Raw genomic sequence first — 144,179 nt, 5'->3', positions numbered from 1 at the left:
GACTTCTAGCATGAGGTTTCCATGACCATATGAGAACTCTTCTCTTCATAGTCGTATAAGTCCTTATTGCACTGCTGTCTAGTTTTTGGTACTTCAAGGAATTCTTGTGTCATGTGTTTGGCTTTATGGGCAGATTATCCCATTGGAGTTCAATTGGGATAACAGGAATGCACCAGGGATAATGCAAAGGCTCAGGAACTCCCCAGTACATATGCACACATCTCATCTTCCTCCTTGTAGCAGCATAATCCTCTTGATCTGGTTTTTGACCACATACCTCCTGCGGTATTGACATGCATTCCCTAACCAAGTAGATATTGGAGCTATGACTTTCTTTTAGCTGGTTGCTACCACCCCTCTGTCAGAGGGTACCACCCACTGCAGAATTGGCTGGAGGGACCATAATAGAAGGTTTTGGCTGCTTTTTTTTGGACAGCTTAAACTAGGCAAGTGGAGCATGTAGTGAAAGAGCATAGGCAGAGTGTTATTGTGCATTCACACATTTTGCATGAACTCGCATAAATGACTACAGCAGGAAAGGAACCAGCTCTTTTCTTTTAGGTTTGAAAGCCTAGAGTTCAAAAGTTTCAGACTACTCTGATGCACAGAGTACTCTCATGCCTCTGTTCAAATGAGCATGGAGACACAGAAACAACAACATATAGGGAAGACAAATCCCGCTCAATCGCTCCTTCAGCTACATACGCTTTGCGTGGTGTTTTAGCTCTCAAGATGACCTGGGCCTTGACGAAGTTACACACTGATCTGAAGACTGAGAAGTTTTCATTCACTACTTATAAAACTGCATGCAGTGAAGCAATGGTAATAAGCTATACATGTGTTCAGGTCCTCATCCCATCTGTGAATTAAATGAAACAATTTTTTCAGTCCCACTGGTGAGAGATAAATGATGCAAAAAGTAATTTTATGTAGTCTTCAAGAGTTGCCTGAGCTGTGAACTACTCTCTTGCTATTCTATCTTGCAACTCATAAAAAACCTAAAGCCTTCCTAAACAATTAATATTGCGGTATATTCTGTGTATTCTCCTTAACTTACACTGTACCCTCTGTGGACAAAATGCCTAAAACAGGATGTTCCACATGGTGGAATTTTAGAGTGAACCTGAACCTCTCTGTTCTGAAATAGTGTTTTTACCTTCCTATTTCTTGTGGTTGTAGTGGATCTTGTGGGATTTCATTTCACCTAAGCAATGTTTTATTTTAGTCCTATTAATATTAGCTTGACATCCTGAGTTTCTCCCATTGTCAAAGCACTCTGGTTCTTCACTTAACAATGTGATCAATATGATTTTGAAAATTTCATTTGATCTAGTTTAGTATTTATAAAGCAGTACTAGTAATGCAGCTGATCACAAGTTATTCAGCTGCTGAACACAGTTAGCTGTATGATAGTTGAAAGGAACTGCCACAGGAATTAATTTTGTATTCTCAGATTAGACATAGCTGACTTTTCCATCAGTCTTCTGATTATTCTAATAATTGACATACATGCTACTGTCCTAAAGCAAAAAAATAAGCCCCCACCTCCCCTAAGGTTAAGAAGTGAAGTTGGCTTTGTCCTTTGGCAAAAAATGTCTAGTAGGATCCAACGGATTTGTCAACAATGTATGGATTTAAAGAAATCTTAACTGCAGAGTAATTTTTACAAAGTAAAGACAGTGGAATTAAACCCAGGATGGTTTTGACAAAATATATTGTTTATGTATTCTTTAGTTCTTTCAGAGTTCCACTCAGAAGTAGCAAAGATCAGTGGACCAAATACTCAATAAAGCCCAGAACATACAGCCTCATGCCGCATTCAATGCTTGGCTCTTTTGTTGCTCTGTGAGGTGTCCATGGGCTACTCTCTTACCTTCCGGTGACTCAGCTTCTGCTTCCATCATCTCCACTTGAAAAGATCACCTCCTTTTTATTTTGAGTTTTATGGCTACTCTACACCTTGAATTTTGACCTTCATTTCTGCTTGATTGCTCTTAATTTATTGTGCCGCTGAAGTTCAACTACTTTACTGTTAAAATAGAGTGCCTTTTTATTCCCCTGTAAGGATTGGGATCATGAATAATACCTTGGTTCCTAGATGGAGTTTCAGTGGATTTTCTACAAAATAAGACCCAGGAGTAATGTAAGGCTACTTTTGTTATTAATTCAGAATGATTCCTCTTGTATATTAAAACAAGAGTTGTTACTACACAAAAATACTACCAACAGAAAAAAAAAAATATTACTTATTCACAGATTAGCAAAAACTAAGTCAATAGTGTTTAAAACTTACAAGAGAAACTCAAGATAAATTCAGATAGTTCGATTAGGATTGCTGGGACTTTAAGAAAAACTCAACTCCCATTAGGTAGCAAGCCACTCTGAGCTACTTACTGCAGGGATGGGAAGGGCATGTGGATGAGGAAGGTGTGCTTAAAAAAAGAAGAAAGGCAGGATCTTGCTTGGGGGAAGAGGTAAGAGATTTGCACATCGTTTAGATACTACAAAGTGGGTGAAAAAAAAATCTAGATGAGTAGACATACCTGCCAGGGAAAAATAAGAAAGTAAAATTATAGGAGTTCTAGCCCATCTTTACCTTACATAGATGCTGTGCAAAGCAACTAATTATCAGCCAAGTCCACAGAGAATTTTTATGAAAAAATGCAGATGAAACCTCTTTTTCTTGTGCTGCAAAATTACTTCTAAAGAAAATACAATTTTTGTTTCGCCACTCAGAGAGAAACTAAATGAGCAGGGTTCCTTCAATTTTCATTGCTAAAGTAAAATGGATGACCACCTTGCATTCTGCTTTCAAATAGAAACATAGCAATAAGCACAGCTGAAAAGTAAAGAAATTGCCTTAAAGTGCTTATAAAATATATTCTGATTAACTCATGGGTTAAATGTTAAAAATATCTACTTTAATTGTAAACAAAATCAATGTATCAAAATAGTTAAAGCCTGAAAATTAATATCAAGAAATAGCTTGGAATGAGTTGATCACAAGACTCCATAATATCTAAATGGATCTGCCATGTTTAATGCAGTGTTGACCAATGTGTAACTTGAATCGTTTGTAATAATCATGCTTTTGCTCTAAAATATTAGTGTTTAGCCAGGGCTTAATTAATTCACCCTATAGCTATACTATTTTTGCCTATGGCTTCCTTATATAAAAGGAAAAGATTCCATCATGCTATAGTGAGCCTAAAGATTTAATCCTTTGTTTCCAAATTTGAGTATCTATTATCAAGCATAAGGTTACGTGAGGTTTCTAAAGGTGGATTTAAATGTGTAAAATTCAACTTTTCTAAGCTGAATACCCGAAAAAGAGGACACTGGACTTTATGCTTCTAAAGATTTATAGGGACATCCGTACTGAGCAAAGAAGAAGAGTTCAGAGAACCCATCAATTGGTACCAAATGGGACAGGGATAGTTATCTAGTGCAGACTGATGCTGTCCAGAGACACATGCTTCCCTAAGCACACTGCCACATTGCTTTAGTCTTGGACTGATTTAGCAGCTATGGCTCAGTGCTCTACTGATTCAACTATACTACTTCTGGCTCTGATGCAAGATGGAAATGATCCCACCTCCTTTCAGTTTAATTCCTGTCAAATTGCCAGCCCCTTCTTCAGTCTATGAAATTGTTATCCTCATCTCCGTCGAAAGACAGTGAAACTAGGACTTGTGGGAATCAGCAGCAACATTTATGAAAAGCAGGATACAGAAATTCTTATAATTGAAACGTGTTAAGCTTCTCTGAAAAGATAAGTAAATGGCATAAAAGTAAACAATATACGGACCTACCAGTATTTACCATATATATGCTAAAGCTCATATAACTCATTCAGCCAGGGAGTAAAGAATTTGTCCTCTTTTTTAAAATATACTTGCTTTCTGCTTAAATCATTAGCATTGCATAGAACATGCTATTCTAATCAGCTTTGGTAGAATGCAAATAAAATACGCAGTTTCCTATTCTCTTTCTCATATTCCACCAATATCAATTTGCTAATTCACTCTGCTGGAATACCAGGTGTCCCATTGTGTAAAAATCTTTTTAGTCATAAGGTGAATGAAAAGTTCAATTTCCCATTACTATTTTTCCCATCGCTATTTTTCCCATCATTTTTTATAGTATCATATTTTCCTTTGTGCTGTTCTTTCCCATAGTGTGCTTACGCAATAGCCCACCTGCAATGCATAACTAATGACATGCAAGGTGTTTCATTAGAGTGTGCCTGTTATGATATCCCCGCTTTGTAAACAGAAATGCCTTGTTTTCTCAGTTGCTTTACTGATACTGATTACTTTCTTACTAGTTACAATTTATGGAAAATATTATCTCCTGTATCCCTCTTACAGGAGATACCAATGCTGTGACATCAGCACAGAAAGATCACTAGATACTGTGCAGTAAAAGGTACAATAACCAGTGATTATACTTCCAAACTATTAAATAGCCATTTCTTGTCACAAGCTTATGTGGTCTCTGATTGTGAGTCCTGAGGTTCCTCTGTATGAATCTTATGTTTCTCTCCCCTGTCCCTCTCCAATTCTTTGCAGCAAAACCGTGCAGAGGAAAAGCTCTTCCAAAGTCAACCACAGCCAAAATAAGCTGTTGCTTTGTGTGTCTTGTTTTTACTGTGTTCCAACTGTACCGTGTGAAGGAAGGAGACAGATTTTAAATGAGGAACTTCAAGACCTTTCTTTGAGCTAGAGATCCCTAAAATTTTGGTTAACATTTTCATTCACTTTGCAGTTTGTCAGCCTGAAAAGAATGGCTTGGGCCCTCAAATTGAGCTTGTTAGATTTGCAGAAAACACACAAGGGTTGTGAAGTGCAGAAAGTGCTGCTTAGGCTCCTGTACTCTCTTCCCCTTCTACAGGTATGCTAGGTATCACAAAAGACCAAAACCTTACTACAAACTTAAACTTCATGTACAAAGTGGGGATATCTAAGATAGCTGCCATCATCAAAGGTTTTATGAATATAGTAATATGAATTCTATTCAATGAAAGTATTTCATATTCCTAAAAAGTGAACCTTGATCTTTTAGGCCATTTCCTCAGACCACATTTTTTGACCCAAACACTTGCAAAACCTTCTTACAGTGAATTCATGGGTTGAAGAACAGCGGAGAAACAGAGACACTGTCTGTGACCCTGCAGATACTGCCAGTATCTATATGACTGGAAAAGCGTTTGCATAGCTAAAATGTAATTCTATGGTGGAAGGAGATGAGGCTACTCAGGTTTCCATTAGAAGGGAATGCTAGATGGATAGGCATGGAGAAAGCAAACACAGATTTCCTAGGGTACGTGCTCCGGGAGCCAGGGTGTCTGGCTCTGTCACATACCTGCCCTACAGAATACATGAGCCATCAATCTTCTGGATGTCTTCCAACACAGAGTTCAACCATTTCTTTCACTAACAGTGAAGAAAAAAACCCATCAAACTAAACTATGCTGTCACTACTCTGTCTCCAATACGTTTTGTTTCTTTTTAGGCACCTTGGTGGCTAAAGACTTCCTTTCCATTTCTCTACAATTTCTTAGACAGAAATGCCAATAGAAATCTGTGTTTATTTTTAGAGAAGCTTTATTGATCTCTGCTCAGGCAGTTCTGAGAAACTACTTAGGAGTCAGATGGGAATGGTGCAACATGCTGGAAAATGGCATCACAATGGCCCTTTTGGCCTGCCCTTTACTGTCCACTACCAAGCCAACATAAGGGAAACAAGGGAGACAGATGGTACAATCCCAAAGTTCCTCACCCATGTCATATCTGCAGTCCAAAGACAACAACTTGCTTCTTCTGTTGTTCACCATGAGGCATTTTGTTAAGTATATTTCAACAAGTATCTCAAGAGATGGAAAACACACACCATAATCTTGCTCTGTGAATCCATCTACCTTAGTCTTTCATCTGTAGGGGTGAATGGATGACATTTCCAGCATTTTTCCCTAAGGAAAGAAGACAAAAGACACATTAGAAGACAAAAAGGACATTACAAGCAAGCTGCAAGCTGAGGAGGGTGTACAAAAATGAGTCAGGATAGTAGTCACTTTGGGCAGCATTATTCGCATGGACTATCAGGCACTAAATGATATAAAAACATGATCAGGAAAGAGTTCTGCTCCTACATTATGGGTTATTACAATTCACTCATTAGAAAGGCTCTTTAATACTAGAGAAACCTGTTCAAATTTACACTTGTTATTATTATGATTATTATTCTAATTATTATTAATTCTTATTATTGCTGTCTTGCAATATTGTCTATCTGGCTCGGCTTGCTTGTCCCTAATAATTAGCAAAGTGGCCTGGCTTCTACTTCATACAAACAAAGCACCAAAGAGCCTTGACAATCAATTTCTGAAGTGACTGAGCAGCAAAATTGCACAGCAAGCGTATATACTGAAATAGTGATGATTTGTATGCTTTTTAAATCACCCAGATAAAAAAAAAATTAAAAAGAAAAAGAGACTAACAATTCATCAGTTTTTCCATCAACTTAAGATGAGGAACTCAGGTTTGACCTACAGCGTTTCTGAATTTACAGACTTCTTCCTATCACTAACTAAAATTTTGCAAGCACAAAGTGATAAATGCATTCAGTACAAGAGAATGCATTGTTTTCTGTTCTAATAACTTTGTGGTGTCAGAGATTGCCTTTCAGGTGAAGGGTCAAAGAAGTGGGCTGATTATCTCAAGAAAATTCAGTTAAAGAAAAGTGTTTGTCATTAACTGAGGGCATTCCTTATTTGAGAGCAGCAAACAATGTTTTTCATAGCTCAACAGTTGAAAGAAACTGGCTGAACAATTAGAAGCACTTAAAAGTCCTTTGGGGTCAGTTAGACTCCATTACATTTTTGGTTCAGATGTTGCTTACTTTGGCTTATTAAGCTGTCCAGAATACTCCAGTAGCTTGAGAGTATGCCTTAACAACCTTAACATCTTAGTTCTTGTCTGATCTACAGGGAGACTGACGGTACTGCATATGGTAGTGCTCCAGAAATGGTAATTTCAGAGAAGCACATTTCTACTCACTGTCTTCGAGTATTGTTCATCTTAAACTGTTCTGGATGAAGCAACCACTATTACATCAGAGAGAACAGAGATTACTATGCCAAATCCAGCTAACACTTTCATTTATAATATATTCTTGCAACATTGTCCTCTATGGCTTGCTGCAGTGATTCAGTATGTGAAAAGAACACAACTCTTGGGTGAAACGTTCTGCTGTTCTTGGGGAAATCCATTTCAGAGTCAAAATCACCCTTTCCCAAACAGAGCTCATACCGTACAAGACAGGATTCTACCCACACTCTGTCCCACTGAGCAGATACTGCCTTGCTGCGTTGCTTTGGCACTTCTTCCCAGGCTCAGACCTTGGCTCGAACAAAAAACTTGTAAATGATCCCATCTGAGGCAAATGTGCAGAAGGAGGCCTTACTTTCCACATTTAAGAAACTGTAGTTTCTGCAGTCTTCACAATTTATCAGTATCAATGTACTATTGTGGGTGTCATGTCACATTTTTTTTTCAGTCAACAAAATGACTTGCTTGTTAGGTGGGCTCAGTTCACAATTTTGGAAGCCCAATTATGAAAAGACCTACTATGGTATTAGGATTAATGTAATACCAATTGTGGAAAAAAAGTGGGTCTGTAAGACTTCTTATGTTAAGTCAAATTTTGCTCATCACTAAAGATTTTTCCTGCATAAAGGAGAAAATACTTGCCTGATTGAGCAAAGAGCAGACCAGCATCACAGAGAAGGGGAATAGATGCATGAGGCTAGAACGTGCCAGTGAATTTCAGATAGTGTGAAGCAAATGAACAAATCAGTGCAACAGAGCAGAATGGAGGACTGGAGCTAAAAAGCCACTCTGTTACCTCAGGAAACAGGTGGCTCTTTAGAAAGAATGAGAAAAGACATAAATGCTCTTCATGAAGGAAGGAATATAGGGAACAGGTGTACCTGCAACACGGAATACAGAAGTGGAATTGCAAGTAGTATAAAAGCTGGCAAGGACTATGAACTGGGAGATAAGAAACTTGATTTTTGCACAGGAGACTAACAGCTAATAACAAGTCTGTTAACAGAGAAGTTAGGAACAGAAAAGGTTAAGCAGAAGAGGAGTTTGTCAACGAGTTTAGTTGGAACACAGGGAATCGGAGTTCAGTGATTTTTATTACTTCTTGTGGAATCTTTTGTTTTGTACATATAAATATTCAGAAAAACCTACTGGTCAGATCTCAGACAGAAGAACATTTTAACACGGTACCCATACGGATATATATGGAACTGGAAATATTGTCTAACACCTATTAGCTTATCTAAGAAATTAAAATTCATTACTATTTATGAAGAATCTATAGAATTTATCCCGGGTCAACACAGAATTAAAAAGGCTTCTCCTCTTGTCAGTAAAACTGATGCTAACTAAGCATTGTGTATCAAATCACTAAACTAATGCTGAAGTGAAAAAACCTTCTTCATTTTAATTTCAATGAAAAAGGGATTGAGGAAAGAAAACTTGCAAGTGGAAAAAATAATAATTGCGGGGAAAGAATTACCATCACAATGCTTCTGAAATAATGTTCTAAACAAAGTATGTATAAAAATTAGAAGCCAAGATCTTCAGCTCTTGGAAACAATGTTGTTTTACACCACCTGAGAATCTGGCACCAACAGTAACAGAACAATCAGCCTCTTTCTTCCAAACACTGAATAGTTCTTACTACAGTACTATTATATTATAATATGACTAGGAAATGCTGCAAATGGATCTAATTATTATTATAATCCTAACATTATAATCTTGAAGTCCTTGTCAAATGTTATTTCCAAGACATAGAGAGATGTCCTACAGGCAGGAGAATTAAAATAAATAGATTAAATAATTTCCTACTGGCGAGATATCCTAAAAAGCTAATAGGTTTAGATTCCAGATTGGATTCTGTAGCAAAGATATTTGATTTGCTTGTCAAAATTTAAAGATCTTACAGTGCTCCATCAATCATTATGTATAAGATAGGTTAATAAGAAAAATCGAACTCAACAATTACAATCCAGACGAAATTTTGGCAATGTGTATTAACTAGGGGTCATGTAGGATTGTGCTTTTAGTCTTATGTTTTCAGTGGTCTTGGATGCATGTCTAGTTAGTACTAGTCCATATGCTCTACTGTTTCAGGTACACAATAATAGTTCTGTTTTAAAAAAATGGTGGCTTGCAGATCCACTGAACACTGAAATCCTCCCAAATTTGGATGACTGGATCTTATTTGGAATTAGTTGAGTGATAAGTATTGAAACCAATACAGACAAAATAAATGAATCACCGTCCGCACTGATAGGATTCTTCCAACCCCATCAGCTTGTTGTCACCTGATTTTAGAAAACCATCCTGATAATTTTCATGACCCATCTACTCCCTCTCCAAGCAATGCTTCAGAATTGCTTCAGCTGTAAAGGGATGTTATGGTTTGAAATATATCACACTGGAAATAAGACCAGTCATTTAATTTGACCTTTGTGACATTTGAATAGTTTCCAGATGACTTCCAGACGACAATAGTGCCTCTTTGGAAGTAACTCTTGCCTGATTAAGGGAATCAAGTTATTTAAAAAAAAAAATTATCTCCAAGTGCATAAATATTATCATTCATGTCAGTGGTGTTCCAGTATGAGCCAATGTCCCTTATCGTATATTATGTTGATAGTACTGCCATCTGTTAAACTTAAAAGCTTTCAAGAGAAGGAATATTCTATTAGCGAATAGTTTCTACTAGTGTACCACCTGCACTTCTGCTTGTGGAGCCTGACAAAAAATCACCTTTGATATCAGATGTCTCTCTAGAGTCTCGTTTGGTGGTGCTAAAGAGTCGGCGGTTCCTGTGGAATCTACTCCCTTCCCTGCCAGGGCACCTCTCACTCTGAGGGTGAAGACAGGGAAAGCACCCAATTCTCTCTGTGCTGTTGGGAAAGAAATATGGTGAAAGAATGGATGAAAAGTGGTAGTGGGAGCTATGAAGTTTGATCATTTCAACTGTGAAGTCATGCACAATCACCACAGATCTTGTCAGAGTGAGGATATTGTGTTCTCTTATCAACAGTGACTTAATGCTTCTGTGCATGTGAAAAAACACTCTTGCCCAGAGGCAGGCAATTCTTCGGACATGAACCATCTCACATCTGAAGTCCTGAAGATGGATCTTGCATTTGTAATTGACCAGATACAATTCCAGACCATGAGCTCCTCCTGAGCAACCAGCAATCGGAGACCAAGAGCCTTTCAAGATCGGTAGCTGGCTCTGTTTCTCCCCGTAACTCCTTGCTAGTGTTATGGTCACTAATATTGTTAGGAATGCTTAATGTTATTGATGAGCTTTGCTGTTAGTGACAGCAGGGGCCTGAACCTTGAACCTTACAGTGACAAGGTTGAATTCCCCACCCTGCCACAGGCCTCTGCGAACTACTGTTAAATCACTGTTTCTGTGCTTCAGGTGCTAAGTTATGCAGTAGTTTTCCTGTTTCTCAAGCATTTTGCAAGGATACATGCCCTGGCATCAGCGAGAAAGTCAGGTATTTGTAAAGTTGAAGAGAAATGTGACTTGCTGCTGGTCAAAGGAAAAAAGACAGACAGCAAATTATGTCTGAAGAGTCCTTAATGCATAAATTAACTGAGGAACAAGGTTGCTTTGACTATTTATTGTACAAGGGAAAAAATTAATCATTTGTGCACTTTCTGAAATACAGGTGTAATTTTTTAATAAATTAATGATTAGTTATACTAATCAGCATAACATAAATTAGATGTATTGTCTGTGGTAAATGCTCTTGTACTCAAAATACTGTTACGAGTAAAGGGAGCATGCCATTTATTGCTTGTCCAATTAACATTTTCCACAGTCAAATACTTCAAATTATCCAATGCAAAAAAGCCTCATTAATAATAGAGTCAAAGTCGTACAAAACAACTTTTCTTGCATTTATATATGCAAGTATATGTACAATTATATATTTATACATATACTTGTTCCAAATATTTACCCCTTGTCTGTGATGGTTTCCTCAATCTCGTGTCCCATTCCACTTCATCACACATTTTCTGACCCCAGCCTGCTCCCTTCCCCTTGCTCCCAGGGAAGTGGTGAAAGCTGCCCCTACAGACCGCAGTATCCCCTGGGCTGTTTGTCCCTCGCAGGTACTGACAGGGAATGTCAGCCCCTTCCCCGGTGGCACTCACAGAGCTGGAGCTCAGACAGGCTGGGCAATGGCCACTTGGCCACGGAACACCTGGTAAACCCAGCTCAGCCCCGCTCAGGCCAAGGGCAGCCCAGCCACCCCCAGGACCTGACACAGCTCAACACCTGCCCCCAGCAGTGGCAAATACAACCATGCTTACTGGGTAACAGTGTCATACTGTTAATTTAAAATAAATGAAGGAAAGCTATACACAATATGACTACTCTGTACTTAATTTCACACTGAGGAAAACTGACAAAACTGATGGGAAATAATTTTTTTAATAATATAGAGTCTGTTGAAATAATGGACTTCCTTCTAATTTCTTCTTTGAGAAAATGAACATTACGCATATTCTCATAATGTATTTCATAAATGATGAGTGATTCATGAAAGACCTGCCTGTGATGAAGAATTAAAAACATGCAACCACAGATTCAAATCTTAATTGAATGCTTTGTGTTTCCTAGTAATTTGATAATAAATCTTTCATCTTTTAGTGGTATAGGCTAATGTTAACAGAAAAATCATTCGGTTTTCAATAAAGAGGTCAGCTACACACTTCTGCTTCATTTCACCATATCCTGTGTTACACAAAATAGGTAACAAATATTTCTCACTTTTCTGCAGGTCTCCAGCAACACTATCTGATGACGATAGTCAGATCTGAAAAAGGACATTACTTATGCCTGAAAGGAGACACCAAATAAATAAGCCCTCTATTATTAAAGATTCACATAGTTATACAACTAATTGGTCTGAGAAATATGAATATCTTTTCTGCATTGTAAATTTAGGCCTTATTTTACCAGAGAAAGCCATTCCCATTCACTTGGCCATGAGGCACTTGTTAAAGCCAGCTCAGCCCAAGGCAAGCCCAAGGCCTGTGGCCTTCTGGTAGCAATGGCAAAATGATATTTACTGGGTTACAAACTGCACTCATCCTTCGGTGTTGACATCAGTGGAGGTGCAGCCTGAGAGGTACTGCCTTCCTCAAGGCAAGGGAATGTAGCACCACCGAAACCAATGGGTACCTGGAGAGGCTCTACTCCACAGTGCCTATTGCTGCACTGATGCATGGCAGAGGGATCATTACAGAAATGCTCTTACATGCAAAAAGTAAAATATTTCTGTTCCTATCAGATAATGTACATGGTTCATGGCTGTTGTGGTTTGGGCTGGGCTGGCCCGGCCCCTAAGATGAATGACAGGGGCTCACTTTTATCTCTCTCCCTTCAGAGAAGAGAGAGGGAGAATAGGAGAGACAGAGAAAGAGAGGGAGACTTATGAGTTGAAAAGAAACTAAGCTACTATAATGAAATAGCAATAAGAAAATAACAGTAAGAAAAAGATAATAATATTAATAAGAAAATAATGAAAAATATATATAAAACCATAATCCAGCTCCCAGGATGACGATCATGTCATTGGCAGGCACTGGGAAAGTCCCAGACCGGACTCAGCAACGGACATGAACTGGATTCTAGATCTGGATTCAGAAACACACGGATCAGGCTTAAAGGCAGAAGAAAAGACAGGGTCCTCCTTGTACCCCAGACACTGAAGAAAGAGGCTGACCCTTTGATCCCTCAGCTTTTGTTCTGAGCATGATGCAGATGGGATGGAATACTCTGTTGGTCAGTTTTGGGTCACCTGTCCTGTCCACTCCTCCCTGTAGGTGGGACCCCTCTATGCTCTTCCATTTCCGATCCTCCAACGGGGCAAATAGCAAAGTTAGCTGACCTTGGTTGTTATAGCGATAAGTGTAAGGAAGAGCCTCTGTACGTACCATTCCTTGGTATTAATTATAAATATCAGACATTATGATTCTGGAAGCAGACACTCTATGAAGAATATGCTGTTAATTTTAGAGAGTTAGAAGAAGCTTAACCAAAAAGTAAAATTACTGAACAGAAAATTGGTTCTGTTCCACCTTAAACCAGGATACTTGTGAAAAAGGTAAGTATACTTTGTCTTAAATGTGCTTGCCACTCAGCTTCCCAGCATTTTTTTCTAACAAAACATAAAGACCACTGATACAAACATTGCCTACATTTCAAGGGAAATAGTAGCACATTTTTGTTCTTTGAATTAAAACCCCTCCTTTTGTTTAAATCTTTGAGCTGCTTTGCTTAGTCTATGACAATTCAATAATTATTTGCATACCATTGATTTTCTTCTAAAGCTAAAGTCATTAGACCTTTGGCTCACAGCCAGTTTTGCCAAACCTAGATGGATAGAAATCTTTGCATAAATTTTAATGATAGCCAGATTCCGACTCTGAAATTTTCTTCAGTTGTTGGATTGTCAAAATAAAATGCTGAACAAACATTCGTGTCTTGTATCATTACATTTATTGTTGAAAATTACTGGTCGATATTTGCTTGCACATTAACTAATAGCACTGACTATTTCACTGCACATACAATATTATAGTTAATAGCAATTGTGATGCCTCACACCACAATAAAAATTGGCCTCAAAAAAAATCAATAGATTCCCTGTTTTGTATCAGGGAGGACAGATGAACAATAAATCATGTATTTCGAACTGATTGCTTAGTCTGACAACATGGTACTCAGAATTACTTTGAATGATAGGTATGATTCACAGTAGAGTCAAATTCTAATATGAAATGCAATTCTGAGTGCCTTTGTTGTTTCTGTTTAGGGACAAGTCACTGCAGTAGTGTCTCAATTGATTTTCTGAGCCAAAGTGTATAATAAAAGTTTGGAGTTCACGCCACCAGTTTTCCCTGGTTGATGTCATTAGTGGATTGCTCAAGTTAGAGCAACATAATTTGACTCATGGTCTATCATGAATATGACATCTGACTCTGTGGCTTGAGACAAATAGAATATACATATGGAATAATAGAAAACTGATTTACCTAAATTAACAACCTTAAGTTTCAAATATAAGCATTCTAAGGTTCTTTCACAAAGATGACACCAAGAAAAAAGACATCCACCAACACAATTCACCAAGCAGGTACGGCATGCAGGCTGTGACAGTAATCTTACATAAACACATCAAAATGGAATGGCTTTTGGCAACTGTTTAGACTGGAAAATATCACTGCATTTAAGGGAAGAGTTCTCTCAGTTTTACCATAATGACCCAAATACTGTTTTTATGATAGTTTAAACCCATTTTTTTTTCCGAGAAGATATATTAAGGATGCAATATCAATGATGTTTTAGCATGAAAAATTATCTTTATTCATACTCATTGCAGAAGAATCTCTTATCTTTTGTTATCTCAACAAATAACGGCTTGCTGTAAGACTAAAGCATTGGTTATCTTGTGCAAACGTTTCATACGTCACAAATTCAGCATGGATAATTGCTGAATATTCTTGACTGGTAATCCTCTCAGCACGTCCTTTCCAAGGACAATATCTTTCCTGCCTACGTATGTATTAGTCGGCACTGGAGCTTTGCTTCAAACTCACACTTTTTATTCCAGAAACATCTTTCTCTGTACCAGAGCCGTATGGTGGAGTTTTGTACCAGCAAGTAATACCTGAAGTATAAAACTAGACCCTAAAACATTTGAGCTTTGTGATTTTCCATAGCAAAAACAATGTACAGAAAAATTCAAAATACAGCCAAACAAAACCAAAGGCTAATACATATTTTATTGACTAGATATATTATACAGCCTTTTTAGTTTTTTATTTTTCCTGTCAGATAGAAGACCATGAGCACCTTGAGGTCTCAAAGTAGTTTGAGACATTACCTTACTCACACAATGTTATTAAAAAGGCATGTATAATAAACATTTCCAAAAATCAAAAACTATTAAAATTGACCCATGTAGGTTAAAGGACTATAATGCTTTTATTTTAGATGTTGAGATGCTAGTGGTGGAAACAAGCATCAAGGTAGAATGCAGATAAGAAGGAATTGTATGAAAGAGGTAATTTTGATAGATAAATGTTAAAATAAGAGAATCAGGAGAAAGGAGAAAACAGGTGGTAAAGTAGTCTTTGTGAGTGTCTTAGATGAGTTGGAGCTTTGTAGGCAGAGAAAGGGAGAAAAGAAAAACAAACACATGGATATAGAGACGACATAATGGAAGAAATAGGAAGTATCTAGGAGAATGAAGTGCTAGGATACTGAGAAAGCGTAAAGAATCTGAAAAAAGAAAATGAACAGGGTCATGACAAGTCCCTTTTCTGTGTGTAGGATTTCCTGACAACCACAACACTGTGTGCCTGAAGACCAGTCTCAGCTGTGCAGCAATTATTGATGCTGGTTCAGTATGTACAGCCAATAAAGGCAGTGGATTATGGTTAATTTAAGGACAGTAATCAAATAGATTCTTATCACTGTGGTGAAGCAGCTTTTAGTGAAGGCTTGAATTTATTTGCCACATCAATTTCTAATTGTTTCGCTGCTATCATTTAGCCAACATTTCAAACATTTTGTCTCATCTGTATTTCTTTGTATCATCTGTATATCATTGTCAGACTCACAAATTGGATGCTTTGAATATGCCTTTGCTTTACTCACAAGACAATTTATCATACATTTATATTTTTTCATCACAACCAATGAAAACGAGGAGAATTTTTAATCTTCATTTTTTTCACGATATTTCTTTTGCACTGGTGTCAACAACTTCATCAGCTGGAATTACAGACCAGTGAGGTTGATGATTTCTTATTAATTTTCTTAAAAAAAATTACTGGATTGTCAAATGCAATTGTTCAAATCATAATCAGATAAAGATCTGCTTTATTTTGCTATTTCAACCTATCACAAAAAAAAAAACTCACAAGTGGAAAATTATTCCCCAACACAGGAAAACAAGTGGGGACTCCTCCAATAATTTCTTACTAAACAGACCCTGAAATAAAAGCGACTTCCCTGATGATATCCTCCAGACTTCTCACTTTATTCCCTGGGTCCAGAATCTGGAACTACTAGGAAACAGCTGTGCTATCAAAGCATTCCTGTACAGAGGTCTCAAACACATCAAAAACATCAAACTGGAACTGAATGTTCAGGAAAAATATTCTGAACAAGTACACCGCAAGCAAAAGTTAAAATGGCATTTTTATAGAAATGGGGGGATATTCCTATTTTGAAGGACCAGAAAATTTGCTGAGAAGCCAGTTGCAAATTGTGAAGAGCTAGTGGGTAGCAGCAAGTCTCTAAGAAGACATACTGCATACTACTTCTATTAGCAACTCAACACAAATCGAATAAAAATAAATAAAAATAAAAAACAAAATAAATAACCTATTCAGATTAAGGACATTATTTTCATTTTCATTAAACTAATTTTTACTGTAGGCTTCTGATGATGATGAGTGGCAGAAAGTCCTTTTACCCTGATGCATAGGAAATGGAAAATAAGAAAATGTGTGTATTTCTGGAAAGCAAATTATACACGGTTAAGGTATCTGCTTCAAAGAGCCAAATAAATTTTTTTCCTAATCTGTGATGTCCAAAACACTAAATAATCAGAAAAAAGAACTGGAATTCAATCAATTTTTTGAAAATCCATCAGATAGATATTGTATTTGCCACATCTTTCTATCTTTATGTTATTTCTACCATATTCTAGGGAAATATGTAATTTGTTATTTTTTAATAAATTAATTATTATTTTTTATTTTAATTTTTTATTAATAAAATTATTAAAATTTTATTAATAAAACCATATCAAGATCACAGAATCATGGAATTCACCTATTAACAGACCATTCTGTCAGTGATTTCCTGTAACTGAGCATCTCAAAACCCATCCTTACGATCACAGGCTAACTCATTTTGGAAAGGGCCTCTGGAGGTCTGTCATCCAACCTCCAGCTCAAAGCAGGGTCAAATACAAGGTCATAGAGGCTGCTCAGGCCTTTGTCCAGGTTGGTCTTGAAACCCTCGAGGGATGGAGTTTGTGGAGTCTCTCTGGGTCTCCACTGCCTACCTGTCCACACAGGGAAAAAGTTTCTCAGTATGAAGAATGAAACTCTCTTGTTTCAACTCATGCCCATTGCCTCTCATTCTCCTGCCATGTGCTGCTGTAAAGATCCTGTATCTGCCTCCTCAGTGACCTCTCTGTCGGTATGGGCAGGCAGCTGTTAGGTCCCTCCACAGCTGTCTTTTCACCTTTTCAGGCTGAAGAAGCCCTGGCCCATCAGCCTCTCCTCACAGGGCAAGTGCTCCAGCCCCTGATCGTCTTGGAGGTCCTCTGCTAAACCTTGTCCAGTTTATTGGAATCTTTCTTGTATTGCTGTGCCCCAAACTGGATGTGGTCTAGATTTGATCCGTCGAGTGCAAGCAGAGCTGAATAATCCTTTCCTTCAATTTACCAGCTGTGCTCCTATTCATACAGCCCACGATGTTGCTGGCCATCTTGGCTGCCAGGGCAGGCTGCTGGCAAGAGCCCCAGGGCTTTTCCAGCAGAGCTGCTCCCCAGCCTGGCAGTCACCAGCCTATATTGTTACCATCAGTTCTTCCTTCAAAGGACCAGGACTTCTCATCTGACCTTGATTTTCATAAGGTTTCTTTTGGACCTTTCCTCAAGCCTGTCTAGATGTGTCTAGATGACAGCCCTGCCCTCAAGAACATCAAATGCTCATCCCAATTTTATGTCAGCTGAAAACTTGAGCATGCTACTCTATCACCTCCTCAGGTCATTGACAAATATATCAACCAGGACAGAATCCAGGATAACAACATTAGTATTCCACTTGTTACTGGCCTACAGTTAGAGTCGGACTTATTACATCACTCTCTGAGCCTAACCATCCAATCAGTTTTGTCCAACCATCCAGACCATAATGCCGTAATTTGAACACAAAAATATTGTGGAGGACAGCATCAAAAACTTTGATAAAGTCAAGATAAATAACATCTGCCACTCTTCCCTAGTCCTAGACATTTCATCTTAGAAGGTAATCACAGAATCGTAGGGTTGGAAGGGACCTCTGGAGATCATCCAGTCCAAGGTCCCTGCCAGAGTAGGGTCACCTAAAGCAGGTTACACAGGAACGCATCTAGGCAGGTTTTGAATGTCTCCAGAGATGGAGACTCCACCACCTCTCTGGGCAGCCTGTGCCAGTGCTCTGCCACCCTCAAAGGAAAGAAGTTCCTCCTCGTGTTTAGGTGGAACTTCCTATGCTCAAGTTTGTGCCCATTACCTCTTGTCCTGTCCCCGGGTACCACTGAAAAGAGCCTGGTCCCATCCTCCTGGCACCCATCCTTTAAGTATTTATAAGCGTTGATAAGATCCCCCCTCAGTCGTCTTTTTTCCAGACTGAAGAGATCCAAATCCTTCAGTCTTTCTTCATAAGAGAGGTGTTCCAATCCCCTAATCATCTTTGTAGCCCTTAATCAAACTGTTTAGGCATGATTTACCTTTGGTAAATCCATGATGACTATTCCCCATCACCACTATCTCCTTTATATTCCAAAGTAGATTGCTCCACGGGACTGAAGTGCAGCTGACCAGCCTGCAGTTCTCTGGGTTTATTACTTGGCCATTTTTTGAAATCTGTGTGACATTTACTTTTCTCCATTCATCAGAGGTGTCCCTGTCATTTCCATGCCCTTTCAAATATGACAGTGGCTTTGCAAGGACATTGTCCAGTTCCCTCATCATCCTTGGATGATCCCATGGACTTGCACTTGTCAAATTATCCCTGACTCAATCTTCACCCAATGCTGGTAGCCCTCCTCCTTGAACCCTGACACTAAGAGCAGGGGTTTGTGAGACACTGTAATGTAGTAGCAGAAACACTTCATGTTGTCCTTCATGTCCCTCGTAGATCTTGACTCTAACTGAACTTTGGTTTTCCTGACACCATCCCCTTGTGCCTGGACAGCTTTTCTAAATTCCTCCTTTGTAGTCTGTCCCTGCTTGCATCCCCAATATATAGCCTGTTTGCACCGTGGCTCAGTCATGAGTTCTCTGCCTTGCTCAGCAGTTTGCAGCTGAATTGCACAGCTGCAGACCAGAAGTCTTGCAGGACAATAATTTTATTGCACAAAAGTCTCCCTGGATTTCAATGGGACACATGCAACAATTCATCCTTCAACACCCCTACATTTTGTGTGTCTTCCTTTTATAATGTAGTCAGTCATCTAAAAAGATATCTTCAGAATCACTGAGCTGTGAGCAGCCAGGAGTATAATTTACCTACGTAAGCTATAAGAACCCTGTTAACCTTTTACACATAACAGAATTTTTGGGAAAAAAAGTGATAGAAAGTACTTTGCAATAATATGTGTTTTTAAGCAGGGTTCCAGAAAGTAAGCACCATGAATTCCAAGCATTCCTACTGAACAACACATGCACACAAACACCAAATAAATCAAAAAGAAGAGAAATAAAGCCTCCCTGTCAGTACTGTTCCCTGATAGGAGGAACAATATGAGCAATTTAACACCAAATTAGCTACTAGGAGAACCTAGTAGTTAATTCCTTAGACAGCAAATGGGAGGAGGGATGTAGCAATTATTCAACAGAGTCATATTTAAATAGATCTGAAAAGCATTAGTAATGTTTAAACTAATTTTTTCATTTTTGTGTAAAGAAATGTTGTGTAAGAAATTAGATTTCTCAGCTGACTGAGACACGTTGTAGAGACCAGAAAGCTAGGACAGAATAGGGACCTTTTTTGTATCACTAAGCACAAGAACAAGCACAGTATGGTCTGGCAGCCTTCAGAGCTCTCTGACAGACACTACTCCTTCAAGCACAGCAGCTAAAACAGGAAGATTCTCCTTTATTGTTTGAATGGCACAAAAATGCAAATATTTCCACTCTTTTCTCCACACTTTGGATGATGCATTTTTGTCTAGAATGAAGTGAAAAGTATTGCACATTATACAAACAAAGTGAAAAAGGTTTCTTTTTATGCCATGTTAAATTTGATAGTTTTAGACGCTTCCTGACACACTAATCTACATGATTTATTATGGTAGGGAAGACAAATTCGGAGAGATGGAAAGAAATCCTAACAGCACATTTGTGCTAAGTCCACTGTTACCATACAAAGATAACAGTTTTTCCTAAGGAGGCTGTCTACACTGAGATAGGTTTAATCTAAAATTTAATATCAGCTTTTATGACTGAAAGAGAAAACCGAAATAAAACATGAGCATAAATGAAAGAAATCATACAAAAATTACTATAATTATGAACATCAAAGTTACTTATCAAAACTCCATCTTCTTTATGCTAATTATTTTCCCAACAGATTATTCTGAATAGGATGAAGCCATCTCAGTTATGAAAGAAAACTAGTGTTTTCCCGTTCCCTGATAATTAGTCATTCATATTTAGATAGCCTTCATTCACTGCTGCACAGGTGCCTCAACCTTTGCCACACAACGTTGAGCTGTATTTAAAGAAATACTCTTTGAATATTTCTAAAGGAATAATAAAAAACTGTATTAACAGCTTAATCACCCTGCATCTCTCCAAACAAGAGATCTGTCATGTGAAATTCATCCTTTTTGTCAAAAACATGCACAAAACAGTTCTGACAGAGTAAAATATGACAACGTTGTATCAGCAAGCCTGCTTCAGCAGCCCTGATAATTTAACGCCCTATTCAGCAGATACTCAATTTCCGTGGCTGCTGGCCATGAAGTTTCAGTGAACTTCTATGGGTTGGCACCTGCAAAGCTTAAATCCAATTCAATAAACATAAATTCCTCCCTTCCTCATTGCAGATATGTTAACTGCTGACTACGGCTATGACTCTCCAGCAAAAGCATGTCCTATTCACATAGGACTCCTATATATAGGAGTCAGCATTATATGTCCATCAGACTTACAAATCTATGTTGGGATAGACCACAACTAATGACATATACGTGGGAGGAAAGTCCATGAGGAATGATGGAAACACAGATGTGCTCAGAAATGTCAACAGGAAAAAGGTTCTGTGATCAATGTATTCCCATCTGTCTGGGCTCTGAAAAGGTTATTTACTTACGGTTATAATAAACACTAGAAACAATTTTACAAAAAAAACCCTAACAAATAACAAAACACTCCTCCACTCCCCAAAAAGTCTTCTGAGCTACCTGCTACTTGACCTCATGGGTAAAGCAATTCACCTGCATAATCTATTCATTGTCCCATGAGCCAGGATCATCTAATGGAGAGCTACTGCTAGGATGCTACACCGCGCCAACCATAATGCACCTTACTCTCTCACTGACACTGATTGGTGCATCACAACTGACTCAGGCTAGGCAGGGAGTTTACATAAGATTCATTAAAGGAAGAATGCTTCTAAATGCCAGGATGCCTTGTTTTGCCATTGCAGTCACAAAACAACTCAAAATCTCAAATCTGAGATCAGAAATATCTAAAGAGCACAGTTCAACGTTCCCATGGAAAACTGTCATGAGATATCTGATTCATAAGAAGAATTTCATCATTTTTACTCTTTAAACCAATTCAGGAGTAAAATCCAATGAAATAACCAATGAGATAGCAGCCTGCTATTTCAATAAGCTCCTTAAATGAGCATTATGTGTGAACATAAAAAGAAATTGCCAACTGTCAATAAAATAAATATAATTGGTTTGTTGCTGGAATGAGTCGGAGGAGTTTTCTTCTACCATTTATTTAATGCAGATTTTTGAATTCTGTTAGTCCTGTTCAACAGTGTGTGCAGGGTACAGGTTTTATGGTAGCAGACATAATTTAAATTAGCTTCAAAACAAGCTGATTTGAAAGCTAGAAACTACCGTGAAAAAGCAGGAAATTTGGCATGAACTAACTAGCCATGTAGAAATAAAAATTGACTTGTAGCACTGATCAATTTATGTAGCCAAACTTTCACAAAGACCCTAATGAAACATTGCTACAAGCATCTGTATTTCAGATGACCCAAAACGGCACCCATTCAAGAGGTGAGAGGAGTTCCTGTTAACAGAACTCCCATAACCTTAAAGCCAGGAAACAAAGTATGGCATGAGTTACTTCCTTTGCTAGCAAATATTTAAAGGGATGAGAGATTTATGTGCTATTACTAAACTGGTCCAGTTTGATCTGCTTAAGGAAAGTATATAATTTTTGAATATAGTTATTTTTATTATACCTCTAAACAGAAGGACCACTTGTATTCAATTCCAGTACACAATTTGATCCTTACACACAGATTTACGCTTCCTTCTTGATCATTCCAGTGTCGCATGCCCAGCTACTAAAAGTTGAATGACCAGGAGAGGAGAAGTAGAAGTGCGGAGAGTTGTACACCAGGAATGCTGAGCCACGATTGTTCTCTAGAAGATGTTTATCTATCTGTTTTGGCCAAGATATATTGTCTTGCCAATAGCTGTTTGTCCATCTGAAACCTTTCATTGATCAGTTCATATCATGTCAAACTAGGAATCATAGAATCATAGAATGGTTCAAGTTGGAAGAGAATTTAAAGACCATTTAATTCCAACCTCCCTACCATGGGCAGGGACACCTTCCACTAGACCATGTTGCTCCAGGCCCCATCCAACCTGGCCTTGAACACTTCCAGGGATGGGGCATCCGCAGCTTCCCTGGGTGACCTGTTCCACTGCCTCACCACCCTCACAATATAGAATTTCTTCCTAATATCTAGTCTAAATTTCCTCTCTTTCAGTTTAAAACCTTTACCCCTTGTCCTATCACTACATTTCCTCAGGCCCCCTTTACGTACTGGAAGGCCGCTATAAGATCTCCTTGCAGCCTTCTCTTCTCCAGGCTGAACAACCCCAACTCTCTCGGCCTGTCTTCATAGGAGAGGTGCTACAGCCCCCTGATCACCTTTGTGTCCCTCCTCTGCACCCATTCCAACAGGTCCATGTCCTTCTTGTGCTGATGGCTCCAGAGCTGGACACAGTACTCCAGGTAGGGTCTCACCAGAGCAGAGCAGAGGGGCAGAATCAACTCCCTCAACCTACTGACCATACTTGACGCAGCCGAGAAGGCGGTTAGTTTTCTGAGCTGTGAGTGCACATTGCTGGCTCATGTTGAGCTTCTCGTCCACCAGCACCCCCAAGTCCTTCTCCTCAGGGCTGCTTTCAAGCCATTCTCCGCCCAGCCTGTTTTTGTGCTTGGCGTTGCCGTGACTCAGGTGCAGGACCTTGCACTTGGCCTGGTTGAACTTCATGAGGTTTGCACCAGCCCACCTCTCAAGCCTGTCCAGGTCCCTCTGGATGGCATCCCTTCCTTCCAGCGTGTCAACCGTGCCACACAGCTTGGTGTCGTCAGCAAACTTGCAGAGGGTGCACTCAATCCCACTGTCCATGTTTAATAGGAAATCACTGGAACAATAGGAATAAAGGGAAGGACTTGAGCGTGAGAAGGGAGCTAGGAGAGAAAAGAAGAAAATAGAATAACAGCACACTGCCAATACTCAAGTGCAAACTGGTGACAAAGCAGCAGGAGGAAGACACAAGAGGAAGAAAAAATCAGAAGGGAGGAAAATATAGGAAGTCAATATCTCAGATACCTTCTTACTGTCGTTTGACACGGATGTCTCTTCACTCCTTCCTATTGACTAATTTCCGCTGACTTCAGGGGGCTTGCACAGTATTCTTCTAACACAGTGAAGGAGGGTAGGAGTTAAATAAGGACAGTGTATAAGGTATGGAGACAGCAATCAAGTTTAAAACAGAAAATTCAAGACACTCTATGGATTTGCTCAATAACATAGATAACATTAATATAGATATCCGCAGGTACAACAGAATTTGAAGTTCATTATATTAAATCACTAATAACTAGAAATTAAAAACTGTAATGTTAGCTCATATTAACTTTAACTGGAAATTCTAGTTCCCCAAAACCTGTCTATCTTCCTGTCTGTACACAGTAACCTGCCTTTATTTTAGATCTCAACAAGAAATATCAAAGTGCTCTTGCAGGGGAAAAATATTGTACAAGGAGTCTGTGATCTACATAATGGTTAATCTAGGTGTATGCCTCTGTAACATGGATGTTGTGTGATTGCTATTTAGTCAATATATATAGAGTCAATGTATAGTTAGGAGATGTACATGTAGTCAAAGCATATTAATCTTGAGTATATCTATAGTGCATTGTCTTGTTCAATTGAAATATTAAATACACCTGTTCAGGAACTGTAGATCTATTAATAAGATAAGAATACTAGAGTGCATTGTCCAAGGGACTCTTCAAAGCTAAGTCCGTATTCCAGTCCTGACTGCTGTCATTGATTGAGAAATCTGTATTTTGACCAAGACCCTAGAAGAATACCAGTGATCTTAGAGATGGTGAACCTCACCATAGATGGGATTTGCACATCATGCTGTGCCTTGACCATAGGTCCATTTCATACCATATCTTAGGGTTCACAGAATCAGAAATAGGATTTTATAACTGGCTATCACCTTTTTTGGGTTACTAATTAATAGTTATCTGCTTTGCAAGAGCTTGTGCATTTTTATGGGATGTGAAAAGAACTGGTGCCTTCTCAGTGCAAAACAGCCCTTGAGCTTCTCGCTATACATAGAAGGAAGATTTGACCTCTGTCTCTGTGTTAGTAATCTGAACAAATCTAACTGCAAACCATTTAGGATATATGCTATGTGGAAGTTATCACTAAAAACTACTGCTATTGCATTTTTTCCAACCCTCCTACCCAGCAAGATGAACTCATACTGTGAATTGCACATCCACAGTACACTTTGTGCAGCACACACAGTCATATTGAACTGTAGCAAATAGTGCAGTGGGATATTTTTGGAACTGGGAAAACCCCTCCATTTTCCATAATGCAATAAAATATACCACTGCTTGAACTTCAGTGAAAAATTCACAACCAGCCCTTCAGTCTGTCTTTTTTTTTTAAACTGTTGGAAAATGAACAGCATGCTGAAGCTCCGTTCTTACTGTTTTTCCTTGCTAATTTGGCCTCATTTCACAAGTGTAGACTGCTTGTGCCAAGATTTTATAAGCTGCTTTTTCTTTCTCTCTCCACTGTGCCAATAAAAGTGTTTTTCATTTGAAGTCTTATATTTATTACTTTCAGTGTCACTTAAAGGAATAAATCTATCATGGAGTAAAGTGCAAGTCAATAAAGTAATGTACATACATCAAGCAAACTTTTTACCAGCTAAGGTACTATGGTACAGATAATAGAATTCTTTGAAATATACTGTAAGGTAACATTCTTAACTGTAACTGTAAATTCTGCAGTGAGCCAACAGAAGTGTGCTTTTACACTCTTATAAAGGTCAGTTTTTAAATACCTTAAGATGCCTTAGCCTGTTTTAACCACATCCCTATAGAATTGCTCCTTTGAATTAAATGGGAAATACATTTTATCTATTTTTCCTTCAAAAATACAGAAAAAAAATCTGTATAGTTAGTAGAGCTTCCACAGAATATCAGTAATGAAGACCTCTAGCTCCTAGTAGCCTCAGACTTACTGAAACTGTATGGTTACATAAAATAATTATCTGGAAGGTAGTCGTAGAAGTAAAATAGATACCCACAGCCATTTATGCAGTGTATCCTCTCCTATTTATCTGGACTGCCCACTGTAAGCCAGAATGAGCTGTGTTCGCGATAGAACCTTACCTTATCAGAGCAATCCTTTGACTACCTAGCGCAGTTGGCAGGAAGGTTTAACTTCATTTTTTTTCAAATGGTTTGCCGAGAAATTAAAAAGCCCAGACAGCAAAGGGATCCATTTGGTGGACTTAGGTCTCAGTGTGTGGGCTGAGTGGTTGGCTAGACAACCTTCTGGCTGGCTTCTGTCAAAAATTTTGATGGAACCATTAAGTTGTCCATGGGAACACAATACCATCTGTAGTGGGCTTTACAAGTGTATTAAAAAATAGGCAGATGAATACGCATACATACACATATTTTTCTCAAGTATTATTATGATTGGGCAGATTCACCTCAATTTATTACCATTGGCAGGCAGGAACTTTCTGTTCATTTTTGCTTAGAACCTCTTAGAGTTTTCTTTAAAATAGTACATAAGGAATGGTATGCAAGACTTGGATATTGCAAACAGCTTCCCTGACATGGCCATATGTCCACGCCACACCACACTGATTTCAGGCTTCTGGTTACGCTGTGAATCAGTAACTTTCAAATCAAATTTGCTCAGTTCCCATGCAAAATGGTGTTTTGTTTGGATTTTATTACTACCAGTTCTGTCAGAACATCCTTAAATCTGAAAGCCAAGCTACTTTTTTTTTTCCCAGCTCATGCGTTTTCCAGTAGAAATGAAGTCTCTGATGGCCTGATTTCACCCCTGCTTCACTTGGTACTAGCGTTATCCCCGATGAGGGCTTCAACCTGTGCAATTCCACAGAAGGTGAGAGAAATGAGATTACAGATATAAAGCCAAATATATTATGGCAATGGATTTCCACAGCTGCAACAGTGTATCAAAATCAAAACAAACTTCAAAATTCTGGAAATAGCACATGAGAAATTAAGAACTGATGACTAGATGTAAACCACCCTCCTTTTGGATTGGTATGAAGATTAGAAAAAAAGAAACCACACACCTTGCAACATTTGCTTCCATTAGATGTGCAACAGGATCACATAAAGCAAAACCAGAAGTCCTTTTCCTCAGTCACTTTTCTGATAAATTTTTAGTAACATTTTTTGTAGTTTGACAATGATCTTTGCATGTTCATCAGTTGTTTTTCTCTAGAGCGTTTAACACAGGGCCACTCTCAGTACAGAATATACTTTATGCTGTTACTATTTCTAGTCTTTCTGTAGTCTTCAGGTTTTATAGATGGAGTTTATTTGTGCAAATGACATGCTGCAGAAGGTCTGTAAGTACAGTATACAATTCTTTAAAAAAAAATAATATTCTTTTCACTGGTTAGCATTATGGTAAGAGCTGAGGTAGGGAAGTGACTACAGATACATGAATACTGAGCAGCTAAATTACAAATATTGTAAATATTGAGATTTTTTTCAACATTGAAGACAATAGAAAAACAGAACTGTTTTTACTGCCTTATCTACCAGCTGAAGAAGTTGCCAGGACTTCTGATAGTCCTGATGATGTCCCAGCAACAAACAGGTTAGAAGACTAATTACCAGCCAACCCAAATGGCAGAAGAAAACAGATATTTTCCTCTTTCAGGAGAAGGGAGGATGATTAATTTGCAGGTGAAAATTATCAAAACAGATAATGCTGCTCTAATATTGTGCTTCAACTATGACAGTGAAGCACAATGCACTAGCAAAGACAATCGACATAAATTGCTAGTAATAAAAAAGAAGAAAAAAGATCCTCAGAGTCTGATTGGGATCTGAAGAACTACTAGATACGTTCCAGGATTGTGGAAAAATTGGAAATGAAGCCCTTCTCAAAGCTTGACCTTGGTGACAAAACTACCCTTTCTCATTAACTTTTCACTTAACTATTGATAGAATGAGACTGACAACTAAACCAGGACAACAGCTGTATCTGTTCTTCTTCTGAATGCTAACATACTGCTATTACACCCTGGGGAGCTAGGTATCCAGTTGGCTGGTTACACATTTTTTTAATTATTTGTTCCCATATGAACTCACTTTCTAAGCCTTCACTTCAGAATAGGGGAGTTTCAGATATTACTAAATATACATTTTGGACATTATGTCTAGGCAAATTGAAAACAAGAAAGACAAGAGAAAGTCAAATCTCTCTGCCCAGCACAACACAGATGTGCAGCAGACCTTCAGGACCTCAGCAGCATGCTCCAGTTCCGGGATGTACTTGGAGGGGAAACGTGAAGGATAGTCTAACCCGGCATCTGCAACATTCGCCCTGCAGGCTGTGATGCTTTTAAAGCGCTGGAGCACAGATTGCTGAGGAGAGACACAGGCTGAAGAGAGCACATCCCTAATCCGCATTTCAACCCTCAGATTCCAGACTGTGTTCCCTTAGACTAAAAGTTCTCCAGAAAAGAGCTACATACACTGTCAATCCCAACGCAATTTTATTTTCTTATAGGATCTGCCCGTTACCACACTCCTGCAACTGTTGTCTGAGTTTAATCTTTTTCATCATGTTGTTCCCTGAAGTTGGCCACTGGCAAGGGTAGAGGCTCAAAAACTGTCATTCACTCCTGGGAGGAAGAAGTCCACTTGTTTTGATTTTTCTTAGTAGGTCACTCCAGTACAGTGTTCAACTTCAGATTAAATACTTCACTTTCAGTATGAACTAGAAGTAAGGTATTATTGATCAGATCTGAAATGAAAACAAACCTCTGCATTTGGACACGTACAATGTTGTTATTGTAATTATTGGTTTTGAATCTTCTCATTTACATTTCATTTTAGGATTTCTAGGTGGAAAAATTAGGCTGCTCATCTGGAGGGAACATTCTGCTTTCTGATCAAGTCTATTTCAAATTGTCAAAATTAAATCCACAGCATGCAGAGAAGCCTGTGTTCCAGAAAAGCACCTTCCCTAACTCAAGTACTTTTAATGACCATTTAGTTCACCTTTGTTCTCTTCCTCTATTTCACAAAGATGACGTGAGTAATGATTATTATATTAGCTCTGGTACCATGAATGCTACAGCAGACTTGCAGCATAATTCTCTTCCTCCTCAGGGAATTGATATTTTTATTCACAGCACAAGAAAACCTAGTTTGTGGACAGAATATTTTCCCCCACTTCTTTTTCTTTATTTGGTTTTTTGATGCAATAAATTGATTAGATAGACTAGACAGTAGTTTCATAATCCTGTTCTGAGCCTACCAGAATTAATTACTGTTCACATAATGCTACTCAGGAAGTATGTTTTACAAAGCAGAATACTCATTATGGCATAATCTTCAAGGATGCCATCCCCATGGTATAATTCCCAATGGTTATAGGGACAGATGCTTGCATATTGCAAAAGGGCAAGATAGTTAGCAGGTGTGGAGTTATTCAGTAATGCCAGTTGGTGCAACATGTGGTCCTGTGTGAGGTTGTCATACCATTGTTCTTCTCCTCCATTAGATCAGATTTCACCTGCCCTGGCTGCAAGTATCAGTGTTATGCCAATGAGCGCAGATGAGGCTAAACAGCCACAGAATGGATCTGAGCCCACTGAAATGAGTTACAGCATTTCCACTGGCTTCATGATACCTTGTGTCTGGCCTTCAGTGCGGTCCTTTGCACAAGATTTAAGACAGTTTTGATCCAATTCCCTTGCCTCAAATAATCCAAAATACATAAAAACCGAAAATGTATCTCTCTGGAGACTACAGACCTACTAGCTCATTTGCTGTTTAGTAAGCAGTTCTCAGCATCCACAACTGAATTAACTTGAGGGTTGCACTTACAGACTGCAAAATTGGGGTTTTCTCTTTGTCTTGTTCAGCTTACTTTGAATATTGCACTTTTATCTGGCCTGTCCCTCAACTAAAGAAGAGGAAACCCTCAGATTTTGTTAATGCACAAGCACAGAACAGCTTCCATAAAGAAATTAATAGAACACTCAAACTGTCTTTGTGATGGGTAAATTTATTGCCTAGACCAATGCCAAAGGGTTTTCTCTCACGAAACTCTCTAAGCCCTAAAAGTTAGCCAGTGATGACTCAAGTCCTTTCTATTACTACAGCCTCACTGAGTTTCTCAAGTTGATCAGTGAGTCAATAATGACACCTAAGTAGTAGTACAAAAGTACATTTTGTAAGTAGTACAAAAATTCTGAATGTGGCATCCAAGGCATTGCTGAGGATGATTCGTTAGGATGATCCTCCAACAGACTGACTTAACAAGTTCAGAAAACCATTTCAGTCCTCCAGTTACAGAAATAAACATATCTAGACCCTAAGCTAGACGCTTGAGAAACCTTTTTCTAGATCTTCTTACAAAGTCACAACAATTTCTTACTTTGCTATTTCTTACACAGACAAGTGATCATACTTATCCTTATACAGACCTTGTTATTGTCCTTGCAGGTTTTTTTTTGTTACACTAAACAAACATTTGAAGATGATACTAAGGCAACATTCGGAAAAGCATACACACAGTCTTCTTTTTGGTCACAAATACAGACAAAAAAACCATTGAAGTACATCAATGTTTATATTCCTTTACCGCTTTTGTTTCCTACCTTGCATCTGTAGAAATACACTTTAAAGCACACCCACTGCAGACCTGAAGAACTATATAGCTATTAAAGACTGAAACACATTAATAGCATTGGAAGGGGTAGGGCAGACAAATCACTATTAAAGGAGAAGTGGTTGCCACAGTAGTGGTGTATAGCTAAATGTGACAAGATATTCAGAAGCTATTAAACTGGTGTTGTATCATATTCAATAAAGTAAAGTTAGCCAGTGATGACTCATGTCCTTTCCATCACAACTTAATAGATGGATACAGAAATCATATTGATTTTCATGGATAAGCAAGTAGATCTGTGATCTGAAAATTCGATGAAATATAAATTATGGAACATGGACCACATGTGATGATCTCATAACAGGGTGAAAAGTCCATTACTTGGAGAAAGTATGCTAAACGGCAAAAGTTTATTTTGACACAATATCACAGCAGGGATTTTTTCTGTTAAATATGGGTTGGCAAACTTCTCCTTGTGGTTAGGACTCTTTGAAGCCTTGACTCTAACCATAGAAAGCTTTAATGTGGAATACGTAATTTGTCATAAAATGAAAAGTGTCAACGTGAAAGTAGTAATATGGAAAGTGCAACTTATAGTCAATGACACAGAATGAAGAAATATAAGAGAAAAAACTTTTGCTGTTTTTAAATGAGAACTTGTCAATCATCTTCCAGGTTCATTGCAATTAGAATCATTAGGTGAAAACTGATTTTACCAAAAGAGATTTTCCACATAATAGTTTCCCCTGAGTTTACTTTGTGGGTTTTTTTTCAACCAATATGCCTGCACAGATTGATGTTTCTAATAAAGATTTGTTGCTACAAAATAAATTTTCTTGTTTATAAAGCAAAAGGAAAACCTTTCAAACTTGTAACTCAAATAGTTTTTTTAACCAGAAATTAAGAACTTTTCCAAAGTTACTTTAGCCAGCTTCTATCATAACTACCATGATGTTTTATTAATAAGGGCCTGAAGGTGCAAGCAGATCCTTGTGGTTATTAGTTCGTATGCCACACAGTCAGATCAAAAATCTTAAAGAAGGAAGAGTACGCAACCATCAGAAATGTAAGTGTACAGGTTATTCAGAGGTCAAAAAGATGCAAAAATGGAGTTCAACATTCTTTCCTGAACTCTGCAAACTGGTTTGAGAAGTCAATGAGGAGCTTTTTCAACCTTTGAAAACAGAGCATGCTCTCCTTAAGCTCTGCGTTTCTCATTTCTCACAGTTTCAGCTCTCTTCCATTCATGCCCCCAGAAGATGGCAGTGTGGGACTCCTCAGGAAATGCTGAGTAGAAGGGTAACTTTTTTGTCGAATTACCATCAGCAATGCTTTTTTTTTAAATAAAATTTGTGCCATGAATTTATTCACATTCATTACAAAGGAATACATCCCTTTCCAGAAGGCTTCCTTCCATTCCCCAGGACCTTGGACATTTCAGCTACCCAAACACTCAACGTGCATTCACATTGCGGGAGCATCAGTGAAGATCTTTGTGGAATATGACTTTTAGTACTTCACATCTCCCAGATACTCATCCCAAATTAAAGCAGACCACACAATTAAGTCCTGCCTTCCCTGCAAGATTACCAACAATTTTGGACAGATCATGATAGGACATGATTGTCCCATGGAGGACAATTACAGATATAGCTCCATGAGGTCATGGCAGCCTGGGAAATTCTCTTAGATGTTTGGGAACAGTTCAGTGCCACCATGTCAGTCGAGATCAATAAAGCCCCTGAAAAGATACTGAGTTTGTATTATTTGTAGAAAGAAGATTTCCAAGTCTTGGGTCACTCAATTCAGCAGCAAGTCTCTCATGGCCCTCAAGGCAAGTAGGGCAAGATCTGCAACACACATGAGATCAGGATAGGATGCTTTGAGATTTTTTCAGTTTTTGGTTACAACATCTAGATCAACAAAATTATCTTTAAGATGTCCAGATACTCAAAAATTTTGAAATACAGTTTCTCCTGTAATAGACAGAAGAACCACTCATTTCTAGCCTCTGCACTTTTAAGATGGAGACAGTCTTGATGTGAGTGGATGATTGGGGATGAACAATTAAGGAGAGACAAGAAAAAAAAAATTAAATTAAAGATCCATTTCTACTCAGGTATTGCTACAGCATTATTTGTAAACATTTGCAAGTTCTCAGTGATTATAAAGATAACTTGCTGTTATTTTATTTTCCTCAACTTGCTTAGGAAAATGTTTGAAATACAGTGCCTTACTGTATATGTATTTTAACTCATAGTTTTTTCTGACGCTTTTAACAACTAGACAAAACCAGTCATTTCCTGAGATACTTCAACACCACAACATATCTATAGCCAATTCTGCCAACTGAGACCACTGCTTCTAGGACATTTCCTGTGCAGTCACTTAGTTGCAGTTCCTTAGTCCATCTTAGTAAGACACACTATCAGGTTGTCCATATTAGGCAGCTGGAACAGCCACAAACACTAAGATTTTTTGCATTTAATTTTTGATCAATTTTGCTCCCTGCTCAGAGAACAGAAACAAACACCTTGTATATGTGAAATGGTCGTCTTCTTCCATTGTGTGAGCCAGTGCAGGCGGGACACAGGAAAAACCACAAAACTATGGATGAAAGTCAAAGAACAACTTCAATCTTGATACTGCATGGATTGGGTAATCTCCGAAGCAGCACCCAGGTAGAGGCAGGCAAGCAGGGGACGCAGGCACTGTAGAGCGAGAGAGAGTCCTTATTAGCGAGAGAGTCCTTGTTAGCAAGAGCCCGCACGGACTCCCTGTTCTTGCCGGTATTTCAAGGGTCCAAGCAGGCATAGTTTTCCCACTGTGCTTTGATCTTCTTCAACAACAGGCCAGGATTCTCAAGCTGCTAAATAAGGTGTCCCTGAGTCCATCGCAGACTTATGTTATCTAAGTGCAAGTGTTCTGCTTGCAAGCACATAAGACTGAATAACAATTAGAGCGATATATGTGTTTCCCAGCACCCCAGGTGCAAGTCACTTGAGCATGTTTACAACCCTCCTCGCTGTTGCCTATCTTCCATTATTTTCCCACATTCATCTATGGCAAAATAACCTTATATTTTCAGTGCTTTTCTAAAGGATTATTCTGTTATTAACATCCTCTCTCTACAGAGAAGAAAGGGAACCATGTGTAGAGAATTGCATGCAACAAATGTTGGTGGAATAGAAGCTGTAAGAACAAAGAAGGGTAAAATGAAGATAAAGCAGTATCCAGAGGAAAAGATTAAACTAGTGAGAGGTCATGGTATGTTGAAGTGGACTTATCATCAAGAGTGGAAAATTTAGTACTACCCTGAAGAATACTAAATATTTAAATAAGGTACATGAAAGAAAGAAAAATCAAGAAATCCCTGGATAAAACTGGATGGTTCTATTTGGAGTGGGATTGCTCAATTTCAGTGCGAGCCAGGAGAACAGACTAATCTCATGTAAAAATCTAGGAAGGAGGAAAAGGAGAATCTACAAAGAAAGGAGAGGAAAATAGCCTGATATTCATATTTTGGGGGAAATAATAAGAGATAGAAATAAGAAAGTAGTAATTATGCATTTACAAGCAGAAAGGTGCTATCCTGCCACCATCCCCTGCTCCAAACAGGTACACTCTTGATCCTTTAATAGTTTGGTTAGTTATTTGTGTGGTAAGGTTTTAGTTTTTCAAAAAAACCTAAGCCAAGACAGACGACAACAACAACAAAATTCCAAACACTGAAAAAAGGCACAACTACCTACCATTAACCACTTGTCTAAAGTTAAGCTAGGAAGTCATGGCAATCCAACATTGACAATTCTATCAGCTATATCACTAAAACTCTTCAAATTTCAGCAAAAAGTTGGATACATGCACCATGTGAAATGATCAATTTTATTTTTTTTCATTTTTATGACTGAAGCAGCTTGTATAGAACACAGGAATTGGTAGGTTTTTGCATTTTTTTGAGACAGATAACTAATGCTTACAGCGCTCAATGATTTTCTAGCTATCATCACTGTACTTGGATAGTGGGGAATATTATACTCTAATATGTAATATATATATATATACATATAGAATACATAATAATATTCTCTAACTCTTGATGCAGTTTGGAGATCCCTGAAAACTAAGTATTAAAAAAGGTTGGTTTTCCTATTGAAACAATCATAAATTAAACAACTCCAACAGAACAGAGATTTTGTCCATAATGTGGTCTTTCAAAGATGAATGATAAGGGTTTCTCTTGCTGCTCTTAGGTATAATTTCAATTTGCATGAGCAGTTCTACTAGTCTGATGCTTTGCAAATTGTACAAACAAGTTGTACAAACCTGTACAAAGCTAATAGGCAACAAAAACTTATTCTATTGCAACTTTTAGCCATTTTTGTTATATTTTAATATAATTATTTATTCCATTTTCTTTCATTGAACTCTGAAAAGTAACTAGCTTTTCTTGTTGGGTAAGTAGCATACTCAGATCACCAAAACACTTGTTAGCAGGATTTTGGGAAAGAAGAGAATCCATACACACTCAGAGACTAATTAAGTGGCTTTGGGAAGTTGATCCTAAAAGGATAAGAGTAATCCTTAATTTGCTTGCCTGTGGACTAGCCACATGATGGAAGCTTTGCCAGTATGACTGTCTCCACAGTTTCACTACATACATTCCCTAATATCTGAGTTGTTCTACAGCCTGTTTACAAAACTAAACATATGAGTTTACACCACATACAGTAGAAGGGCCATGTGACTTCAGAAAGAACAATAAATGTTCAAATCAGTTTTCTGCAGTGGGTTTCCTCCAAGAGGACATGAAGTATTTTCCAACCCATCCCCTCATAGACACAGCCTGTCATTTGACATTCAGCTCTAGTTAGCTGAAGGCATTCCAAGTTTGGAAACTCATGAAGCCATGGGTCAACTTATGCAATATAGCATTTGACAAGAATCATTTTAACGAGCAGATATCCTTAAGGTATTCCACATATTTTAAATCAGAGTATGTATTGCATAAGCTTATTACATACAGCTTTCATTGTGGCACGTGTAACCAGCATTCTTAGCATGCCAGTACTTGTTTTTGCCTAGGTTTGGCTAAGACAAAATCCCCCAGATGTTTGTTTTTGAAGTAGTATCCTGGTTAGTATATCCTCTTGCAATAAAAATAACCTTTGCCAAATGTTTTCTAGGAACAGAATAATCTCCTCTTTCCTTCTATAAAGCTATACACTTCTTTTCAGGCTTTTACTAATCAAACTTTTCATATAGGAATTCATAGTTCTAGAATTTCTAGATTTCTTTTTGTGCTGCAGATGTCAGCAGCTCTCTTTCCTTCCTCCTTGAGCAAAACCTTCTGCAGTTGAAACAACTGAAGCTTTATTTCAACGATGTAGTCTCGTGAGATTATTCAGTCTTCCCTATAAATACGAAGTAAAATCTATGGATTAGACTTTCTAGAGAGGATAATTTTGTATTTCATGCATGTTATCCATTAAACTAGCTGCTGCCGGGTGTTTTCTGTGGGGATTAACTCTTCCCTCCCTGTCCCCCAGGTGGCTCTCTTCAAGAGGTTGTAGGGAGAAGAGGATGAAATGAAAGAAGGTAAATGGAACGATTTAGGATCAGTAGCATGTTCAAACAGTATCAGTTGCCAAAGCTCAGTTTTGGACAGAAGCATGAGAGCCAAGTCTTCAGAGTTCCCGGCATCCCCAACATTGATTAGTTCTCATTGGGAATGCATGAACAGTACTTACAACTGGCATTCCTCCTTCTGCAAGGTAGGGAGGATCTTAAATAGCTTAGCTTGTGAAAAGAGATACCAGTATATGTGTCTAGAAGAAAATGAGTTCTGATTCCTGCTGAATCAGCCACCTAATCGCTGCAGAGCTGAATTAGCAACAATCGACATCTGCAACTGAATTAATCCCAGCTCTCCAGGAATTAGAACCATGAAACAGCGAGGAGTCGCTGACACCCTGTTACCACCATCTGATAGTTATGAGGCCACGGTAGTTCTCTCTGTTAAAGAGAGATCTATGACAAAGCTACCCCTTACTAGAGAAGCAACCCCTCAAGGCATAGGTAGCTTTAATAAACCTTGCATCTAGAAAATACCACTAGAGTTCTCTTTTGTTCAAGAGAACGAATCCATGGAGATAACTGTTTTAGTGTTAGGTTAGAATAGCAGTATGGCAATTGGTTTAACTTCTTCCAGAGCTTTAGCCTCACAGCTCATTTGATTTCAGTCAGAGAACTAGATCACGTTAATGAGCCATACTGTCTAGTCTTTCAAATGAAATGCCAAATGGCCAGTAAACAGGGCAGGGGACACCATAGGTATAACAATGTAGGATATGAATGACAGGCAATTATCTTACTGCACAAATACTGAGCATTTTCCTTAATTGGAGCACCAAAGGTTAGGTGTGTTTGAACTAACGAGTCTACGCTTTTCCAGGTTTTGCCTTATTTGCAGCTAGCTACCAGCTGAACTCCAACTTTTTCTCCACCCCACCGCATTACTCTTTCTCAAGCTGTGTTTATACATGCAACCCATCTTCATTACAGAAACATTTTAATTTTAAACTTTATCTAGACACAAAAAGCACAAATGTACACAAATGTGAAACACGGGCTGCCCAGGAAGAAAGGCTGAGATCCAGCTGCCCTGGGATCCAGTTGCCAGTAGCTGAACCAGAAAGACGGTAGGCCAGAAATCTGGAATCTTACAGGAACACAATTACTTACCACCCCTTCTGCTTCCAGTAAGGGGCAGCTTTCGGGAGCTTCTGATTTGCAGGACTTCTGGTTGGAACAGAGCTAGAGCTGTGAAGGACGATTTTGTGCAGGAAATGTGTGTGTGTGTGTGTGTGTGTGTGCGTGTGTGTGTTGGGGGGGGGTGGTGGGAGGAATGAAGGGGAGGACACAGGTAGCAAGGGCAACAGCCCCTAACAGTTAGTCCTCAGTATTGAAGCCTGAGAATTAGGATGATGGGGGACTTTTCATGGAGGGGAATTAAAGATCTGAGCCACTGGATGTGAAGTCCTTAGTCATTATCCTTCGGTTTCCTGAGGCTCTAACCTGTTGTTAGACTACAGACTTCAGGGCCCGAGACCTTGGCCTCTTTCTCCTCAAAGCTGGGCCAGAGAAGTCATACTCCAAAGTATCATCCAGGCTATCCTCTCCCAAGCCTAAGTAGAGCTCTTTCTTAGTGGAAACTTGGACTTAAGTGACAGAATTTGAACAGATCTGGTTCCTGCCCTGAGGATGTCACAGCTGGAAGGTAATGTAAAAGTTCCACGCTATGAACCTCTGCAAGGTCAACAAGGAAACGCAGGTCAGAGATTCAGGGATTTCTTATTTCACTTTCTGTCCCAAGGAAACAGGCTTTGCCAACCTGAAAGTTCAAGCAAGGTTGGGAAACACTGACTACGTAGTACTAGAGTAAGCTAATCTTCTTGTGTCAGGGCTCCTCTTCTAAGGAACTGGGGAGTGGCTCTTAAAGAAGGATAACACTCTTCTTCAGGAACCATATTTTTATTTTGAGGTATTCTAAGTAATATTGTTAGTTCTGGCAAGAAAGGATCAGAAGGGCAACAAGAAAAACTTGAAATGTCAGCTTCTAATGAACAAGTACAACAGCCTCTGAAGCCATACAAGACAATCTTGCTCCAGTATATTTCTGATGTCCCTTTCCCTTCGCTCTTGCATTTCTGCTTCAGTTGGTCATGGTTCAATAGCTTACAGTCCCCACAGTTCAGCCAGCAGAGGTGCAAGAAATCACCTCTGCACACACACTCTTGTATCGCACTGTGAGTGTGCCCAGCCTGACCTCAAGCATACTTTGGTCTGCTTGGTCTGCAAGATACCCTCTTTCACTCCCTCTGTATAGTAGGCAAACACATTGGGCAGGCTGGCTAAGAGATGTGACCTGACTATCCAGACCAGGAGGAACAGACTCAAACAGCTACTTATATGAGGTAGACTTTGGATAACAAATTGCCAGCATCAACGTTGCCTCTTTCTTCTGCTTGGAAGAGGCAGAAGCAGGCGCGCTACAAACTTCATAACACAAAGCTGTAAGCGTGGCGAAAGGTCTTGCTAACAAATTGCAGGATCTGATCAGAACACATTAGGAAACAGAACAAGGTAGTGAAATAAAAGTGGGTTGGTTGGTTGGTTGGTTGGTTGGTTGGTTTGTTTGTTTTCTACTCGAACGCTGATTTTCATTAGAGTTACTTAAGTCGTTAAAAAGTTGAAACGTTGTCAAAAGCAAACACTGTGTGAGAGGCAGGACTCCTTGTTCTACTTAAGCAACACTAAGTCTTTCCCAGAGGGAAAGAGAGAAGACATCCCTACTCCTTGCAGCTGCCAAAGTACTCTCACCTCTGCAGCTGACATGTAGATCCCATGTCTCAGCATTAGGAGGCAGCAGAACCTGAAAAGGAAAATAGGTTTATGGGTGAATTGGGATGAAAAACAAAGGTGTGGCAGGGAACAAAGTTCTGCACATGGCCATATCGTTTCTGTTAGGAGGGGATCAGGACTAAGCGGTACTACAGAGATGCTTTCACAGTATTACAGGGCTTACGGAACAAAATTCTGGTTTCTCAGGAGGAGCAAGAATGAGCTACAGGCCTCAGTATCAGCAGTTAGGGAAGCCTAATGTTCTAAGAACAGGGTTGAGGCAGGGTAATGTTGCAGGATACTTGCAGTAACACTCTGTGGGAAAGCAATGGAAGATCGACGAGGAGGATTGTAAATATGCTCAAGTGACTTGCACCTGGGGTACTGGAAAACACATATATCACACTAATTGTTATTCAGTCTCGGGTGCTTGCAAGAAAAACACTTGTACTTAGATAACATAAGTCTGTGATGAACTCAGGGACACCTTATCTAGCTGCTTGAGAATCCTGGCCTGTTGTTGAAGAAGATCAAAGCACGGTGGGAAAACTATGCCTGTTTGAACCCTTTTAAATACCAGCTAGAACAGGGAGTCCGCGCGTGCTCTTGCTAACAAGGACTCTCTCACTGCCAAGGACTCTTGCTAACAAGGACTCTCTCTCGCGCCGCGGTGCCTGAGGTCCCTGCTTGCCTGCCTCTGCCCGGGTGCTGCTTTGGAGATTCTCCAGTCTGTGAGGTATCGAGATTAAATTTGTTCTTTGCTTTCCATCCGTGGTTTGTGGTTGTTCCTGCGTCCTGCCTGCATCAGCTCACACACAGTCATAGAATTATCAAATTAGGATAACAGGATAAGGAGTAGAGGAACAGAATAAGCATTGGTAGAGCTGAGAAAAACAGAAATGCATTGCAAGAAAGTGCTTAAAAGGAAACATCACTACATCCTCAAAAATAACACATGATGCTCACTTAGTCTCCAACAGCCTAGAGGAACCACTTCTGTTGGTAGGCACAAATACCTCCAATGGTAAGAAGAAACTGCAAAATACAACCCACAACTCAGGTTCCACAGGGAAAGGAAGGATCCTGAGACAGTCAGGCAGCCTTTACTGCTGAGCAGACCTAACAGTCATCAACATTTACTGGCTACCACATCTTCTTTGAATCACATTTTCTTTTCAAATGTCTGAAAGCAGCTGGGAAGGGAAGAATGGGTATGTTGGCCTGGCAGTCATGCTTTGAGAAAAAGATACCATTTTTAGGATAAAATAGCACTACGACTAAAGAAGCACAAGATAAATTCTGTACTCCCTCTCACGTGGTTGCTGATTCACAAAAGCGCTTGATCAACTCTCCTAGCTGTCCTCCTTGACCTGTTCTTACAGTAGTGAAGCGTAAGCAGTGAAAACAAGGTCTGAAAAAATTGATGAGTGACTTTCAAGACATTTCTGAAGAAATTTGCTGCCTAGAAAGTCTATAGAAAATTCCAGACTGCAAAGATTTTGATAAAATACATGAGCACAAAATAAGACTAGACGATCACAAACGTCACAACAAAAATGAAATGTGCAGTGCATTTTTCATGCGGATACATTGGCAAGGTTTACATAAATACTGCTGGTACCTGTAACACATAGAGATCCTAGCATCCAAATGAGGTCCTGGCATGGTCTCTGGTATGCAGGGAAAACAGGGTAACACAGTGAAAGCATAATATTAATCGTGATACTTTTAGTCTCACAAATTTGCTACATGATATCTGATGAACACTAATAACCAGGATTTAAGTTCTCATTCAGGCACATCAAGGAAAGATATACAGGTGCTTGTGCTCATCCAAAGATACAACTTAGTTTCCTCCAGTAGAGGCCACCTGGGCATATGTCTTAAGAGAATATTGCTGTGCACTTGCTGCTTCCCCTGAGAGGACAGAGAAAGAAGCAGCCAGAAATTTGACTCAGCTGTGAATTCTGGTGAGCCACTATTTTTACCCAAAAAGATGAATTTTCTAGCAACAGTTGTTTTCAATTACCTCCTTGCCTTGAATGTGTTTTCATAATAAAGCTATAAAGTTGTCAAAATGCTCATCTTGGCAGCTTAAAACACGACTTACTATCTCGGTTTGGGACAGAACTGCTGCTCACTTAGTGTTTTGTATCTGGTTTGAGAATCAGGCTTAATTAACACGCAGAGTTTCATTCTACCGATTAATCTGATCCAAACCCAAGAAACATTAATAAATTGGGTCTGTAGCCATGAAGATTTTGCTTGAAGAACTAGCTTTAATGGGAATTTAAGGGGGTGGGGTGGGGGTGGGGCATGTTATTTTAATAGATACAAGATATCACAGTTTAAGAATGCTTAAAAAATGTGTGAACTTACAATTTTTGTGCTAGTATGTAAAAAATATCCTGTGGCCTTTAAGAAACCCTGTTCACCTAAAATGCTTTGTTCATTTTTTATTTTTTTTAAAGCTACTTCTGCTATATGTTACATCTAAATGGATTATAATTGAGGGAAATTAAATTACTTTGGTCCTCCTTGGCAGAACTCGGCGTAACTGTCAGTCACCGCGCATTGCACGTACAGCCACAGCGGCATTTTGCACTGTGCAATGCATCACTATGCAGAAACGTCTGAGTTAGCGCTGAATTAGCTGGCTTCAGAGCTGGCCAGATTGAGGTGGGAACAGTGCCATTCTAACCGGGGTTTTCCAATTCAAGCCAGGGCGCCTCGCTGGCCCCGGCTACACAGGCCGCTAACTCGCAGGTAGCTCGGGAATTTCGAAGCGGCACCGTGTTGTGCATGCTAGACGTACATTTTTAGACCGACTTGCATTAACTTTGTGTGTGTTTGGTACCTCAGATACTGCTAAAGGGGGGTGAAGAAAGCTTAACATTTCTCTAATCCCCTCCTGTAGTATACATCTTCTCAAATGCTTTTAGCATCTGTATTGAATTCTTTTCCATAACTGCAAAATTTGAAAAAATATAAAATACTATTATAGTCCCAAGAAAATTGGCAGAGGAAGCTAAGTACCTTAAACTGTTTTTGGAAGCCAATGAGATATCAAATTGACGGAGCTCTAGCAAAGTTATTTAATAAATTATCCGTGTGCAAGCCCTTCAGTGTGTATGGTAAATGTACAAAATTCTTTTCTCCTCCTACTTTCAGCTGTACACCGGGGCAGCTTTAGAGACTGCATCGTCTAGGCTCACGGGCAAATGGCAGAACAATTTTAGATATGAGGGGGAAAACTGAAAAGAAAATTAAAATAATCATTGCTGAGAAATGAACCAACCAAACAGCTGTAACTCAGATTTTAAACAGTACTTCATGAAAGTGAAGTATACAGCACTGCCGCTTTGATGAATGGTAAAATAGAGGAACTCTTAAGCCACCCCAAAGGGCAACTATTCCAACTTAATTTCCTTTTTTCCCTTTCTAGGCTTGTTTGAAAATTGATTAGTGATACTAAATAGTAACCTTGCTTTATGATTGGCCAAATCTGGTCTTTAAAGTGTTTAAAAAGCAGCAAAGAGAAACACATCAGCATTTAGAGATCATACTTAGTCGCAAATTCATAGGCTTAATACCATGAAGTTATCCAATGCTTTAAATACCTTATGGAACAAAAGCCCTCAAGCTTACCCTTTTTCTTCTGTGATGAGGCAAATAATTTGGCTTAGACTAAAACTTACCTTAGATAAGTACCTAGCCCCAATTTGAAGACAGCAATATTTTGAAAGCTTTTTGTTCAGCTAAACTATCCTCTTCCTAAGTTTTTTTTTTTTTCCAGATTAGGAAATAAAACCTTGCAAATGTGGCAAAACCATGATGCCAGAGAAAAGACAGTCCACCTTTCAAAGAGTTGCTTCGTGGACATACCAGATATCAGGATTTTGCAATAATCGTTTTACAAACTAGAAGCTATTTATATTCTGGGTACCAGAACTTCGAAATAGGCACTGCTATTTTTTTTAGTTGTAAAGCAATTATTGTAATTTGTTAAAATTCTACATTGCTCAGTCACTTCACAACGCAACCATGTCTTTTGCACAGCTCTGAGATGGGACATACATTGAGGATGAAACTACAGTATCAACAGAGTAAATGTATTATAAAGACCATAAACCCAGTCCCAGCAGTGAGTCCTGTTTCCATCATTTAGAAGGCCCAGATGAACAAGTGCAGATTCTGCAGTTGCCAGGTCGGGGAAGCAATTCTTTTTAACTTAAAGAGAAATCACCATTTCCTGAAAAAAAGAAATAGACTTCAACTATTAAAAGGGAGAGGGAGAAGTAGACAGATTAATATGTATCTTCTTAGCTGGTGTGAATTGGCACTGGTAAGATCCTCAGTATCACAGGGCTCTGTGTTTTCTTTCTGCAGGAAAGAAAGCAGCAAGTGGCTGAAAATAAGATGAAGACAAGCCTGGAAATTTTGCAGATAATTAGGAAAATGCAGTTTGGTCTCAACAAAACTGCACTTATTCTTTTTTCTTTTTTTTTCTTTTCCCTGAAAGAGTTGTGTGATGAGAAGTGCAGCAAAGATCAGCAGAATGCCAGGAACAGTCACTGGATATACAATTTTGGCTAATAAACCAGCATAAAGCATGTCCAAAAAGTGCTGAGTAATTTACTAGAGGCAGAATTTGTTTTGTTTCCCTCTGCATGCTGTTAATTCCACTAGAAACTAGAGAGTTTCTTTAGCTATGCGAATATATGGCGATTTCATTTTAACATGGCTTTAGGAGCTGGCAAGCTAACAAACGTTTGCAAAGGCGTAAGAAAAAGAAAGAAGAATTTTTTCAGTGTCTATGGCTGGTATTCAATGTAAGATCCCCACCACTTTGGAGGGTTTCATCCCTTACTGTCCATATGTAATTTCTAGGATGCTAGGAGACTTTACACTCTGGAAAACTTGTAACATCTTTCTAATTTTCCCCACCTCCCTTGGCTGGACATCACTTGAGATCCAAGAAAATTCAGACAAACTTGAACTCATCTTTGCAATACAGGAGTAGGTTAAAAACATATAGAGCTGAAAGGCTTTGATTACCAAATAAGTTTTTAAATTCTCATTGTATTCATTATAGTTTTTGGTCATGCTCTTCTCTTTCTGCATACCATCAGCTTTACATGAAGAAAAGGCTGAATCTCAGATGCCATGGAGATTTCAGGTAACTTCTCCATTTCAGACTGTATTGCTCCGAATGGCCAATTTTGTTATTTGCTCCGAATGGCCAAGTTATTGGCTTGGAAGCCTAAAACACACATGGAAAAATAGATGTATCGGTCAAACAAGTAAAGATCTCTGCTATTAAATTGAAAAAGTTGGTAGCAAAACACATCAGTGCTTGAAATAATTTCCCATTGCTACTTATAAACGTCAAGCTTTCTTTTAGTAAGAAACTGATCTCAAGTATCTTTAAGGCAGCTAGGAAATCTATCAAGTGTTTTAAAATCCATAGTAATCTGAGATGTATTGACTTCAAAACCTGGCTACAAACATGCAAAGGGAAAATGACTTACCAATATGCCATATAGATATGATCTCCATCTGAGTTCTGAGAAAGAAGTTGACTGGCAAACCACCAAATAATTTGCATACAAGATGTCCTTTAAACCTATCTATAATGATCTGTCCTATTTAAAAACAAAGCGTTCACAAGTACACAAGTAATAAAAGACATCTACAAACTGTATTTGCAGAAAAAAACTCAACAACATGACTCTGAAGAACAAAGTCTTCAAAGCGGCCCTTTGAAGAGGTCCAAAAGAATTACCACAACGGATTTTCAGAGCAACAGTAATGTGAATTTGACAACTGTATCTTCTAGGGCAGTGAGAAAAAGGGACTTTCCTGTATATATACATACATATTTATACATTTTTTTAGTTTGGCAACAGTACGTTTGCATTCTTGCCAGGGAAAACACACACCAGGGAAGTCTATAAAGCCTTTAAGATATGAAATCCACACGGGCCTGGGGTCTCCATCACGTTCACCAGCCGGGAAGAGAGCTACAAACCCCGAATGACCCGGCAGCGTGGGGGGCTTGCTAGCCGCCCCCTCCGAGCCCCCCGAGTCCGGGGCGCAAAGTGACAGCCCCGACGGGGGCGGGCCGGCTCCCTCCGCCGGGCACCGGCGCCCTTTTGCCGCTCTCTGCCCGCTCCGCCGCCGCCGGCCGGGAGGGACGGACGATGCCGGGCACCGCTCCTCAGCCCACCCGAAACCGGGCTGCCCCGGGTGTCTGTTCCCGCGTTCCCGGCGCCCCCCGCAACCCCGGCTGCCCCCTGGGGGCTCCCCCCGCACCCGTCCCGCCCCCACGGAGGGGCTGGGGCTGGGGCAGGGTCCTGCCGCCGTCGGGGCCTGCCGGGGGGTGGCGGGGGGCGGTGCGGGGGCGGTCCCGGCCGCCCGCCTGGGCCAGCCCTCGTCGGGGGGAGCAGATATAGGCAGGGCGGCGGGGCGGAGGGGAGGCGGTGGCGGGCAGCGGAGCGGAGTCGAGCCGGGCGAGAGCCCCCTTCCCCGCCGGCGGGCATCGGCCTGCCCTGAGTGCTCGCAGCGCTTCTCGGCGGGGAGCCGGCAAGCGGGGTCGCCGCCATGGGGTCCGGAGGAGGGCTGGGGCTGGCGCTGGTGGCCGCCGTCGTGCTGTGCGGGACCGGGGGGGTCGCCGGGCGCGTCCTCAGCGGTGAGTGCGCGGGGCCGGTGAGTGCGCGGGGCGGGAGAGGGGGCGGTTCGGCTACCGGTCCCGGTGCGGCGAGTCAGAGCTCAGGGGAGCAGGAGCCACGGAGGGGAAGGAGCGGGGACCAAACCCACTCGTTAGGTGACCCGCGTGTCGGAGGCGGGCTGTGGAACGGGGTGCCGAGCCCCCTCGGCGGCGGCCGCAGCGAGCGAGCGGGGGCCCGGCGGGGCTTGCCGGGGGCCAGCGCACCCCTCGGAGCTGGAAGGGACTCTCGTTTTGGGGCTTCGGGGGCAGAAAGCTTGGCTGTCAAACTTCTGCAGCAGCCTCAAGTCAGTTCCCGCTCGTGCGGTGTTGTCTCGGACTGGCGGATTTCTAGATTTCGTTGCCTGCGTAATGTAGCTCCGTTTTAATCGTTTAAAAAGATAAAGCAGGGACTTGCTAGAGTCTGTCTGAGGAGTAGTTATACACTGAGATTTCTTTGCATCTCTACAGGAATGTTTCTTCTTTGTACTGTAGTTGGGAGGAAAAAGCAAACTCTTAAGAGCATACGGCATAAGTAGTTTTGTTATGTGTGTCTATATCTACAAGCCTCAAACGCAAGAGGAAGACAATACTTCAGAAATCTATATCTAACATTGGAGCTTTGGTTTAATTTAAGAGATGTACCATCCCATTGTGTATTTCTAGCACACAGGTGCAGCTCAGAAGCTATTAAATTTAATGAAAAGGCTATTTCTAATTGCACTTTGTGGCAAACCCCTTATCTAGAGCTAACAGGCTCTTGGAGGCATGTTGGGTGTGCAAGCACATCCATACATTTATCTTGAAACCAAGATTTACACACTTGACTGCACTTGTTAACAAGTTACGTGTGTAAATCTCTGTATATGCAGGCAGGAACGTGTCTCTGTACAAACTGATTCCAGAAAAATGCAAATTATTTGGATACAATTGTTTCAGAGGCTGTAGAAGCAGCATGTCAAGAAAACTTCTTTGTAGTTTTTTTGATAGCAAACACTTGGTTGCTGAATTAAGGTAACTTTCTTACTTGTTGATGGAGTACAGTCACTGACCATTTTGGTGATGTCTTATTTGAAGCAAATTCATGTGCAGAACTGAAATGTGCTGTTGGGCTTTTGGTGAAACTCTAGCTTCCAGGAAGCAATAGCTAAGTAGCAGTACTTCCAACACTTTGCAAAAGGTTGCCTGGTGAAGTGTACACTGAAATATTTCATCTGCCTCTCTTATATTGTGAATTGTACAGTCATATATGATACAGCAAAGCTCTTAGTTTAACAATTTGTGTGAATACTATATAACACTTTGTTATTTTAAGGAATAGCGAAGATTATTCATCCATGAGATGCATTTTGCATTAGCAGTCTCAGTACAGGAGCCCATGTGTGGCTGAGGAAACCCAATCTTCTAGCTGAAGCTTCTGCATTTAAGAGACACATGTAGCGAACTGAGTTGAGTTTCAGCTTTTAAAAAAATGTGTAATAGGTGTATACTGCTTAGTCAGACTGTTTCTAGATGCATATAAGGCTTTGGGGTTTTGGAAGAATACAGGCACTACCCCATATTTCCCTGAAGCATTTCAGAGCATGTGATGAGTCTCATGTCACTGTATGCAGCTAATACTTGGCTGGTAGAACACAGGAGAGGATTTGAAGGCACTTACAGAGGGAACCATTTATGTATTATCAGGTGTATTAGCTAAGTTGTATTCATTAGATAAAGAGTGTCTAGACAGTAACAGCCAAAGACATTTAGTATGCCTGTGCCAGAATATTCTCATGTACTGTCAAGAGAACTCTTCCCCCCCACCCCCCGCAAGGACCATGCCTCTATCCTGCCACATGCACACAGATCTAGGTCTAGTACTGGTAGTATTTTGGTATTTTTTCAAACAAGCAATAGTACTAATTGGATTATTGGACAGTGTGTGCTGTCCGTCTGACTTCCATCTAGCTTGTCTGTCTATCTTGTATAAGAACTAACAGTTTGGACTTAAAGAGGTTTACATTTAAAATCATAAGTCTACATCTTAAACCTGTTTCTGAAAAATTGCTAATTTGTACTTCAGTCATGATAATCTGCAATAAATGGAATCTCACTGCTTTCATTCCAAATAAGTTAAATATATAATTCCTATCACCCACATAAAAACCATTCCTGAAACTGACTTCAGTGCTCGTTGGACCTTGTGGAAAGATTCCCATTTACTGCAGTAAGTTTGCAGAAGACCTAGCAATAATTGCAAAATTGCAACCATTTTGACCACAGTGTCAAGAGGGCAGAGAAGGAAGGATCTACCTTTTCAGAATGCCATTTCCTTAGGTAAAGGGTTTTTGTTTCTTTTTCCAAGTATGTTAATTTTCCTAGGATATAATTAAAATGAATATTTGCATCAAACAGTTCACATGTAGGTGTTATTTCTTTGTCATCTTTAATTTGGGAATTGTTAAAGAGAAGTAATCCAAATGCTTTCTAATTTTTAATGTAGTTAGATGGATGTTTTGTGAGCAGTGCTCCTAGCCTCCGTATCAGAATATCTAGTGTTGCCACAGAATTGATTCTTAAAGAAAAAAAAATAAATCAAAGCAGGCTCAGGAGAAACTGCTGAGTCTGCCTTGCTGCCCCATGACATCATGAAGAACACGAAGTGATGATAATGCAGTTTGCAAAGATGCAATTACTTTAAGTATCTATTGGGCAGGAAAGATGCAAGCTAATCTTATTACTAATCATTTAACTGCCTATGCATTAATCATAGACGTTATACTTTAATGATTACTGTATGCTGTATTTTTGTATTTCTATGGCTTTCTAAATTTTGCTCTGTGATTGCTATGCATCAATAGCAGATTAAATACTGATATGGTATTTTAAAGCAATATTATCTACTTTGGTGTGAAAGTATTTGGATATGTAAAACACTAATTGAAGAAAAACATTTGGTGGGTGATGAAACAAGAGTTGCCCCTAAACTATAGGCTTATTTGCTTTTAGGAGGCCTTTAAGGATGTGGATATGTTCATTCGTACAGCTTATGACCGGATTTGAGTTGGTCATAAAATATTGTAAAGTAAGATAATTAAAGAAGTATATTCATGGGTAATGAATTGAATAGAGATAACAAACCCTTTCTCAAAAGGCACAATTTAATTTAGTTCAATTGGCTTAGCCTGCTTATTACACCTGAGTTTTCTCTGTCAGACTTTAAGTATTTTCTGTAGATGAAACCTTCTACTGTTGTAGGTTTTTTTTTTTGGGGGGGGGGGGGGAGGTGGGGCGGGGGCATGGACTGTTAATTTTTAGCTACATTTGTATCTCAGAATTTGAGAAAGTTTAATTTGAAAAAACAGTCTCATCCACAGGGTACATATGCAGCAGTTGTGTATTGAACACAACATTTTGTTGTGAATGCCCGGCATTCAGTTCCATACTAGAAAAGCTTTTAATGGACATGGATGCCCACGTGGTCTTTTTGTTTGTTATAGGTCTTGGTAATCACTCAAGCTGAGACTTTGGGAAATGCAAGAGAGGTTGGGCGGTTAACTCTCCTGGACCCTTTTATTAATTCCTCTCCTTACGCACTTATTCTGAGCAATCTTTTTCTTGGGGACAAATCGGTGATCTAGGTTCTGAAAGTGAAATGCGGTGATGACTCTTGGATATAATAATGTTTCTACTAAACACACCTTGCTCCTAACCAAGGAATTCCATAATACTTTGTGGAAAGACACTTTATATTAGGTAAACTGCTATGAGTCAGACGAGAACACAGTTTTGATAACCTGAGATGTGTGATGGTGGATGTGCCCTTCAATAGCAGGGTAGAAATATCAAAGCACTTAAATTAGTTTCAGGAATCAGATTTCTCTAGTAGAAGTGATCCCCTTCTATTGACCCTATGAAGTTTACCTTGCCTATGGGGGAGAGCTATGCAGGTTGGCCAGACTGTGGCTGTATTTGGGGACCAAGGAAAGAATGATGAAAAATTCTAGCTTTTTTGTCTCAGGTGAGCATGCTGCTTTTCCAGGAGTACAACTTCTCCTTCTCAGTGTCTTCCTCAAAGATAGAGGAAGGCATTGCAATTCTAAAACTTGTGATTGCCAAGCCCTGGTACCCCACTTGGCTAATGGGCCCAAGAGAAAATACCTACCATGGAGGGAGCTATGACAAATAACATGTGAGACAGTATGGATAGTCCGTTTGTCTTTCACATGGCTTTTCTTGCTCCCAGTGAGACATGGCTGGTGTGCTGTCCCAGTATAGCAGCTAGGTGCAAAAAAGTCTCTTGCCCTCTTGAAGTCATGTTCTGTGCTTTGACTCTACTTCTCTGTAGTTCAGGTCTGATTCTGTGTGGATCAAACTTCTTTATTATAAGATGTTTGCGGGAAAACATGCTTTGGTTCATAAAGTGCTCTCTACAGCACTTTTTAAAAACTGATTTTCATACCTACTTTCTCTTTGCAAATCTTTCATGGATCAGAAAAAGAAATATATATTACTAATGTGAAATAAGTAAGATGAAGCAATGACTTGATATTCGTTCCTGCAGTGTAATCCCATACTCATACCTGTCACTCACTAGTCAGAAATTATTTGAGTCTCTTGCTGAAGCAGTCCCCAATCCCACCATTGACAGACAGTAGGACCTTCAGTTCCAAGCAATCTTAAGCAATACTGAGTCCTAACTAAATAGTTGGCATGACTCTAAATCTAAATGTAGCTGCAGTATACAGCTGATCACTCTACGCTCACTTTATAGGCAGTGAAGGAAAAAAAAAAATCAGTATTTTTAGTGTGGGATTAATTCCATTTTAACATAGATCTTGAAAATACTGCATGTACACCCTAAAAACACCAGTTTCTCTCAGTTGTCTACACAGCGAGGTCAGTGGGCCAGCTCGGGAACAGGGTGGGACAGGTACATTGTGAGTGAGTAGAGTTTAATGAGATGAATCCCACTCTGTATCTCAACAGTTTCTTCCCATACAGGATTGTATACATGTGATGTGAATTAATCAAGCATGCTTTACCTCCATATGGCTTTTTATAAAGGATGATTTACTCCAAGAGAAAAAAATTCTAACTTATTTCTCCTCCTCTCAAAGGTCCCTTCTAGTTTTGCCTGCAGTAAACTGTCAACAATTCTAAGGTCCCATGTAGATTGTCTTTTCCCACTTCTTTTTTAGTAGAAGGTGAATGAGCAAGGACTTGTCTGTTGCTTTCTCTTTTAATTGTGGAACTACTTGTTGTGGTTTAGCCCCAGCTGGCAACAAAGAACCACAGGTCTGCTTGCTGGTTCTCCCCCACCTGCCTTCCCACATGGTGGGATGGTGAGGAGAATTGGAAGAAAAAGGCAAAACTCGTGGTTGAGATAAAGGCAGCTTAACAGAACAGCAAAGGAAAGAGGAAAACAACAACAATAATACTGATAAAAGAATATACAAACATGATCAATATACAACTGGTCGCTGATTGCAAAAGTCCAGAAAGCCCAGCCCGCTCCTGAGTGCCAATTCTTGCCCCCAGCTGCCCTGGCTATATACTGAGCATGGCATCATGTGGTGTTGAATAGCCCTTTAGCTAGTTTGTATCAGCTGTCCTGGCTGTGTCCTGTCCCAGCTCCTTGTGAAAATTAACCCTGTCCCCACTGGATCCAGGACATTAGTCACCCCTTTTTCTATACCATCCATGTCATGCCCAGATCTTACACTTTCCAAATGATCACCACCATTTTTTCCTATCGTTGATATATATATGTGTGTGTGTACATATATATATATACTCACATACAGATATCATTCCCTTGGTCTATGGGCCATCCCTCTAAAATGTCTGTTGAGTTCATTTAATCCATGTCTCTGGACTCCATCTGTCATAACAGTGTCTCAGGGCAGGAGAGATGGTGTGTGGTGCTGGACCATTGCATGCTGTATATCTGGAGTTTATAGCTGGTATGTCTGGTGTGGCCCATGCCCACAGTCTCCGGGTTGAAGATGTTGATCTCAAGGAAGTTGTTGGGTGCTAGTTGCTGAAGCCAGTTCTGGTCCCATCACCACTGCACTTTACTCGGTTTCAACGAAGTTCATCCCTCATTACTTTGTGTGATTCTTACTGTAGTACTGCTGATATGGCATATAGCAATTGTAGTAGTGACAATATACAGTGGCAGTGTTATTTAGCAATTAACATCGTATAGTTTGATTTATTGGCTGTTCTCATCCAAAATCAAAGCCCCGTGAGGTATGCATTGGATCGCCCCATCCTTCTGTATCACCCACCAAGTGCACCCAGGTCCTTGAGTGAAAGCAGTCCCTCAGATGTGTTTGCCTTTGCCTGAGGCAGGACTAACCCAGACTATTTTCTCTAGCATATTCTTCAGGTGCACTACAGGAACTTTATCCCCTTCTACAGTACATGGAAGTTCTGATTGGGCAGGGCCAGCTCAATCGGATCCCCTGGTGTTAACTAGCCAGGTAGTGTATCCCAGTGTTTTAAGGTCCCACCACCCACTGCTCTCAATGCAGTTTTTAGCAGTCCATTTTATCATATGACCTTACCAGAGGCTGGTGCGTGACAGGGGATGTGATATATGCACTCAGTGCCACTCTTTTTGGCCCAGGTGTCTATGAGCCTGTTTTGGAAATGAGTCCCGTTGTCCAACTTGGTTCTCTTTGGGTGCCATGTTGCCACACGACTTGCTTTTCAAGGCCCAGGGTAGTGTTCTGGGCGGTGTCATGGGGCACAGGGTGTGTTTCCAGCCATCCAGTGGTTGCTTCCACCATTGTAAGCACATGGCACTTTCCTTGGCGGGTTTGTGGTGGTGTGATATAATCAATCTGCCAGGCATTCCTGTATTTGTATTTCAGACATTGTCTTCCATACCAGAGAGGCTTTAACCGCTTGGCTTGCTTGATTGCCGAGCATGTTTCACATCGTGGATAACCTGTGCAACAGTGTCCTTGGTCACAAGCCCATCTGTAAGTTACATGTTCTCCTTGATGGCCTGAGGTGTCATGGGCCCATTGGCAACATAAGGGTGAATTATTTATAGCTCAGTCCAGATCCACCTGAGCCACTTCAATCTTAGCAGCCTGATCTACCTGCTGGTTGTTTTGATGTTCCTTAATGGCCAGACTCTTGGGTACATGGGCATCTACGTGATGTACTTTTTCAACCAGCTTCTCTAGCCAGGCAGCAATATCTTGCCACAATGGGGCAGCCCACGTGGGTTTGCCTCTGCACTGCCTGTTGCCCTGCTTCCACTGCTGTAACCACCCCCACAGAGCATTTGCTGTCACCCATGAGTCAGTGTAGAGACAGAGTACTGGCCATTTTTTCACATTCAGCAATGTCTAAAGCCAGCTGGATGGCTTTCACCTCTGCAAACTGGCTCGATTCACCTCGTCCTTCAGTGGCTTCTGCAACTCATTGTGTAGGACTCCACACAGCAGCTGTGATGTTTTCCTACAATAAAACAGGACCCATCAGTGAACAGGGCATATTTCTTCTCATTTTCTGGTAGTTTATTATGTGGTAGAGCCTCTTCCACATGTGTCTCTTCCTCCTCTGGTGATATTCTGAGATTTTTGTCTTCTGGCCAGTCCATGGGCACTTCCAGAATTCCTGGGTGACTGGGGTTTCCCAGTTGAGCCTGCTGTGTGATCAGTGTGACCCACTTACTCCATGTAGCATTTATTGCATGATGTGTAGAGGGGACCCTCTCTTTGAACATCCATCCCAGCACCAGCAATCGAAGTGTTAAGAGGAGCTGTGCTTCTGTACCAATTACTTCCAAAGCAGCCTGAAACCCTTCATGTATGCTGCCAATATCTCTTTTTCAGTTGGAGTGTAGCTGGCCTCAGATCCTCTGTATCTCCAACTCCAAAACCCTCGGGGTTGACCTCAAGTGTCCCCTGGTGCTTTCTGCCAGAGACTCCAGGGAGGGCCATTCTCCCTGACTGTGGTGTAGAGCACATTTTTAGCATCTTGCCCTGCCCGAACTGACCCTAGGGCTACGGCGTGAACTATTTCCTGTTAAATTTGTTCAAAGACTTGTCATTTCTCACGGCCCAGCATAGGGAGATAAGTTGTGACTCTCTGGAATAACTGCAGCATTTTCCTTTCAAATATCCAACAGTTTATCAGGGTCCTGTAGCTGTTCGTGAGTGAAGTTCCAGACCACTGGAGAAGTTCTCTAGATATCTGCCCATATTCTCCTACATGCAATGCTACCCATGACTATCCAGCCTCAGGGCAGATTTCTGGGTGGTATTCTTAAGTAGTTTTTTAACCCTTAACAAGACCTGAAACACATTCAGGAGACACAGTCGTAGAACCATGCTGGTTTGAACATCCCAAGGATATTCAAAATCCTCAAAAGCCGTTGTACCTGGCTCCAAGGAGAAAAAGGAGGTGGAAGAGCTGAGGAAAGCTCTTGGTGTGAATGTTAGTGTGAATATTAATAAATTCTGAGAGAGGACACCTGAGGTACAGGTGGGACAGCAATAGCACATAAACACACCAATATAACTGCCTGAACAGTGATGTTATGATATTATAAGTTGATATTACACAGGAGAGCAAAATAATAATCCTGATCCCTCTCCTAGAAGTGATAAACTCGTGTGTTGAGATAAAGGCAGTTTAACAGAACAGCGAAGGAAAGAGGAAAACAACAACATTCCAGAAAGCCCAGCCTGCTCCTGAGCTGTGATTCCTGCCCCCTGGACAGCTTCCTCAGTTGTATACTGAGCATGGCATCACGTGGTATTGAATATTGCTTTGGCTAGTTTAGGTCAGCCTGGACTGTGGCCCATCCCAGCTCCTTGTGAAAATTAATCCTATCCCCACTGGAACCAGGGCCGTACTGCAAAAGACGGGCACTTTATTGCACTCCTGTACTGAGATGTGTGTAAGGTGTTCCACCCCAGGAAACTTCAAGTCCATAAACCAAGGAAATTAACGTAACTTCACATCCATATCTACATAAATTTTACTTGCATCTGTGGGAAATACAGGTATCTTGGTAACAAATTCATGAAAATACATACACTTGGAAAAAGACATTCAAATTTCACTGGAAAAGACTAAGAGAATGGATGATGCTTGCTCTGGATAATGATTGATGAGTATATTTTAATTACTATAGATTTATGAACTGTTTCCTTCTAGATACAAAAGTAAAAAATGAGCAATCAGCAGAAACTCCCAGAATTGCTTAATTTTATGCCTGTGAGAAATCCTATTGAGGGAGTCTACTGATGTATATAAAATTAAGTATGCGAGCAAATGTCTCCTGGTTTGGGAGAAGAGATTATGAATATTCCTTGCTTCTCTAGGCTGGCACATGTTATATTTAAGCCATTCCGACTCTACAGTTTTTGTCAAGTCTGTTCCACAGCATGCTAACAACAACTTACTAGCTGCCATATTATGTCTGTCTTAAAAGTACCTGGGAAATCTGTTCTGGTCTTCACAACTACACAAAAACTATTGATTTGCCATTCTTGTCTCTGTGTCAGCATTTATGCTCTTTTTTATTAAACAGCTGAAATGATAGAACACACTTGGTATGTCTTTAGGCTGTGATATATAAAGAAAATTATGTTAGTGTGTGTAAGACTCTTCAGAAAAATGAAAACAGTCAAGCAAAACCACTGCTAACAGCTTCAGCGGTGTTTTGTTTGTTGCGTGGGGTTTTTTGGTTTTTTTTGGTTTTTTTGTGTGGTTTTTTTTAAATCCTGGGTAAATAATCCACATCCTGGAGCAGACTTGTAGATGTGTAGATGTTTCTAACACATCATATTTCCTCTTATTTTGAATAGGCTTGATTAGATTCCATTGACATTTGGGTGTTATCATTGGCCTCCCTGCTTGTGTCTGCGGAAGTGAATAGGGTTATTTATATCCATGAAGAGTGTTATACTTGGGGTACTCTTGCATTTTTTTTCTAAGAAACATAATTCATTGTTAGAGAAACTGAGGTCCTGAGTACATAATGCAAAAGAAAATGTTTGTGCTCCATGTCCTGTGCTCATGGTGACATTTTTCCTCATTGCCAATCAGGAAGGTGCATATTGTGCCACTCTGAAACGCAGGACTAACCTCCCTGTGGGTGCCAGTGCTAAGTTTCCAAGTGCGTTGTCCTCCTCATGCTCAGTGATGCCAAGGAGCCCGTGTTAGTCACAGTCACAATGACGCTAGACCTCTCAAAGACGGATGAGGGAAAAATATAGGTCTGACGCTGGTCTCAGTTCCTTCTTAACATGGGAAAAAGGAAGGCAACTTGCAATTTCTAGGGAGTTGTCTTGGCAACTATGTTGGCACTTTGCACGAGCCCCTAGGACGGTGCAGTTTTGCACTGGCCCCTTATGGAAGCAAGTGGCTGGCTGCCATGGTCAGCCCTGTGATGTATACCCGTAAAGTTCACATGATCAGAAGAGAGGAAAGCAGTTATTACAGGAAAAGCTAAATGGATCGCAGGCTTTAAATTTATGATGTGCTAGATATCTGAAACAGAGCTGATGCCAAGAAGTAGGTATGTTTCACTTAGAAGAAAGGAAATCTGTCAGGGCTTTAATGATTTGACTAGGGGAGGAGAAGTAGTACTTGGGAAATACTTCATAGATATTTTTTTTTATACTGACACATCACTCAAGTCAGTGATTAAAACTGTCATAAAAATGGATATTCATTTTACAGTTGAAGACAATTACCCTGTATTGATTTACGTAATTGTAATCGTATGTTTTCCTGCAAGGGTAATTATAAATGGTGAAGTGTTGGTTAGCTTCTAATGAGATTTAGACATCAAGCTGCTACTTTACAGCTCCATTGTTAGTGGCCTGAGATCCCTGCCATGTGTGCCAAGGCTGAGAAGCTAATTATAAGAAATAAGTGTGTGTTATTTTCTTTGTGAAATGACTGAATAAACCTATTGCTGCTTGGTGAAGATGGCACCCTTGCATGAGGGCAGATTTTTCCAGTTCCCAGTACATCAAGAGCAAGCCGGTCGCTCCTGATTTTGAAAGTCCAGACAAACTTGTAGCCTGCTCTGGGGAAGACAAATCCTCCCAGCGCTGTATTCAACACAATGAAAAACTTACCCATCTTTTGCAAGACAAAGAATCCTTGCTTGTGTCTTCCCAAGACCTAGAACAGTGCAGGTTCTGAGCACATAGAGGCTTTAATAAACCTCACCAAAAATACTCTGTTTAGGTTAATACTTGTCATCAGCTTTTGATATGTATATTTTTTCATCACCTATTTTACTAACCAGCTATCTTGCTGCAATATGCAGTGAAGCTCTCAGATTTCATTTTAATTGCATTTGCATTCAGCCAGATGGCAAAATCCAGGTGTTAGTGATAAGTAATATTCTTTAATATTCAAATCAGCACTGCCCAATGCTCCTTTTCAAATAGAACTGTCTCATTTCTGATTGCTCGGTGTTGTAAAAGTGTAGCTATTATGGGTCTATTGAGAACAGTTGTTATTCAGAAATAACTGGGTCAACTCCTTGTCCCCGAAAGCACTTGGCAACAGAACAGCATAGCTAGTAAAGGCTGACATACAGGTGAAAACTCAATTTCAGCAATAAATGAACTGAATAAAGAAGACAATGACTGGACTAGGACAGATATTTCTTTTGTAGCTTCATGTTCTGCATAACTGTACTACATCTCTGTATGAATGGTGCAATCTCTGTATGAATGGTGCAATACAGTACTTTTTACTTACAGCTTCCATCATCCCCTGGTTTTTCTTCTCTCTCCAAGAGCTGCATTAATCCTAGAGACGACTGTTTGGCTGGTGTCTGAGGACCTCTACCATCATCTTTGCTAATTCACAAGACTATGGGATGGTTAATGGCTAAAGATAGATTCTGGCCTGTGTTTGAGAGAGAATAGAAAGAATTTGCCTTTTACTTATCATTTTATATGTGCTATCTATAATTTTTACATGCTAATGCCTAAGGATTTATCAAGAAAGGGACTCCGTTATGACAAATATTGCAAGAAGTCTGCTAATAGGTGCGTTTTGCTTAAGAGAGGTCGGGGCCAGCCTCTATTAAGCCACCTTGGACATTCTCTACATGCTGATGACCATATGATATCATGTATACAAACTGCCTGACCGTACACATATCTACCTGAAGTACAGCTACTTAATAGGCAACAGTGGCCCTCAGTTATTTTATATGAGCCCTTAAAAGGGACTTGTAATCTTTGAAAGTTTTTCACAAAAGAAACATTGCTTTAGAGAAACTGTATGATGACAATTAGGCATAACCCCTAATCCAGAAAAAATTATAAATCAATAATGAATATCTCTTTTCTCTCTGCAGACTTTATTAGAAGGGTGGGAGGAAAAATAGTACCTAATCAGGAATGGAAGAGTTGTTAGTTATGAAGAAATTAATACAGATACAGGCTGGCATATGGTCTGTAGAGGAGTTTGTATTTGAATGGCAAATTTGTTAGCACACAGAATTCCTTAAGCAGCTCAGGAGCATTAGCTGAGCAACATCTGCTATTTGAATACTGACTCAACTGGAGAACGATGTGTCTTCAGTATTGCAAACTTTGGGAGAGAAGATGGCAATTTGCTTTTATCATAAATGAAGACAGAACACAATTATGAAATCTTATCACAGCACTATTTTTTTAAAGTAATATGAATCATCAAAAAAACAAATTAAATTCAGTAGATGGACACAAATATGATACTGTAAAACACCACCAGCAGTAACATAATATATCAAAACATGGCCAGCAGCTGAACCCAATCAAAATGGATGATACAGAGGTCAGTTGACAAGATGAATCAGCTTGGAATCAAAATGTGATTAGGAAAATTTAATACCTTTTAGCCTTTTACTGGACACATTCTGAAGTGCATTACTGGGATTTGGTGTGAAGCAGCCTGTGACACAGGAACAGGTGAAAACAAATTGTGCCCAGTGTCCTGCATGCTGGTTGTACAGCTTCTGAGGTCAATGTGCTCACACAAGCTCAGGACCAAGACTACTCTCTGTAACACAAGCAGAGAAATATTATCTAGCCAGTGGAATATTTTTGTTAATTTATGTACATTTCTATCTTGCTATTATTTCATGATCACTTTCACTTAAGTCCCTGTGTCTTTTTGTTACTTTATTTTCTGAAGCCTCCATCAGCCTTACGCTGACCTTTGGAACTCTATCTAATGTTAAATATTCCACATTCCTTTGTAGCACATGCTCATCTGTGTTTTCTGCTGAATCCATTATCTTGGGAAGAAAAAATCCACAGTGTGAAAACATAATGGACTTTTCTACAGCAGGCTTTGTGCATTCTTCTGTTCTCTCATCCCATACGCTATGCACACGCAGCTACTGTTCCCCACTAGTCCAGGTGGATCCTAATGGTAGTGAAACCTGGACTGTAGGTTAGTTTATGACGTCCAAGAGGAAGAGGGATGCAATTTACCAGCAGGGAGCTTATCTTCTACCTGACATCTCCAAAACCTCCAGCTAACTCATGTTTGTGCCCCTTGTGGCCCATGGGGGTGTAGTTTGGACTGAGCCTGATGATGTCAGGGAGATGAGTATTTAAGCTGGGTACTTTAGTGGTAATTTTTTTTCTAAATGACATTTTGCGATAACTTCTGTCATGGCAGACCTAAAGGAACCTATTATTTCTGTTTAATGAAGCATCGTTATTAAAACATAATGGAGACATAATTGATTGAAATACCAGCTGAGAATTTGCTTGTTTCTCCTTTTCTTGAATGAGTTTGTTGTTTGTTTGGTTGGTTTGTTTCCTGCAGAATTATCTACAGAAATGTTTTAACTAAGTATTGGGTATTTCAACTAAAAGCTATCTTTGCTTTAATGGTGATATCAAAACATTCTGTTATGGAGATGCTGCGTGACACTCAAGGGCGAAAACTGATCCATGTGGGTGGAAATGGTAGCTAGCACTTCTTAGACCAAGTACTGTACACTTGCTTTCTTCAGCTAATGGGGTGGTGAGACAACGTGAGTGCAAGGGGATTTCAGACAGTTCAGTTTCTCTGCAGTAGGCAACTAGAGCTGCTATGGCTGAGGGAACAGGGCCAGAGCTTTGTTGTATGGCTGGTGTATGCAGGAGAGGTAGAACAAACTTGGAGACACTTTTATTCATGAAACTGGGGAGAACCAATGTTGCAGTTCTGCGATGGGGAAAAAAGGGAACAGTCTTTGTCAGTTAGTTGTTGCTTCAACACAGTACTTTCCCTCAGCAGGCAAGAAAGCAATTCTTGATGAAAAAGTTCATGTGGGTTCATGACACTGAGCCAAGTGTGTGTTTTTGGCTATTTCTCTGCCTGCTTCTGACTGGGGTCTGGGCTGTTCTGCTTGGGTGAGGGATGGTGGGTCAAGGATTAAGGAACTGATACACTACATGAATGAAGGGTATAAGCACTCCACCTTCACATCTGCGGATAGCCAGATAGGGTTGGTTGAAACCTCAACTTATCTGAGCATTTGTAAGGGAAAATGGTAAGAATGAGTTCTTACATCTTATTGAATTAATTAGTGAGATCTTTGGTCTCATGCTGAAGGGAGGACTAAATACAATAACATGATTTTCTTTTTTGCCTTCCTGGATACCCTGTGGTGAAACAATGTCTTCCCTCATGTTTTCTTTCATCTCTCAAGCAGCACAGGACAGATTTTTGTGGAAAGGTTATAAAAGCCTAACTTGCCTATATTTATTCACATTGCGTAGTATGTTAGCCTGATTCATTCCAATAGAGTTGCTTACAAATCTTGTTTCTAGTCAATTGTGACAGAAAAATTGGAATTCAATTTATACAGTTGAAACAGTAAATGTTGCTTTAGAATTAACAGTGGAGGCTTGTCTGCTGCAAAGATGTTAGAAGAAGGAAAAATAGCCCATAATTAATGTTTCCGTACTTCTCTTGTTGCCATACAACGTGGTCTATTCTGACATATTTTTTTTCCACTGGTGAATTATTTCTGCTTTGTAGTTAAGAAATTAGTAGTGAGTGAAAGCCGTAAAAAAAAAAAAAAAAAAAATGAAGCTTGAAAACTTGACTTCTCAGTGTGCTCGAAGAGCACTAAAATGTCAACTGATTTGCCAGCTATTAAGGCACAACTGCAGATTTCCATTAACACATTGAACTAGCTCCGCTACAGCAGATAAAAGTCCCCTTCAAAAGAAGAAAGAAAAGATTCAGAGTAGGTCATTACCTAAACACAGGGACTAAATTAACTAGAACAAAAAAAATTCACAGCTTCTTCAGGAAAGCTTACTACTCCGCATGGCATACTTCATTCACATTTGACGGGTCTTAATGATAAATATTTCTTGGTTTCTTGCTGTTTTTTCTATTGTTTTCTAGAGGTATGTTCTTGTACAAATGATCAGCCTGTAAGGAGGTAATTATTTCTTCTGACACAGGTGTAGAGGGTGCAAATTAAAGAGAAGTAATTTAGGAGTTGGATTGTACACAAACTTTCACTTGTTCAATTCTTTCACTTTATAGTACTTGATTTCAGAGTTATTTAACCCTGCATAAGCATCTGCAAGAAGAATGGTATCCTCAAATTCAGATCAGTTTAGGGGAAGGAAAAAAAAAAAAGTCTTAACACAAAGTTTCAAGGTATTAACTCTGTTACCCTTTCAGATGACCCCTTGGGTACAGATTAGGCCTTCACATCTGTATTCTAGGTGGCTCCAAGGAGGCTTCCTGCTTTGAGTGCACAACAGTGGCAAGCTGTTACTGGGGTCCACAAAACAGACACGTATTAGGGGCTGCAGTGGCACCTATCAAACAGCGCTGCCGCCGCTGTGCATCGCAAGCGCCTCACCTTCTCCTCCCTGCTCTATACTGTCCCACCTGGTTTCCTCAGCTTGGTGTGGGTGATGGAGTTGAGCCTCGACACTGATGCAACCTCTGTGTTGGACCAGCATACAGCACAACTTACGGCTTATGGACACAAGCCCTACAGCAGCTCAGAAACTGCATGTGCTGTTTGGCAATGTGTCTCTGTGCAAGAGCTGACTGGAAGATAAGTACCCTGAAGAAGCTTGGTCAGTTAACCAGCAAGGACCTGTTTGTCCGGTTGGAGAGGTCATCAGACTGATGTTTTGGGACAGTCACAGAAACGCAGAAACAGTGCGTGAGAACAGAGTGAGCGGGGCACTTCAGCCACCTGAGAAACACATGGGGAAGGGGAGCAGATGCGGGTGTTACGGATGGAAAGCGAGCTGTTTTCCCATGAAAGGGAGGCACAGCACAGGAAATGAGGTCAATAGCGGCCAGACACTCACCTCAGTGGATTGAATGTTCCTGCATGACGGAAATCATGACAGGGGTATTTTGATACCCTAATTTGATCATAACTGACTACTTGGTGTCAAGGAGGAGTGTGTGCAAAGACTTAAAGGAATCATAAAAGAGTTTATTTCTAAAAATTGTCTGGGAAATGAAAAGAACAAAACAATGAGCAAAGGACTCTCCATAAATCTTCTCCATAAAACTGCATATACATCTTGGAGTCATGCTTTCAATCCACTCTTTAGTTACAGGGGGAGGTGTGGTCCCTTTTCCTTGTAAATGATTAGAGTTCTACATAATTCAGTGCTAGCCTTTGGATGTTTGCACTGTTATGTACACATGTGTACTCTGGCAATAAGCCATAGTCACTCACCCAGTGGCGAGGACTAAAATGTCGAGCAGCTCCTCCTTCACTGTGCACTCTGTCCTGTCAATGAGACGGAGCTTCTGGGAAAAAACAACAAGGTGGTGATCATGTTAACAAAATTTGAATTGCAGCATTACAGATGAAGGAAATGAGCTGTGATTTCACGTGCAGCTTTCATCCTTGCACTTCCCACTTTAGAGCATTTAGAGTTATCACTTTTTTACTTTGATAATAGGGGGATGTTTTTTGCTTTTTGTTCAAAGAAGTCTTATGAAGAAACCCATTATTTCATATCCATCTGTAGCAAAGGGTCTGCCCCTTGATTCTTCAGCATCATTGCTGAAGGACTAGGAGAGCTGGGACTGTGGCTCTTACTGCATTCATTGATAGCAAGGCTCGTAACCTATATGAATAAAGGGAAATGGCAGGAAAGGAATTAGGACATATACAGAGTTTTCAGGACATTATCAGACAAAGTCCAAATGTGCTCTCCTCTTGATCTCAGAGCCTGGCTTTTTCCACAGATACCCGTGGCACAAGCTTGTCCTTACATTAGGTTATTCTCAATTCTGTATTATTTTGGCACATTAATTACAGATAAGCAAGCAGGTTTTCAGAAGTCTGTTTGCCAACCCTAATAAGAATGAGACCACAAAGACACTTCTCTTACTGACAGTCCTTCTCCCAGATGAACTTTAATAGGGTGTTATAAAGAAAAGGTTTCAGAGGTATTTTTTTTTTGAGGAAGATTACAAGAATCATAGGAAACAAAATTTAGATTTACTTTTTTTTTCTTGTGGAAAGCTCCCAAAAATTAGAGTTACTTTCAGATTTAGCTAAAAGGCATGAGATAATCCTGCTTTTTTCTTCCTATATTCATGCAACTTTGATACAATCTGCATATTCTCTGTGAATTCTTGAAACTATGTTCTGTGCAGACATAGAGAAGTCTTTGGTCAGTTTTTGTGCTGTATGCAATCTACTAAGCTCTTTAGAAGGGATAGGCAAGGAAGGAGAGGTGGGGGTGTGGCTCTGTACATTAGGGAGTGTTTTGATTGTATAGAGCTAGAGTCCAGTGATGATAAAGTCGAGTGTTTATGGGTAAGGTTGAAGGGGAAGGCAAATAAGGGAGATGTTGTGCTGGGAGTATGCTACAGACCACCTGGCCAGGATGAGGAGACAGATGAAGTATTCTATAAGCGGCTGGCTGAAGTCTCGGAATCGCCAGCCCTTGTTCTGGTTGGGGACTTCAACCAGCAGGGTATCTGCTGGAAATATAACACAGCAGAGAGCAGGCAGGCTAGGAGGTTCCTCGAGTGCATGGAAGATAACTTCCTGACACAAATGATAGGTGAGCCTACCAGGGGAGGTGCCTTGCTGGACCTCCTGTTCACAAACAGAGAAGGACTAGTGGGAGATGTGGTGGTCGGAGGTCGTCTTGGGTTTAGTGATCATGAAATGGTCAAGTTTTCAATTCATAGTGATGTAAGGAGGGGGGTTAGCAAAACCTCCACCTTGGACTTCCGTAGGGCAGACTTTGACGTGTTCAGGACACTGGTTGAGAGAGTCCCTTGGGAGACAGTCCTGAAGGGCAAAGGAGTCCAGGAAGGCTGGATGCTCTTCAAGAAGGAAATCTTAAAGGCCCAGGAGCAGGCTGTCCCCAAGTGTCGCAAGTCTAAAGGGCGTGGAAAATGGCCAGTCTGGATGAACAAGGAACTTCGCATGGGACTTAGGAATAAAAGGAGGGTACCATGTTTGGAAGGAGGGACAGGCAACTCAGGAGGAGTACAGAGATCTCATTAGGTCATACAGAGAGAAAATTAGGAAGGCAAAAGCCCAGCTGGAGCTCAACTTGGCCACTAACATTAAGGACAACAAAAAAAGCTTTTATAAACACATCAACAAAAAGAGAGCCAGGGAGAATCTCCATCCCTTACTGGATGCTGGGGGGAAAGTTGCAACCAAGGACGAGGAGAAGGCTGAGATACTGAATGCCTTCTTTGTCTCCGTCTTCAATAGTCAGACCAGCTATCCCCAGGGTGCTCAGCCTCCTGAGCTGGAAGATAAGGATGGAGAGCAGAACAACCCACCCATAATCCAGGAGGAAGTAGTCAATGATCTGCTTCTGCACCTAGACACACATAAGTCTATGGGGCCAGATGGGATTGACCCAAGAGTACTCAGGGAGCTGGTGGGAGAGCTCACCAAGCCTCTCTCCATCATTTATCAACAATCCTGGTCAACAGGGCGGGTGGAGGGTGGCTAATGTGATGCCCATCTACAAGAAGGGTCGGAAGGAGGATCCGGGGAACTACAGGCCTGTCAGCCTGACCTCAGTACCAGGAAAGATCATGGAGAGGATCATCTTGAGTGAGCTCCCATGGCAAGTGCAGGGCGGCCAAGGGATCAGGGCCAGCCAGCATGGGTTTAGGAAAGGGAGGTCCTGCTTAACCAACCTGATCTCTTTCTATGACCATGTGACCCGCCTTCTGGACACAGGGAAGGCTGTGGACATTGTCTATCTGGACTTTGGTAAGGCCTTTGACACCGTCCCCCACAGCATTCTCCTGGAGAAGCTGGCGAATCATGGCATAGACAAGTGTACTCTTCACTGGGTTAAAAACTGGCTGGATGGCCATGCCCAGAGAGTAGTGATTAATGGGGTGAAATCCTCTTGGCGGCCGGTCACCAGTGGTGTCCCTCAGGGCTCAGTTTTGGGGCCAGTTTTGTTTAATGTCTTTATCAATGATCTGGATGAGGGGATTGAGTGCACCATCAGTAAGTTTGCAGATGACACCAAGCTAGGTGGGAGTGTTGATCTGTTTGAGGGTAGGAAGGCTCTACAGAGGGGGACCTGGACAGGCTGGATCGATGGGCCAAGGCCAATTGTATGAGGTTTAATAAGGCCAAGTGCTGGGTCCTGCATTTCAGCCACAACAACCCCAAGCAATGCTACAGGCTTGGGGCAGAGCGGCTGGAAAGCTGCCCAGCAGAAAAGGACCTGGGGGTGCTGGTGGACGGCCAGCTTAACATGAGCCAACAGTGTGCCCAGGTGGCCAAGAAGGCCAACAACATTCTGGCTTGTATCAGGAATAGCATGGCCAGCAGGAGCAGGGAAGTGATCGTGCCTCTGTACTCAGCACTGGTGAGGCCTCACCGCGAGTACTGTGTTCAGTCCTGGGCCCCGCTGTACAAGAGGGACATTGAAGTGCTGGAGCGTGTCCAGAGGAGAGCTACTAGGCTGATGAGGGGTCTGGAGACTAGGGCATATGAGGAGAGGCTGAGGGAGCTGGGCATGTTTAGCTTGGAGAAGAGGAGGCTGAGGGGAGACCTCATTGCCCTCTACAACTACCTGAAAGGAGGTTGGAGAGTGGTGGGTGTTGGCCTCTTCTCCCAGGTGAATAATGACAGGACCAGAGGAAATGGTCTGAAGTTGCGGCAGGGGAGGTTTAGGTTAGATATTAGGGAGAATTACTTTACTGAGAGAGTGGTCAGGCACTGGAACAGCCTGCCCAGGGAGGTGGTTGAGTCACCATCCCTAGAGGTGTTTAAGAAATGTCTAGATGTGGCACTTCAGGGCATGCTCTAGTGGCAGAGATTGTAGGTTGTCTGGTTGGACTCAATGATCTTAAGGGTCCCTTCCAACCATGAAGATTCTGTGATACTACAGAAAGTGTGCTACTCTGACATTAAATATGAAAATGAAGTAACACTAGGGCAAGAAGAGTGAAATTTTTTGTATCTTTTAGGTTTCTTTGTTCACCTGTATATTTATTCTATGTATATAGAAAAAACAGTGGCTTAAAAAACTAAAGTACAGTTTAGTAATACAATAATGTTGCTGTTTCACAGCAACAAATTATTTTTTTTAATGTAAAAGAGGATAATACCTGTTCAAAGGTAAAGCCAAAGGGTTATTTATGTGAGAGTCATGTATCTGGGTTTTTTTAAGAGTGGGAGTAAATACAACATTCTCAAATGCAAAACTAACATGGTACAATAAAATTTCCTTGCAAAATTTTCCAGTAAAATGATAAAATTTGTTGATTTCTAAAAAATCTAGATAGTGCCTTGTAGTTCTTATTACCTTGGTATGCTTCAGTAATCCTTAGTTAGTAAAATAAACTCTCCTACTTTTCTTCTCCAATGATAAAGTTCCATACTGAATAAACTCAGTCTTTTAAGAGTCACTTAGCTTATTACCTTGTATAAATATATATTTAGAACATTTTTGCTGTCCGCAGATAAGCCTATTGGTGTTCAGTTGCAGCTGATAAGTGAGTTTGTTCATTCCACATCTTGTATATGTTGAATAAACTCTAGAGAATCTCACTAGTTGAAGATGATAATTACTTTTTCCTTTTTAGGAAAAAGGCATGCGTCTTTCTCAGACAAAGTACTGGAAAATAAAAAACCAACATTATTTTGTCATTTGGCTTTTGATTCTTTCTCCAGACATAACTCTGAAGGGCAAGAAAAAAAGGGTTTGAATCCAGTAAATATAGTGCTTTCTGAAAGCACCACATGACTTCTTTGTGATACCTGGATAGTATCGTGATATCTGATGATATCTGGAGTTTAAGGGTGGTTAAGAGTGTGGCTGCCTCCTCCAGCATCTCCAGTCCCAGGACTCCCTCCTGCCTGTCCCATGGTGCCCACCCTGGTACCTGGGCCCTACGAGCTGTGGGATGTGGCTGCTGCTTTCCCCATTGCTCGTTCAACCAGTAGCACAGCCGAGCAGGTATCCCAGTGACAGACGGGTCACTGACAGGGCCACCACGCGGATTGCCGCAGACAAGGCACTGTCTTCAACAGCACCCACGTAAAACATAAACATAGGCAGCCAAGTCCCTGTCTCCGTATTGGCAGATAGAGATAGAAGGTCACTAGGGACACAGAAGTCCGGACCCCCCCACACCCCCTGTTTTACATGTGACTAGTCCTCTTTACACAACTTTCTGTCCGTTCCTCCCCGTTCCCTAACCCTGCATGGTCCCTCATCAGATTGCTTAGTCCCTCCAACATCCCAAGCCCCCAGTTTGAAAAGTCCTGTTTGCCTGCAGTTTCTTGGTAGCCCACCATTTAGTGTGTCTGATGAGGTGATTATTTTTCTTGGGTGTTTTTTTTTCTTTTTTCTCCATTCTGTTTTTCTGTCATGTTTCTGTCTGTATATGTTGTTTATGGCTTCCTCCTTTTCTTATTATCCATTTTTACACTGGAAAAGTTGTTGACCAGATACCCTTAAAGGAGCAGACACTCATATTCCACACACCCTTTACAGGTTTCATTTAGGCATGTTGTAGTGCGGAGTAGCTGTGAGGTCCTTGTGAATACACCCTCTCAAGGTTAGATAGCAGGATTAAGGAAATGCTAGCTTCTTCCCACCATTAAAATTGAGAATTTTAAACTTTTTTTTTCTGACCAGGTAGCTTTGATTATTAAATAGAAGTGGAATTGGTCCATTAGTATGAAATAGTTAAGAAAACACCATCCAAACAGATCTTGGCTTTAACAGAGGGGCCTGATGGTACAGTCATTAAAGAGGAGAATATTTTTTTCTAGAAGTTAGTGAGAGTCTTCAGTGTCTTGGAGAGTTTCACAGGCCTTGGGAAGAAAGCCACAGATAACCATGAACTGTATGATATTTGCAATTTAAATAAAAGTTAATGTTTTCAGCAGTATCACTGTATCATCGTCTTTTCAGAGAGGGGCACAAGAAAAAAACCTACTCTTCTCCATCAGTGTATTCACGCTGTGTTATTTTTTGTTTTCATTTGTGCTATTCATTGTTATACTTTAAATGCTCTCATTTTGATGTTTTTCAGGTCAAAAGGTGTGCTATGGCGGTCTCAAGCATTCTTGCTACAAGTTAGCTTATTTCCAGGACTTGTCTAGACGCGTGGGCTTTGAGGAGGCCCGCCAAGCTTGTGAAATGGATGGTGGGGCTTTGCTGAGCCTGGAAAGCGAAGCTGAGCAGCAACTAATAGAAAACATGTTGCAAAACCTTACTAAATCAGGCTCTGGGATTTCTGATGGTGATTTCTGGATTGGGTTGTGGAGAAGTGGCAATGAACTAGCCACCTCAAGTCCTTGCCCCAACCTCTACAAGTGGGCAGATGGAAGTATTTCACCATTCAGGTAAGTCTGTAGAACTGGTTATTGAGGTTTCGTAGAAAGAAATGGAGAGCGAAATGCCTGGCAAGTCAAGTTTTCCATAAAGAAGCTTGGAGACTTGCTGCCCCATAAAAGTTAGTAACATGACTCCTTAACTTCTCCAGACAACAGCGGAGCTGGCAGCCAGGTTTTGAATTTGAAGCTGTAAAAAGATAGCATAGTGTAGCTTCAGCCCACAATTTTCTTTGCTTCCGTCTCAGGAGTTTGCCTTTGTATGCCTTTTCGGAGGTTTTTATGCCCCACATAGAGGATTTGGGATGTGGTCTGAAAGCACGCAGACAAATTCTGCAAGACTCTGGCCACCTCGAATCAGGGAGCCAGCCAGCAAGTAAATTAACGCATGTTACTTAGTGTAAATGGCTCTGTTTATACCCTGTCTTTTGAAAAGCTTTTAATTTCCTGATTAAGCAAAAGGCCAGAGTAGCAGCAGCTCACAGGACTCAGGCCAAAGGGACAGGTAAGAGACAGATAGGAAGGAAAACAGGTAACAGCAGTATAGTGTTATTTCTGCATAAGTGCTTTGACAGTTCAGATTTTTTTTTTTAAGATCCAGAGATGTGGAGCCCAGCCCCTAAACTCCTCTCATGAAGGAGTTATGGGAAGTGCCGCATATCTTTGAAGAGGATGGGGCCATTGGAGTTGACTTGTTTTCATTGATGTAAACTCCTTTGCTTGGCTTCCTGATGAATCTTACCTTCAAAATTTGAAAGTTTTTCTTTGTGTACCACTAGAAATTGGTATACAGATGAGCCTTCCTGTGGAAGTGAAGCCTGCGTTGTGATGTATCATCAGCCGACTGCAAACCCTGGTCTGGGAGGGCCATACCTTTATCAATGGAATGATGACAGATGCAACATGAAGCACAATTTTATCTGCAAGTATGGCCCAGGTAGGTGAAACTCAAGTTATATTTCACAGGTGGGACGCTTTCTTAGAAAAATAACTGCCTCTTTCTTGTGGCCTGTGGTACCGATTCCTTCAGTGTCTGAGTGGCTGAGCTAACATTAACAGGGATGTAATAAATCAAATCCACTGGTAGTTTAAGCAAAAATACCTGTATCCAGTAAGAATGTTTTCACGGCTAGCTTCACTATCATGCATTCCCAGACTTACTTTAATTCATTCACTAGTCATTTTGTTCTGCAAAAAGTGTTTTAAGTGGCATTTTCTACTTCCCTTGTTCACTATCAAGTAGGATGACCAAGATATCTCTTGGTCCTACTGTAAAAAAAAAAAATTACCCTGTCCTTGTAGTTGCAGACCTCTGACGTTTTATACCAATTTACGTGTGATGGCTGTTTCTAACAGTTTTGGATTACAGAAAGAAGTTCTAGAACAGCAAGAAGAAAATTCTGCACTCATACATGTAGATTTATCGATAGGAAAAGCAGACGCACACTAGCTCAGATGGTGACAGGAAAAGCCAGGTCTTAGGCAATTTGGCTGTACTTCCAGACATGACATAGGTTGTGTATATGTCAGTAGAGGAAATGTGAACTATAAACTAGAACTCTGTGCAAACAGAAAAAGGACATGAAAAGTAAACTTTCAAGTTGAGCCTGTAACAGTTTCTACTTTTGGGGGTACTTACAGTAAATGAAAACATGTCTTTCAGCAGGATCATGGAAATAATTTTAAATAATTTATGGTGTCTGCTTTTCAAAAACTAAGCTGAAAGTCAGAATGCATATGAAATCCTACTCTTAGCAGCTATTTGATCTACCCAGTTCTGCAGTTTCCTACCTGCTTTCTCCATGCTCATGACCCAGCAATAATCACATTATTTGTAGGGAACGGTCTGTAGAGATCCAGACTATTTTCTTCCTTCAGTTTTGGTGGATAGATAGCTTTCTCACTGTCTAGTATCTTAATGCAGATATTAATGGCAATTAATATTGCAAGCAAATATTAAATACTTGGAAGGCTTGATATACCCACGCATTTCATCCTACCCCCCAAATCTGTTCCTCCTAAAATTATTGGTGATTATTTCTGTTTCATGATGATCAGTTATCACCTTGGTCACACAGGCCTTGCAAGGAACTGTGATGTATAAAATTTTATCACTTTTACAACCGATCACAGCTATTTTGAAATAGGAGAAAACAATAAAAATGTTTTAAGTTGTTAAAATAGCAACATTTTTTATGTCAGAAAATGCAGGCTTGATGAAAAGGGCTCAGTTTCAAGTATATTTCATATCCTTAAAAACAAACAAATTTAAGTGAAATAATTATTCTGTAATAAAGAATTACTTACCATTCTAATTATGACGTGTTAAAGATTTTTTTTCCTGAAAAAATGCCAGGTATTTTGGATTGGCAGAAAACAAAGTGATAACAGTAACAATGAAAATGAATTTATGTTTCTTTCACTATGTTGAGATAGATTAGTAGTGTATAATGAGGCATATAATAAGGCAAACAATATATAGGTAGATTATTATTAGGACTGACATTGTTATGCAGCTAGATAGAGTACTGCTGAATTGTAGCTATTTGCTTTTCAAGCTGTAGGAATTGTGCTCTTTAGCTAAACAGACTGTTCTCCCAAAATGTATTTTTCTATCACAGGCAGAAGAGTAGATGCAGAAATGTATACAAATAGTTATATGACATTTCTTTCACTGCCTGAGGGAAGTGCCACAGTGTAAGAAAATTACATTTGCTATCTAAAAACTAGTGAGAATTACAAATGACCTTCCCCCCCCCGCCCCCAATCACTGTAATAGCTTCAACGTCAGCCATTTGCAATACAAAATACAACCATTTTACTGGGAGTATTAAGGTGCCACATGCTTATTGAATTTCGCTTTGTTATCTGAGTATATTGTTTTTCACAACTTTCCCCTCTGTTTTGAGTATATGGTGTGCGATACCAGTCATAGGCCAAAACGCAGAGGTTGTAGGTGACCACGATGAAGTTACATCCAATTGTGTCAGCAGCAAGTTCGGGGCAGCCCTTGTCAGGCAGTCTCACTCAAGCAGTAGCTATATTTCTGGTAGTCCCTTTCAGTTTTTTCTAAGCCCCTTTTATACTGCCTCCCTTGACAGCATTTACTGTTGCAATGTTCGGTCTGGCTTTAGATCATATTGATCATTCAGCGATCTTTAATTTAATTATAGTTGGTAATTGCAACCACATTTAGTTCCTGTCCAGCTCCTGTAGGTTTGATTATGCAATCAAATTAAAAACTCATCTCCTCTTCTGCTGTCTTGAGCCAGCAACTCAGTTCCTTGTGCTGTTTTGATATCTTTCTTTATATATGGCCAAGCGTAGCCAGTTTTTATCAGATGAAGGAATTGCCTTTGTTCTGGTAGGCTTTATTGCTTCTTCGATTTCTCCCAGCATTTTGTGCTTATCAGGACACTTGGAACTGCAGGCTCATAGCGCTATTCTGTTAATATGATATTATGATAAAGGAATGGTATTCAAACAATCGTGCAGATTCCACTCCTATGGCCAATATGAGGTAATTAGTTCTGTAATCTTTGTAAACTTTTTGTTGTAACAATATCCCTAGCAAGCCTCTGCAATACAGCTCAAAGCCATGAGGTGGTTCTCTAGTTTCTGGTGCATTATGAGAAATATGATACTATCACTCCTCTTCCGGTAACTTCACTTCTATACGTGATGCATTAGAACCCGCTTCCCATGATTAGTATTGTAGGGCTGCCTGTTACAAAACCAAACTACCTGAAGCTGACATCTAACCTCAAAAACTTGTGCTGCTTTGTTTTTCTTCATAGCCAATGTTCTGTAAGCGTATTTTTGAAAATGTGCGTAAGATTTAAATATTAATCAAGAGCACTTCCTCTCATATTGTTTTAGGGTCGTGTGCACAAATGAACTTTTGAATATGTTAGGAGTTTTATTCAGCACAAGAAATTAAGGGATTCGGTGATTTATCCAGTAATTTAGGAGAAGCCACCAAGAAATGGAACTAGAATGAGCTATAGCCCTTTTCTAAGTGTTGAAAATATATGAACTGGAAGTGATTTGACATTAGTTTGTGAATAGTCTTTGGTAAGAAGATTAAATGTTAAAGAATTAGTCAATTATTGTTTTTGGATAATGTATCTCTGCGATACTGCATGCAAAATAATGAAAACATCTATTTTATTGCACACACTTTTTGTTCTTTAACAATTGATTTCAAATATTGATTTAACAGATAATGTCTTAGAAAAAGAATTAGGGGACAGAGCGGAGCCAGATCACGGTAAGAAATTTTGTAACATCGAATTGAGTTGCAATGGTAAATACATAAATATAAGGATAGCTTACAAGAACCTCCAAAATTACTCAAGTTTAACTGACACAGTTTAGAACTGGAACATGTGAAAAATGAATCCTTTAGAGAGCAATAACTACAAATTTATGGCTATTGTTCAGAATAGCACTGCTCATCATTCTTGTTCCAGATGTAATCCCAATTTTGGAATAAAATCTTTTCTATATGTTTATATCCATCAGTTTAATCAAGCCTGAAAATGTTAATTTTTCCAATGTCAATTAAGATATAATTACTATTAATTTATTTAACAACATAACAGCCATATTTTGTACTCACTGTTTTCATAAAATCACAGAATCATGGAATCGCCTAGGTTGGAAGGTTCCTTTCAGATCATCTAGTCCGTCCATCAACCTAACTCTGACAAAAACCCATCACTAAACCATATCACTAAGCACTACGTCTACCCCTCTTTTAAATGTCTGATATCCTTTTCAGGTATCTTTCCAACAGTGCCAGCAGGAAATCCTTATGACACAAGCAAACCAGAAGATCAGTATCATGTTATTGCAACTGAAACAGGTAATATGTTCATATGAACTTACTGTTCTGGTAAAAATATTAACAGTGGAGTCAGTTAAATTAATCTTTAACAGTGTCCATTATTGTCAGTGGGAGGAAGCAGTCTATTTCCCCAGGAAGTGCCCTGAAAAAGTATACTTTTGAATAACATTTCAAGAGTTTTAGTCAGTTCTTTTTATAACTGTGGAAACAAATTATTTCCATATCTCCCCAAAACTTTGATCCAAATTTACAGGTTAACGGTCCGTGAAATTGCACCATTGTCTCTGACCCTGGTGACTCTCTGTCAAGACACAAGGTTTCACCGGTGTTCACCCAGCTGTGGAGTGTCACCTTCTAGGCTGTGGTAACCTTGTCTCTTTCCATCTCCTCCCCACCTCTTCCCCAACTTGTGTAACAAACATATGGTGCATACATTATCTTTTATATCTGATACCTGGGCTCACAAAAATGGCACAAATGAATATTTTCTAGCAGGCAGGGCATAAAGCTTTCCGTTGTCTGCAGAATGAGCACTGTGACATAGCTCCCCGAGCGTTCTGTGTTTTAAGGAATACCACATGCCAAAGGGAGTTAAGGGCTTTGCTGAGATTTCTAGCAGAGAAGGCTCTTGGTATTTTGACAATGGATACCCGCTGCCTAAGAGCTTGCTGTAATGCTCCTAGCTACTTCATTTTGCAATTTATGTCCTTGACAGAGTCCTGTGGTTCATGACGAGTTGTAGCATGGCCTTAATTCAGGGAATTTAACATCTCTGAGGAGCAGCTCAGGATTTTACAGGATTACAGTATGGGATTATGGAAAACTGGCACTCCCTTTCCACTCTTGTTGGCTGGATTTGAGCCATTTTCCTAACTGACATTCCTGTTGTTTGTAACTCCAGAGGAATGAATATACTAATTAACTGTTTTTTTGAAATCAATAATCCTGTTTATACAAACCATGCAAAGACTCTGTATCTAAAAACTCATAAACAAACCCAATCTGAATATTCACATTTATTCTTGCTAGTGAAAATATGTTCAAAAGGGGACAATGGGTAAGAAAGTCCCCACAATTTGTATGTTAAATGTATACTCTTATAAAACATGGGCGTATAGTTACTGAAAACCAGGCAGACCCATTCTGGAAGTTGTAGACCCCATCCTCTATTCTAGGTAGATAATAGTCTCAGTTTGTACGTTTTCCCACTCCTTTGGCCCAGACACCTGCAGGGGAGCGCCTTTAGCCCTTTCCTCATTAGTCAAGGAAAGTGTACCTTTGCCTTTTAAGGGGAATGGGGACACAAGAGCTGGGTTTGTTCCTTTTGTGGTCCTGCACGCATGGAAATCCAACATGCAAGGGCAACTGAGTAGACAGGTTATATGGCCTGTAAAAATAATAGGCTGTGAAATGTACTCGCTTTAAATATTTGAGTTTTCAATTACAAAATTGGAAATGTCAGAATTTAAGTCCTTAAGATATGTTTTGAACATTGCTGGAGAAGTGCTATTTTATTCTTGATATTGCTGAGTCATCTTTTGGAGCTCTTCCTATAGAAGAAATGTATAAGTGTTCTTTTGTGTAACTTAATGTGTTTCTGATATTTTAATCCAGGTTTTTACTCACATGGTTAAGAATATTTCAACATGGGAGACATTAATGAGAACTTTTTGGTTTGTAGGTATAATTCCAAACCTAATTTACGTCGTAATACCCACTATACCATTACTGCTGTTGATACTAGTGGCTTTTGGGACTTGCTGTTTCCAGATGCTTCATAAAAGGTAAAGTATACTAATCCAAAATGGTTTTATAATGCAGAATTCATGTTTCCATTGGCAAGCTATTCATACTGAAGGACTGCTTACGTCTGTCCCCATATATGCAATTAAGCATCTTTTCATCTGGTAAATCCAAGTCGTTTACAGCTGAACGTTCACCATCAGGCTTTTCTGCAATGCACTGAAATAGTTCCAGGTCTCTCAAAGTATATTGCCACTATGACTTCATCTCTTTCTGAAGAAGGTATCTTTGCTGACCATTTGATAGGCTGAGCTACTGGCAGCACTTTTCCTTCACATCTTCCATCATTATTAGCACCTACACAGCACCTGGGGTTTGGGGAATAACACTGGGGTGCTCACTGATAGAGGGCGAACTCAAGAACTCACCTCAGTTTCTGACCAAAAGTGCCATTTGTTTGAAGGATAAACCCAAGGGGTCAGCAGCTGTTTAATGCTGTTCCAGAGCACATCTTATACCTATGACAGATGAGCCACTGGAGCAGATAAATCGAAACCAGAAAGCAAACCCATGTTTTGAGCCACACGCCAGTGCCACTCCTTTGTACAGCATGGATCTGTCAAAAAAAGATGCATAAAGTAAATAGACATGTGTACATAGATGTAGTACCAAACAGTTGTATTATTATGCAAATAAGAAACATTTCAGTCTATGGAAAAGGATATGTTTTGATTCACGTTTTAAAATTCTTGGAACTTTTTATCTTTCTCAAAATGTGATATACCAAGATATGAAAACATATAATATTTTTTTCTGAACTAATCTTTCTGAAAATTTTAAGGATATCTTTCATTCTGCAGGTCTTGGGGTTGTTTTGTTTTTTTTTTTTTCAGGAAGCGTTCTCAAATTAATGCAATCCAGAAAAGTTTAAAGTGAAATATGTCTTATGTATAAACACTATTTTGGCAAAATGGCAAGAGTGATAAACAGATTCACAAGCTGTTATCCCTCTTGAAGAGCAGGAATACTAGTAAGGAATATGACACCACTGTTTTAGGAAATTAGAAAAAAAAAATCTTCCTTACTTTGAGTCTTTACTTTTTCTTTGTGGTTTTTATTTTGCATTTTCTGCAAATAGCTGAAATACCTCATTTCAAGTAAGAAAACACTCCAAACACTGCTAATATCTGTGTGAGTGAGCGCAGACTGATGTTTGCAGCACTCCCTAGTGATGTGTCTCATTGAAAGAAGTGAACACAAAGATATTATGAGGTCTTCATCGTAAAGTAGATTGTGTCTTTGTTATGCACTTTCCTATAAAGAAAAGGAAAATGTGCACTTTCCAACCTGTCTTATGGCAGGTAAATTCATTATTGTGAAAGGTTGTATCCAAGCCTCAACACTGGGGCTGTAGAAGGTTGGAAACTCAAAGCAAAAAGAGTAATAAAGGAATCATATGTATAACAATTACAATGATATACGTAATCTAAAGCTGGAACCCTTATTACAGTGGACCTGGATTTCTTGGTAAGTATGACATACGTGTTCATATCTTTTCTAGTAGCTCTTTCTCTCCTGAGAAAAGGTTCAGCTCTCGAATACTCCTGGGAAAACCATGAGAGATTCATGGCCCACTGAAATCAATAGAAATAGTAGTGTTGACTTCAGTGAGCTTTGATCAGGCCTTTGATGCTATAGCAGTTCATCCAGAAGTAATTCATCTGAACTTCCAAGACTTAAAAATTGCATGACACGATATTGGAAATTCAGCTTGGAAGATTGTACTCTTTGTCTTAGATGATTAGTTTGGTAGATTAAATGATACAAAAATCAGGGAGAAAATGGATTTGAATCAAAACAGATTTTTTTTTCAGAATGTTCATTTTGGCTTGTACCAAAGCTTTTAATTTAAAAAAATAAACCAAAGATTCATATAAATCAAAAGAGGATATTCTAGTATGACAAAAAATGAAGTATTTTCTTTTTTATCTGTTGAAACATAACTTTGTTTTTAAAAAATGTTTCCACATCTATTTTCAGTTATATTTCCAGATATGACCTACCTTGCAAATCATTTTGGTTCATCACAAATACACAGTTCTTGGGTAAAAAGCAAATCAAAAAAGAGGCAACCACTTGAACTGATTATCTGGACATTGTAGAGCTTTAGGAAAAGGATTCTGTCCTGCTGGGGAAGGAGGGATCCCCAACTTTCCAAATGAACCTGACTTCTCATTCTTTTTTAGGCTTCCACAACATGGTGACCTTTCCTCTGAAAGCCACAATCCATGGCCAACCAGGACATGCCTAGCTTGAAAGGTCATGACTAATTTTGCCTGGCGTTGGGCTCTTAAAGGGTAGTAATAAGGCAAAGCAAAACATCTTCCCTGTAGCTACTAGAAATGATCAGCTCATTCATGCTTAGATGCTCTCCCTTTCATTTCTTCCAGGGAAGCAAGGAGAAACTGCTTCAAAGACCCATCTCCATTATCATCTGAATGCCTTGCAGAAAGTTTAAATTCCAACCTGGTATATTTCTCAGTTTCTATGATTGCATTTGATGGTCAAAACAGCGATATGCTCAAGCTATTTGTTGCATCTTCCTTACCTTTCTTACCAAAACCTGTTTCCCGAACCAGACGTATAGCTGTTGAAAATCAGCATAGGTTCACTGAAGAAAAATTCAGTTTATACAGCTAAAGTTCTGATCCAAGGTATTTAGAAATTGTTCCTGCTGTGTGGCAAGGAATTTTCATTCAAAGAACTGCATCATTAATTTACAAAATATGCCTGATTTTACTGCATTAATCTGGAAGGAAGTAGTGAATCAGTTTCTTAAAGAAAGAAGTGCTGAGACTACTTGATTCATTGCAATTGCTTTGTTTATAGCATTGTGGCCTGATCTAAAGTCCACTGAAACCAATGGGAGTCTTTTCAATTACTCCAATGGGCTCAGGTACATAATGCATTACTTTGTAGGACTTCAGAGGTAAGTCTGGAGGGACTAAAAACTACTGTACCGTCCAGCTCCCTCAAAGTACATTTTAAATCAACTCAGACTCGCTTACATTTATGCACCAGGAAAGGAGTAAAACTGAACGTATAGGACTGTTGGGATCTTGACTCTCAGGTTTCCAACTTACAGAATTATGTAGGGCTACTTCTCCTCCTCTGGTTTTTACTTAATTGGGGAAAAAACATCAGTGTGAAATATTCTGGCCAGAGACTAAAACATTGTGGTTGAAATGCAGCTACAGTGGCTCATGAAGTGCCTTTTCTTTGCAGCAAACTGCAGTGTACTGTCATCTGCCATCTAAGTGAGGGAAGGTGGTGTGTTGTAGCAGAGATGCTAACCATGTGGAAAGACTAACATCAACTTACAGAGTACCTCAGGGCTCCCTGTAAAGATCAGACAGATCATTTTTGCAGTAGTTTTGGAACCAGTTTTATTTTTTATTAAAAAAGACCCAAACACAAAACCTATTATTGACAGTTCTGAATGAAAACTAGGTCTAAGGAAGCTTTCCACCAGTCATTCATTGCTAGGAGTCTGATTCATGTGCCATTACTCCATTAGAATTTAGGTCAAGACCTGAAGGGAAGAGGCTTTCTGGTGTACCAGTAGATGCTGTCACCCATTAATGTACGGCGGTGACGGGGATGCAGCTCAGGATGTGTGTGGGCAGGGTTGCGGTAGCCCCCCGGGGTGGGTGGGCTGCACCCCGAGCACGTCGGACATGGGCTCAGGAGCGTGTGTGCCCCCATCCCCCATAAGTCCCCCCAGACAAGGCAAGCACCCAGCCTCCCACCACCCTGGTCAAACAGTGTCCACGCCCCTCTCTGAAAGGACCACTCTGTGAGCAGGTGTGGATGAATGTGAACTGAAAAAAAAGGGGGGGGAAAAAAAAAACCACAAAAAAACCTGAACAAAATGGTCCGGGTCACTTCAGTTCATTGGAGGAGCGCTGCTAAGCAGGGTGGTCTGGTAACTTTGGTAGCAGTTGCTTACCTCGACCCACCGCTGCGGTGCTGTGCTTGGTGCAGCATGGGCCACGGCCCTTTTGTGGATGGGGAACCCATGCTATGACAGCAACAAAGATGGCCTTCCAATAGGGGAGGACATACCCAGGTCTGATCACGAACCTGAATCAGGACTGCTAAGGCACACGTGCACTGAAAATAGTTTATATTTTTATCTTGCAGTAAAGGAAGAACAAAAACCAGTCCAAACCAGTCCACACTATGGATTTCAAAGACGCCTAGGAAGGACAGTAGCATGGAGGTATAATGATTTACTGACTGAAAACAAGGCAAAAATAACATTTTGCAGTCAGGCTGTATTATGATGTCGTCTAAGAACATTGGCTTGGAATGGCTTGAAAATGCAAAGGATCTACAAGAATGAACTGTAAGCTCCCCCTTGAGGCAAATGTTCAGATCACTTTTATATAATGTTTGGTTATTAATTCAGTAACAAACTATGCCATGCTAAATAAAGGGTATGTGTTTATTTTGCTAAGAGATGTAAGTTAGCTAGTATGTGAGCAATGAAATGAACAGAGCATTTGAAGTTTTTATGGGGAAATATCTACAATGTATCAGTTTTAAGACTGTTTGTAGTTAAACAAACCCTCTTTGTTTCCTTTAGTCTCTCATGCATTGTAACCTAGTTGATGTACTGTAAATGGAACTGACAATTTTACAGTGTAACAATTATTTATCTTTGCATAAACGTTTGATACAAAATATTTGTTTAGTATTTATTTGCACACTTAACACAGCTTTTGATCCTCAGGCACACTGATTATTAAATATTAACACGGACGCTGGCAGAGATAGCCACCTTGTTGTGACATCGATCTGATGTGGCAAAATTCAAGGATACAAAAAAATCATTTGATGTCATATAATGAATCCACTTTGCCAGGGAATAACCATAACTTTTTGACACATTCAAGGTCAACACAAGTCACTTGGCAAGTGATACCTCATTAATGAGATGTCCTTTGAAGGCAGCCATTACTTAAGTAAAACATTTTTTTTTTTTTACCTTTTCTGAGGAAAAAAAAAAATAATATCACAACGGGAAAGAGTTTAAGATTAAAATTACTTGTTTCAGTAAATCTATGTTAAAAAGAAATCAAAGATCATTTAAATACAGCTAAAGGTTTGTTAGGAGTAATGTAATGTTGGATCAAAGAGACGACAAATGGCTTTTCTTGGAAGTGGCACTAATAGATTCATCCCAGCATTACTCAGACTATTAGCTAGAAAAGCTAATAGTTATTGTGTTAGAAAAGCTAAAAGTTAATTGTGTTAATTGATAGAAAGATTTAGAGGTAACCCTGATGCATTTAAAGTCGTCTTTTAGGGTTATTATTAACGTCATTAACGTCCATTCTCCTTGGTTGCTTAGGGGCTTTCTGCGCTGTGAGAATGGTTTTAGCAGTCGTTGGGAGCAGATCTTGGGGTGGTAGCGATGGCACTCTGGCTGATTTGTTGGTGACAGCCCGGTGCTGGAGCTGGAAGTGAAAAGGGGTTCTGCTGCAGTTGCAGCAAGCGTTCAAGAGCATGAGTTCAACCTAGCTGGCGCTACATCATTACCACAGATTCAAAACTACCGCTGGGTGGAAGCTGGGGAGCGATGGACAGAAGCAGAACTGTGTTACTCCTGGGGTTGCCTATGCTGTGCTAGCTGATGTTGACCACCGCTTGGAGTTCAGAGACTAATGTGTATCAATGTTTCTGAGTAAAGGAAAAGCATTTAAAAGTTCAATACCACTAATACAAATTGTGCAATGCTATTGCCGAAGCACTCTTGGAAGCATCTTAACGTTGCTGTTAGGCCATGTTTTCACTCCCTCTTTGAAGAAGCCGTCCTCTGTACTTCAGGTTAAGTATTGCTATTCCTACTTAAAATACTCTGTAGTTTTTCCAGTCACAACTTCTTTCTTTGCTTGATTCCGTACTTTATTTTCCTTCGTAGTGATTGTAAATAGAGAGAAAATACTATGATCCTGCATGGTCACCAAGACCAGAATTGTTTTTCTCCTGACTTAAGCACTGCTTAACTCAAGGGAGGGCAAGAGAGTCCTCTTTCTTGGGAACGGTTGTGGTAAAAAAAAAAAAGAATTAGTTCTTTTTAATCGTTTTGGAGGATAAACTTCCTTTAACTTAATTGAAGGATTAACTATTTCTTCGTACTTTGGGATTCCAAAAGACACATAAAGATGTAGCAATCAATATTACGATTAATGCAGCAAAAGTGATTTCTGTGCAGCAATTAAGAGATGCAAATACCTTTAGATGCCTGTCTTATGGGGTGAAGGTGATTGCTGGGCAGTTACCAGCACGGACCAGTCAAACTCTGTGTGACGGAAGAATGGGAAGCGGCACGCAAATCTTTTATTATAATGTACTCAGATTCTATATGTTAATAAAAAATATTTGTTATTGGGGCAAAATATTTCCATATCATATCACCTGCTTAGGGGAAGGAAGTAGTTTCCTTCCATGTATTTCCTTTGCTTAGGATGTTGTTCCTAGATACCAGGTGAAATCTAAAGACACTTAAGAATCCTGTTTAGAAGACTGCAAATGGTGCACAGATCAAACTTATAGTCTAATGACTCCCACCTTTAAGTTGGTGATTCTTTTCCATGCAAAACATACAAATCCTACACATACACAAATTCTTTCATCTTTATTTCCCTTATTTCCCCCCACAAAAGGGAGATAGGAGTAAGGGTAAAAGAGGAAAGGGGGAAAGATAGGTGTGTTGCACACTTGCAGAGAGAATACCTAGAAATTAGACTTTATGCTGGTATTTCCTTTGGATTTTGTTGGGGCTTAGAGAATCCAGAAAAACAACAACAGGTACTTACGCATCATGGTCCATTAGTGGAAACAGAATTGCTATTTAAAAAGAAAAAGTGCTCCAAAAAACCCCAACCAACCAACAAAAAGCCTCAACCCTCTCTGTCCTTCATATTCATATTAAAATCTACAGAATGGAGAAAGGAAAATTATTTCCAATTTCAGGTGGCAGATTTCATCAACTAGAGCCACTTCAAATGAGCTTGTTGACTTTTACATACAGCTATGGGGTCCCCTCATGCTGACCACATTCCCTTCTGCTCACTGCCTCTCTAAATCTCTTCCAAATGGCAGCTGTAGGTGAGGGGAGGAACTGAAGGATGAACTGTAAACCTCAGCTAGTCCTCAGATGGATGGCATTATACTCCCACCACCCCTATTTTCCCCAGGGAACAGATTTTTATTTTTTTTTCCTTAGTGATCTTGGCCTCTTACAAGCATCTGAGAGAGAAAGCTCTCGTTTCCTTCTTTAATCTTTTAAAGTTTTTTGGTTGCAGGCACGTGTAAGTCAACATCAGGTTTCCACCCTCTATTTCAAAGTATTTTGGCTCTGTGACTCAATCGAAAATAATCTATGCTGCCCACGTGTTTTAACATAGTAATAACTGTTTTCTCCACAGGTTTATATGCAGGCAACTGAAGTCATGGATGCTGAACGAAGGCTAGAACGTGGTCGGCTCAAGTTACGTTAGTTCTATCTAGGCATAAATTAGTTGAAATAAAATGCATATTTTTAATTATACTGGCCTATATTACATATATGTTTCTATACCAGAGTTCATAATATGAAATTTTTTAGTCTGAGGGGGTGGTTTATTAATGTATACCTCAAAATACATCTATGCTTTGCATTTTGGGAAGCAAAAAATACACATAAATAAAAGTATATTACTGTATTTCTGGAAAGCACATTTTCTAGTGACTGTATCTGCTTTGAGTTGGGTCTCATATTTCATTAACAGACTGAAACACCATTTATGATAGTGATGTATGGTAAATAATGCAGAAATCATGTTGCATTTTAATTAAGCATTTTAACGTAATTGCTTCCTCGGAATCAATTTATACTGATAGCAGAACGCACTTTATTTTCGGTGACTGTTTTCAAGCAGAGTAACGGAAGAAACAGTAGTCCACTGTGAAAGCTAGGATTTGCAGCTTTAACATTCTGATGTTAAAAACTATGGGGGTTTATATGGAAGAAGGTGTCTAAAACACCTTTTCTCTTCTCTCTGGCTTAATTACACCTGCCTGTGTTCCTTGTGGTCACAGATGTGTTGATAACGCGAAATATTTTGGTCTGGACCTAGTCCGCTAATGCTTATGAAGACCTGAAAACAGTTTGAGACTTGATATTTTTTTTTATCGGTGACTGCCAACTTGTGTTTGTAAGCCAGCCTTGTATTTTGAGCACTTCCTGTCTGCATTTAGCGTTGTAAGCACCAAGTGGGGAAGCTCCTTACACAAATCATACATCTATATGTATGTGTGTAGATACACATAAACAGTAAGTTAGAATGCACTTTGTATTTTCATGCAGAACTTTGGAATTAAAATATATTAGATTCCCACACTGGGCTGAAAACAGAAATAAAAGAAATGCATCATATTACACAAACATTAAGACACCATTGAATTTAAGGCATTTCAACAAGTAGGTAGTTATATTTTAATAGAAACCTATTTAGAAAAGAGCTCAAGAAGAGAAAAAAAAACCCACTTTTTTGTTCTTCGTATTCTTTCCCCTTTAGACTGCTGTAATGGGCTGTCGTGATAGTTTATATATAAAGCATAAAATCAGTATTAAAAGTCACCAGTACAGAAAAAGCATGTAATGTATCAAAGGAACCCCGTTCCTTTTTATTCACTGGCAATAGCTGATACTCATTATTGTCAGATGTTTTTAAACATTACTTTTTATGAGAGGAAGTTGCAGTGTTGTGAATCTGTGCTTGGGTGTACACAGCACATATCTATAATTGCTTGAATAACTGCCAAAACACTTGCTTAAAAAGAAAACTAAAAAGCTACATTCAATCCTTATTTAACTCTATTAATTCCAAACGAATTACACAAGAGAGAACTTTTGGCTTACATTCAGTTTATTCATTAGAAAGCAGCATGATACATGATCAGCCTTTATGCACAGTCCATAGACCTCATTCCAGAGCTTTTTGTAATTTACAAGACAGAACTCCCATGAGCCCAGTTTAAACAGATAACGTATACCTTAATTTTGATATGTGTTGAGATAACTGAGAAGAGTTACCTTTGCATTGAAATGAAAATTCACGTTGAAAAATACAGTGTCAAGACATAAAAACAGGTAGTGTTTGGCCTGAAATTAATAATTTATACCATATTTCAATAAAGCATTTGCAGTTTGCAAACTTTTTTACTGCCCGTGCTTTGTAAAGCCCTCCACTGGTGTTGAAAGAAACTGTTTCCCCATGGTCTCACACAAAATAAAAAGTAAAATGATAAAACTATTTGTTAACAAAACCACAGCATCTGCATTGAAATATTGCTCTCAATTGGTAATAGAGTTCTCAATTATTAATATTTTCCTCCCCAAAATTTAAATATGTGTTCAGTTTCTCTAACTGTAAGATTGGAATACCAGTGGTTTACATCACTAATACAATGGCTTACTTTCAACCTTTAAATTCTATTTCTATCACTAAAAATTATCAAGCTAATAGATGATTGTTTTGATCCAGTCTACAAACATGGTGACACGAACATACACTCCTGGTCTTTTGGGAAGTGCACACTCATAGCCAAATGATGTTACACCAACCAAAACCCACTTGTTACCATCTTCAAATGTCAGAGGACCACCTGAATCTCCCTGCAATATGAAATTCAAAAGTTAGAAGTGAACGGTGTCAACTCTGAAGCAGAGCCTGTTTATGACATTTTGTTTGTGCTGATCCTTACTTATTGTAGACATTGTATCCATATATATGTGAGAACAATATGACTTCTTCCATGTGGAAAAATTCTTGAAATAATCGATTTCCTTTTCTCCTTTTTTTTTTTTTTTTTTTTTAAAGGATGTGATCTTATGCTCTTAACAGTCTTTCCATACAGGACTGGGTTTCAAATGATTTTTTTTTTTTTTTTTTTTGCTTACTACTTTCACATTTAGCCCTTCATCTTTCATAAAGCCTGGGTAAATGTCTAGGATTATTTTTTAGTTGAATCTATTCAGCCAAAATGCAGTTCTATTTTTGGTCAACCCAGAGTTTCTGCAATTTCAAATTTCAAGAAAAAGTCTGGAAGATTCACAGAGGAGGAGGTGTCCTTTTCTCACACCTCCTTCTCAATAGTTTAGCAGATGTAGCATTGCAATAGAGCGCGGGGAGACCAAATTTGACTCATCTCACAGCCTGAGTGGGGGATGGGTCAGCCATGAGTGTCTTGTTTTGATGAGAAAGAAAACAATGACGGTTTTTCATTGTCTATCAAGTTAGTTGAACCAGTACTATTTTTGTCTTCTCACAGCCCTGTGAATGGTTCTTTACGGGAGAGTTCTGCAAGGACTCAGCTGTTAAAATACTTCTGCCCATAACTCTAGGGCATCACAAAAGTTCAAAGGCTGTGACAGCAGCCTAAAGGCTGAAGCACTATCAGGACTCACTTGTTCATCTTTGCTCATGGTTGAATGGTCATTGATCACAACGCTGGTCACTTGTACTCTATATCAGCCTATGGTGCTACACCGTATGAGGTTCAGAAGGCAAAAGGAAAGAGGAAAGCCAAGAGGCTGAACGAATGGTAAGTGAAATTAGGCTTGCATACACTCCGCCTTCTCAACAAAACCAGCCAAAGTCACTGCACCTGATGAAGGCTTAGGTTGTGAGGGCAAGGCAAGAGCAGTTAAGTGAGAGTGCTCCTCGTCAGACATGAGGAGAACCAGCCAGTCTCCATGCCATAGACTCCATGTTGCTGGAAGAAAAATTACATGACAGCCAACTCTGACTACGTCCTCAAAAAGAAGCCATGTGTTGTAAGCAGAGCTGGAACAGATAAAGACTAGATCCCCAGGAAGCAGCATATGAGATCAATGCAGAAAGGCAACCTACCCTAAATACTGTGGCATCCACTTACAAAAGGTCTCCAAAGTCTACAGATTCTGGGAAAAGCATCATTGCGCTCTCTTTCCCTGCATGAAGCATTTCTGAGTCTTCAATCTATTTGGTATTTATTTCTCTGTACTCTGCCTTTCCCTAAGCATGTCCCTCTTTCCTCAGCAGTAATTATTCAAAACTTAGTGCAGAAAATTTCCAGTCCTCCTATTTATCTCTGTCCATGGTTGTTTATGTCAAGATGATACAAAATAGATTTTTATCTTTTCAACTTGTATCTTGATAAAGGATTAAATGGGCAAAATACTGTAAGTAGAAATTATATTAATGGACAGTGGTTCTGGTTTTAATTATCGGAGGATCAAGGACCATTTTATTCAGTAATTAGATATAGTGTATGATAGCAGTGGAAACAAGTCACTTGTATTTACCTGACAGGAATCCACTCCTCCTATGTCATAACCTGCACAGATCATATTCTCAGTAATAGTATATTCTGGCATCTGTTGTTGGCATTTTTCATTTGAAATGAGAGGGACCTCTGCTTCTTGCAGTATGTCTGAAGTGGGACCTGATGAAAATACAAAATACTTTTACCCACTGTAATAAATACATACAACCCGCTCGGAACACCAATGGTTTTGTTCCTGTTCCAGCATGCTGGGCACGCTACTGAGCAGCAGGAAGCCCTGCCTCACTGCTGTATTATTCAGGCTTGTACCCCTGTAACACAGTCACTGATTAAACGGCGCTCATTAACAGAATCCTGTCTTTTATTTGTGTAATGGGACTGAATTTGGTTATAATTAAATCAAGATTACTACAATCAATGACTATGAACTCACTGTGGGGAGATCTAAGGGGTAATTAAGACCTTAGGAACTTGGATTGTCCAATGTTTCCTCACTATTCATTGTGTAACTTTTATTGACTATTTCAAGTTTTTACAAAAATTTCTGTTTCTAATTCCCACCCAGAATTATAAATGCAATTTCATTCTGAAAATGTAGATGCAAATGCATACGAGCAACTGTGGGAATGAAATAGCATGTTTATTATTTCACAGGGGCTCCAAATCTGGTGCATATGATATACAAACAGAACACGCATTTCAAATTACAGTCAGTACGCTTGAATTCTGGGAAAAATTGTTTGCATATTGTCAGAAAGAATAACCTTCCTTCTCCCCACCCAATATCTGGAAATAAGATGTATGTATTTCATATTGAGAAAAGTAGTCATCATAACTTCTAAGGGCATGCAATAAGTTTTTTTCTCATAATTTAATGATCTTAGATATGTATATTTTTTCTAATAAATATGTTGTAACTCTATTACTTTGCTTTAGAGAAGGAACAGTGGAGAAGGATAGTTCCCAAATTTTCATATAGAGGAGTACCTCTCTAAACTATTCAATTTTAGCAATCCCTGTGGAATCAGGAACAAGCTTTCCCTTACAGCTTCATGCCTGTCATAATTTTCCAAGATGATGACCCACCTTCGTTCATAATAGTACCCCAGCCAGCAATGGAGCAGTTAATTCCTGGTAAAAACTGTTGATTTTTTTCCGGTAAGCAGATAGGTTGTATGTAATCTGTGAATGAGAAATAAGCAATCAATTTCAACCTCTTCCCTGTATTCAGGTTTTTATGAAGTTATGAAGTTTTATGAATTAATGTACAAGTAAGAAAGCATACATTAATTCAAACCCACTTCTTGGGCAAGATATCCAGGAAGTACTGGACTGACTCCAGAATGATTAGGTTGTAAAAAATGTACAGCCACCCCATCACCCTCATGTGCTTAGCACCGTTAAGGTTTTGCATAACAGAGTAAATCTGTTTTATGGGAAAATAACAACTCACCTGTATATTGCACTTTGTATTGAAGGTGCATGACAGCAATATCACTATTTTTTGTACGCTTCACATAATGAGGATTTATAACTATTTGATCAATGTTTCGAACTACTGTTGAAGATTGTGTCATATCTGACTGGTCATATAAGCCAAGAACTGCTTTCCATTGAGATGGTTTTAATTGCCTCCTAGACGTTGAAAGGAATATTCACAATTATGAGTGATTAATGAAAGTTTTGAAAAATATGTTAGGTAAAATGCTAATCTTTAATCTCATGTTAATTCATAGCATTTGCACATTTTGTCAAAATAAATAGAATGTAGTGGATGTGCTTACAATTTTGTGATACTAACACTATCTTAAACATCCCCACCGTAGAAATATGCAGTTGATTTTTTTATGTTAAGCTCATAATGCATTATTTATAAAGAATTAATCAGACAGTAGTGCAGGGGAGGAAAATACTAAATTACTGTGGCTTTTTAAACACTGTGAAGAATACTGCTGACTGCCCACCAGGCAATTAATATCCATCCCCGTTAGAAAATTATTATGGAATATCTAAAGAATAATTGGTCTAAAATGTCATTGGAAATGCTGCAGCTCAGACTCAGAAAATTGGTCTCTTAATTTTTTAATCTAAATCAAAAAAAGATATGCTAAGACAAAATCTGCATTTTTTGCTGAGCTACGCATGCTGGTTTGAGACTGTATTTACGTTAGAGAACTTAATTACTTGCTATTTTTTAATCAACAAGTTCATAGTTTCAAAAATATGTTTCCAGCCTGATTGTTGTACTGAATTGTTTTCTGCTGATCTTTTGGTTTGACATCAAGAGGTTATCTTGTTCTAAACGAGGAGCGTTTAAGTTAAATGTTCAGAATTAAAGTGTGAAACTGTAGGCTCCCACTTAGGTAAATTCCAGCAAAGTCAAGATGATAAAATGAGATTTAAGCGAAAGTGGAAAGGTGATTTAAGTGCAAAGGAAGTACCAAGACAGGTGTGGATTTATTGTGTGAAATAAGAGGGCTTGATCCTTTTCATTAGTCTTTGTGTGGAATATAGCTCCTGTCATGCAATGAGGCAGCATTAATGTATTGGCATAGTCTCCACTGCCTTGCTACTTAGCTATTTATAATGAAAGCTCTACTGTAATTTTGAATACTAATGTTCTTTTTTTGCCATTCCGGTTTCTAGGTGTCTTCTACAGCACTCGTTTTTATTATAGTTGTTATGGAAGAAACCCCTAGAAAATATTTAAATATGCATCACTTCTTTGAATGGTACAAATAACACCATCTAGGGGATACCCACTATTGCCTAATCAATGCACACAAATCAAGATTCATTCCAATGATGCACAGTAAATCTTGATCAATCTATGATAGTATACAGGAGGAACAGGCAACACTGACTTTACCTTTATGAGGTATGATGTCATCCTTTATAGCACTGGCAGGCATTCAACTAGTTAATGGAGGCCCACATTAATTACGGGTTAAGCGCACATGCTCAGTATTAATACCATATATTTAAAGTGCAATTCTTCATTGTTCAGAAAATGCTGCTTAGTTTCCACGATTCTCTGCTTTAAAGTAAGGACTGAGGGTTTACCAGAAAGCAAAGGAGCCTTTAGCTGCGCCCACAAGTGATTCAAAATACAGTAATTAAACAGTCAGCTGGCTGTTACTTTTTTATATCAGTGTCACAAATTATTCATAATCTGATGCCTCTTTAGTGAACCTGCACATAAAATAAGCGTTTCATCATCATGAAAATCAAAAAGAAAAGACATGGCATGTATGTCATATGCCATCACAAATAGTTGGAAAGATGCCCTGGAGTCAGTGGAAAGAGGCACTTGTGAATTTATATTAATTTTATTCTAAAGTAAGCACCTAGAAACCCTCTAAAAAGTGCCGCTCTCCAGTGATTTCAGTATGATCCTTTGAAAGTGTGTTTTGCTCTATACAGGATTCATCAATGGCTCTGGTCGAACTTCAACCCCGCTTTACTGAACGGCTTTCCACCATTTGGATACCTGCATGTTGTGGGAGTATCAGAATGCGCTAGCTTCTGAGTGCAAGGAACATTACCCATATACACAGTGTGCTGCAGTCACCAGCCATTCCTCACTGACAAGGGAAGCTCCACAAACAGGTCTGGAATTAAAATGGAGTGAAACTATCCAAGGCCAAGCCTCTCTTCTGGCATCACTTCCACCTACAATCCTTGTTCCATTGTTCTGAGATACCAGGTGTTTGCCACAAGCTGTAAAAAAAAAATAAATATTAAAAAGTAGATTTTTTTTTTTGCATTTATTAGACTATCTGATATTCCTGGAAAAATAGGCTTTGTCGTATCTGAACTACTATTCAAAAAATAGTATTACTGTGGAAAAAAGATAGGTGTTTTATAGCTGAAATGAAGATGCCACTTTATAACTTGGATTTAGACGTATTCTTTCCTCACACCTTCTGGATTTTTTATATATGTGTTTTCAGTATAGACCTGTCTCTAGTGTATACTTTGAAAATAAGTGAAGACTGTAAATTTTCCCGTGTTTATATCATTACGAGTATAGCTTTTATAGTTCATTCCCTAACCTTTCAATTCAAACTATAAACATTACGCTTTATGGACTGAACAATTTGATTTCTGTGTGAAATATTCCCAGAGTATGTGTACTTACGTTTAATGTTACATTGCAGATGAACCACCAGGTTGTTCAAACAGTGCTCTCTAGAATGAAAGTGCAATTAAATCACAAGTATCTGCATACCAGGTAACACTAAATGACTATCAAATATACATACGTACACTCACATATATATCTGTATAAATGTATATAAGCTATATAAGTACATTGGTTTTTCAGCATCAAACTGATAAGTACAATATGTTGTCCTACAGTTTTTATCATATTTTAATTATAAACATACATTATATTATATATAATATTAAATGTACATATTCCTCTTCAATGAACATTTAATTGGTCTCTGTTATGGAAATAAAAGTAGACTCCCCTTGTGTTTTAGGGAAACGAGTCATCTATCTGTGACAGATTCTCAATATAATTGTAACTGCATATGGTTTTTCTACCTTTTGAGATGTTTTCAATACCTTACCACTAGAGATCAGTGTGACCAAAGAATTTAAGAGATTAGTTTGATATCACTGTATCTTTCTTACTTAGATTATAATGCACTCTAAAATATATAGCTATATATACAGGGTTAGAAATTATTTAGCAGAGATATAAAGCCAGAGTCTGAAGAGCACAAGACCACAGATCAAAACTACTCAAGTGTTTCTGATACCCAGAGGTTTTAAGATTATCTTCATAGCTTGTAATGAATCTGAACACTTGGGACAGTGTGTGTGCTAGCAATTTAAATCTGATACATACAGAAATAGAGAAAAAAAAAAAAAGTCTGCCAACGGCTAGTTTACAGTATGCATTTCCACATAATTTTTAAATAGAAAAAGGGAAGGATACTTCAAACATGATATGGTATTATGTATCCCTCACTGTGTTTGCTCTAAAATTTGATATCTGTTGTGAGGGAAATAATGCATGACGTGACCCAGCATTTTCACAATGACCTAGTGGTGCAAGAAGAGCAGGTGGGAACTGTAACCACCCCCCACCTCCCCAGTTAAATCTTCACTACAGAGAGGGTAAGAATGAGATATGCCTCCAGCTCTGAGTAGTCTCACATAGCCATTTTCCACTTCAAGATAGATTTGAGCATAATTTTAAAGCTGCAATTTAAAGAGTGGAAACCTGTGTTTTGTATTAAAATATATTACAAATTCTGTAATTTGTATTCAAATTTGTGTTGACTTCATAAGGATGTCCCTTGGTGGTGAGACAAACATCAAGGAGGACAACCAGAAATGCATAAACCCACAGGAAACCAATACCATCTTCTGCATAAACTTCATAGCAACTAAATACTCTTGACAAAGCTCCCTCCATAGGCTTTAAAATGGTGGTCAGTGGTACTGTATATTAGCTCCTGTATCTGGTCCCATGCTTTCTCTTATGCAGATGCATAAACTAGCCAAACTAACATCCAACATGTCAGATTTGTTCCTATTTTTTTACACTGAAGCAGGGAGTCACATGCAATGAGCGTCTTTGCCCCATCACCAGTACCTACTGATTGATTTAGTAGAAATTACTTCATGGCCATCTGCTTTTTCTTCTTTCTGAAGCTATGTCCCAGTATGTAAACCACTTCCTTGCCTGCACTTCAGTTCGCCAGTCCTCAGTTGCCTCTTGGTCAGCACAGGAGAGTCCAAAAGGCAACAGAGGTATTGTGTGTGCCTCTCTGAATGTCATCTATGGAGCAGCGCGCTGGGCAGAAATCTGGAGTAGCTGGGACATCTGTGAGTATGATCTTCACTTAGGACTGGCAAAAGCAATTATGCCTGTGGAATCTGCTCACACAGGATCTTCAAGGCAGGATTTTGCCTTGTTACAAAGCTATCCTGCCAAGAAATACGTTACCTAAGGGCATCAGAGAACAGTTTTGCTGTCTCTGCCACGACAGCTTTCCAGTCCTATTATATGTGCCCTCCTTTGCTTCAGTGGTAGTTAGGCTTGAATAAAGACCAAAGACAATGTGAGAAATACATTTTATAGTTTGATTACCAGTTAATGAATATGGGTTTTTTAATTACCAAATCTGTGTGATCTTTCTATCATTTATTATACGTACAAAAAAAGTGTGTGCATCTGTAATAGTGTCACCCTGTAATATGATTCCTATCAGCTGTTTAAATGAAGCATGGTAGAAGATACCTATTTCTGCAACAGAAATACAACTAAGATGAATGAATTTATTCCATTTCCTCCTGCATTAATCACTTTTTAGTGTTTAATAGATATTAAGAGAAGACATCTTTAAATCATTACTGCTCTTTAAGATCTCTTGTGGCAATGCTGGCTTAGACATCCACTCAAGAAAGAAAGAAAAATAGCTTGCAATGATACTCCATTAGTTTAAGATACTTTCACCACCAGTGAGAATGATAAATGTTTGGGATTAACAGAGTATAATTAGAACATAAAATGTATCTTTTTTTTTTTTTTTTAAATGTAGATAAAATATAACATAGCAAATTAAGAGTTCTCTCCTGCTTTGTTACTATGTGGTATGTTTATAAAGGAAACCTGAAAGAACGTGGACTCTTGCCATCCTCAACATGGTTTCAGCATTTTGGCAATCAGTGATTTTCTGCCACGCTACTTCTGGTAGTATTCCAGGAAAGTGTGTATAATAAACCCTCTTATAAGCAGAAAGACCGTAATTAAACTCATTATATATTCTTTTTTTATTTGATGATCGCAACCCTTTCTCCTTTAGGAGGTGTACCGTAAATCCCAGAATTTCCTGAGAATATAATCCTGTGCTACTGTTACATTTTCATTTAATCTACAAGAAACGCTACCACTTTGTAGGACCCTTCAGAATCCCTTCAGCTGTTACTTGGACTGAGAAAGATTAGAATATAATTGAATGTATTCTGAGGATCATCTCATCTAATGATTCACTTCTAAATGTGGAAACAAATCCAGAGGTCATTTTTGAGTGGGGCTAATTTGTCTAAATATAGGTACCTGTCTGTGGATTGGTTACTTTAGCAGTTCACACTTAGGACTAAGTCTGTATCGATAAAGCCAGTGGATTACAGACTCATGGATTATGGACTCGTATTTCAAGAAATGCCTTGATGGATCACAATTTGAAGTGCTTATTTTTCTCTATTGTTTACAGTGAGAACCTAGTGTGATAAGTACTATATAACCACGGGTGAATGCCACTCCATTTTAATTCTTCTACTATATTATATATTCATAACTCAGAGATTTCTAGATAAGAAATGTTCTGTAAAAATAGCAGTACTTATCGTTTTCACAGTAAATGTATAAGAACTTCACTTAAGATTGTACTGAATGATAGCTAAAAATGTAGCAAGCATCTCTCTCCTTTAAAATTTACAATAGATGGACAAGAATGGAAGGGGGAAGAGTGAGTTAGTTGTCCAATGTTACACAGAATTCATCAGTAGACAGAGAATAAAACCTAGATATGTTTATAGGCCAGACCTCATACAGAATCGTTACCTCTCAGATAAACTTGAGCTAGAAGTTAGTGTATATTCATCACCATACTTCAAGTTATCCTTTGTATGAGGAAGAAGCCTCATTCTACCCACCTTTTTGTAAATATTAGGCTGTGGTTAGCTGCTTTGGTGATGTAGACAAATGGGCCATCTCCAGTGAATAATACAGCTGATGATGCATTTGCATCCCTGGAAGGAAAAGACACACACATGCATATTGGGAATGTTTGGGAAATTATTATACTGGTAGAATTAATTGCATATTTTTTTTCCTGAAATAACGACTATTTATCATGAGGCTTGAAACTCACGTGGATTAAAATGGGGTTCACCTACTTTCACTCTTACATTTATTCTAAGATTTCTAATGATACAATAATATTTAAAGAAACAGAAATTAATTATTTAAATAGCAGTAAATTATCAATTTCTGATTTTCTGTGCCACAATGAAGGGTTTGCAATACCAATTCTTAAACGTATGGAGCTAAATCTTAGTATGCAAAACAGAACAGTAACAACTGAACGTCAGAATATCAGTTTTGCTTTTTCGAGGAGGGGTAATTACATTGATACTATACTTCTGTGCCTAGAGAAGAAATGAAACTATATTTCATGTAAATTTACTATTTTCATGGTAAAGTGCCAACCCCGGTAGGCAGAGTCAAATTCTACAATAAGGACCAGCCTAATCATTGAGTGACGATAAGTGCAAATGTGTGTAAAAGGCACTAAATTGTTTCTTGAGAAAGTTAGTGAGCAGGGGCTTTTACCAATGTAAAAAATGAACATGCTACCAAGAAAAGCTTAGAGTATATACGTTTATGAATATTACTGGCTTACATTTTCCATGGTGCATTATACCAGGAAACTTCAACTGAATGCACTTGTGTTCTACTAGATTACTGTAACAGACCCTGTAATAGGGCAAACAGGATATATCTTCCAAGCCAAAGCTCCCACCAACCTCATAATACTTGTGAAGATCTCTAATCTCACCTCAGCATCTTTTTCTTGGTCTTTTTCAGCAAAGACTGAGCAAACTATTTCCCACTCTTCTGCCTTTTTTTTTTTTTTTTTTTTTAAATAAATGCTGAAATTGCTGGATTACAGTTTGGAACTTCTCTGAGATTCTCTGTCACCACAGAGGCTTTATTAAGTTTCCCCAGCTTTTTGAAATAAACTCTTAAGCCCTTTTTTGAGAAAACCTTTGATAATTTCATTTGGTTTCTAAGTGCGCTGAAGCTTTATGAGTGACTGCAAAAATCAATCTGCTACTCTTTTAATTAACTTATTGGTAAATGATGAGGGTTAAGCATTTCTGTAAGTATAAGAAATCACACGCTTTTCCTGGAGATAAGTCAGTTCAGTAACAAGAATATAGTTTTTTCTGTGGGTCCAGAAATGCAGTGTCACAGCTTTTTAATTTCTGTTAATGGAATTAATCTTTTAGAAATTTCACAGGTTATTACAAAAATGGCCCTTAAGAGGCTAACCTAGGTGTAAAGTAACCCTCATTCCATTCAAAATGCTCACTAGGCAAAATTTGCAGAAAAAGCCTCAGAAGTTTCTTACACAGAGATCTAGAGAGATATCTGTGCAGTAAATTCTTCAGATATTATTGGTCCTCATGTACCTGAATACTCTATGGATCACTATGATTTCAGTCTCTAACTCTGTCTCAGATGTGCTCAATAACAACAAACAGTAGCAAATGTTGGGCAAGATTCAGATGATGTGGTACCGTGCTGAAAAAAATATTCAGAATAAGTATAGAAGTGCAATTGTCTGATAGCTATAATTCTTTTCCCTGTTAAAAAAAAAAACACAACAAAACAACACAATAAACCCAACACGTTTCTTATTTGAAGAAAATATGTTCACGCATTTTGTAATTCATTGTTTAGTTCTCAGGCTGTGGGATGTTTTCTTTTTGTTCAATTTGTGTTTGAGTCACAGGGCAGTGTTTCTGTTTCATCCGCTGATTTTCTGACAGTTAGAAAAACAAATAATGAAGAATAGCAGCAAATTACAAATAGCAAACACTTTCTTTGGCATAAAAAAGCTTTGTTCACATGCAAATTCATACGAAGAGCTGCTGTTTTCTAAATGCTTGTGCGCACACAATTTTTTATATGAAAATTTGCAAACGATAAATAAAAGTAACCCCTCTGTACTTTCTGGATTTGAAATGAAGCTTCTTAAGCAATGGGTTTAAGCCAATCTTACTAAGCAGTGTCTGATCCTAAGTGAAGCTTAGAACTTGTCCTAGCTTGCGACTTCTGCAGCTTTCAGGTCAAAATGTACGTTATTACTTGGTGACAACCGACATGAAATTAAGTCTATTGTCAAGTTTTTAGGACTGTCCTAATTCTGGTCCTCAATGGTGCAAACACAGCCTGAACACACTGAGAACCAGGTTCTTTCTTACATCCAGCACATGACCCTCATTGGCTCTACAGCAGAGTACGATATATGCTATCTGTTTATTATCCTAGTTTATCCATCAGAATAAAAATTCTTTGTGCATAAATTTGGTGGGATTTTGGCCACCCCTTTCAGGCCATATGTTATATTCTCAACACACTGGAGAACCTGGGTCTGACAGTCAAAGACAGGATTTTTCTGAGGTGTCTCCAGAAGCAGAGATGTAGCTACTACTGACCATTCATAAGTGGGGAGGATGAAAACCTGAAAATCTCAAACAAGACCTTGTATTCCATTGAACTCATTTCCTCCTCAAGAACTTTGCGAGTTCTTGAAGAAAATAGGCTGCAGGGTTGAGAGCAAGTCCTAAACTCTCAGTGCTTGTTGGACTTTTGGGTATGGCAAAAATTGCAAGGTCCATCCCCATTCCTAGGTACAATTCAGTAGAGACCCAGCTGTCTCTGGTCCCAGAGAAACAAGCACGTTTCACACCAGACTAGTAGAATCATAGAATCATAGAATACCAGGTTGGAAGAGACCTCAGGAACCATCTCGTCCAACCTTAAATTGTGAAAGAATGATGAAAAGCTCAACGAATGATTTTGTTGGTTCAAGGAAAAGCAATGCTAACAATACTCAGATTTTAACAGTGTTGTCAGATGCACGTAGTTACAAGCACAAACTGAGCACAGGATCTTGCTCTGGTTTCTGAAGAGCATCAATTTGTGCAGCTTGCAGTCCAGATTCATTAAGAATATTTGTAAATGTAAGCTATATTTTGTAGATGAACACATAGGCAGATTCGCTTCCTGTTTGGCACACGTCACAAATGCAACAGCCACATATTTGAAAAATGGAGGCAAAAGGATTCATGTGTGTGATTTATTAGAATCCATGTGGAATGCTGCACTTTCTAGCCCAGCTACATAAATAATCAGGATATTCTGCAGGACTCCTATCATTTCAGTCCTTTCCATAAATTAAACAGTAAATGAGACCAGCAAATGCATAAGCAATTAACAGCAAAAGTAAATTGTCCTAGATGAACCTTAGCCTCTTTCTCTAATAAAGCATGATTCTAGGTAATTATTCAGTATAGAAGCATGAGCTATAGCCTACTCAAGACCTGTTATTAAAAACATTCATTTAGTTACAAATATGGTGCTGCTTATTGACAAATATGCTGCTACGGGGGGATTTGTGGAAAGCAGAAATATCATGCTGCTTATAGGAATTATATATAGATATATATATGAAAATTTTATTTTATTCTATTCTGTAGGATCAGTAACAGCAGGAGCACCCAGGATATGAGAATGTGATGTAATTTAGATTTTAAAAACACTTTTTCTTGACAATGGGAATATGTAATAAACTGAGAAATGAAATTAAAAAGAAATAACTAGGAAACTTAATAGCGACTTTTTAAACAAGTATATCTGACTAGTTTATAGAGACAAATTGAAACACGGAATGTTATGGAGACAAAAGCATAAGTAATTTTTAAAAGGTAATAGAAAGTACCATTGAAGACAAAGTTCACTGAAGCATATCAAATAAAAAAATGTAAATTAAACCAATAGACCACAAAATGACCAGTGTCCAGCAGTTATAGAGGGAAAAGAGATGGAGGAGGGGGAGAAAGAATCAGAGAAAGAAGACTACTGGCCACTGTAAAGGACAACGTATTTGACTAGAAGAACATTTAGTCATAGTTTGTATGTTCTTGTACACATAAGTAAATGAGATAACTACGTACAGAAATTATAATCAGGATTTGTGCCTGCAGGTGTCTGATATTTACATAAATGCAGTACCTACCTGAAGGGAAAAAAGTAAAAAACCAAACCAGCACACATTCATCCAATTATTAAAAATATTTTAAAATAACACTTGGATATTTTTCTAAGTCCTCCTAACTCTGGAATTTCTACAATTAATTTATCAGAAGGGCATTTGCAGGCATCTTGCTTTGGTCAGAGACCAACATTAATGAATTGCAAGCTTAGAATTTAATTTGATTATTACTTGGAGGAGTGACATTCCCTAAAAACCTCAGCACTGTAGGAAAGCTATTTATTATTCAGTGGATGGCAGTGAAGTTGCATACAGTGTAAGCAAGGCCATCATTTAGGCCATAAATTTTACCATAGGTTGAAAAATACAACACTTATGCACTCAGCCCTCCCCACCCCTTCCCTGGAAATTCTGCCCAACAGTGACTGGAGCCAAGCCTATTTTTTCAGTCACACACTGCCCTTCTCCCTCCCCCCTCTAAATATACCCCAAGAGAAATATAGTTTCCTCTCCCAACAGCTCAGGTCTAATGAGAGGTAAGAAAGATATTGGGAGACCAGTAGCAGAATACCCAGGTGATTATCTTGAATTTACTTGAAATGAACATTAGTATGATAGCAGAGCAGCCAAGGCTGCTGTTTGCTCCAGTTTTAGTCTTGAGCCATCCTCATAAAAGTGAAGACACAAATGGTGACATAAAGTGATAAAAGACTAATACCTCCAGATGAGTCTCCCAATGTTCTCCAATATATATCCTCATGCCTCATCTGCCATATTCAGAGCCATAAATCTTGTAATGAATGCCATCAAAACAGGGTTTGCAACAGTTACTTACAAACTTGTTGGCACATCAAGCACTTTACCTGCCACAGAAATATACGTTTGCCCTTTTTTTGGATGGTAAACACACCAGTAAAATGATAAGAAAACACCGACATACAGACTCAACAAACCTGTAAATTAGTTACAAGGACAATGAATATTTTTAACTCACCCTAGCCCCAGCAGCTGGCAAACAGTGTCTGAAATCTCTTCATCCCAATCATTTTCACACGCCAGGTGCCACGTCTTCCCAATCCTGGCCTGCACCAGCCCTTCGGTGCTTAGAGAACCATTAAGCAATCTCACTGTAGACCAAAATGGACAGAAGCATTTTAGATAGGTGGTAAACCACCCTTGCCCCTGCCCAAAGAGAACAGAAATGTAATATAAACAGATCTATTATTGCCAGCAAAAATAAAAAAAAAGAAGTTAAAATACATTACAACAGTAATAAACTCTGCATCTCCAGGATGTTGTGTTCCCACAGGATGGAAATGTTATTGTTATCTCCTATATTTCTGCTGCAGGTGAGTTTCATACCCTGTATTTTACAAACATCTCATGCATAGACAATAAACAGTACATTTTCCATCAACTCTAACCATCAACTCTAACCAATGTTTTTTCTTAGCCAGCATTATGCAATTTCCACATACCATGTGAAGCTTTAGCTATACGATCCTCAGTAACACGGATTAGAAATAAGGTTAAAACCAGAGCTGACAGAAATATTGCATTTTCCAGTTCCAATTGCCATGAGAATTTTCACTGTTTTCATTGAAGCTTTTGTTACACACATAAATAATAAAAGCTCAGTGAAAAGTAATCTTTCTATCAAAACTTTTCCCAAACAAAATATTCAGAAACTCATTAAGTTTTTGGTGAAAAAATCTTATGTTATTGGCACAGTGACTATGGAAGTTGGACCACAAGGTTTAAGGAGGTCAACAGAATCCCATATACATCTCAGGAGCTACAGCTACATTTCAGGCAGATGACATTTATGGCCAGCATGAAGTAAGGAAAGCCATAAAACGCATTTGAAATGTACTGGTTGCCAAAACAATTTAAAAAAAAAAATCATAGTTGTCCAGAAAAACTTTTTCAACCAAAATGTGGAAAAATAAGTATACCCCTTATAATAAAAAAAAAAAAAAAATCAGAATTTTAGGAATGCCTCTTTGACACTCAGAGTGCATGAATGGAAGAAGTGACATACAGTGATCAACTAATGGTAAAATTCAGTCATGAAAAATTTTTTGAACAGCCCTGAAAAATCTCAGAGTTTCTTGCGCTGTGAGATTTCTCGAGATTACTTTTTACACCTCTCTTCTCTTCTACTTGAACTACAATTCCTTTTCCTTTCTCCTTATCAGATCCACGTTGTTCTCCAAATACATTGTTGGTAAGGAATAAAAGAGTCATTGAGCGCTCAACAGCTGTTTAATTCAAATGTCATATATTTTAGAATTCTGCAAAGGAAGAGACATCCTATGACTTTTCTTTGTAGTGCCTGGGAAGTTTCAGAAGTTGAAGTGTTTGAAAATGACAGTTTGCCTAGTTCAAATTGTCACTTCTGATAAGAAACTGAAATTGGTTTCAGGAAAAAGAGCAAGATTTTTGGGCACCAAAAAGACTCAATGTGAGTATGTCTAATTGAATTTTCATTTTATCTTAAGGCTTAGATTGATTCAGCCAATGTTTGGATTAAATTGGTTTTTGGAAACAATTCTCCCAGTCCTTTAATGTGAGGTAATTTTTTATGAAGTAATAGGCAGTCTATGGCAAAATAAATCTTTGGGAAAATGTACATCATTTTAATGTAGGTGTTGGTTACCTTGTTCAGATCTTTAGCAACGGCTAGAAAAATCCTTTCAAGTCCTCTTTGCTTAAGAAGAAGCTGAAGTGAATGTTATTCCATGCATTTTAAAGACAGAATATGTTTGCAACAAAATAGCTAGTTGCACTAGTGCAAAGAGTGAATATGTGCCTTTAGACATATTTATAAGTATACACATATTTGCATATATATATGAAAAAAAATATATATCTGCATGTAAAAGATGCTGAAATCAATGAGAACTGTCAGCATACATCCAAAGACATATCTGATCCTCAGCAGCCCTCTTTAAAACACAGGAAGATGATGTTGTACTGAGCTTAAAATCCTGCTTTTAACTCTTCCATTAGTGCTCCACAATAGATTGTCAGCACAACACTTTGTCATAAACAGCAATTTAATTTCTGTGCTAGGCCCAACATGATTTCAACATTAGTTTTACATTTAAATTATTGTTTAGAGAATGCTATTTCCACATTATGTGAAATGAAGCCATAAACTGTACACCTACGTTTTGGAAAGAACCATTTTACCAGAGGACTAAGCAATAGCAGCTGTTGGTCTCCGTGTTGCAGGAACGTGCACAACCACTATGAGCAACAGATGCTGCTTTTGCAGCTGTGCCATCCCTTCACCCTATAGCAATGGAGTCCAGGCAGGCTGGAGGGCGCCATGTGCTGCAGTTTGGCTTCACACCCACAAGACTACCCAGGAATTTCCGTCGAGAAGAGTTTTATTCTCTACCCTACACTGCAGAATTTATACTACTTTGAAACTGAAATTAATTACAGAAAAAAGTGATAGAATTTGTGAATATGAAATGGATACAGAAGGAAAATGTGTAATGAGTTTTCATTTAATATTGAGGCCATTATAAGCAACCAGCATTTTAAGAAGAGAGAAAGTTCCTACCTTTTCTGGAGATCTTCACCAGCTTACAGACACTATCTCAGAAAAGTGACTTTGCTTTTTTGGCCCTGACAAACCCAACGAGATACTGCTGTGTAAATTGGCATGGCCTGCATGCAGCTGCAGTAATTTATGCTAGCTGAAGTTTTGTGGCTGTTTTCTGAGGTAATTCCTACCAAATATGCATGTGGTCCTGATCTTTGTATAAAGGAAACCTTACCACACTTTGCTTCATCAGAGCCATCTTCACACTGAGGTAGGTTGTCACAAAGGTTATGTAATGGTATACACTCCCCGCTACCACACTGATGCTCATTAATTGCACATGCTCCTGAAGGAAAATAGGAAAGGAAAATTAATCTATGATTATGAGGAAGGTTGATGTTCACTGGAGATCATACAGTTGACCTGAAAGAAAAACTGAGTGGAGAGTATGCAGAACCTTCCTTTCCCCTTTTTCCTTTTTTTTCCTTTTTCCTTTTTCCTTTTTCCTTTCCTTTCCTTTCCTTTCCATCTCTTTTTCAAAGTAAAGACGATTTTCAGATAAATAGAAGTTAATTAGATGAAATATTCTATAAGCATCTGGGAGAAGCCTCACAATAGCTAGCCCTTATTCTCGTGGGGGACTTCAACTTACCAGATGTCTGCTGGAAATACAACACAGCAGAGAAGAAACAGTCTAGGAGGTTCCGGGAGTGTGTGGAAGACAACTTTCTGACACAGCTGGTGAGTGAGCCAACCAGGGAAGGTGCCCCACTGGACCTATTGTTTCTGAACAGAGAAGTGGGTGATGTGTTGGTTGGAGGCCATCTTGGGCATAGTGATCATGAAAAGATAGAGTTTTCAATTCTTGGAGAAGTAAGGGGGGTTGTGTGTCAGCAGAACAGCTACTTTGGACTTCTGAAAGGAAGACTTTGGCCTGTTTAGGAGACTGACAAAATCTCTTGGGAGGCAGTTCTGAAAGGCAAAGGAGTCCAGGAAAGCTGGACATTCTTCAAGAAGGAAATCTTAAAGGCTCAGGAGCAGGCTGTCCCCATGTGCTGGCAGGTAAGAAGACCGGCCTGGCTGAACAGAACTTTGGCTGGAACTCAGGAAAAAAAAAAGAGCGTTTATGATCTTGGGAAGAAGGGGCAGGCTACTCAGGAGGACTACAAGGATGTCGTGATGTTATGCAGGGAGAAAATCAGAAGGGCCAAAGCATAACTAGAACTTAATCTGGCTTCTGTCATAAAAGACAATAAAAAAAAGTCTCTATAAATACACTAACAACAAAAGGAGGACTAAGGAGAACCTCCATCCTTTATTGGATGTGGGGGGAAACATAGTGACAAAGGATGAGGAAAAGGCTGGGGTACTTAATGCTTTTGTTTGCCTCAGTCTTTAATAATAAGACCATTTTTTTTCCGGGGTACCCAACCCCCTGAGCTGGAAGACAGGGATGGGGAGCAGAATGAAGCCCCCATGATCCAAGGGGAAATGGTTAGTAACCTGCTACAACACTTAGACACACACAAGTCTATGAGGTCAAATGGGATCCACCAAAGGGTACTGAGGGAGCTGGTGGAAGTGCTCACCAAGACACTTTCAACTATTTATCAGCAGTCCTGGCTAACCAAGGAGGTCCCGGTTGACTGCAAGTTAGCAAATGTGGCGCCCATCTACCAGAAGGAGGATCCAGGGAAGAAAAGGCCTGTCAGTCTGACCTCAGTGCCCAGGAAGCTTATGGAGCAGATCATCTTGAGTGCCGTCATGCAGCACATACAGGACAACCAGATGATCATGCCCAGTCAGCATGGGTTTATGAAAGGCAGGTCCTGCTTGACAAACCTGATCTCCTTCTATGACAAAGTGACCCGCTTGGTGGATGAGGGAAAGGCTGTGGATGTTGTCTACCTCGACTTTAGTAAAGCCTTTGACACTGTTTCCCACAGCATTCTCCTAGAGAAACTGGCTTGGATGGGTGTACTCTTCGCCCATTTAAAAACCGTCTGGATGTCCAGGCCCAAAGAGTTGTGGTGAATGGAGTTAAATCCAGACGGTGGCTGGTCACAAGCGATGTTCCCCAGGGCTCAATATTAGACCCAGTTCTGTTTAATATCTTTATCAATGACCTGGATGAGGGGATCAAGTGCACCCTCAGTAAGTTTGCAGGCAACACCAAGTTGGGCGGGAGTGTTGATTTGCTTGAGGGTAGGAAGGATTTGCAGAGGGATGTGCACAGGCTGGATTGATGGGCCAAGGCCAATGGTACGAGGTTCAACAAGGCCAAGTGATGGGTCCTGCACTTGAGTCACAACAACCCCATGCAACGCTACAGGGTTGGGGAAGAGTGGCTGGGGAGCTGCCCAGTGGATAAGGACCTGAGAGTGTTGGTCAGCAGCCAGCTGACTATGAGCCAGCAGTGTGCCCAGGTGGCCAAGAAGGCCAATAGCATCCTGGCCTGTATCAGAAATAGTGTGGCCAGCAGGACTAGGGAAGTGATCATCCCCCTGTACTCAGCACTGGTGAGGCTGCACCTCAAGTACTGTGTTGAGTTTTGGGCCCCTCACTACAAGAAAGTCATTGAGGTGCTGGAGCGTGTCCAAAGAAGAACAATGAAGCTGGTGAGGGTTCTAGAGTACATGTCTTCTGAGGAGCAGCCGAAGGAACTGGGCTGGTTTAGCCTGGAGAAAAGGAGGCTGAGGGGAGACATTATTGCTCTCTACAGCTACCTGAAAGGGTGTAGCGAGGTGGGGGTCGGTCTCTTCTCCCAAGTAACAAGTGATAGAACAAGAAGACATGGCTTCAAGTTGCTCTATGGGAGGTTTAGTTTGGATATTAGGAAAATATTTTTTTACCAAAAGGGCTATCAAGCATTGGAACAGGCTGCCTGGGGAAGTGCTGTAGTCACCAGCCCTGGAGGTATTTAAAAGATGTGTGTATGTGGTGCTTAGAGACATTGTAGAATGGTGGATTTGGCAGTGCTAGGTTAACGACTGGACTCGGTGATCTTAACGGTCTTTTCCCATGTAAACAATTCTATGATTCTAAGAATATGGTATTATACCTATTATACCTTGTAGTTCCTGTTATAGTTAGCATTGCTCAGTTACTAGTGTTCTTCTGTTACATGTAATAAACCTTGGATTGATGACAAATCCTCATCAAATCCTGTCAAAAGTGACTAACAATTTCAAGTTTCAGATGTTCAGCACCTTCACAAAAGTATGTCAAGTCAAACAAGTAAAGAGGCATTGAAAGCTAAGAGTCTCCTTTCGAAAGCCGTAAGGGAGTAAAGGTGGAAAAGAGAAAAATAACAGAAATGAATGAGGAAAGCATTCACAAAAGAAGGATTAAGCTACTTCAGTATCAGTTATGTAACAAAAGCAGATCAGATAGAGAATAAATATAAAGTCATAACTCCTTCTATGGATAAAGTGTATCTTTAATGGCACTATTCTATATATTTACAGGAAATATACAGTCATAAAATTAAGTGCTATTGAAAAATTGTTTATTTTCTGTATTTTACCTTCCTGGATTTAATAATTGAAACATTTAATTATGGAGAAGTTTTAGGTAAGCAAAATAATTGCTTTGCTTCTTTATTTTTAATAGTCATATAAAATGACTCATTCATCAATTGGTATGGGCTGTTGTACGATATGGAAGCAAAAGAATATGGTTTATAAAAGGCCTGAATCAGATTTTCACACATTCAGTGTCCATAACTGGTAACAGATTTTTCACAGAACTCAGTTGTCACTTAGGTTTTTTATTATATTGCATGCTGCCAAAAAGTACTTCTTTTCAAAGTGTGCTTCCTTTTAAAAAACTCAGTATTTCATGGAAGAATAAAGTACAAAGAAAAATCTGCTTTTCTTGTAAAATTAATTTATTTTCTGACAATCCTTTTATCCTTGGGCCTGCATGCTAATGATATTACTCTATCCTTTGGCTGCAAAGATCATGAATAAGCATAATTCTTTCACAAATGGAACCTTTTAAATATATTTAACCAGAACTGGCAATGGCCGCTTTAAGAACTCTGCCTTGCTAAGCTTAATTTTTATTTTACAACAAAATATGGACAAAGCTGTCTCAGCAAAGATGCTGAACCAGCTAAAATGAAAGGCATAGTGTTGCTGGACAGAAGAAATGTGATAGAGAAGGCAAGAAGCAGCAAAATGGTCAAATGTCCATATAAACCTACCTCTCAGTGTTGATTTTACAAAGGCAAATCAATGGTTAAGATTTTTTTAAAGATTAAGAAAATTGATGTTATTAATACTATTAGTCTATAAAAAGCTGCAGCTAGCTAAACATACTGGGAGACACATGTATTTTATGATATTTAAAGTAAGAAAAAGAGTGTAGATTCCTGTTGATTTTCTGTTCGTGCAAATGAGTGGTACTTCACACATCTCTGAATACATACTGCTTTTTCTTTCTCTTCTTTTCTGCTGTCAGACTTCCACAGAAGTAACACAAAATGTCTAATTAGTTCTGTCAAGATTTGGCCTAGAGCTGGTGTAAGTATTTGTACTGGTAAGCATATTGCTGTTCCATGTACTTTACCATTTGGCTCCATTTCTTGTGTTTTTGGAGAGCTGATTGCTGAATTACTCAAACGAGAGATAAGACTAATTGCAATTCCCAACAAAAGGTGTCTTTCAGAAGGGGACTGGCTGGGACCAGAAACACTGCTGTCCAAATATTTGGAAGACTAACTAACTCTTCCCAGATCCTTCACATGCTAAGGACCAAATTTTTAAAGATTCAAGAAGCAGCGTATTGCAAATATTAATTAGAGTTATCATATACATTTCTCTCTTCTAGTGAATATGATTGATAATAAATAATTTACAAATACATTTAAACACACATTAATGACACCCTGAAATGAGTCACAAAGGGATGTTCTTTCCTGGGGCTTGTATAGGGAATAGTTCATATTTGCCCTCTTAACATTCGAATAGTTTTTGGTCAAAATACTGAGGCAAAATTCACACATCACATAGAGTTGCAGATGATACAGACATTGGTCCAATCACACTAAAGCAAAAAACCCATCACTTTTCATGCTAAAAAACCATAAAGTACAGATGGATAATTGCTAGGCTTTTCCTCTTTAACTTTTTCATACATCTGTTGATCAAGGGCTAAGAGTCACCTTCCACACTCCCAACTTTTCTCAAACGTATTTGACCAGTGGTATAATTTTTTAAATACAAGGGTTCATATGCTTACCTAGATGGTAGCCAGTAGTAAAATTTGCAAGAAATCCCTTCTTTGTTGCAGACTTGTCCGTAATGAGGATTACTGTCATCTGGTTTGTTGTAGAGAAGACATCTGGCAATGGGTCTTGTCCTGTATAGACAGCTATTTGCCAGGAGAACACGAATACATTTAAGCTATTGTGTTCTTAGGTATGTCAAAGTGTTTTGGGTTCAAAAGCAAATCCTGCTACCACATGAATACAGTTATTCCCCCAAACCTAACTACTATCAGACTGCAGTGATCAAAGCTCAACCCAAATTTGACACATCAGTATAGAAAAATAAGATTCAACTAAGAGATTATGCTTCTGTTTGTCTACGTACATGAGCAGTCTTATTTATTGAGAAGCTAATTTCATTTGGATTGCACAGAAAGCTGAGTGTATGCAAACATTTGGAAAATAGGATGTCACATACAGTATGCTTTCTCAAGTTTTCCTCCTAATTTCTGAGACCCAAAATACGTGAAGAAATGTAGAATGAAATTAGAGAGAATTAATTTCCTTTATATTATATCCATCCATTTGCTTCAGCTGTCTGATTACATTCATTTTAGTACCCAATGCTGTTACTTGCCCAAAAGTAAGGAATTTGGTCCTCTGCCATCTCTGACTTCAACTACATCATGAATATTTTCCAGATCAAAAACCTGAAAATGAAGTTGAATGTTTTTTCCCTTTTCAGCATTTAAGTACCACATACCTAGAAAATAATAATACACACAAAAATTACTTTTTCAGTTGTTACATTTACTGTGTCATTTTCATGTTGAAAAATCTCTGCTAAACTAGTAAGAATCACCCAAGAGACTAGAAGTCTAAATCTTATCTTTAAAAGCAACTTATGCTGTCAAGATCCAAAATTCAATTGACTCTCATTCTCTAAAACACACCTGAAAACTGGATTTAGGCTCCTAAGACATACACACATGCACTTTTTTACCATTCATGACAACTATGAGTTTCCCTAAAGTAGCGAAGCTAATTCTTTTGTAACTGCAAAAAATGTGACAGTCTTGTCACTTGTCTTATTTGATAGTAAGATAATTTTTATAATCAGTCACAGAAGCCTATCTTTCAAGTTAGATGTCTTTTGAGAGAAGTACTTGCTTCTGTTTAGCCTACACTTTATCACACTTGATCTATCTACGTGTGGATACTATGGAAATCTTGTAAAGATGTAAAGATGGACATGAGAGCCATATCTCAAATGGGACAGAAACACAAAATTAAAACTCTTGTGATTAGCATCTCAACACAGTTCTTCAGTTAAAGGTGAAATAATAAATAATTAAAATTTCATTAAGAAGCAATGAAAAAGTTCTCTTCCTTGCTTCATCCATCAACAGCACAGAGTGGACCACCTTGAAACATTTTCCCTTTTGCCAGCTGTAGACTAATCTAAATCAAATAATATCAGTAGAATAACAATGTCTTTTCACTTGTACGTTAAGATACATTCAATAAAGAGAGGATCCCTTGCAAAATGCATGCACATGTTCTTTGCCCCTAGAAAAGGTTAACTATTCAACAGAAAAGATGTAATAATAACCTGGCAAATACATTGAGGTGTAATAGTAAAACGAGGACTTTCAGCGCCTTGTCACTTGTTGCGTTGACATAAAGATAATTGACATAATAGGCATGATGGAATTGACTGGTTTGAACCCATTCCAAAAGATTATGCTTGTCTTCATCACTTTTTAATCAACTGGCACATGAATCCTCAGCTTCTGCTAAGTGCCATATAGACTTCAATTAAGAGATCCCACTGTAGCTTAGATATTGTTTGCTTGACAGCATCTGACTTGGGAAAGCAGATTTAGTATCCCTACTTCTATATGGCTAAACTTTTTCTGAAGGCTTGGAGAAGAATGACTTACAAAAAGCTTGATTAGGGTAATTTTTGGGAAAGTTTTCAGAGCTGAATGTATTGTTTGGCTCCCATAGTTCAACTGGTCCTCCACAGTCAGCTGAAAAAGAAAACATTTCAAAACCATAATTAGCCTATTGTCTTACTTTTGCAACCCATTGTAACACAGATAATTTGGAAAAAGTAATTTTATGAAGAAGATATTCAAGCTAACCTCATCACTGTAAGGGTTCAGTTACGGTGCCATTGGGATAAAGGTTGAACAATGAGTTGTGAGAAGCGAGCACCCCGGTAAGGACACAGAGCATTGAGGAAACCAGGTGTGTAAGAAATTCACTGTCCTTATTAGTTACAGTGTCTAAGTCAGACCTGCTGACACATACAATCGATGCCACAGTGTTATCTACAGCTCTAGTTCATATATTGCTGTTTGTGAAGTTCTAGTGCCCAGGTGCACACCACTATTTGTGATGGTGCTATGAGAAGTCTTCCCCATGTAGTTAGGGGAAGGACAGAGCCTGTACTTCATTTGGTGATTATGGGCCTGCAAGCTGTGCACATAACAGAAAATATGAAGAAAAGAATGTGATTCAATTGACTGTATAATTTATTAGTACATTAATATAAAATCTAGAAAATGTCAAAGAAAAGCCCCCCCCCACCGCAATATAACCTATTTGTTCCCTTAGCCTTGCTTAAAATATGATTGATCTTCTTGCAGCATTAGCAGAGATACTCAAGCATAAAGCCCATTCATCATGTAGTGGATAAGTTTTATAGCTAAAAAAACTCTTATATTGTTATTTTGATTTCATCAGGACCCTAATAACTTTTACAGTTAAACCTTGTAAATGGTAAAAAACCTTGTAAATGGTAAAAGTAGCCATTCGCTTTTTCCTTGAAACAACTGCTCCAATAAGAAAGGTCTTTATCATAAACATGTATATGCATTTCTACATAAAAATGAACAAAAATTATTTAAAAGCGCATATTTTAGATACGTATATACATACATACACACATTCACACACAGACATGGCTAACTGTACTTTATATATTTAGTATTCTCTTTAAATATATAGTTTAGATGGTGGTTTATATCTGAAATACATCAGCTTCATATTTCAAAACTGTACTTCATATTGAGAAACATTATTTATTTTCACTTCAGCTGTACCATCAGAATGAACTTTCCTGTTTTCCCACTTCTGTTGTTTGCAACTACTTTATTAAAAAATAAACAATGCTCCTCCACCTGCTTCAGGAAATAGAAGTTAAGGCAGAAGAAATCTACTGTTTTAATTTTGTTTTGTTGTTGTCTTATTCTTTGAATTTTCTTAATTTTCAGACTTTGGCTAAACTTTAGCACTCTCCCATCCCTTATGGCTCAAATTTTGTGTTTCATTATGTCTGTCAGTATTGCATACGCTGAGCCACTTGCTTGAGGACTGCATAATCTACAAGTCCTACTGAGTTTGCCCATTGAAACCCTCTGGGAGGAAGCTCCACTAAATACAAGAAATGTTTGAACTTTCTCACAACAGCCATCTGATAGAAATTTCTACTTCACCAAATCACTCCCGTCAAGAAAAGATGAACTCTCTGAAAGGAAAAGGAATTCTTAACAATCACACATTGACTAACAAGAATGTTACGTTTCAGCTGTATGGCTCACAATGAGGACTACTTTCTGTAAATACCATTAACAACAAATAAAAATGACAATTTTTTTTTTTTTTTAAGGAACATTACTGCACGTACAAACAGACACACAACTATTGCAAAGCTGCATTAAGAATAGATGATTCTTAGCCAGTATCATCTGATGACATGAGCAGAACAAAACCAACTCTCTTAATAGCAGAACAGGGGCAACTTATGATGCAATGTGATCCGGTGTTGACTACATGTAAGGCACATTGGTAATGATCTTCTTTCTCTTGCATGGAAAAAGGATAGAAGTAATTGTTTTTCCTCATGTGTGGAAAAAATGCTTTAAAAATTTCCAGCGATCTTTAAATACAAATTTATATGGAGTTATTCATACAGCTGTCACTTGTTAGAAAGCCAAACAGCAACCAGCACCAATAATCTTGGTCCTTTCATTGAGCACAACAGACGATTTTCTCAACACCACAGAAAATGATATATGACCTATTCATAAAAAACAATCCTCTGTGCTTTGGCCTAACCTTTAATTTACATTGACATATACATCTTAAGTGTGGAATCTACACTGTATTTTCCACACTTTTGTTTGTGTTATAAAATAGATTATAAACGAATACGAAGATGAAAGCAATCTTTGTTTTAGATGAAAGCGTAAGGTGACAGTCTTGTGCAAAAGACAAAAGCAAATCCAGATTCCTTATCCCACCACCAAAAATTTTTTTTGACTTTTCAATGAGCTTTTGTGGCACTGTGAGTGATGCCAGTGCCTCTTACTGAAGTTCTAAGTCTAGCAAAAGAAATTGTCTCAGCTCAAACTCTTTCATCTCTTGTTTATAGACATGACATTTGTAGTGCAACCATTAGTAAGCTTGCACCACATCTATCAAAGTAATTTCATACTTCTTTGCAGATGACTGATAACATTCCCTTTTCTTCAGCAGGTTACAGATGCACATACATAGCATGCCTCAACAAAGTCATTCAAACAAACTGGTTTTTCCCCAGCAACAGCTTAGACTGTGCTTTTGTATCATATTGAAGGACACTATGGATCCTCTTTAATCTGTTTCACAAGGAGCTATCTGCCACATGACCACTTCCTTGTTTTGAGTAGTAAAATTTTATCACCATATTTTGAATAGGGGATCTATAATTTGAATGACATTTCTTTGGTGTTTTGACAGCAGCACTCAGCTACTGTTTACCACAGGGTCATTCTACCACTAGTTGTTAGACTGATGCTAACTTGTGAGGTGTGTTTACCCACAGCACCTGAAAGATGGCTGGAGGTGGCAGACATCAGCACCTCTCCACAGCATTACTTCAATGAAAACTGCAATCAAATTTCAAAACTCACTTTGGTAAATTACGACTGAAATTACTAGTGTTATTAAAATTTAATTTTTCTGACAGAGACATCTTGTTGAACTTTACCTCCCTGTATCTCAGGATGGAACTCTAAAACTGAATTTTGCTCTTATATTTAGAAGGCTTTGTTTTCTTACCTGTCCTGATGCAGTAGATTTAGAGGTGATATATTTGATAGAATGACAGTATTACTACACAGTAGTTCAACATGAATACAATGCAAACAGTCTTTTTCTATTATTTTGATTTTAGACCATTTTTGTTTACTATATACTGTCAAGAGAGCAACTAGCTGTGCTTTGTAAGTAACAGTAAATCTCATAGGAGGCAGTAGTGGAACATACTCACTGTTTGAATGATTTGAAGTCATCTGTGAATAGGTCTTTTGTAGAAATGTCTTTTTTTTCCCCAAAAGCTCATGCCTCTCTCAAAATAAATTACAAAGCTCTATCAGATATTTTAATGACCTTTTTTTTCTACAAGCTCTATTCATTTTTATACCATTTTTTCCTTTGAATGTGCATGGACCTAGTTAACATCATATGCAATCTTTCTTCATTGTTTTATATACATTTGCCAGATTTATACTGATGGCTACATAATTTTTTTTTTCATATTTTTCTCAGTGAGATTCTTCTAACTAGCTTTGTGAAACTGTAATGTTTTGAAGAAGATTAAATCTCTGTGCTTTCCTCTAAAAGACTCTACAGTGTGAGGGGTATGGATCAAGCTGTACAACCTGTGTGGAGAAGTGCATATGTGCTATAGGCAGAGACGTTTCATTAACTTCTACTTGACTTGGAGAAAATGGCAAAAATGTGCGAACAAAACCAGCCTGCCTCCAGTTTCCCACTCAACCTGGGATTCAGAAGAGGTGACGAGAAGATAGTGAGATGAAATGAGATGGCGCCTCATCAGACAATTATTACTAGAGCAAGCACCTATTCATCGCTTCTGCCTTGCCACAAGGAGTAGAGTTACCAAAGGCAAAATTGAAACCTCTCATTAGATCAAGGAATGGAAAGAGTCCTTTGATTTTTTTTTTTGTCCACTCATTTTGAAACTGGAAGAAGTGCTAACTGCCCTTCTTTCCTTTCTGTTTCCCTATTCAAATTTTTTTCAAACCAAATATTGCTTTCTTTTTCCTTTTTAATGTAATCAGATATAGTAGGAATAATAATACAACCAAATGCATATTGGAAAGAACTCATTCATTGTGAGCCTTGTTCCAGATAATACCTCCATCTTGGGTATTAGACACTCACATAGATCATGCTCCATTCTTAAACCATTCTAGCACTGTCATAGACTCATTCCCCTAAACATGGAATTTTTCAGTGTGCATGTGCTCTCAGAGCTTGCTGGTTTTTTACTGTTGAGACCTCTAGTGATATCATTATGTCACTTTGCTCATTCTCTTATCCCCCTGCTACGTTGCTTATATGTTCAAATATAGAGGTTACGGTCTTCTTTCTCTTTCTTCTTCCTTCCCCTCAGTGACTTCCTGGAAACTTTAGTAATTAAAGATTTCAGAGACAAATTCTGAACTATTTAATTATCGTCCAGTCTTCAAGTTTTGGAAGATACTGTACTGATAGCTTAAGTTGTGAATCTACCAGTTCTGCTGCTATTAATGGAACCATGGGCAGGCAACCTGATCCCTAGTGCATTACCCTGATGATAATTTTATAATGATGAGGAGAGATTTTTACAAAAATGAAGGCTGAAAATTCTGAATCACTCATACACAAATACAGTAATAGGAAATGGCAATCACCTGTAATTTAGTGTTTACTTACTGGGAACTGAAGGGGCAGTAGTAACAACTGGAATCGCAGTTGGCTCTACATAAATACTTTCATTACACTTTCCCTTTGTCAGGCCAATGTCATCCAAGGCAATATCACTGGGACCACGCTTTTTAAAGGCATCAAAAATAACCTGAAGTTCATGAAAAAAAAATAGAATTTTATAACTTAATGAAACATCGTTCAGCTTCCAGTGCTGAACCATTCTGTCTTCTTTCTTGAATGCTCTTATTTTCACTGTAATCTACACCGGTCCTATGCTCAGAGGAGCGCATCAGGGACGAGACAGGATTCCTCACAAAACAAATCAGCACTATGCAAACCAAGTGGATCATTCTAAGGAACGCAGGAGCTTGTTTGTATAGAGATGATGAACATGCTTTTAAAACTATTCAATAACTTTTATTTTTATAAATAAATACATGCAATTTTTGAAACACAAACTCTGTATTACTCATCTCATCAGTCCAAACTTCTCCCGATCTAATGGCATATCTCCATGAAAAATTGAAATTTATGTTATTTATTTGTTATTGCGCTTTAATATGCACATATTTAAAGTAACACTGCTACCAAGGAATTTGTGCTATTGAAGTACAGCTAGGTACAGTACTCTTCCTGAGATCATAAAACACACACTTGCTGGAAATCTGGTGCAGAGAGGTCACAGATGTATTTACTTCCTCAAATGGTAAATGCATCTTTCTGGCAACGCATTTGCATAAATCAGAAGTACTATAGCAGGACAAACCATTCCAAATACTTATAAAAAGAAATTGTTTTCAGTAGTGAGTTGCTGAAGGAATTGTCTAGCATAAGTTTCCTCTTTTTGTTTACACGTAAGTCAGGTAGGTTGTTAATCATGTGGTGCCAAATACATTTCCATCTGGAAAACACTTTCAGTGAATTATTCTGTAATTAAGTAGTGAAAATACAGCTTCAGAATCTGAAGTTATTTAATTTAAATCTTCTCATGGCTAAGTGCTTCATATCACACTAACTATGGAGATTTTGATAGGCTCTGAATACCCTTGTTTTGTGGAAAGCTCTCTTTTGTGATAATACTGATTGTCCCACGACCATGGTAAGGTATTCTGTTTTCTACAATAACAATACTTTAAATTCCAGAGCAGAGAAGGCAGGGAATGACAATTCAAATGGGGACTCCAGTCTTCTGCATGCTAATATTTAGTTGATGGCATAGGTTAGTAAATAATACTAGATATTATCTTTGGAGCTGTGGATCACTGGGTTCATTTGGAAGAAAACTCTGATATCAGTTTAGCTGAAATAAATTTTAAAATGAAGTAGCAGTTTAACAAACCTTAAAATCAGATGTTTCATTTAAAGTTACTTGTCCATAATTCCAGTTGTTTCCGTAGTTGCCTTCTTTCTGGAAAATTATCTTTTCCAAACCATGTTCATCACTTATGCTAACTCTTAAACGATAAACATTAGTACTGTACATGAAATACCTAGAGGGGGAAGAACAATTTTAGTAGTATTCAAACAAAGTGAAATTTCATGACAAAATATTAAGTTTTTTATTTTATAAGTGGTTTTATGGAATTAGGACTAATTTGCAATAAGCACGAAAAAAACCCTATTTGTATGTTGAGATTACACCTGGATGATTTCCTTGGTGCTTTGCTATATTTTCTTCAGAGGGCTAGTTAAGCTTCATGACAAAAAAAACATTTCAGGAATTCTTAATATCATTTATGTATAGAAATGAGTATTGGACGCAGGGTGAAAAAGAAAATGCATTAAAGCTAACTGCAAGACTCAAACCTGTAAAGGAGTCAAAGTTTCAGGCCTGGACTTGAGACTGATCATGGAATCCAAACAGAAGCAGCCTTGTATTGCTGGCACACTAACTTGGATTAATATTATATATGAAAGACAGCCATTTGGTTTTATTCTTAATCAAAATGTTTAGGAATTATGTAAAAATACCAAAAGCTTAGACAAGATGGATCTGAAGAGACCAAAGGCAAACTGAGAATCCGGACTCTCTCTTCTCCGAATCCAAGTCCTATGGGTGTTGAAATATAAAATCCTGCAAGATAATGCGCACATTTTAGTCAATACAGAATTACTGTTTTTTTCAAAATGAGAATTTTTACAATAAAAATAATACTGTTAATATCAAGCACAGATAGTGCTGCATGACTGGGAAGATTCCTGACACAATAAATGTGAATGATTATCCCAAGTTATATTCGTCAGTCAACAACACAGCTTTTAAGCTTTTTAGACACTCCTCAGAACTAGACATGAAATGGGAAACTAGCCTTTTTGAAACCAGTGGTAGATTTGCCTTTTATTTAGTGAAGACAGCAATTCACCTGACTGATTTCTACTTAGTTTATAAAAAGGTATCATAGAATCATAGAATGGTTGGAGTTGGAAGGGATATTAAAGATCATCTAGTTCCAAACCCACTGGCCTGGGCAGGGACACCTCCCACTAGATTAGCATGCTCAAAGCCCCATCAACCTGGCCTTGAACGCTTCATGTTTTCCTGTTTGACTCTGCTTGTGATTTCGCAGAAGAATTTCCTGACATTTTTATGATTTTTATCCACATAATAATGGGAAATATGGGTTGTGTGTTGGGGGGAGTGAGACAATGACTACACGAATATTTTATAGCAAGGGGAAGCATTATAAACAAGAAAAATACGTTATTTGGGGAAACTGAGTTTTCAACTTTTTCTGTGTTAATTCCTTGCAGCTGGGAACTTGGACTTCTTGCTGCCATATAGAAATATAATGCTACAGAAGCATTGTGATTTGTCACAACAAAAGCAAAATTAGGTAGAGTTAAAAGTCCTGAAATACAATTCTTGCTTTATTGAAATCGTATCTGTAATCTTAGATTTTATTCTATCTACCTACCTACCTACCTTCATAATACATACATAAGTAAATATTATATTCATAGAATCTACAAATAAATATAAATATAATTAAATAATTTAAATTATATATACTATATTCTGCTATTTATACTTCTAGATTAGCTAGCTTTTTCATGTGGGAGGTTAAAGTACCCGAAAATTAGTCTGAAATCTGAATCAGGCCTTTAATTTCCTGTGTTGATTTAGAAAGCATGCATTAAAATTTACATGGTGTCTAGCTTTAAGAAAATGAGCACAGCATTCTTTTTCAGAAAAAGTCTTCATATAGTCAAATGACAGTTCTTTGTTTCATTGATTATCTGAGCATTCAGAATCAATTGTTGAGTATGTACTAAGTTTTTTGCTTTTCAAGAGCAGCAAAACAAAAATACACTGTTGCACTGAACGTATCTAATAGCTAGGTATTAATGACGCAGCTCACATTTTTAGTTTAAATGCAGGTTGTATAAATTTGAATATTCAATATAAAAGCAACATTACATATAGCAACATTACATATGTCAGCTTAGATGTAGCACAGTGAAGCAGAGAGCACCTGAAATAAATTAGCATTTTCAAGAGAGTTAGAAATCACTGTCAAGTGTTTTATTAAACAAATATTATATTCTTTCATCTGATTTGTATTCTAGGAGTCGAGTGGGAAGATAAAACAGTGTTTTGAAGATTGTTTAGAAAATGTGCATTTACTCAGAGAGGTGAATAATTTCTACCCAATAACGTGCTGAATAAGATTTTTCTTTTCCTGAGAGTAACTTCTGCTAGAATAATTTGCACTTTTTCCAGTTATTTGTCACTGAATAAGTTCTGTGTAAGTCTTGCATAGAATACATATAACCATCGCAAAATCCAAATTATGTTAATTATTTTTAGCTGGACTGACAGATCAACTGAGAGATTGTTTGGTTTCCTGTTGAAGCAGAAAAAAAATTTTGGTGTGTAATTCTGGGATAGGCATTCGTGATACATATTCAAAATCTGGTTACTATCAGTATTGCCTCTTTAATTAAAACTCACATTTGATATGATCACTCTTCTGATTAAGTTCTTTTGCTATAGTAGTTGCTGGAGCATTTGTGTGTTTTGCACACATGTTGAAAATTAGTGTGTTTAGCGTGTGATTCTAACTGGGGAAACAGGTGCCCTGCAGGTCAACTTTATGCTAAATCAAAATTATCCTGTGACAACCGTGAGGATGTCACCAGTAGGTAGGGATGAAATAGAAGTGATTTCCCTAAAATGTAAATATACTTTTTTTTTCCCCTTAGCATAAACATGCAGTTATTTGACTTATGACACTGTTGCATTATAGAAATTCCTTTCTCAGACAAGGCACTTTGTTATATTAATAGCATTGAAACTTTTAAATACCTCACACTTCAATCACTTTATATATTCCTTTATTTCTTCTTTTTGTTATGGTATATTTCCACAAGATGGCAATCAGTAGCATAAAATGTTTCATCTGGTAGGCCTGACTCATTTTTATGGCAGAATAAAATTACAACCCAATAATACCACTGCGAAGAATACATTGTACAGTGGTATGATATAAGCTAAATCAAGCTTTTCCTTTAATCTGTAAGCACCTTGTATTTGATCTTACCTGAAATGTTGCCAAATGTATGATCAAAATCAGGACCACTCATAAAGGGGAAGGTAGGGCCCTGAACTCTCTCCCAGTCTGAATCGTCATCTAAATCCTGTATCCAGTAACAAAATCCGTCTTCGAAAGTGCAATTGACTTTCTCATAATCTGTGAATAAGAATTTAGAGTAAATAAAAATGACAGAGATGTTAAGTATTTTCTCAGAATTACATAAGAATGAATGATGAACAATGTAAATTTTTGAATATTTGGGGTATTTGGATATTGAATATTGAATTTGGAGTATTTGAATGTTGAATATATATGGAGCCCACAGTGACTCAAATTCCTCTTCTATGCAGTGCAATGTAATTACTCAAATAAATGTGTCATTTGTACTTGTTAACAAAACACCATCATTGAAGGTAGCCATACTCTTGCACTCATTCATCAACCTTCTTTTTTGATCCTTCACCAGTAGCGTGGTGGGGTAAACAGAGAGGATCCCTTGCGTCACTAACACTAAGGGCTACCCTGCTCTTTTTCTCTTTTTTTTTTTTTTTTTTCTTTTGCCAAGGCCTGGATTGCTTCAGCTGAAAGGGCTCACCACCAGAGCTGAACGCTCAGAAGATAAGTGCGGTGCTCCACGCATCAGGGATGCCACTTGCCTTGTCCTTCTCTTTTGCTCCTTCTTTGCTCACATCCTCATCACTTTTCTTCCCATGTCATTTAACTCAGTGTCTTTTCATGGTGCCTTGAAGTGCAGGTCAGTCCCCAGTGAGGGCTTCCACACGGCAAGAGTTTTCTAGCACTCTGGTTGCTTCTTGCAGCACATCCCTTCCCAGTCACATACCCTATTCACATCCTGCTCAAAAATTTATCAGCTTAAGAAGCCTCCACTTGTCCAATCTGCATCTAAATTTTTTTCCAACTACTAAAGATGAGTAGCATGAGTTGTATTGCTGCATTCTGTTGTCGCTGTAGATTTACTGCATCTGGTCTTTTTCAGTCTTGTTGTAATCAATGATTTGATCTTTAAAATAGTATGCAATTTCTCAAAGTGGATCTAGATAGTGAACTGAAGCCAGAAAATACCGCTTCCCTTGTCATCTCCATTTTGTCAAGCTGAAAATATAGTTTCACCAAACTTTCAGGATAACAAACACAAACACACACACAAAAGAACACTTACTGTTTAGTTCACTTGCATTAAATGTAGTGTACGTTGCATTAAAGCCATTGTAATTTTCAGAATAATCAGTTATAAACTGTGCTGTAGCCTCATGAGAAAAAATGTAAGTTGTCTCAGGATTAGATCCTGACAGAGAAGCTGAGAACAAATAAAGAATAATATAGTCAGAGAGAAAAAACATTAAAATCCCCAGTGCTGTCACAAAAATACAGTGGATTAGCTTTTTGAGTCTTAAAGAATGCTTTCCCTCTTGTACTATGATCTGGCCTACAATAGCTTCAAAACCCTGAAGGCATTTAGCTGTTTGGCTGACATATAAGTATTCTGCATATCCCATCTCTTATATTCATCAATATGGATATCAGCTAGTGGAGAAATGTCTCTCATAGTACACATATTCAACACTGTAATCTTCATATTCATGTTTATTATGCTGTAAATGTTCTCAAAATTTACACATATGGACTCTGAAACTCTGGAATCATAGTATTGATTATGTATTTTTGTTATATATACTTACTCTTACAGTTTAATAATTAACACATACACTTACAGATTATCAAAGGGTAAGGGAACTGTGAAATTACACAGGAATTTAATTTTGTGATGTGTGCGTGAAGGATACATATAGCACAGGAGCAACTGCAATGTTTCGAAAAGTGACTGGACAGGGTGCAAGATAATCTCATCTAGGCTACCTTTTCCACGAGCAGCTGGGCCAGATGATCCTTCAAGGTCCCTTCAAACCTGGGCAGTTCTAGGGTTCTACAGTACAACGTATCTAAATTTTGACTTTACACTCTAAATTAATTTAAATTCACTCATATAAATTCCATATGTGTGAAATGAAAGGATCAATACAAGCCATCATACAGTGAAATAGTTGCTCTTCCATCTAAAGCTGATATGTTGCCAGGCAACAACAGTTAGACTACTGACTGTATTCAGGATTAAGAAAATCCTGAATTCCTCACTGTTCTGTGAAAGTTTTTGCCTCTGCTTTTTCTCTTCTGAAGTTCTTGCTCAATTTTGCACAGATGGAGAGACTTTGCTTTTCTGAGGAGGAACTATTTACCTACTTGTAATCCTGTATATTTGAAACAGTGCCAAATTATTAAGGAAAGACAATGGGCATCATCTATAATACTTTTAATTAGATATGTGTTATGTTCCTTCCTCCTTCTCAGGTTCTTTTACTTACTTAAGAGGAGAGTCTTAATCTGGAAGTATCTTTTAGTCCTTCTTTCCTCTACATTTGTTATTTCCAATACCTGGAAATCTACCCCTCAATCTGCAAAATTTTAGGCAATCCACAGAAGGACGGTCTTTAACATTGTCTTTATGTCTTTGTGGTATCCCCACAGCAGTCCTTAAAAGCATGCAAGTTAATGACTGCTGCAGAGAATATTATTGATGCAATCTCTCACTTCTAAATTGAAATTCCAAAGGGGGGTCAAATTCAAAGCAGTACTGAAAGGGTAGAATTTCTCCATTCTTTATTTTATGAGTCTTTTACTACTACTTATTCTCATTCTCTCCTTGCTTCCAAAAATGAGGATAAATAATAATATATCTTTCTGACTTATCTCTATGTATTTGTCTTCAAATATATGTATTCCACCACTGATGGAATTCAGCTGGATAGACTGAGTCCTGTGAAAAATGGGCAAAATCCCAGTTTTTCCAGAATAGAATACAGAGACAGAGATAAGGTACCATCAATATTTCAAGGTCTGAGGAAAACAACACAATGCTTGTAATGAATTTCAGGGAGTATCATAGTACTTCTCCCAACAGTTTCTGTGTAGATGTTTCATCTTATGTTGCTGTGTGTGATGTTACAGGATCTTCTGACAACATATTTCCAATGAAACTTGGACCCAACAAAACCATGGCTCTGGCCAAGTTATTAGATTGTTCAAATTGAATCTTAAAAAGAAGAGTAGAGATTTCTTTGTATATTAGGGAAGCATTTATCTGGTCACTTTGTAAGAGTAAATATGCATATCGAGATCAATTGTCTAACAAGGTAGCTTTACACAGGTGCATTCTTACACTTAAACATATGCATGCAACTTTTTTCACTTCAAACCACTTGTTTTACCACTTAAATTTTATTAATGGAAAAGTAATATTAGCTGAAAGATAACCTTACCTCTTAAAATCTTGTTTTGTCCTATACCTTCAAAAATATCTAAGTTGTCCGCATATTGTTGTGTATCAAAAGAAGTGAAGTTCAGTTTAATGGATAGCCCTTGAGGCACTCTAAGAGAACAAGAGAAAAATAAACCTCAAAACTGAAAGTCATGTTCTAGTTACCTTTTTTTGACTGTAGTAAATTCATCGTGTGCTTGAATGATGTTGAGAAACAATGCGAAATGACATGAATCAAGATTATTAATCAAGGTGACCTATTTGTCTAACTTCTAGTTTGTAAAACTACCAAAGGAATAAGGCATAAACCTTTTGTAACAGTTCAAGTACTCCTTTATTCACTGAAGTTAAATATATTTTAGGAACTGAACCTTCTAAACTCTAAAATGTGATATTCAGCTGAAAAGTTTTTTATGGTTTGTTTGTTTGTTTGTTTTTTCCCTCTGTATCTCATTAATTTAAAATTACTTTTTAATACATGTTACTGATAGATAACATCTCACTGCTCAGGAAGACTTCCTGAAGTCAGAGGTATGGTATCATGGGATCAACATGAATAGCAAGATATCAAAATCTGTCTCCTGAAAGTCCAAAATAATGCCTCTTATGCCAAAATCAGGATCTGCATGAAGATTTGAGGATCTCAAACCCACTGTTTGGGAACATGTTATCAAACCTAACCATCACCCAGTAAGTTTAACAAGAAAATTATCTTTAACTAAAGTGCAAAAATTGCTGGGTTTTATTTTGCCACTGTTATGTTCTTTCAGTAATCTATATTTAAGTAGTTTTCCCATTGCCTTTCCACTGAACATATATGGTAGTCCAAATTCTAAAACGCTACTATCACAATCAGCTTAGCTTCCTATACCACTATTTTTTGTTTTCTGGAATTGAGAGACCCAATGAAGATAGCTTTTCAACAGCACTTATCAGTACTAATTACCAGAGAAGTGTGAAGTACTTGAATATTTGCATTTGATTCCTTTTTTGTTGTAATATATTTCTCCATAGAAAAAAAAATCCTTGGTTTGAAAAGAGTAAAACATACAGTTGAAAGTTAATCTTTCAGGGAAATATTGAGCATACTGCTTTTACTTTTAAAAGGAAAGGAAATTACGTCTTCATTTGGGGAGGAATTAAATGAGACGAAAATGTAAAAGCTTTCCCAAAAGGTGATGGGGAAATCTTTCTAGACGTAGACAGGCAGAAGAGAAATCAAATCATGGATGTATTACAGGGTGACTTTTAACACATTTTTATAGGGAAAATAAAAATAATTGGACAAAATGTCTCTCATTGGTTACTGGAAAACTCAAAAGGTTCCCTCATAGAAAAAATTCTGTTCAAAAGGGAGACAAAGTTTGAGTACCACATTGAATTTTTCAGGCCTTTAATGTCAGTGTTGCTATATATTTTTAAAGCAGATAACTGGAAAATAAAACTAGATGGTTGTTTTTGTCATTGGTCAATCTGTAATTACAGAGATCTGCAGCACCTGTACTATATTATTTGCAATTGCTTATGATTCTTTCAAAAATTAAGCTTTTGTTAGCTATGTGCCTGGTACAGATGTCTACCTAATACAATGCTTCTTGCAGCTACAGCAGCATTTGAAGCAAAACTAACAGCTTAGGAGAAAGTAGTGCACTTGAGACATAATTATTTATCGTGCTCAAATTCTGCAACATAGTGAACTGAGGAGCAACTCAGGCTTATATTGTGAAGGATACAATCTTGTGCTTTTCCTGGGATACGCCTATAGTTTAAAAACAGGTGTAGCCAGTAATTATCAGTGAATAGTATTGCTGAAGATGAGAAGGAACAAATGTACTAAAAAGAAGGAAATCCATGCCTTTTTCCAGAATTGTCAAGGTGAAGACAAAAGTCCTGAACAAATTCATATGCTAGCACTTTCAAAGGAGCCTTGGGAATAAGCAGTCCAAATCTTATCCAATTTTAAATGCATTTCCTTAATCTCCTTTGAAACTCTTCTACCAAATTAATACTCAGAATCAAAGAATGGCCATTATTGCAAAGCCATAATAAAAATTACTGCCTTTCAAAGCAGTAACTTCTGAACTGGCAGCCATTCTAGAGATTTTTAAGACCTTCCAACTTGCAATCATCTGACTTATTTTAGATGTGTACTTTAGGATGACATTTATCACATACTATGCCTGTCTTTTTTTCTCCCTGTCCTATGAGTGGACCTAGAGTGTCAAATAGCTGTCCCTCCCTGTAGGTGTGTATCCTTGATTAAACAAATTCCACTATTTTTGCCTAGGGCTTAAAAGGCATTTTGTGCTATTATGTCAAATGATACTCATACACTTTTAAAAGATATTCCTAAATGACTTAGACCACAAGTGTTAACTTGCAGATGAAATGTGTACCGGTAAATGACAAGGGAATTCTTGAAAATTCCATCTGTTAGTGACAGTTATATCATATAAACCCATTACCTGAAGACTGGTATTTACTGTAATACTTTAAAACAAATATTTTGCAATTATTTTGAGTGACGTGATTTATTTTGACCTTAAAATATGTTCCTGTGCATGCATATAATACACAAAATTTCTCAAAAACATACCTAAGAATTTTTGTTAAGTGGGAAAATTATTGATATAGTTATGGGTTTCAGGCATGCAAGTTTTTAAAGAAAATTTACATAAATACAAAGGAGAAAATGGTATTACATACTTTCGACACTGGGATATTTCGGAATACAAGCAAATGGCACAAGGTTGATGAGCAAGAAAAAATATCAACTCGTAATCAAAAAATGTTAGGTAGAAAATTATTGGAAAATGGCTTACAGTATAATCCATTGGCAAACGATATTTGCATTATATGGTTTTGGATAATTCATAGAGTGAAAAAACCCAGAGGAATCAGTCAACATAAATTTTCCATCACAAACTGTAGCTGTAAAGACATAATGAAGAACATTTGTCAAAATGCTATTTGAAAAGCAGAAGCAGAGCCAAAATGAGGGTGACCTTAGATATTGGTTTACATGGATTACCTTGGCAATGCTTTGTAAGCAACAATGGGAAGACAAGGTAAAACACACTACCAACTTACTCCCAGTTCTATTTCCTATGACTATTTGATCTCAAAGTAATATATGAGAAGAAAAGCAGTACAGATGAAATTAGAGACAATCCAATTATCCAAACTAGTCCAATGCAATCCAAATAATTCAAATCCAACAGTTGGATTCAACTAATCCACCTCTCTCTCTTTCATTTTATTTTATACATTCGTAAGGAAATAGAAGCTTGCCCTAACAGTTATTATCTACAGCTACTTTAATTCAGGAAACTGTGTTTGCACTACCAGAAACAATTTGATATCATGTGAATAGAAGCAAGAAGGGATAAGGTTGATTATCGCTGTCTCTGCTTTTATGAGCTTCCTAGTTCCTCACTTTATATATTACTAAGTACTGAAAGAGATAAGTGGATATCCCAAGTTTCCTGCCAGCTATCGAATTCATTCGTCTGAGGTAAATGTCATCTATCATCATAGATCTTTTCAAAAAGTTTTTATTAGTTTTGTTTCCTTGGTGCTGCTATTCCATTCTATGCATGTTCTTCAGTTTAAAAATTGGTTATTTAAAAGGAAAAAAAAAAGGTATTTTTTAAGCCTCAGCAAGACTGGAAATGCTAATTCACCTATTTTATTGCAGCAGACACGGAAGCATTGTTAAAGCTTTTGCTGTATCTCTTGAGCATTATGTTAAAAATCTGTCTGATGTTTTTTCTTCAGTTTTTCAGAAAGTATCATAGGGCTTTTGAATAAGGATAAAATCACTACCATATGTGATTATGTGGAGAGGTAAGGACAAGTTCATCAATTTGAGGCAGATAATCAAAAATTAGATCGAGCTTTTCACTAACATCAGAAATGAAATCATACTTCTAATGACTATCCAAATTATGAATAATCAATCATATTGAAAATTAAATGGAAATTTTATTGAGCGTAGTCCTCCTCTGGGAAATTATATATAAAATGATAAGTCAGGGCTCCTTTCTGACTACCACTGTAGCAAACACAACATAAAAATTAAGCTTTGTTTCAGTCAGGCTCAGGCATGCATTGTTAATAAAGACCTTGCAGAATGAACTTCACTAATGATGATATGTCTAATGCATGAGCTGAAATAGAAACATATTCCCCTTTGCAATCTTCATGGCCTTTGAGAGGAAAACAGAATTTTTGACACTCAGAGAAAAATGGTCCATGAGAGTTACTATTCTATACAGCCTTTTTATCAGGATAGGTCACAGCTTTAGAGCTGGGTATTGATATAGAAGTAATTTTTCTGTCCATTTAAATTGATGTGTTTCCTGTCCTTACCAATGAGCTAATATTTACAACCATTCCCCATTGAGAAGAATAAAGTCAGTATGAGAAGAAGGAAAGTGCCAAGCTTATTATTAATGAAGCGTGCAAAAAAGCGGTACTGTTAACAAGCGGTTAGCAAGACACACCCTGATCTAAAAAGGAGTTTATAGCATTGGCAGTAGTAAAAAGAGACATAGCATATTGTTCTAATAAAATTAATGACAAAAATTTGCTCTTGTCAACAATTCATTTCTGTTTTTCTCATTTCCTTTTTTTGTTGTTTCTTCTTATCTTTTAAGAGATGGTGAGGAACTTGAAACAGGACAGAAAGAGTCAGGCAAAAGTCCCTGGGTTGCTCATCCATAGCCTTGCAATAGTCAGTGCTTAATATCTTGGGAATGAGCAGAAGAAAGCTGGGACTGCTTCTATTTCCCTGAAGAACCTCCCAGTGCTTCCTCATTGCAGGGAGGAGGCAGCTGTGGTCAAAGGTGAGCAGGGTCACAGAAGTCATTACATTTCTGCCTCCTCCTGGAGCACTCAGAAAAGCCTCAGTTGTTCTCTTTATGTGACAGGAGACATCTTTTGTAGAAGCCACTTTCACAGCTTTCCCAACATGCATCTTTCTGTCCATTTCTATTTACTTATGTTGCATACAGGGCACATTAGGAGGGCTTAATCCTGTTATTCTTGAATTGAAGGGAGAAGCTCCCCAAACTGGTCAGATCAAGTCCACTTATTTCACTTGACAGAACCCTTCTCTGCCGAGGGTAGTACATTATTTCCTGGCCAACATATGATTAACCTCTCCCAGTACTGTAGTGATGCTGTGAGGTACGTAATCACAAAATGTTAGTCTAGACATAATAACTGCAAAAATATTCTGCAGAAAGAAACACCTCCTGGGATCAGCCTCCAGTCTCCCTTTCCTTACACTTACGTGCTACATGGCTGCTTTTCAGCAATGCCAGCCATTATTAATAGATGCTGTTCAGACTTTCGCTCTAGGGACCCTTTCATTGAAATTGTTAACTGCACTTTTGCAATGCCTGTTGTTGCTGCACTGCATTGCAGAGCCAGAAAGGAACCTTTCAAGATAATTTTAATCAATAAAACCAAAACATTACCGTGTTCAGCTGCCTGAATCTCTGCTGAGAATCTCAGATTTTACTGAATTCTGTCTAATGCAGGAAGAGACTATTACAATTCACCCTTGTATCCTATACTTTAAAATCACTAACATTCTACAATCAGAAGTACCAGAGGGAATAATAATGAAGGTGAAAAAACAAACCAAGTTATGTAAAGGGCAGCAAATCCATTGTGTGCAAGAGCACTTGTAGCACGAATTATGAATTGGCTGTTCATCTCATTGTGAAACTCTGAAGCACTTCCGAAAATCTAGACAATTTTAGCTTTTTTATGACTGTATTAAGTTACTCTAGGGATGGGACATAAGTGAAAAAATCAGAGGTGGAAAAATTGGCAGGTATCCCAAACATGCATATGGCTTATTGCCACTCATTCCACTGGTTTTGCAAAGTCTGTTAGGAAACCTAAATATATAAATTTAGAAAAGCTCTGAGTTTAGGATGGAAACGTTTAAGACTGAAAATGTAACATAAGAGCCATGGAGCAACAATTTGTCCTCCAGCCAGAATTTTATTTCTGTAGGGTTATGAGCTGAAACTGCTAAACTAATGGTAGCTGAAAGGCACCAGTGAAGATGAACAGGGGCAAATCATCCAGCTCCTGAAGTGGACTGTAACTGTAGCTAGTTTCTTTATGACATTCTCTCTATTTTTACTTGTATGCGTGTTCCTGAAATTTTCAGCTCAGTTGTCCATATTTTTTAGTGACTGTTAGAATGCTGGTTAAGAAATAATTTCCTCAGTTAAAAAGGAGTAGTGCATTCACAACTTATGTTTGGTAGAGATTTAGGGAGAGATGCAAATCAGATCCAAAAGCCAGGTGCATAAGAGGCTATGCCACAGCTGAAAAACTCTACCCAAGCACTGTTCATAACTTAAACCACTGTGTAGCCTCCAGGGCACAGCTTAGTCATGTCTACATAACTTTGACTGCAAGCAGGTGAGCTTATTTTCGCTTGTATGTACCAATGCATGAATACCAATTAAATTCTGTCCTATATAACGAATCTTATTGTAATATATTTAATAAAATGTGAGCAAAACTTGTAAACTCAGACCTAATCATCAGAGTAACTAAAAAGCATTCATTTTGATGAGATGTATAATACTACTTTTTAACTATAAGGATCTGCACTTTTTATTTATCTATATCTAAAATAAAATAAAATTAAGAAAAATAAACAAATACCCCAAATAAAATCCATATCTCAAAACAACAGTATGATGGTAGAAATGAATTACTGAAAAACTCTTTGGGATTGTGCTACCTTAATGCTTGCAGTTGAACAAAGATCTAGCTGAGGCTACTTCAGGACCTTCTGATTTCCTCAATGGTAGGGGGACCTGCTCGAAGCCCATCATTGCTATGATCTAGTTGGATGCAGCTGTTACGCTAAACAGACATTTGGATGTGTTTCAGTGGATATTCTACTGAAGTATTTTGATGGATATTTTCCCAAAAAAGTTCAGCTAAGTCTCCCTTCTGAGTTGGCTGCACTCAGAAAAATGCAGGTATTGTGCAGGTCTGCAATTCACCCTTTTTTAGCTGCAGAAAATTCCACTTCTGGCAGAAGGGGTCAGCATGTCACCAGCCTTCAGAATCAGGCTTGCAGATTCTTTAAAAACAATTGGTCTTTTACTTGCTTGTTTGTCTTTAAACCAGAGCCCAGCATTTTACACGTTTCTGAAAGCTCAGACCAAACTGCCCCCACCATTGTTCTCAGGAAAGCTCAGAAGCCTGTTCTCACAGCAGATGGGAAATAAGCTTTCCAGATTTCTAGCACTAAATTCTATATCTAAAACCCAAACAAAACACTCAGGGAGTTAATTCCTCCAACCTTTTCTAGAACATTTGCAAAGTTCTCACTGCAAGAAAGCTTTACAGACTTTTAACTGAGAGCTGAGACTGTGAAGGGCAATGCAGACATTAACACACATGCCTCCCCACCAAAAAGCTGCACACACACTTTGGTAAGCAGCAACGCAGTCAGACTCCTTGGTGCAATTTCACAGCGTTCACTGCTACATGGAAGAATGGCTGCTCTGCACAAGAAGGTGCTCAGGCAAACTAGGCAGTCTGGGGCCCTCAACATAAGAAAGACATGGACCTGTTGGACTGAGTCCAGAGGAGGGCCACAAAAATGATCAGAGGGCTGGAGAACCTCTCCTATGAAGACAGGCTGAGAGTTGGGGTTCTTCAGCCTGGAGAAGAGAAGGGTCTGGGGAGACCTTATAGCAGCCTCCCAGTACCTAAAGGGGGCCTACGGAAAAGGTGGGGAGGGACTCTTTATCAGGGAGTGAAGTGATAGGATGAGGGGTAATGGTTTTAAATTGAAAGAGGGGAAATTTAGCTTAGATATTAGGAAGAAATTCTTTATGCTAATGAACAGTGGAACAGGTTGCCCAGAGAAGTTGTGGATGCCCCATCCCTGGAAGTGTTCAAGGCCAGGTTGGATGGGGCTTTGAGCAGCCTGGTCTAGTGGGAGATGTCCCTTCCCATGGCAGTGGGACTGGAACTAGATGGATCTTTAAGGTCCATTTCAACTCTAACCATTCTATGATTCAATGATTCTATAAAGGCAAATAAACTCACTGGCACTGAAGGATATAAACTTTTTCTGTTAAAAACCAATGAGGTTTCAGGTTTGCAAGATTTTTCACAGAATCACAGAAGGGTTGATGTTGGAAAGGACCTCTGGAGGTCATCTGGTACAACCACCTGCTCAAGCACCTAGAGCCAGTGGCCCAGATACTCACATCATCATCTTGCATCTCTCACTGTGGTGCCAGCAACTCAAACATTTGTGTCAGTCCTAGAGACACTCCCATTCCCTAGCGCTTGGTGTAGTGAGATTGCAGGTGGGCGACCAACAAACAGAGTAGAGTCCTTGCCAGGGCTCCATCCTGCCATGGCAGTAGTCACACTCACCTGTCCTGGCTGCAAAATGCTGACACTGCCCACCCCCTCTCCTACCCATGACCCATCTAAGTTTCTGGATGTACAGTATCAATATGTCTGAGTGTAGATAGTAACCTGAGAAAAGCTGTTTGTAGTGTTTTGTATGCTGATATTCTTAACGCTGGAATCAAGAGAGAAACATCTCTTCTGACTCCAAACATGCCATTAGGTAGCTTCTGATAATAGGTAATGTGACTTTATATCTATATAGTGTCATAATTTCAATTTATTTGGAAAGAACAATATTTGATATTGCTGGCACACAACTTCTATATTATTTTGTAATTTACATTATATTTATTTATATTATTAATATTTATATAGTAAACAAGATTTTCTGCATTATTTTATATTTATATTACATAGCCAGAATGTAATTTTTCTTCATTATTTATTAAGCATACTCTACATTAATGAGAATTTTAAAGAAAATTCTTTCCATTTACAGGATAAAGATTATAAAAATCATTCTTTTTATTATTTTTAGTAGAATTGGTTTGGACTTCACTATGCAGTTTATTGCCTATAAGCAATTTACAAACTACTGACAGGTTTAAATATGTTTCAAAAGACTGATTTACAGGGGTTTACATTCTTACCACATCTTTCTTCAGATTCATCTGAACCATCTGGGCAGTTCAAGACTCCATCACAAAATAAATCTTTTCTAATGCAGGTTACACCATCATCACAAAGTTCAGCAGGTGGCGAACACTCAGCTGAAATAATAAGGACAACAGCAATAACAGCACAGCAGTAATGCAGTTTCACTACAAAAGAAAATTGACTTACCTCTGGTTACTCCAGCACAAATCAAATCAACCACTCTATTGTGTTTTACAAAACTGCATTTTTAGAAGCCTGGAATGAAATATCACATACTGAAAAAGATAATTTTGGCACAGAATGAAGGAAGTTCTCAGAAGTGACTTATTTTTTGAAACTAAACTTGAAATAGGTCTGGAAGAAAATTTCCATGAATTCCCATTTCCTTCTTATACCCAAATAAACTACTTTATGCAATATAATAGATGACATTTTCCAATTTCTTACACTTGAATAACATGAGAAAACTGTACTTCGGTTAAAATAATAGTAAAAAATCTCTGGTTTTAGTTGAACACAATTTAATTTAATTTCTTCAGCTTCAACACATCACAATGTTCCAGTTCATCATGCTAAAGAATCTCATTTTTTAACCAGCATATCTTGAAAACAGAGCCTTTAAAACTGGATTTTGACATACCAGGAATATCAGAAACCCTATTCTTTTCAGATTTGCAAAATAAATTTATAAGTTAAGAGCAAATTTCTGCAAAAAGAATACACGGTAAGATCCTTAAAATTGTGGAATCTCACTAATAGTATTTTCCTAGAGCATAAATGGTCATCCACTGCAAACATTCTCTCTTAGTCTTTAGACGGTTTTGGTCTTAGACATCTGTAGAATTTAAGTAGGTCCCATTAAAGTGAACAAAATCACGGGGCTAACATAAGCTTTGGATAACTACTAATTTCAAAATTCTTGAAAATGTCATTAAATTCTATGGAAACTGTTCACCTAGCACTATTCACATAGTTCTTTGCTTCAGTAAATTCTTACTAGAAAAGGTCAAAACTTTTTATGCAAGAGGGAAAAATATTAATTTCTAAAACTGATCTTGCAGCCTCTAACCATTATTGCTTGATTTAGTTTTCATAAAAGTGTTAGTTCTGTAATCAGATTAAGTAAATGCTTGTATGATATTATACTGTATGATACCAGAGTAAGTGACAGACCAAAATTGGTTTGGATGTACTGAAGCATTTCAAAGTGCTTTACAAAACACCTTCAGTGCTAGCAATACAGTGTAAAGCAACAGAGCTGCCATTTTCTAGCCTGTTGGTAACTGAAGTAAAACAAACATACTTTAGTCAAGCATTGGAGGTGATACAGTGCCAATGAATGAATTGCCATAGATGAGCAGAGATGGAACTGTACATTCTACACCCAGAACAAAATCCCAACCAATAATCTAGGAATATGTTTTGCACAAGTCCAATATGCAAGAAAACATTGTTTACATATGACATGATCAAATCTACTTTTATTCTTGAGCTCAGAAAACTAAACACCATTGCCACCTACTGGATATAGAGAAATTAACATTTTCTAGTAAAACATTTTGACTTTTTTTTTTTTTTTTGAAACAGCAAATTACCCTAAGTTGCAATGTGATTGCTATACTCAACCAAAAAATGGCAGGAAATACATCAGGCCCATTTTAAAATGTCGTATGTATTTTATCATTTAATTAGGCCAGGGAGGTTTTCAAAGATTCAAACAGCTTTGGCTTTTGGTCCATTGGAAGTCATGCAGGAGTTTAGTAACAGGTTTGGTTTTTTTGTTTTTTTTTTTTTTTTTTTTTTTTTCAAAAAGCCCCAAGAAATAATAGGAAGTAAAAATGAGCAGTTAGTATGAGTGTCAATATACACATCAACATACACAACACATATTCCAGTTTCGTAAAATGTAGAATCTTAGAAGTCCCTTCTCTTTGAGGAAGTCTTCTCAGTCAAATCAAAGGTAAACCTGCATATCATGCATTTATAGGAATGGGATACGAGAACTGAATGATGTGAGAAGAGGATGTACGCAAACAGCATAATTCTAACATCTCAGACTGTTTCATATAACCTCCCTGCTCCTCCCCATATATAGTTACCTACCTGCAGTTGTTGAAGACTTGTTTGTGGTGAGTTGTCCTGAACCTGGGCAAACACAACCCAAGGTTAGAACTCTACTTCTTGCTCTCTGGGAGCGCCTCTGCAGCTGCTCAGTCAGAACTAAGCATCAACTAGTTTGCTCTTATGAGATCTGCATTATTTGCTGTATCCCCAAACCCCAGTTTAGGTAATGATATGGTAACGCCAGCTTGAGTGGCTTGATCCTAAAGGTCAAATGTCATAATAAACATGAGAAGATTAATGTGGAACCCAAGTGAGTTTTAAATGTCATTCTTTTAGATCTAGTCATATGCTTTTCAATAAACTGCAAAAGACATTTTGTGGTTTTTTAATTCCACGAAAATAACAACAATGCTTTCTTAAAAGTTCTGACCTGAAGTTGGTATCAAGGAGCTTGTAATTAGACTCATGGGATCTGTTGAAACACAAGTTGTGCCAATTTTAATATCAGTACTGAAATGTATATGTGCATTTTCTTATAAATAACATTGCTCAACAAATCGGTTATCACAGTGTGAGGAGAGGAGCCTCAAACCTGTCTAGTATTTGTATATTTACATACAGGCATATGTACATACCTGTGTGTATACATATTCATACTTGAACAAATGACTGGGTACAGAAGTGGATTTGTATTAATGATAGTAGACTGCAAAACACTCTGGAAAAATGGAATGCTTATTTATGACTGCTCCAATACAACTTCCTACTTAGTGGTGCTTTTAATATTCATCTTCACACTGAGGATGCCTCTGGCATTTCCAGCTCCTAAATAGTCTTTTTTTTTTCACCCTCTTTCAATTTGCATTAGCATGCCTGCTTACTATTTTAACTTACTACATGAAGACTCAAATATGTGAGTAGGACGATGATGTCCTCAGGTGAAAAGATCCCCTTGTCACTACAGTTAATTGATCCTCTCCCTTAATTAATGAGATGAAGGGTTAGAAGAAATAAAGCGAGAGATGTAGTAAGGCCTTCTCTATAGTTTCCCATCTGCCAGTTTTGCTGACAGAAGCTGCTGATCATTGGCCATCTCAGACTTACTTTTATTAGCTATTCCTGCTCTCCCAGACCTACTAGTGCACAAACTTGCATGAGGACTTCCTAACAATTTTCTATCAAAACATGCTGATTTAGCACACACCCTTAAACTAAGTTAAGCCATTTTTCAATAAGCGGGTTACAGAGCGCTCTACGTCAGTAAATTTAAGGACACAGTTCCACTGGCAGATAGAGAGCGCAGCAGAAGGTGCAGGGAGGGTGCCGCTGGATGCACTGTTCTCGCACAACTGCATTCAGAGAAGGAAGCGTCATTCATAGCTTCACAGCAGTCTCCAAAGTCTTATATACATATGTATCTACCTGTATATCTCTCTATATATCTTCTAAAGGATTGTTATTTTGGAAGGAACGAAATATTCAAAAACCTAAGTCATGGATGCATGCATGAGCAGGCAGTTCTTATAAAACAGTTATTCGGAAGCTCTATCTTGGAAATTGTTGAAAATACTGTGTTTGTTTCAGGCACCCACAAAAGTGTATGCACAAGCTGACAGCAAAAACCATGCAAGTAAATGCACAGGACAGTGACAGAGGCATCAGTGGTATAAGCACGAATTACAAATGTTCAATTACTGGTCAATCTCACAGAAGTAACACCTGAGGTGGACAAAGCTGTGTTTAGGCTCAACAGAGCCAAACCCCAGCATTGAGCAGGAATAAACATACCACTTATGGTAAAATTTGGGTATAACATGGACTTTGGACTGAAACAGAAAGAGCAAGGAAGCTGTGGTAGCAAGCATACAAAAATGACTCCAAGCAGACCTAAGAGCAAGGGGGAAGGAATCCACACCAGGAAGATGATGACTTTTCCAGCCCGGGATGCTGAAAACTTCCAACTCCCTTCCCCATTTCTCTGACACCTCCCTCCTGCCTCCCAATTCCTTCTTGAGGATGATTAGCATTAAAATAGCAAGCCAGAGGAAGGGACAGATAGCAGAAAATTTGTATGTTAGCAGTTTTAATTGTATCATTGGGAATAAGCTGTAGGACTATACATGTTAGCAGGCCTGCAAATGGACAAATAATAATTCTTTCACCATTATGGCTGTAATTACACTATCAATAAATACATGGCTTCTTTGTGCATAGGTGCATTTCTTTAGCTTGCATAAATTGCACAAAGCTTCTAGTCTGGTAACCTGCCCTGGAGAATTTGCAAGTGCTAATTTGTAGGTAGTATGTGATAACACTACCTGCATCTACTGCTACAAAGCATCTACTGTATTATTTGTCTGTCTGATTGACTTTTGGCTAGTTTGTACTCAGTGAAAATGTGAGACCAAGGAGTTGTGTCTGCTCATACCCTATCATCGTAAGACTTCCAGTGATAGTGGAATGAAAGTCTACCAACATTGCTCAGTATATCAGTAACCACAGCATGAGAGTATGACCCCAGCCTCATCTACCTGTTTAAATCTGTGAAAACTTCAGCTTGTGACTCAGCTGGTTGACAGAGACTCAGCTTTTGTTTTGATGACCTACTGAAACTCTTAGAGCTTTCGTAGAGACTTGAGATGACTGGTTTTGCAACTGGTCAGAAAAGATGAAGGGCGGCTAACTACCACTGAATGGACTGTAGCAGTCAAACCCTAACTACAGCCAAGGCAGCTTTACTAAGTTATATCAGCTGAATAGCAAGTCTTATGTTTCTTCGTGTTGTGTTGATAACAAAAAATAGTTTCTGATTTATGAAAGATACTGACCTGACGAAGTTAAAGGCATCATTGTAGTAAGATTTTCAGTGGCCGCTGGAAGAAAGCAAGTTCATTACAAACTCCTTTTATAGCACAGTATCTACTTTTATACAACACAGACAAAGAAAGGCTAAACAAAAAATAAAATCAGCTCTGACTATTTCTCTTTGACTTACTAGCAGTGTCTTGCTTCCCTCCATTTGACCATCTCACCCTGTTCCCAGCCTTTTCTGAAACTCTATAATCTTCCTAAAGAGGAAAGGTCTGTATTAATCCCTTTAAGTCCTCAGTCCTTATTGATTGTCTTGCAGCATATAAAATATCTTCATCTGGGAAATCTCTGTCTTGCCACTTTCTATTCTGTGGAGCTTTTCAGAGCACCTGTGTCTTACAGAATGGTATTTAGATTGGATATATAAGTTAAAATTAACCTGGGATAATTTGCAATAAAGTAAATTACTTTTAATCACTGAAAACTGTTATTTCAAGCAAGTCACACCCATGTCATAGTTCCCTCCCTCTCTGAAATAATAATAGTACTTCTCTTGCAGAACATACTGAGATACAGGATGCAGAAGTACCGTATGTGATTATGATTGTTGATTAGTTACAGTTGTTATGTTATTGAAGCACTCCTGATGGAACAGATAGATGATATCTCATGAGAAAAGAAGCATTTTAATGATGCACAGCAAGAAAAGTTTGACTTTTTCAAAGTTCATCTATAGATATACAACCTTTTAAAAAGGTCTTCATCATTTTCTTTGGTGGCATTTTTGAAGTATAATGAGCAATCACTTTCCACAGTGATGTGCAGTTATTTAGAACAACTTTTTATATGTAGCGCAAGTAGTAAAGAGAAATAAAGATGTCAAGACTCTGAACTTAGCCTTTGAATATCTGAAGTACTTAGCAAAAAATGCACTTTTTAGAATAGAGGAAGAGACCTTGCGCACCAGATGTCCCACTCCTCCTAAAGCAATCAGTTGCTACTTAATAGTATCTCCAGCAGGTCTTCAAATGTCAGCTAATCAACTTCACTTCAAAGGACTTAAATTACTTTTTATCCTCATCCTCTGTGGAAGCCTGTTTTGAAGATTATTGAGGTAGAAACAAGGATTCCCATTGATTTTGCTGGGCTTCCACTTAGGCTTTGATAAATTTTCTAGTACTTACATAAAATCAGTATGTTTTTTATATTTGCAGAATTTAAAACTACCTAGTCTTTAAAGCCACATTTGTTTTTTTTCCATTTACACTTTACCTAAGGCAGTTCCTTGGACGTACTGCTCCAGAAGCCACACTCTGTATTCAGTTTGTTATTGTTACTGACATCTTTTCAATAAATGAGTCCTCACTCACTGTGAGGCTAAGCCCTTTTCCTTATTCTTTAGCAAAACAAAATGATAATTGCATTTACTAATGAAATGGCAGAGTTGGGGCTTAATTGCATTAATTTGAGGGATATCAAAATTACAAATGTTATGCTACATAAAAGAGATGAAATTGAGTGGTTTTACTGGGAAATTACTACTTTGTCCTTTATTCCCTCCTTACTGAACATACACAACACCAACTCACACTTTCTAGTTGACAAGACTGTAAATGGTTCTTTTAGACTGCCCATGAGAGCACCTTTGCTGATTGGGAATCAAAGTTTTCATCCACGTCAACTGTAGTTCTCAAGGATTTGTATAGAGAAAAAATGTTTACTAGCATTACCTGTGACTTGTACGCTGTTCACATCAATTTTCAAAGTCTCGGTAAGATTAGTTTTATTTGTGCTGATACCCAAAACCAGCTCATTTTTTACTTTCTCAGCTGTTACCTTCTGAGTAAAATAAAGGTCGAAGACCACAACAACACTAGCAATACAAAACAGAAAAGGTGATTAGTTATGCAAGCTAATGAAGGAAATATGATATATGACTTATCACCTAGACAATATTTCATTCCAACCCAGGTTACATTTGCAAAGTCAGAGTATCTTTAAGTGTTGACTGGCCAAGATGACACATAAAGAAACACGCCTTAATTATTAGGTAGGTTTGAACCTTGGAGAAACAGTTTTTCTTTCTTTATCTACTCTTATTTTCACTGTGGAAAAACCAAAACAACATTCATATCAATTGCTGCAGTGGAGCTGAATTTGAATAAACTAAAGGAGAAATAGGTTTATTGATTATTGAACAAGTCTTCTAGTTTAAGCTCTAAAATATTGATGGTGAGCCTTGAAGTGTTATGAAAATTATGCAATATATTCATATTATGAAAATATAATACAAAGTGATCACTTCTAAAAAGCAAACATCATACGTGGATTCTGCATCTGTGAGGATCTGCTGTGTGACTGCCTGGATTCTCATAGGGAAACAGAAATGACTAAAAGCACAGATATTCTGAAATCAGCAGTTAAACTACATTTAACTTCTATAGTCTTGAATTTTATTCCATGGTGTTACCTCTTTGCTCTCTCCCATCCCATCTAGATGCTATTACTGAGTTATGAATTTGTAGCTAGATTAAAGTGGTGTCAAAGTATGATGCTTGCTAAAGTTTTTCTCCATTTATTTAAGTGCAAACTTTTTTATTCTTAAGCATTTATACTATCCAATTGCAGCTGACTCAGCAGTGCTTTTTGATAAGAGGCGATTAATCCTGCCATTTTGCTGAGCATAGTTTGCAGTTTGCAATATATGGAAAAACTCTCCTCTTTAATTTCTTACTTGTTTCTGATAACCTCTAGGCCATGCTGAGCAAACAAAAGCTTTTATTGCTATCCTTGTGACTCAGCAGAGTTTCAAGGGTGAAATAACAAGGAGATTGCCCAAAGGGGTAAACATTTTTTAAATGAAGAGAGTCAACTAGAAAATAATTTTGAGAAAAAGTAATATTTCAAGTATTATTTCAAAGCAGAAATGAAGACAGTTCCTTTCTGATGTATTAAAAGCCAGATCCAAAATTCACTGACATCAGATTTTCTGTGATTTCTGTGGCCTTTGTGTCAAGATATAGGAGTGTGTGTATATATATCTATGTGGATGTTTACAGTGCAGATGTCTAGATTACCATTATAGTTGATGGAAAGAAATAAATTGTTCTTTGGCATGATTGATCTCCTCCAAAAAAAGGCATCTAAATAGACCAGATAAAAAAAACTAAAAACCCATAACTTACAAAGAGTCTTCAGCAACTAGCTCAGAGATGTCTCCATCTTTGATGTCCAAAGTTTGATTAGAATAGTCCCATTCCATATGCAGAAATCAAATTGTGCTGACTGGATTTATCTTCACAAGGACAAAAACCTGGAAATTACCTACTCCTACCTCTGTATACTCCATTCCCTTGATGTTATAAAATCTTTCATAAAGTGATCATACTCCACCTTTATAATGAATTAGGTTTATGCCCTCACTATTCCAGTCAAAATATTACTCTAATTCAAATCTGCTTCTCATTTTCAACATACATGTATTCACAGTTGGCTAATATCCATTTTTCTTCTGCAAGTATGGTCATTCAACTGCACCGTCTCCTCTGAATATTTATCCACTTTATATATTTACAGAAAACATTCATATCACAAGAACAGCTTGTATCACAGAATCACAAAATTGCATCATCAGTTGTCATGTAATGTGTGCTTTTCTTCAATTTTGTGGTCTCACCTATAAGACAACTAACTTTATAATTCATTTCTCAAGGTCTTCCAGTTCTTCTAGAGTTCTAATCTTTTGTCCTCTGTTTTGTTCTCGCCTATCATAGTGTATCATCAGATCTTTCCTTATTGAAAACTTGTTACTAATGATAATAAGTGAGATCAGTGCCCCGATCTAAGCAGCTTTCCACAAGCAAGCTCACCAGAAACTCATATCTTTTCCTTTCTTGCTAGTTTCCTTCCTACTTCACTGTCCTTACCTTTCCCGTTTTTCTTCCTAAATTGCCAGTCCCAAGGACTATTACCTTTTTTTTTTCTTCTACATCTTAAAGGATGTTTTTGGAGGAAAGATATGTCTTGAAGCTTCATATGCTCTTTAGAGGGCCTTACCCAATCTCTAAAGATGTATTTTCTCATCTCTTCACCCTCCACGGAAGAAATTTCTAAATTAATAGCATCATTGTCTCTTGCTCATATTTTAAGTAAATTTTGTAATATGCAATTACCCAATCTCTGACTTCTTGAACCTTTCATGACCATCTTCAGATTTCCTGTAGAAAAACAACAATAAATCAAAACACAACACAAAAGCATGATTCCCGTTCAGCTTACAATGTTTTGAAAGGGTGGACACATGTTCTGAAAATGTTTAATAACAGGAGACAGCATTACATGTGTTTTGCTGAATCAGGACCTTATAAAGACTAGTGCAGATGGAACTAACACTATGGACCTCACTGCATATCTTGGACTTTTTTGCTAGCTGAACTTCAGTAGGACAACCAACATAATGGGATATTGAAAAATGAGGTCAAACAAACTTTAATAAATGAAGAAGGTCTTACTGTGCCTATTTTATGGACCCTTTACTGTCCCTTTTTATGGACCCTGCACTGTGTGCAGCTTTTCTTGGTGTCAAATGACAATGTCACTTGCTAACACCCTAAGGAATATGAGTTCAGTGGACCCATGCCCATAGGGACATATGAGTGAATTTCCATTCATCTCAGCTTATGCCAGCAGACCTCTAACCTGAACTTTCTTCTAGATGGCAAGGGCCGGCAACCCTGCAAACATAGTACAACTAATAAACCTTGGCAAAACATAAAAAAGGTTTTAGCAATTCTTTACAATATAGAAGTTTTGTGAGTTGGTCTTAGTACTCAGCCTTACTGGTTTTGCCAAGACAAGGACATACAGAAGCCTGAGAAGGAAGTTTGTCCAAGGAAACACAGTGGCGCCAAACTTCACACAGCAGCACTTGGAACATGTAAGAAGTGAAAGGGATAATATAAGATGTTCCCAAGGATGTCTTGAAAAGTGTAGTATTGGTAAGCACTCCTGAAAGAAACAGCTAAGTGAGGACTTTTGATGTTTATTTGCAAAGTTTAATTAAGCTGTACCTACTTGAACTGGGAAATTTCACATCTCTCAAATTCAGTTTGCAGATCACTTGCTTGAAAAACTTTTTGTATCTAGATGGAAAAGAGAAATCTTGAACCAATACAGTAATTAAAAATACACTCAGTTGTATACCGCATTCATGATTTTAATACTAAATTTTTCCTTCACCATTCTAGACTACAGAAGCAAACTTTTTCTTTGATGCTTCGCTGATTTTCACAAATAAAGAATATATTGAGTTCTACCCAGGCTTAGTACCTGAAATATCTCATTTTGGAGAGAGGAAAAAGCCATTAACAGAAGGTCATGTCAGGGAATTAATGTACTCTTGAATTAACCAGAGATCAATAGGTTCTTACCAATTGTTCAACGTCAAAAGCAAGGACTTTGAAATCATCTGATGATCTGTTTTGCAAAGCAGGAGTGAATGATGTCCCAGAAAGTATTTTAAATGTTCCCATGTAGCCATGAGTACTCCTATCTGCTTCAGCTAGATAATTAAAAATAAAATACAATGTTTTGAATTATATAAAAATAAATGAAAAACATTACATTAGATTTTATTCCACAGAGATCATCAATAAAATAACTTTTAAATTTCTGTTTTGCTTTGTAATCAGATATATTTTGCCTAGTGCTGATTTCAAAAATTGATAGACGTTTTTCAATGTTTACAATGTTTACAACTGTAAACATATTTTTATGAATACTATTTATCCTTGATTCTCATTACTTTCCATTCCATGTTGAATGCTGAACTGTGAAGCACTGTGAATGGATAAAGGGGACAATGGTATGTCCAGTTATGTCTAACACAAGGGACAAAGATACATGATACATGGGAAGAGTGCGTGAATTATGAGTTTTTTGTGTGTTCTTGATTAAAAAATATTACAAATTACTACTTCACACTTTCTGTACTAAATGCTGTACACTTTTTCTATAAATGTACACTGTTTTTGATGACAGCATGGGGAACAATAGTGTCAAACCAGTTAAATTATTTTGACCTTTCTTATCAATACATACACGAAACGCTGGGAAGATTTATGAGGAAACTAGAAAAGTGGTCCTTACCAAAAATTTAATCTTGATTTTTAATATGTTACAGCATATGAGGTATGCATAAAGCAATTCATTATACATTAAAAATATTTCCTCATTATGTAAAATACTGGAAATTTTCAGATAAGACCTGAATTAATGTACTTGATAGAAAATACCTTTTGCTTACCACTTACAGTACCAGTGGCACTTTTAGGTTGTGTTTGAAGGCATTAACATCCAAAACAAGTTTTAACACAAAAGCAGATTACTAATAAATACTACAATATACAGCTTGTGATAGAAGGCACAGTCTAGTGACACCAATTTCTTACTATCAACTAGTAACAGCCAACCACTTTGAGCTTCTTTGAAGGCCATTTGTCCTTACAACAATTGCAAATCTATTTAAACAAATGTATCTAAATTATAAAGGCCTTTTTTTCATTATGTATGTTAAATATAACTTTAAAGTGTTTTGTAATTATTATTTGTACATGATTAAATTCTTGTCTATTCATCTTCTAAAACCTAAGTCATTAATTTGATGCCTGTCTCTAACTGGATGCAATAATACACCATTATTACCTTTAAACTCATTTTATTTCACTGGAATGTGACAGTATTCTGGTAAGAGGGGAAGAAAGGCAGTAAGGAGAACAAGTATTTAAAATCTGCATTGAAAAACAATAGCAACTAAAGGAATAAACATTAATATTCTGATAAAACAGTTTTTTCAAAATAATGGCTTTTAGCTAGTTTAGGATTCATGTGGTTCAGTATGAAATAGTATGGACTTTTAGCTAACGAAGTCATCAAAAACTTCAATGGATCAGAATTATTTTTTCAGCTATGAAAATCACTATAGTAAAAAAGTACTTTTCTTGAGCCTTTTGCCTGTTTCCTTTACCCCATTTCAAAATGTCTTTTTCCTACTAGCTGTGAGGTCTCCATAGACCTAGATACATTTCCTTACAATCAAAAACCTAGATCACAGAAGGGCTGATGTTGGGACAGAACTCTGGACATCATTTGGTCCAGTCCTTTTGCCTAAGCAGGGCCATCTACAGACAGTTGCCCAGGACCATGTCCAGCCAACTTTTGAGTATCTCCAAGGAAGGAGACTCCACAATCTCATCAGTCCTTCACTGGACTCTCTCAGCAGCTCCATATGTCTCACGTACTTGGGAGCCCAGAACTGGACACAGTACTCCAGGTGCAGCTTTACCAAGTCACAGTTAACATATATCCACAATATCTTTAAAACAAAATTTCAGTTCCATTTGAAAAATCATCCTACGTTGATTTTTTAATTTAGTCTGAGTTATCAGTAGCTTGATTCTATCCCATTCTGAGCATTGGCCGAATATTAAGAATTACATAACTTTACGTAGGGCTCAGCGCTGACTGTCTAATGCAGGATCTCTCTCACAGCAATAAATTACTTTAAAATATTTTTTTAAATAAATTAAAAGGTTCTAAGAGATGTAGAACACCTAAAGCTCCCCACAGACTTCAGTGGATTACCAATATCCTTCTGAGTCAAACCTCATACATGGAGAAAAGAGAAAAAATTCACAATTTGCCATATTACCTTCTCTAGCTGATGAATACAATTGAATAACCAAAGCTTTATAGTTTGAATTGTATTTCAAGGACCTCTCCCAAAGCCTAAACCATGAAAATTCTTTTCTATGGCTTCAGGATATGCTTCAAGTGCTTGCATTTTTTGCCTGTTTTGTTCTCATCAATTTCCAGGTGAGGAGAGGAAGAAAACCAAAAAAACCACAACAACATGCCCCCACCCCCCACCCTCCCAGCATTAAAAGCATAGCATGAAATATGAAATATAATTACAGCAACAACAATACTGGCTTCAAAGTCTGAATGTCTACTGAAGAACTCCTGAAAAGGCTAAAGGTTGGCTACTTACCTCGTTCTAACTCCTGGATTGTTAACCATGAAAGTACAATCAGTCCAACACAAACACACACAAAAACTGCAAGCAGAGAAGCAAACAAAAATTCATAGTAACTAAAAGGAACATATTTCTTATCAGGTGATTTCCTCGGCTTCATTTCTGTCTTGAAAGCTTGTATGAATTAAGGATTGACAAAGACTCAAATAACCTGAAAAGGAGGGTAATAATCCACATGAACGGATATTTATAAGAGACGCCTGTAAATTAATTACACCATAAAACTTCATTGACATTGGTTTTTACAACATTCCTGAACAGTCATACTCATGCACAAGATATGCAAATAGGAAGAAATGTCTTCAGAAATGAAGCACCTGAGATTAAGTCTCAGATAAAAAATAAGCAAAACCACAGAAATGTAAGGTTGGACACTGAATTTGCACTATTCCTTGTAAGTTGATATTTTTAAGTGAAAACTAATATAAAATATTGCTGTTGGATTTAACACTTACATGGGATTTTTTTGGTAGTTCTTCACAAGTGCAATTATGAAGACAACAGTGAAAGCCATACCTTTCATTATTCTGCTTAAAAAGTTTCTTTAAAAGTAATTTTACATATATAGGAAATGTTGGCAAATTAGTTTTTTAATACTATGTCATAGTTCAGTAACACGTTCAGTGCTGAATGATAATTCAGCAGTACAAATTTAATCTGCATAAGGTGTGGGTCTTTGAGCATGTATCTGGAGAACTAACCA

At 38.4% G+C, this 144,179-nt stretch overlaps 2 protein-coding genes across 4 annotated transcripts; one reads left to right on the top strand and one right to left on the bottom strand.

Annotated features, from left to right (window-relative positions):
* Positions 1-45,226: 45,226 nt before the first annotated feature.
* On the top strand, positions 45,227-79,577 carry CHODL (chondrolectin). 3 transcript variants are annotated; one of them, XM_054214742.1, is made up of 8 exons: positions 45,227-45,423; positions 67,954-68,266; positions 69,034-69,191; positions 72,477-72,524; positions 73,038-73,121; positions 74,785-74,887; positions 77,297-77,375; positions 79,050-79,577. In XM_054214742.1, the coding sequence occupies exons 1-8, from the start codon at positions 45,336-45,338 to the stop codon at positions 79,050-79,052; spliced, it is 876 nt and encodes a 291-aa protein (XP_054070717.1). In that variant the 5' UTR covers positions 45,227-45,335; the 3' UTR covers positions 79,053-79,577. The 3 variants fall into 3 exon arrangements, with proteins under 3 accessions (XP_054070717.1, XP_054070708.1, XP_054070727.1); XM_054214733.1 differs by lacking the exon at positions 77,297-77,375; XM_054214752.1 differs by lacking the exons at positions 72,477-72,524; positions 77,297-77,375.
* A 4,825-nt stretch (positions 79,578-84,402) lies between these two features.
* TMPRSS15 (transmembrane serine protease 15) lies at positions 84,403-143,576 on the bottom strand. The gene is given in 28 exon segments (XM_054191508.1): positions 84,403-84,573; positions 86,245-86,384; positions 87,312-87,407; positions 87,679-87,860; positions 89,771-89,945; positions 90,367-90,416; positions 93,906-94,001; positions 99,030-99,162; positions 101,827-101,937; positions 106,836-106,967; positions 107,441-107,566; positions 108,747-108,836; positions 113,575-113,716; positions 114,908-115,058; positions 115,540-115,642; positions 118,110-118,259; positions 119,284-119,421; positions 121,439-121,548; positions 124,260-124,368; positions 130,503-130,622; positions 132,613-132,707; positions 133,422-133,424; positions 135,398-135,446; positions 137,115-137,257; positions 139,557-139,601; positions 140,458-140,525; positions 140,814-140,944; positions 143,432-143,576. Coding segments are annotated over 28 exon segments (3,204 nt in total).
* Between the last annotated feature and the right edge of the window lie 603 nt (positions 143,577-144,179).

Source organism: Rissa tridactyla, chromosome 1 (genome assembly GCF_028500815.1).
Source record: "Rissa tridactyla isolate bRisTri1 chromosome 1, bRisTri1.patW.cur.20221130, whole genome shotgun sequence".
NCBI classification, from domain to species: Eukaryota; Metazoa; Chordata; class Aves; order Charadriiformes; family Laridae; genus Rissa; species Rissa tridactyla.
This window is presented reverse-complemented; position numbering and strand designations above follow the sequence as displayed.

Bases quoted from the DNA above. Each gene is read 5' to 3' on its own strand.
- CHODL (XM_054214733.1), top strand. From the start codon at position 45,336: ATGGGGTCCGGAGGAGGGCTGGGGCTGGCGCTGGTGGCCGCCGTCGTG. The intron at 69,192-72,476 runs GTAGGTGAAACT...TTGATTTAACAG, and splicing joins TATCTGCAAGTATGGCCCAG to ATAATGTCTTAGAAAAAGAA. The intron at 72,525-73,037 runs GTAAGAAATTTT...TATCCTTTTCAG, and splicing joins CAGAGCGGAGCCAGATCACG to GTATCTTTCCAACAGTGCCA.